Raw genomic sequence first — 118,389 nt, 5'->3', positions numbered from 1 at the left:
TATGATTCATTAATATACTATAATTATTCTGAGAGAATTAAGTAAATTACAGTCACAAACAAATACAGAGGAACGTGAGTAACATGAGTAAATTAAAAAATATGACTATTTCGATCGATTTTACAATAAAGTTGGAAGTTTATTAATATTTGTTGCAGCAAAATAAATATTGGCATGATGAATTGCATTCGAAACTTATATATTTTTCCCATAATAATAAAAAATATATGACTTTGAATAATAAAATAAAACGTATGCGCACAATTTTATATTGAAAATAAAATACAGAGTTAAATTTGAGTTTTTCTAGAAAAAATTTTTGCAATAAATGAGTAAATATTCATTCTGAAGCAGAAATTCCGTGTCCTTCATCTACCTTTAAACTGAGATAAAATCCTGGTCAAAATGCGTGAATGTGTTTCTACAGATCTAGTTTGCTAAGATAAATTGGTTTCATCCACGGATATGGATAAATATTTTTCTTGCTTCATAACGCGCACAATTCTAAAAGATCAAAGTCTGATTCTTTCCAATCGCCAGACTTCGAGCTATTGTACTGCAAAAAATTTCAAATGTCTTAATGTATAAACAGCTGATAATATATTTACGTGACATACGATAATTTGTACATACAATGTGTGATCCCCAACATGCATATAGTGCAATATCAGAGATCTAGCATCTTATGACTTATAAATTCTGTACAGTTGTTAATCTGTAGTTTTTTTTTTTCTCAAAACACAGCTACGTCAATGCACTCGGACTGTGCCCTTTGACCTTTTGTCTCCAATATGACTAATGTCAGACATACAAAGTTCAAGTATCGGTAATTTCTCTCTCAATCAATATTCAATACCAGGACGTAACTTTCCAAAGTACGTATACGTTGTTTCCATGATGTTGTGCCCTTCGACCTTTCACCATGTAATGCAGTAACAAGACTTCAAAAGCTTGAATCAATAAATCCCGAAGTAATAATCGGATAAATGTTCAATGTTAAAATGCTTCCGTTTCGTTTTTTGATCTTTCTACCTCAATGTACTATGAACATACTACAGACATTAAAAAAATCAGATATCCGCGTAAATTCTACAAAATCATCGATCGAAAAATCGGGCTGTTGCTTCGGGAAAAAGGGCAACCGCACCGCGTTCTTCCGTGCTACTCCCTTCGGTCTTTCGATGTAACGTAGTACCAGGAATCCAAAATTCGAGGATCGTGCCAGCGAAAGGCGAGTCGATATCTCGAGACTCGTGTCCTACGGAAAGAACGAGAGAGAGAGAGAGAGAGAGAGAGAGAGAGAGAGAGAGAGAGAGAGAGAGAGAGAGGAGAGAGGAGAGAGAGAGAGAGAGAGAGAGAGAGAGAGAGAGAGAAGCGCGAGCGGATCGCGCAGCCAGTGGCCTCTGAAAACTTCATTTAGGCTCCGCTCGCCGGCTCGATCGTTCCTCGCGATCGGCTCTCGGCGCGGCGCAACGTGGCGCGGCAAGGAGGAGGGAGCAGCTGCCGACGCGGGTCGGCGCGGCGCGGCCCTTGACACGACCCTTACGAGGGCCCGCGCGAGAGCGAGATCGCGACGGGCGCGAAGGAAGAGTCGAGAGTGAAAAGAGGGGGGAAGCGGAGAGAGAGCGGGAGCGAGACGGAGTGATTCCAAGGCCAAACGAGCTCCAGCCGACTTCTGGGATCCTGCTAAAAATGCGTGGGCGCGGTCTCCCCGAGGGCTGGCCGAGGCCGTCGAAGGTCGCACCCTTTTTCGAGCGGCTCGCGCGCCCGGCCCTTCCGTCCAACCTCGCGGCTCCCAGCCGCGCCGGGCCGACCAGCTTCGCTCCCCGAGAGCCACACCGCCGCCGATCGCTCTCTCCTCCTTTCGCGTCGTCCGCGCGAGCCTTCGGAGCCGCGAGGTTGGTCCAGCCGGCTCCCTACGCCCTATCCTCGCCACCGATCCCCCAACACTGGCGCCCGTTCCTCCAACATGAAAACACACACACGTGTACGCAGTAGCGGATCTTCGTGCAGGCGCGCGGGACGCGCGCCGATATATCTCCGATACAGTTTCTTACGAAAATTTGCGGATTGTTCGAAATGACAATGTTTCGTAGCTTTCTCGTGACCGTTATCGCGATAACTTTGTTTTGGGGGAAAAAAAAAAAGTAAAACCATTACCTTTCGAACCGTTCTATCTCGCCAAGTCTCTTCGATCTTTAAAAGTAATGAAATGCTTCTGAACGTTGTTCCCGATTTTGGTGATTCATAAAAATTTCTGTTTTATTCGGAAGACTCGAGATTAGCTTGCGCACGGGTATCCGACCGCCGAGATCCATCACTGCGTATAAACGTTCGTTCGTATACACGTACACACAGACACACTTTTGGGCGATTCACACGCATGCTCGCCTACCCCATCCTGGAACCTACCCACGGTGTTCCGCATTGGGACACGACCAGCAATGCGCAATGGGCGCTGCGCGATTCATTATGGGTTTCTGGAAGGGGCTTTTCACCCCCCTGGCGGCAGTTTCAAGGGGTGCACCCCGCGTGTTTACGCATGCTGAAAGGACGATCCGTGCTGCTCGACCTGCCCGCGAGGGTAGGCGGGAGGGCTGGTCTTTCGCATCCCCGGGGTGGCGACTTTGCAGGATGGGTCAATCGATTGTAAGCCACGACGCTCGTACGGGGGTTGAGAAAACCGTCACGGCGCTCGGGGTAGCGAATTAAGAGCCGCCGGCTACAAAGGCATTCCTCTCCACTTTCTCTTAATTTATACACAGATTATACAACTATGGATTTTACTACATATTTTAATAAGATTATAAAACGTTATATAAAGATTCTAAAACTACAGCTTTTTAATGTGCATCTAAAACAGTGTGTGTTTACACAATCGTTTCTTTTTGCCTTTTTGCAACGTATTCTACAAATATTTATTTATAATTAATTTCACTCATTTAGAAAGTATGGAAAATTTTTTATGTAAAATTTTAATTAACTCTCTTGAATATTTAAATCAGATTTTGATTAATCCTTTTTCTGCTTAACATAAAAAATTTATATGTATAACAATAATTTTTATTTTATATATTTATATTTCATATAGTATATTATATATATATATATATTGAGTTTTACGTGACTAATATTCAAGTTCAAAAATAATTAGAGCTTTCAGAATCCACTGTTCAAGACCATACTAGACGCATAATATACAGTCCAGTCAGAACAGCAGAAATGCGCAAGAGCAATCAAGATATCGCATCGATATTACAACGGTATGGCTGCTTGAAGAGCTAGGAGAACATGAGGTACGGTCTCTTTTGACATCATATCTATTACATTGCGCAATATATACGTATCTATATACATACATATGTATATATGTGTATGTGCGTAGATATCATACACCTCGTTGCGAGGTATTCTATGTCACTCTATCCAACGCGTGGCGAATTCAATGCAAAATTCTCGGTCACAGCATTCGGTAGCAGCATTCGATTTAACAATATTTTCTGTAAGCTTATTTCGATAGGATTGTTATGGGTAAGATTGTCAGGATAGAATGTCATACGTCATTTAAAATTGACTTGATATTTTTCACGATCATTCATCGTGTATCAATATCGATGGATAAGATTCGATATCATGAAATAAGATAAATTACATCGCGCAAAATCATTGTAACGTAATTTACATTGAAATTCTAGCTGTCGCGACAGGATCATAAAAAATTGATAGCGACTGTTTCGGCAGAAATAAAGACACATGTGTTTTCGTCATAAGTGCAACAGTACGTATGAGTAACGCAAATCATGAACTGTGACACGGCACAGTACAATTTAAACTTCAATTAAACCAACGAGGTCACTCGAGTCGCTCTCGTGTCTGTTGAAACGATCGACATGTCTTGACATGACAGGCATCAGCGGACGGGTTATTTGATACCATAGATGTGTGTGTGTGTGTGTGTGTGTGTGTGTGTGTTCGTGTGTGTGCGTGTGCGTGTGTGTGCATGTGCGTGCGTTCGTGTGTGCGCGCGCGCGCGCAACAAAACGCAAACATGATTCGCAACAGGACTTGACCAGATGTTAAAGGTCTCGACTTGCCAATCGGCGCTTACGATCTTCCGCTGGTTCATCGGCGGATGATCAGTTCCTTGGGGCTCCTGTGTTCCTGTTCAAAGAGCGGGGGCGGCTCCCGCGGAGGGCAGGCCGTCAAACTCGCGGGGCGGAACCTTGACATGAAGAGGCGGTGCGGAATCGCGTGCCGGCACACCGCGATATAATTTAAAAAAATATACATATTATTTTCCCTTCCGCGTCCGAGAGATCGCGGCCTGTAGGGAGAAGGTCCAGGCTGTCGATCGGCGTGGGAGAATCGAGGTCGTCCGCGAGGCGGTTCGAGCGCGATCGGCAGAGGCGAAGCCGAAATCGCGAAATCTCCTGGACGAAAGGCCGCTCCGAGGGAGACGGAACCGCCCAAAGGTTAAGGTGTATCCCGTGCGACGTGCACGGATATACGCCCAGAAGACGCGCCGTAGGAGGCCCTCCTCGCTAGGTGAACGAGCCGCGCTCTGATTACAACGATTAGGCGACGGCATCTTCTTGGGCGTAGCGCGATCTCGCGCCTGAATAACGTGGAAGGCGGACGTTGGGCCGGACTCCGCTTTCGGTTTGAATTTGAGAATTGTCTTTTCCTCTCGCGATTGTACAATCTCGCGGAGATTGAGCGTATACTCGATCCTGCCCGTCTGCTACGCGAGCGTGATTAATACTATAATAGAATTACGTATCTATTTACTATACATATATGAATCCAAGATGCGTTTAATTATATTTACGTTTCGAAAGAAGTTAATTAAAATTAACGGCAAATGACGTGTATGTACATGAATTCGATAAGAGATACTTTGAGTTCGATATCTCTGACGTTTTATTTATGTATACTGATGGGAGCATGTCAAATCACATTCTTGTTATCCGAGTATACAAAAAACCGGTCTCGCGCACTTGCGTGAGGACGAACGGTCGGGGGATGACGGCAGCGGGGATCGTTTTCACCCTAACGGCGAATCACCCACGATGATTCAAGCCATTAACCGCCGCACCGCCCCTTGGTGGGGACTGCAGTCGGCCTCATGCCACCCCTATTTCAACACCCCCTAATTCGAGGGTCGAGCAACCACCTCCGCACCCTCCATGTCCACCTGATCGACTTGTTTACTCTTGTATTGTCTAAGATCGTCACAGGTCATCAAACGGCCGTCATTCACTTCTACGTCCTCCGCCACCGACGACGATCGTATCGATCAGCCGCACGGACTCGTCATCGCCCGAAGAAAGCAAACGATTTATGCTCGCCTACCACTCTTGTATGATGCCCAATGGCGGTCCACGGCGTTTCATGGTATCCTGATATAGTTGGGCCGCGAATGTGTTCAAGGGGTTTCTCTCCCACGGAGAGACAGATCCCAGCCGGATTGTCGACCGTGACCCGAATCGATTCGATGACGCTCGGGTATATGTATACGATGTAATGCCGAGATGCTGTACACCGCGAGTATACATCGCAGATGCCAATAAAGCCAGCGTACGGACGCAACGGCGCGAATACGGACGATCATACCCATAATAGATACGTATGAATATTAATTACACCGCAGGTGACAACGTCCAGGCACCCATCAGCCTACAGGAGGTCTTCAGGCGCCCAAGCCGAACAAGGCGCCAACCCTAAAAACCCTTCGATATAACCGTTAAGGGTAAAAGATAATCATATAATTGAACGAAAGATGTTAATTTAATATAAGATTAGTTCGTCGTATTGGATTCGAAAAAATAACTTTCTGTATCATTGTAATAGATAGAAATTTACGTAACAGTCAAATTGTGATTAATTAAATGCGGTTAAATTAATAAGCGGTTACAAAATTATTTTCAATAATGTCTCAATAATATGGTAATTTTAGATATTAATAGTCATTTCACTATTAGATTATTTATTTTGTTATAAAATTTATTGCCAGAGTCAACACCTCCTTTTCGAGATTTAATTCTTTGTGTATGAAGGTCTTATATTATCAGTTAAATAACATTCTCTAAGTATTAATATCTCTACAATGAAATTATATTTTGTTTTTTTATTAATTTGCAATTACTATAATTAAAAGAGCTAGAAAATATGATTTTTGAGAGAGAAATAACGAAAAAACGTAACGCGCAATTTTCCATGAAAGCAATGAAACACGATGTCGTACGATTACTCCGAGACACAAGTAATATTCGTGATATGCAATTCGCGTGGTTGATATGCATTAACGCGGCATCCGACCCGAGACGGCGCGGAGTATATTTAGCATCTCGAAGCAGCGGTTCTTCAGCGCGATGTCATCGACCTTGAGAGCGTAGATTCTCCCGTGTCGAAAGCGGCGAACCGGATTTCTCGCGCGGATGTTACCCTGTGAAAAAAGCGTGGGTGGAATCCCGACGAGGCCGAACCCTTTCGCTCCAACCCTGCCGACCTCGGAGAAGAATCGCGGTCCTCCTTCTCATCCTCCTTCTTCTCCTCTTTCTCCTCCTCCTCCTCCTCATCCTCTTTCTGCTCCTCCTCTTCTCGTCTTCTCGCGTCCTCGTTCGACGAGGCGGATGAGGCGCCCGATCGAAGCCGGTAGTTTCCGAGGAGCGAAAGCAGCGACCAGAGCAACATGAATCCCCAAGGACGACGACCGGGCGGCCATCGTCGACAATCGACCCACCGCGCGCGGAGAGAACGAACGAACGAACGAACGAACGAACGAACGAACGAAGGAAGGAAGGAACGAACGAGCGTGCGAGCCGACGCGACGCGACGCGACGCGACGTAACTTTCTCGCGCCGGATGCTCGCCTGCTGCGAATATGTGAATATATTTTATTCAACCCTTTCCCTCGGGCGCGGGATTAAATTATTCCCGCCGCGGGGTTGCCATCATCGACCACCGCTCTCTTTGTCACGACAACGAGCGGTGGTTCTTCCAATGTCGGAAGAATAGGCCTGCCATAAATGTATCTTTTAAAAGGAGAAAGAGAGAGGCGAGAGGGGCACAGATAAAGAGGTTAATAAAATAATTTATTTTATTGTTAATTATCATACAAAATGAGATAAAATAGCCATTATTCACAAATTTAATAAAACTATAATTTCAGTACTTGTAAAGCTATTTTGCATAAAACTAATTAGAGAGAAAGATAATTATATAAAATTATATATATGTATATATATACACATATATATTATATTAAATTAAATAGAAATTCTATAAATATGTGCTGTGCACAGTACGTATAGAGAACGTAATAATGAACGTAATAATGAGTACAAATATACATTATATATATGGTTTTATATGTGTACACACACACACACACACACACACACACACACACACACACACACACACACACACACACACACACACACACACACACACACACACACACACACACACACACATATATATATATATTGTATATAGATGTATACATATAAAAAGAATAATCGAAAAAAGAAAAGTGTAAAATAAAAGTAATAACACAGTAGCGCATTAATAAACGCGCTAATTATTGAACACACGCATACGTTATTCTTATACATAAAATAATAAAGAAGGAAAACACGCTCTAATTATAAAATAATGAAAATCAACATATAATCAAATGACACAATTTCGCAATAATTCCAATACTCATTCTACAGCTATGTAGAAAGGAACGACGAGCAGCATAATTTAATGACATACAACGGAAAGTAAATATAGATGGTGACGATTATCAGTATCATCGGAAGTGGAAAAACTCAAGTGGCGTTGTGCACTCATAGTTCCAATTATCTCTCCATCGGAGAAGGAGCCACTCCGTGGCCGATCGTGAAAAATGCGCCGCAAGCTCCGCCGATGCGACAACGGTGCATTTCGGAAAGACGACGACCGGACGGCGTAGACGAGATCGGCGAGGTTGCGCGTGGTGCGTGTGCGTGATTACCGTGACGGCGCCACCACCACGGCGACGAGGGCCCCGGGGAATTTCGTACGACCACCCGGCCGCTTCTGCTAGCCTGGGAATGGGGGATCAAACCAATAGACTGCCGATAGCCCCTTCCGATTATCGAGACGATTGATACCGCCGCGCGTCACGGTCTTCCTTCTCGTCGCATCGGACGACGACGGTCGTCCGAATCGAACGGCTCAGCGGGGCCACCTTCGACAAGGACGAGTTCAAGAACCGAGCGTGTCTTTCTCGCCAGGATTCTCGCCTGTTCCTCGTACATGTAACAGGCGGCTCCCTATCGATCTCAACGTTCTGACAACCGGTGATTAACGTTGACTGTTAGATCGCTCAGGTGAAACCTTACGTGTTAATTAGACATCATAGATATTCCTTTATCTCTATCATCAAACCGGTTACGGCAGGGTCAAAAAAGAGCGCCACTTAATAAATTAAAACTGCTTTAGAATTCATTAGAGCTTTCATAAAAATTCAAGAGGAATATGCGACAACGAATAGTACGTTAATATCTTAATTATTAACATCTCAATTATTTTATAGTTAGGAATAATATTCTAATATTTTATAATAAATATAGATACAATTTTTTTTATATACAAGGAGTACTTTTATCTTTAATTAGAAAGATGTAATTACAAGCGCACTTAACTTGTGAGTAAGATAGTCAATAAATTCTCAGAGGACGTTTCTTAAACATTGACAGAATATAAGATAAGCTTAGAAACCGTTCGGTCCGCATTTTTATTTCTCTCCGGGTTTCCGCTTCACCTAATAAAGCAGTTACCTGAAATAGAAACCTCTTGCGGCAGGTCTGTGGAATCCCCGTCGGGGATTACCTGCGCGTTCGGGCACGCAAACAAATCAATAAACCGAATGGTGAGGGCTTGGGGATATCGGGGGCTCCTGGCTGCTGTCCATCTGCCATCCGGAGGGGTCGAGGGGGCGGGCCTCGGGGCAACGACCTCACTAATATTAGGAAACCTTCTGCCGCTTCATGGTGCCCCTGTCGCGATGTGTGGCTGGAAACACTTGAAAGACTAACTCTTTCCTTCTGTCTTAGCGATCGTTCTCATATGTGAAGGCGGCGCGCGGATCGTCGGCGGGTCGGCGGGTCGGGCGGTCCCCCCAGGGTTCCCCCCTCGAACTCCTTACGGCAGCTTCTTCGGACGATTTTAAAAGTCTTGGACGCGTCGCCGTCTATCAGGAGCGACGCATCGTCGACCGGGGACACGCACGTTTTTCACACATGTGCGCGCGCGAACGGGAAACGATAGGAAAGTTCGATTTTCCCGGCCGGCTCATGTTGCTCTGATAGTGCCGGAAGCACCCGATTGATTGGAAACCGACCACCCACACCCAGGGAAAGCACGGATTCCGCCTGATCGCCGCGCCGAACGGGACGATCGTACACCCCCGCGTGCCATGCCGTCCTGGTGTCGAAAAAAAATCAGAGGAAACTCCCGCGACGAGTGACAAGCGATAGGGAAGCGAGCTCCTTGACGAGCGTCGCGAACATTAATAAGCTAGGATAGAACATGGGTGTTTCGTTATCTAAGATGTAAAGATGTTTATTTAAACGCGCGAATATGAGTGCGTGAAAACTAGAAATTAAAAAAGAAATATATTTCAACTGTCATGACATTAATTAAAAGTAAGAACATCGTTAAAACGCCGTGATAAGTTAGGACATTTGAGTTTTCCATTTAAAATAAAGAAATAAAGGAACGCCACATACGTTTGAATGAAAACAAAGATATTCTGCGAAAAGAACTCAGAGTACAAATAATATATTTATATCTAAATTTTGAAGATGTAAATTGTTTATTACATTAATTTTTTTTTTTAGTTACATAATAGGCGCGAAGGAAAAGGGCATACAAATGGTCGATCGATCGGTCGTCTCGATAAGCTTTCGCCTCGCTTTCTGCTTTCCTGACAGTTCGTTTACCCTGCCGATAATCCTCCTCCGTCCGCTAATAATCCGTCCAATTACACTGCGGTACGGGACCGTGACCGTCCACCAATCGCGGCACATAATGGGATATAATGATAATCTCGCGAACAAAGGAAACTGGTAGAAAATCCTAGGATTGCATGCGTCGACAGGGGGTAGTCCTTTCTTCTCTGTAACGCGTCGCGAACAAGGGCAGGCGTGACCCGCGTGCAGCTATTTGTCGGAGTTCGAGCCAATTGTCGCGTTTAACAATCGTAATTGCGCAACGTTACCTTGCACGAGTATTGGACGTGTTTGCGTGTGTTATTTGTTACTCTACCCGAGTGGTATATGATTCCGCTGATTAATCTTTCGCAAACAGGCTAATATCTTTACGATTTATAATGTTTTGTGAATATCAGAGAAATGATTATGATCTAGATATATCATCGTCGAGATATATCTCGGCTTTACTAGTTTCCAGTTATGCTGAGTAACGCGCCGACGTGGATTTCCTCTTTCCAGTAAAAGACAGTTTTTCTACGCGTTTAAAAAAATGGTAGCTTTATCCACGCGATCAATAAGTAATTACCTGTTTTAATCAGAAAATTCAATCGCCATAATTTCGCTTGTTCAACTTATATTCTCACACTTTTACGATAATAACAATGGATTGCAATTGAGTGTGTTGTTTTACAATGAAAAATTTGATAATCGTTCCGCAGTAATAAAAAATATCCGTTGCTCTTTGCAAAAATCGGTAGGTAAGGTCTGTGTTCCAACGCTTTTTATTAAATACCTATCAGGATGATTTTCTCATGGCACACGCGCGCGTACGGTCCTACGTTTTGTGGACGAGTGAAACGTCGGGCGAAATACGTGCCGAATGGCGAGGGACCACCGCAATTAGAAGCGACGGGCGGCGGCGGCGGCGGCGGCGGCGGCGGCAACCGGCATTCGTAAAGGGGGAGCAAATGCCGAATCACCTCCTCGTGTTCCTGATCGCTGGATGGAGTTTCTATGAATGGTTTGTTACCGCCCACAACCCTTTCGCGACCGCTTCTCCGCATCCGCCGCCGGAACAATCGTACGGCGCGAAACTAAATAAATCGATTCCGTGAACAGACGTCTTCGTGCACTGCACGCGAGAGCCCGCGGTCGGCCGTGAGGGGCAGCACACCCCTCTCGAGGGTTGTTGCCGATGACAGAGCAAGATGGCGGAGTCGAGCCTCCGCATCTCCAGATGCTCGGACATTATGACGTCCTGATCGTTGTCACCGCATTCCTTTTATGCGGAATCACTCAGGCGAGACGACCGTGTCTGGGCGGGGAAGTAACTCGACCGTTTTGGTCGGCGGGTTCAATTAGCTTCCACCACCCACGGAGGCCACGCGACCACGCCTCACGGTGATCTCCCTCCGGGAAGAGAATTGCCATCAGACGTCGTCGAATGGAAACCCTTTCGGCAAACTTCCCTTTTCATCGGTTTAGGTGTCGTCCTTTAACAAATTGGAAATGAGGCAAATGGAACGTACATGAAATGTCCTTTATCATTTTAGCGAATTGAATTCTCGTGTGTCGAGAAATAAATATTATGCATCAGATAGACCACATAGAGACCGTATGGGGAGGTTGATAGAACAAGCCGCAGCGATAGGCAGCCATCGCTGACGCATGCCTGAATCATCGTATCCGTGACGTCATCAGAGAGGGCGACCCAATGCCCATCGATATCCCCACGTCGTCCGTCCGCGAGACGAGATCGATCGGCGCGGCGGTGGGCCGGCGACCGGGGCGGACATGCTGTCCTGTTACGGCGCACCGAGATTCTTTTATTCTCGATTGATTGACCCAGGTCGCGGTCGGCCTCCTTGGCCGCGGACGTGACAGCCCCGGCCAGAGTGGCGTCCCATCGATCGACCCGGCGATTTCTCCGGGCTCATATTACCCTGTGACACGGAGAAGTCGCTCCATTGTCCTCGGCTTTCTTGGCGCGTGCCAAGACGCTACTTGCTGTTCACGGCTATTCTCGCCGTTTCGATATGAAGAGAGAAAGAGAGAGAGAGAGGGGGGGGGAGGGAAGGACCGCGACCGTTGGTACCGGAAGTTATCCTCTCCCTTTTTGTTCTCCTCCACCGAGCTCGGGCTCTCCGCATGCCGGCTCACTACTCCCGAGAGGACGGAATAACGCTGAGGCGATTATCGATTCTCCGGTTTCTCTCTCCCGTTTCGTGCATAATGAGGGCGAATACGGGCACGCGGGCATACACGGACGCGAATAATAGTCCGGGAGCGTGGTGGACAAGCTGGGGAAAATCGCCTTGCGTTCGGCTTCTCTCTCACGCTCCTTTCAAATGCTAACTCCACCGCGATCATTCACTCCTTGCACCCGCTTTCTGCAAATTACTCCTCGCTCATGACACCCTGATACCTAACGGTATCCACCTGCCCGTTGATTGACGACGATCGATTTAGATGGAAGGAGGAGTGGAGGGAGGAGACCAAACGACAACGAAGGGAGTCTACGATTGATGACGGGAGTGTCTCGGGCACGAGTCGGGACCTTGCAGGAAGTATCGGTATAAGCGAGTAATCGTTTGTGTGGCACCGACATATCGTCGCACAAAATGACGATGGCACAATTAGAATGGACTGAGCTAATCCTAATGGACTATGGCACTAGCTATCGTCGATGTATTACAAGTATTAGCCTTTTTCATTTAAATCTGAGAAGAGATTTCAACTGTAAATAATTTTAAATAACTGGAAGGATAATTTTTAACTTTTTTTTAATAAAATGAGAATTAAAAAGTCATTAATTTCAATGCGGAATTTAACAAAAAAGCTATATATGTGACATGTATTTCTCAAGAACAAACGAAATATATTTTTGTTATACTTTAAGTATTTTATATCTGATTGTACATTAATAGTCAAATTTACCATTGTTTAAGAACGTATGATTAAAAACTCAAAATGTAATCTGTTTAAAAATTGTATAGAATTTTATTTAAAAGCGAAACTAATCTTGTATTAAAATTTCATACCAACTGAATGTGTGGTTTCTAAGAAAATAAAAGTTAGGATTTTATATATTATATCTTTGTGATGCATGAAACGATGTAACTATATTATATAAAAATTATATGACTAATTAAAGCCATTTTTTTAACGTTTTACTAAAATTCAACTCTATTCATCGTGTACTCCTTAAATGTGAATCAGTAAAATCTTACTGCTTCATGGACCTATTCTGTAACTCTTAACGACAGTTCAGTATCGTTATATTGTCATTGCGCAGCTTTTTTGTCGTATATAATATGTGCGCAATATAACGATATCGACACTGTCGTGAAAAATTATAGAATTGCATTTTAAGACCATAAATTTATCACGTAATTTAAAGCACTAGAAAATGTATATAAATTCAACATAAAAAATTTTTAATATTGAGATCCAGATCTAATCATTTAGAGGGCTTCTTTATCTAATTGTAAAAATATTTCGTTCTTGAATAGAAATAAATTTTGCGCGCAATCAAATTGAATTTCCCAAATGTTTTCCAATATAAAAATGACGAATCAAGCAATTGTGAATTCGATTCGAGTCGAATTTTTTTGATTCGATTACGAATTGAATTCGAATCAATTTTTTTCCATATTTATATTAAACTATTTAAACGTAATAAGGAATTTTCCACGATGTTACAGACTTCTTTTTATAGACGATAAAATTAATCGCAAAAATTTTAGATAATACAAAATACAAAATATTGTATTATATTGATAATTAACCATTGAATATGTATTGTATAAATTATAATATTACTGTCAAAGTAATACTTTAATGCACTTTATTAGAAAAACGTAATGGAGCAATTTTAAAAAAGTTTATTATAAACTCTATAACATTATGCAAACACTTATAGAACTATTCAAACTCGAATTTTTCAGATTAGAAAACAAATAGAATTTAAATTATTATTTGCACATATCTCTATCAATATTTGTACCGACGAGACCCTTTGCGAAAAGAGAAATCTCACTCAGATGATTATTTCTCTTCGAGAAAGGATATCCAATTGATGACGGCGATTCATCGTCGGCCTCCACCGCGGCATATGTGCCGCGGGATTCGAAGGCCGATTGGGTCCCGAGGCTTCTTTTGCGAGCATGTCGCCCTAATACCGTTGACATCTGTGCGATTTATCTTTCTTCAACCGGGACAAATTGAATTCGCTGCGCCAGAACGGCAAACGTAACGCGCCGCACGTCGCCGATGAGGCTTACGAGAGGTCCGAAATGCTGTCGTTGCCGCTCGTTTCTAAGGGAAGCATCGTCACGTCGACACCATGGTACCCTGATTGCGCATGCCTCGTCGCTATAAAAACAAAGATCGTGACAGCTATGGTGACGACGAGCACGCGTTTTGCGTCCAACGATACGATGGTTTTCTGGACGGAGACGGCTAGAAAGACAAGTTAGACTTGTTAGACGAAACTAATCGCAAGAAGGATACCTCTAGAAATTCTCTCTAAACTTCTTAACATGATGTTTATTCTGCTTTTATCTTTTAAAGCATTATCGTATTATGTGGAAAAAACGGTTTTGTGATAAAGTACCTAAAAATTTAGTTAGAGACTGATTTGAAAATAATTGTATTAAATTATTAAAATAATTATTATACAGAGCACTCAAGCTGCATAATGAGCAAAGTTGACAAAATTTTTTATGAAATAATAATAAACATAACGCGACGCATTTTAATACCAAAAATATCAATTGATACGATTTTTTAGAAAGAAAGACAAAAAGAAAGAAAGAAAGCGAGGATAATATAATGCAATGATCTGTTTGAATAGGACAGCAATCGATTGTGGAAACTCGAGAATTTCTGGATGCAAAAAAAAAGAAATGAGATGTAAGATAAGAGTCCGAGCAAATAGCGGGAGATTTATCACAATGTTAATTTAGGTACCGTTTATCGAGGAAAGCAACAGTAGCAGCGCGTGGTATCAGCGCCGACAGGCATCAGTAATCCCCAGGAGATCAGGAAGCTGGCCATGGGCCATGTCACGTCGCGCGTTCCGTCATCATAATATCCTAATACCTCCGGTGTCTGCTCGTTTCTGTCCGCGGCGACAAACCGGGATAATTTACGAGGCTATCGACCGACTCCGCCGTCGCGCTTCGCCGGAGGAACGAGTGACAGACGAGAAGCGCGCTGACATAGAATCCAATAAGCGAAACGTGTCATTGCCGCATAACGCGGACATTCAGTTCGGAGAATTTCTCATTTACGATTTACGGCCAAGAAATTGTCAGCCAGAAAGGCATTAAACTAAAATACCTCTATAAATCGTAATCGTCGGCGAGAAGTTTAATAAAATTAGACGAAATAAATCGCGCGTTTGCCAATAAGATTTTAACTTGATTTCAGATATCGACGGTCATCGCATTTCCTATGTAAAGTCGAGATCGGCGAGTTCCACACGAAGCCGAGTTGCTGAAGCGAGAATTAAGATGGGAAAAGGATCGGCGCCGAGATGAACGAGGTGGGACTTCTTTCGCTGACACGTCGCGCGTCAGTCCCGCCGGAAATGCGGGGAGACACGATCTGATCATGATCGCCTGGTACCGTTGACATCCAGGCGATTTGTCTTGCCTTGCCACGAGGCAAACGCAATTTTATGGTGGGGTTTATATGCCCGCGGCCAATCGCGGCGCGACGCGCTTCCCGCGATATGGTTCGACGAGCCGCGGTAAGGGCGTTTCTCTGCGCACCTTGGAGTCTCCATGGTTTCCTGATTCCGTGTTCTTTCCGTGCTCGAAAAAAAGGTACTTTTTGACATACATTGATTTTTCGGCGACCTGTTCGAATTCGCCCGTATGGGGGAGGGAAGGGAGAAGGTACGTGCCCGGAATCGACGATTAACATAGTAATTGCCATTCGACAATAAAGAATAACAACAATCTCGCGGAAACTACACGTCATTGCAGATCGGGAGATCCTTTGGTTTCGATATATCTCCATGCTTTTTTTGTCTTAAAAAAAGTATATATGAAGATAATAAAAGCAATTTCATGTTATAATTGCTGCGCTTGTCGCGGACGTACGATCAATTGATCAGAAAAAAATGAAGAAAAGATGTTTCTTCGCGGGAAGGATGAACGAGCACATGACACCTTTGCTTTCGCAAAGGTGTACATCGCGCGCAAAGCGATTACCGTAAATTTGTAATAATAATAAGCGCGATAATAAGCGCGCGCCATAACGCGAGTCGAACCGCGTTCCACTTTTCATGCTAGCCGAGCCGTCGTGGTCGCGAGCCACGATCACGCCATGATTTCCTGATCGAGTCATCCGGAAGTGGATTAAAAAAAAAAAGCGAAGGTTCCTCCCCTCGATGATCCCGCCGACAAACGATGTTGCGCCGCGGCGCTTATCGTCCGCGCGTCGCAAAGTAAATCTCTCAATTATCGCTCTCCGTTCCGCGTACATTCTCGACCGATCGTTTCGAGCGAAAGATAAAAGAACCGTACGACTCGAGCCGGTTCCTCCGCCGCCGATTTCCTGCTTTCGATTTTACAGTTCACGATACGGGGGATACGGGTGGTCGTCCTACGCGTCTCACGGCTCCGGTTTTAGGGCCCCTTATGATCGCCCTAATCGTCTCTCGTCCTCCTGCGCGCGTACCCTCCACGCAGAGATGATTGCCTAATTCCATCTTCCTCGGTGCCAATTAGTATTCATGCGCAGTTCCAACGCTCTCGACTCGGGTTTCTCCTCCGTTCTTTCACGACCGCGGCGCGGCGCGGCGGGGACGACGATGACGATCGTCGATCCCCTTTGTCCGAGCGATGACGCGGTAAACAAAGGGCCGGCGAATACGAAGGGTCGCTTAACGCTCTGATTTAAAGATAAACTAACGCAACAGGAACCCATGAACCGCGAAGGGCGAGGCCCTCGGCGGCGGTCGGGGCCGCGAAATTCCGCGACGGCACCCTCACCGTTTCGAGGAGCTCCGAGCGAGCCCTTTTATGGGGGACCCCGCGACTCTTAATCCCTAAAGGGCATACGCCTACGCACTTTTACTAGGGAACCATGAAGAAAGGACTGGTTGAAACACGTGCGAGAGCCCTTCGGCAATCCTGAGAAGGGATCCAGGCGCCCGTAACGGCCTCTCTTCCCCCGTACCGTATTTACGAACTTTCCGGAATGCGTTAATGTAATAACGCGCGGCCCGAAGAGCGGCCGGCCGCCGCGCGACGTGAAAGACTTTCGATTTTTCAACGCCACCGCGTTCATCGATCCGTCGCGCGGTCGGTCGGTCGATCAGTCGATCGGCTGACGAACGCGGAACACAATGCGGAATGCAAAAACAAACATAGGCAGCACAGGCGTAATACATATTTGCAGTATTATACAACGTTACGGAGTTCCTGTAAATTGCCACTCTTAAGAGAGACTGCGTAACGAGTGGCGGTACATATGCGCGATAATCATTATAATTAATATGCGGAATTTGTTTCGGAAATTATAATTTGTAACATATTAATATCGTGTCCCGTGTAAGTGGCAGAGATATATCCGATAAAGCGTGCTCGGCTCGACGTCGAAAGTGGTTTCCGGCTTCGCCAAGGGCTTCGAGAGGTGAAAGTCAAATCAGCGTTGAAGTTTAACAGGATACCATAAACCGGTCGACAAATTTTTGAGATTGGTAGCCCCGGGTAGCCGCTTTACACGAGTACATTGTACATGGGGCAATGACGTCAATCGTTTAATCATATGTTTGCAATAAAAATTTATTTACAGAACAGAAAAATACAAGAACACCATTTCCTCTCTTATAAAATCGATAGAAATATTATATGTGCATAACACAGTATTTATAAACTTGCATGATGTTAATTAGAAAGTATTACGAGATAATAGTAATAATAAAATAAAGTTTTATTTTAAATTGGATATTTTACATTTACAAAAAGTTTCACCTTTAATTCTTCGAACGTAAAAATAATATTGCTCTCAGCTTACAACACTAAAAAAAATGATTTAATTGCCAGCAAGAAGTATATACAAAATGCATTCTGATCATATCAAGCAGAAGTTTTGGAAATCGTGATTATATTTGTGGTGCTCGATATTTTACACTTTTACAGTTGAAATGTTGGATAGATTTAGCGATTTAGGTGTCCGATTTATAGAAAGGTATACCTTTCTAATGAATCTAGATTTCCATTTTATGCAATCATATTTTTTCTCATAAATGAATATTGTTTAATTTAAAAAATTGGATCTTAACTTGAGATCGGAACGTGTGTATTCTTTCTCTATTCGGCTGTGTAATCCGATAGTTCTCGACGATTAAAAGAAGAAATCGGAGCTGTGTCGAGAGGTTCGCTTTGCTCATCGATGTCTTACGTGGGAATCTCTTTAAAAAGAGAAATTATTCGAGTTGAATTTCAAGCGCAGTCTACCTAGCGCTCCTCGAGATATGTTCTCCTAATCGGTGTCACCAGCTGACTTCCCTTCAACGGCGACACCATTGTCGACGGAGGCGCGTGCCGAGCGCGTCGTAGAATTACAATCGCGCGTCGAGTCGCGCGCGCGTTGACCCCTTTAGGGCCATCACGCGAAGGGCCGTGTTCACAGGGTCTTAGAACACGCATGTAAGTCTTTTGGGGACTCTTCGGCCCTGACTGTTGCACCATAATCCCTACTAAAAGGGCGATGGCGCAATGGCAGTCAACATGCAGATGTATGGCGTCGAACATCTAATAATCGTACATACAGCTATCGTGATCTAACGTTATCCTAGAGGCAACAGCAGAAGGAAAGATAGAAATTTCTTGTAAATAATATTTATTTTAATTAACACGGTTCGAAAAACTTTACCTAATCCGATCAATAACGTCTACTTTTACGAATAAGGATTATTTTTTATCTTGATTTAACTTATCTTTTACTTCTTTTTAGTTTTAAGAAATAAAAAAAGATAAACGGTGAGTTAAAATTAATATATCTTGACGCGGAAATGGATATAAATTGTAAAGCAAAATAAAAATTAATAGATTTAGTAAAAAGATAATTCATCTTTATTTAATTTGCGAATTTATCTTTATATGCGCATGTTCGCTGAAGTTGCAAAGGAATCTTTTCTTCCGGATTTCGCAACGACGAAGAGAAAATTACTTATCGCGCAATGCACATCGCTTGCGTGACGCTGATAAAAGAAGTTGATATTAAGTCGTTAATCATGGCTTTTAACAGCTTTTTCACCTTTTCACGCGCATCGATGCATAATAATTATGCAGTATTCAAAAGTATCTTTCGCATTAAATTAAATTTATTTACCTAATGATTTTACGTTTGCAGGAATAAATTTACTATTGTGATTGTGATTAAAATCAAAGCGATTTGATTGCGTTCACGGAAGCATTTCAATCGCACGCGACTCGTTCTAAAGTTGGAAAAATTTACTTTTTCTAAAATAATAACGTTAAATAAAAATTCTATCCAAATGACACGCCTTCAAAAGTGTAAGACGTCATTCCCACCAATTTCGCGAGAGATCTTTAATTTGAGGATGGTTTTGACTCTTAAATAAATACTACACACAGCTAAAAGCTATCGAAATATAAAAACTGAAAACGTCTTATGCTTATTCTTTTTTTTTTCTAATCAAAGATAAAAAGTTTTGTTCACAAATATCCGAATGTCGATTCAATTGTTTATTCAGCGAAAATGAGCCTGAAGATTTTAGAGATAAGTAAATTCAAATAAAAACTTAAATTTCTAGTAATAGACTTTGAAACGTGACGCATATCCGTAAATTGCTCGGACTCTGAAGATAATATACAACGTGCGATCAAAATATTTTTGTTTACAAAAATTTCACTGCGGTTCCGATTCGGAAGAATCATTACGTGGAATAACAGTGTGTTCCTACAGTTATGGTATACGCGCACACCTCCAGATACACAGCTGGCGCTCGTAAAACGCCCGGGCGGAAGTGGTTTCACTTTGGTCAACGATACGGAACAGTACGCAACGATACGCGTGCGACGCGTACGCATATAGCCACGATGTGGCGCGGCGCGTCGCGTCGTGTCGCGTACCGTAGCGTAACGTAACGTAGCGTCGCGTAGCCTCGCTTCGCCGCTTTCATGTTCGCCTGATGAAAAAAATGAAGTTGGTTTTGTATGTTTCTTTTTTTTTCCTCTCCTTTGACTGTCCGCGTGCGACTAATAACGCGCGTCGCGTCGGTTTTACGTGTCGAGCGCTGCACGTTGAAAGGGTTACGCAATCCCAGACGGACACGTGTCGGCGAGTAGAACAGGGATTCATGAAGACGGGCAAGGTCTGGATCGGCGTGCGCCGGCCCTACAAAGACGTGCGTGCTGGAGAAGTATGCAGGGTGAGAACGCAAAAGGACGACTCCGCGAGAGCACGAAACCCAAGAGAGAATGCGAAAGATCAAACGTTCGAAGTTTATGAATTCGCGAAATAGTCTCTCTTCGAAATCGCAAGATGTTCTTTTTTATTGCTAATTATTCGTTGCAATACGAATTTTTGTAACGAGATTTACAGTGAGTTGCATTCTAATTATCATGTGCTCTGCTTTTCTGCTTGTTTGCTTTAAGGTGAAAATTTTGCAAAATATGAGGCTGCACAAACATGCAAAACGCGTTATTTTATATTGGTTTATGTAATACTTGGAATATTATTTATCCTATCGTTGATTTCAGATACGGTCGTCCAAACTCCCGTTCATCGTTCAAAAATAAAAATAACAATAACAAGAATCAAAGTTTGTAATGTAATTTACAATCGTTTCTCGCCCAATAACTTACTTTTCCACAAAGAGTAAAATTGGCGTTTACTCGGGAAATTTTCGATATATCCTAATGAAGAAGAGGCAATCAAGCGTTCATGCGTGGTTGATTATTGACACGTATTTTTCTGGTTTTATCTGCTTTCGAGAGAAAATCTCACCCGATCGACCTACGTCCCGATGGCGCAATCCTTATCTGATGTACATTGCTCGAAATACACATAACTGCGTACAAATGGCAAGAGCTTAACAGTGCAAAGTTCGGAGAGTCGTGGGAGCGCATCTGACGCACGTGCGTGCGTTTCAGCGAACGAACATTTTTTTCACGCCAACGGGAATTTTAACGTCTACACTTAATATAACATCCGCGTTCGCGTCATCGTCGTGACATAGTAAATAAATATTTACTCCCGCTCGTCTCGACGTCAGCTGAACGCGATTGGGAAAACTTATCCTCGAACGCGATTTTTATGAAATTAAGTAGTCGTTAAACACACAACACGTCGGAGAAAACACCCGTGGAGTGTCCAAGGTTCAAGTAAAACTCGACGAGTACAGCTGAAACGTGAGCGTGGAAATTTTGATAGGCAACAAAAACGATTAAATGATAATGTACGATGCGTCGGTAGACAGGCACTCGCCGTAATCTGAAGATAAACTGCGCTATAATTAGATGGATGCAGGGGGAGAGTGAAAGAGAGAGAAAGAGAGAGAGAGAGAGAGAGAGAGAGAGAGAGAGAGAGAGGGAGGGACGGGGAGAGTACGATGTTGCTGCTATAATAACTGCGTCGGACACGACCAGTGCTCCGGTGGATAATTAGCAATTTATCTGAACGCGATGCCTTCGTGTAGGTCGCTTTACGTGCCGGCGTGGCGAGGTAAATCACTTTGCAGCTCCGGCCGAGAGTCCGAAGGTCGCCTTGCACGGAGGCGCATGTAAATGAATGGGGATTGGATAGGGCAATGTAACAGGGTAGCAAGGGTTGCCAGGAGTGTTTCAAGGGCTCCTTCAAGGTCAAACGGGGAGAAGAAAGAGAGATAGAGAGCAAGAGAGAGAGAGAGAGAGAGAGAGAAAGAGAGGGAGAGGGAACTGCGGACTGTCGTTCATATCATTAAAGACCCCACGTTATGGCGTACGTGCGGCTACCCACGCGCGAGCAACGAGCGACGCCTCTACGCGCTCGCTCCCTCCTTTCTCCTTTCCTCCGCGTTCCCCGTCCTCATTTGCCTTTTTTTCCCGGGGGTAAACGACCGCGGGTGATATCGCGCGTTTAGCTAATTAATTGATTAAGGAGCGAACGCGAAAACCGGTTCTCTTGTGGCAACTTGCTCTCGTAAAAGGTAATTTCGAGCGCCGCGCCGTGTAAAAGAGACGCAGTCTCTTTCGACGTACGTTAATCGTATATTTGATGTTGATATAACCACAAATTTAATTGGATTCTAACAATTCGTGAAGAGGATGCGTCCTGTATTTACTAAAATTACCGCGAGATTAAACAAAGATACGGTGCGTAATATAAAAGAAAAATTGGAACGTGCGCGTTCGCGCGTCGACGTTAGGGGCTGCAACAACCCCCCTGGCATTCTGCTCGGCTGTCATTCATACTTTTCGCCGGGTAATCACGATGCAACAGTAGTACGATTCGGGTACCAAGCCCGCAGGAACGGCTAGGAGTCCCTGGTGGACCCGGGTCGCGGGTTCGGCGCGATTCGCGACGATTCCGCGATGTTCTCTAAGCAAGCAGTGCGAGAGTCTCGGGGGTGCGTGGTATTAGGGATTTACGATCGGGCAGGAGGACGATTTTCACCCCACGGGGGTGAGACTCGCGAAGGGGGATGCTGGGGGATATGTACGTGCGAGGTTTCGTTTACGCAGGCAGAGCCTTGCTCGGGGTCGATGGCACCCCATGGGGCGGCGCGCCAATTCTATGGCGCGTTACCGACCCTCTCTCTCTCTCTCTCTCTCTCTCGACCCACCCGTATATCGATCGGTTCGACATACCTAAGCCGGAAAGGAGCCTTTGTGCTACCGTATCCTCACGCGCAGTCTGCCTCGTATCCTGTTTCAATAGATTTCGGGAAAAGCCCGTGAACAATAGTCGCGCCGCTACAAGTTTGCCAAATATGTCTTGTTTGATTACTGAAAAAAAGTAAATAAGTAGAATGTTTCGTACTGCCCGAAGATAGAGTCAAAGTTAGATAATCGTTCGATAATAGTTCTAAAAATAATCTTGTGTAGGAGCTCCTTTTGTTGATAATATTAACACGTTTATTAAGAGAATTCAAATCTCAAGTAGCTAAGCACCTCTGCTATCGCAGTCTTGGCAGCATTGGATACGGGTCTATCACTCCCGCATACCTGTTCGATGAACAAAGATCGACCTCGATGCAACGAGGTTACGCTTTTTTTTTCTACCTGCGAGAGATCTCGTGATCGGCCTCGTTTATGCGCGCAATCGCGATGCACCGCACCTCGGCGACGCGGGGAAACGGTCGTTTTGCGCTACTTGAGACGGAGGGAAAAACGGGGACGGCATAACGAGCACTTGAGCGTCTTTGATCTGGTTTAATTAGCCGCGAGCCGCTGGGCCACCAGCGGATTTATCGTCCCTGTATCATTCGAGAGGCGACGCGCTTCCACGAAGAGGCGGCCGCTACAAAAAGGGCGGTCCTTTTGAGGTACTTTCGTCGGATTCCACAGAAACGCGGCGCTTAACCGGATCCGCTTCGAGCGGCTGTTACTCGCATCAAAGCGTCAGTTGGCTTCTCGACAAGTCTCGAAAAGTCCTCACGAGTATTTCAGGAAAATCGAAGAAATTGGGAGATGTCTGTTAGAAAATTCAGAGACTTTGCTAAAAAAAAAAAGACAAGACATTTAGAAATATCCTTTGGAATTCTGTGCCTTATCAGTTCACGACGTCACGTATACGCAAATGAAAAGACATTCGCTATCAAGGCGAATACATCTTTTTTGTTTTTTAATTAAAATGTAAATGGAGATATACCCAATAATCGCGTCTTCTTATTTTTTAATTAATTATTTTCGCGTTTATTTACATTGATTGCTTCAGAAGATCTGAGTAAATTCGACGCTCCCTTATAATGGAGGAAAGACCGGTCTTTATAGAGGGTGTGAAAAACGACGTGGCAATCTTCGACTCGTCTTTCCATCTTGAAATTGGACCGCCCGTGGAAAAAGAGCAGCTCCCAGTTGTCGAGCTCATCGAGGAGTGGGGCGGGAACACCAAGTTCACACGGGTCAGCAGAAATTTCAGTGATTAGTGCCGAACAGTGGACTAGGGATCATTGAGGACGCTCGACCGTGACCGTGTCATCGCCGTGACGCTTCTCGATCTTTCTTGTCCCGGCGTAACAAACTGCAAAACATTCTCCGATTTCGGAAATCAATCAAGGAGAGACTTGTTTGCAGCGCATCAAGTGCATAATTCGAGAGTTGTTTAAAATTTAAAATCAGTATAAATTAAAGATTATTTGAATCGAGAGACTATTTGAAAAGAATTACAATTCTGTAGGTATAAGAATACGGATTTTCTTAAATACAGAAGCTTAAATACTAAAAGATTTTTCTAAAACCACCGAGAAAACTTTTAACGACTTGAAACAGCGTCAATTAGTGCTGTCAATTAGTGTGCCGCACGACTGAATGTGAGCACGCGATTAAAATTTCATTTATTTTGAGACGGACGCTCAATATCGAGACCGCCGCCGACCGACGAGCTATCATTGGCGCTTTTGCGTCAATCGATTTTTTCATTATTGTTACTGCTTATCACGCGTCTTACATAGTGGCCGGCAGTGATGAATTGCCCCGTCGACGAGACAGACATTTAGAGCTCACGAGATCTTCGTGGAGTCGACGCCAAGGACGTCGCGACGTATTTCTGCAGCGTTTCAAACGAAAAGTTGGTCGTGCCTTCGATCAACTAGAAGACAGTTCGGAAGGTTCAGAATTTGAAACTCTTGGATGACTTTGCCGACGACTTTAAGAGGAAGTGATGTGATAAGAAGACATTCTCTATTATATCGTCTATAAATAGTTTTCATCTTACAGAAGATATTGACAGTAAGTTAACATTAGAAGACTGTGATAATATTATTTATTCGACAGCACCAACAAAGTCTTTTACTTGCTTTCGCGAAGACGTCAATATTGCAAAATATAATTTTGACACATTCGGTGAAACGAGCTAACACACAATACGGTAAAATTACCATAATACGGAAGATACCGTGACAAGTGAAGTTGTATATATCAACGCGAAGATTGCGAATACATAGTACGAAGAATATTTCATCATGTCTTTCCTCAACGGGACTCTTTTGGTGTTAACGTACACAGCCAACATGATGTCCACCTTGCCCGAAAAGACAGACCCGAGGAATATTAGCACAGCTCAGGATGTCACCACCACGACCCTGTCACCGGAGGAACTGGAGAACAGATTCGATTTGGACGATCGTAAGTGTCAGCTTTGAAAAATCAGATTAAAATCTGCTCTTATTTTTTAAGTGCTCCGTAGTTTAAACCTACCCATGAAAAGCGAGACAAAAAGAGAAATAAAATAACCTTCGTTTACCATTTGTATATTTGTTTATACATCTCAAAGTAATTATTAAAAATTAGATAGTTCTTCTATTAGGTTCGAGTATCTGCATAAAATTTCAACATCATTCTCTTATTGGTTTAAAAGTTTTTTAGTTTTTTGTTCGTTCTCTTTTGATTCTTATATAAATTCGCATTTTGATGCGCATTTGATGAAGTAATATTATGAACTAAATTCCATTTTTTACATACGACCTTTCATATATCAATTTTTTGTCGCTAATTAGAAAAAGAAAAGACTAAAGTAGTTTGCAGTTTTAAAATTTTAATAACTTTTAGCTGGTACTGTAGAGCTAAAATATCTCTAAGAAAATATTCGGAAGTCAGAAGGGAATTGCAATAAAGAGAATAAGAATTAGTCACTTATACTATATACAGTCACGTGCAGTGTATACTGCACTGATCGCCGATCTTCAACACGGAGACAAAACATCAACGGGGTCTTCAAGGAATTGATAGAGCCGCGTGCGGAGATATCGTGGACGCGTTGATAACCTCTGAAGAGTAATCCGTAGTAACGCTGGTCTCTCGAAATGTCGGTTGATACTAGTGAAGGACGGCGAACAAATCAAGTCAGATACGTTACGCCAAAATATGTGCCATTGACGCACAGCGCGTTGAAATATACTTTATACAATTTTACGGCGCGAATAACAGTGTTTACTAATATAAAAAACTTTGGGAGCATCCTAGATTTTTTCTGTGTCTTCACTTACCTACACGGCAAATTATTAGACCGCTACGGATTGAGATAAATAATTATGTGATAGAGTTTATGAAATGGTAAAAACTTAACGTTTTTGTAACTGATAAACATTCAAGGCGCTTTAAACATGGTAGCTCGATGTATATGTATAAGTTTGTTATATACATCAATATATCATTTGACCCGGAGACGTGATTAATATGTTTTTACATTTCTAAACGTTCATATATAAGATTTAGCTCTTCAAGGACGCAAAGCAGAAACAATTTTTTTCAAAGTAAATATGTCACGATAATTATGCGACCAAATAAAATCAACCTTCAAGTTGAATAAACTAAATTCAGTTTGCTTAGCTAGATGTTTCAATGGTAAAAGCAAGGTGATTCTTTATTAATTTTAGAATGGTATATGTGGCGATGCTACAAGCCGTTTGGTTGCTTTTACATTGGACCACCTTGGTCCGGAGAGAACCGACCTGTGTCCACATTTCCGGCACGTCCGGACAGCATCAATCCTCGTTATATTTTATACACGCGCGAGCAAGCCGAAAAGCCTCACGAGTTGAAGATCGATGACTTCGAGACTATTCGAAAATCGCCCTTGAACAAGAAGAACAATTTGTATCTTATCATCCACGGATTCCTGGATAATGGCGACAAAACATGGGTTTTGGTGAGTTCCTCTCAAAATTTTTAAAGAAATTCATGTCATTTTGTAAATGCCTCTCGAAAAATAAAAATTTAACAGTTAATTGACTGTACATATAAATTATGTTATTTATGTAAATAACAATCCCTATAGCACGCCATTTTACTTTTTAATAGCATAAAAAATATTTTGTTTAATTTAGAAATTTAAAAAATTATTTGTCTTAAAAAATATACGACCCTTATTAATAAATTAAAATAATGTCGGGATAATATACAAATTTGGAATTATTTTTATGTCCAGACATTATAATAATTCATTATACTATATGTCCATGTGACATTATAACATATGTCTCAACATAATAACAATTTACTGATAAAATTATGTCTAAACATAAAAATAATTCCGAATTTTTATTATGTCCGATATCATTTTAATTCATTAATCGTATATTTCTTAAGACAAATAATTTTTTAATTTTTTATATTAAATAAAATACTTTTTATGCTATTAAAAAATAAAATGGCGTGCCATAATCCACGGATCATAGAAGATTTAGATTTCAAATAAAAAATAATAGAAATTATATTCTGTTTTTTCATGTCGTGTATTTTTATTTTATTAATACTAACGGTGTATTAACAATCTTATAACTTAATAACTTGTTCTTTATTGTGTCATCCGATTTATAATTATAATTTACATTTTTCATAAAATGCATTTTTCATGAAAAAATATTTGTGTAAATATAAATAATAATTAAGTCATAGACGTAATTTTGAAATTTACAGTTTTGTTTTATACAGAAAGTTTTACAGTTGTTGTTAAAATATTCACTTATGTTAACAGAGAGTGATGAAGGAGTTACTCTTGCGGGAGGATTGCAATGTCGTGATTGTCAATTGGCTCGCCGGTGCTGGACCACCGTACACGCAGGCGGTGGCGAACACGCGGCTGGTCGGTGCTATGACAGCTCGCTTAATGGCACAGCTGGTCGAGGTCGGGGGATTACCACCCTCGAAGACGCACTGCATCGGGCACAGTCTGGGCGCCCACACTTGCGGTTACGTGGGATACAACTTGCGAGATCAGTACAAGATAAAATTAGCGAGAATTACAGGTAAAGTCAAATCGGCATAGAATTTTTATGCAAAATGTATGTTATACTCGCACACGCGTGAGTAATTGTTGGGCATGTTGCGCGACGTAACGTAGTCGTCATCGCGCAATAATCGGCAGGCGAGTCTTTATACGGTGCGGGTGAATAAGCAGGAATGAAAAATGATTGATTAAATAATCCCCCGAAGATTATGTACACTGCGAGAAAGCCGGACTCTTTATGAAAGGTTCAAGAGGCGATTGCGAGAGAGAGAGAGAGTGTCAAAAGCCTCTTTGCGCAAGGCTGCAGGAGCGTTTGCAAAGGGAAAGCGCAAGAGGAGGAGAAAGGAAAAACCGCGGGATGAAGTCATAGAAAATGTGCGAAGGAATGGTACGCAGGTGCGGTCGTTACATTGACTCTCTTCTCTCCTCTTCCTCATTTTTCCGCTCGAAATCGGTCAATGTCGAGTGGGTCGTCTGTCCCCTCCTTGCAGTCGCAAACAGCTCGGAGCATTACGAAGATAGCCGATTGAATCGCAGATGATCAGGATAACAGTCGCCGCAGAAGTGTCTTGCATCGGGCAAGAGGTCCAACCGGTCAATCTCCAGGCGTTATTAAAAATTTTGCAAAAATCAAAATGTAAAATGTGTAATTTTAATGATAAAATTATTAGCGACGCGCGCGACGAAAAATTCGACGTCTTCGTCTCTCTTTTCTTGGCTGTGAAATTATAACTGGATCTTGCAAGTAACGGATACATTGTTTTTTAATATTTTCCGCAATAAGTTTTACGATAAACGATAACGATGATACACTTGATACAAATAAAGTAGCATGATTGATGAGAACGCGAGCGCGTGCAGAATCTCCGGGGGATATGAACAAACAATATTTGCTTCTTCGATAATGCGTGTGTTTTAACGTTTCTGAAACGTATACTTCGACTTTCCATCGGAGTTTCCATTGCACGAACTTATAATTTAAATGATTAGCGAAATTCTTTCGAACGTAATGAGCTAAGACTCGAGCGAACGACGAGTAAATAAGAGACAATCGTCGTTACGGTGAACGTAAAATCACTTGTTACTTTCGTTGTACTTTCCTGTTATTTGTGCCATCGGTGGACTTATATAACTTGCGATATACATGATTGATTCAAACAGCCCAGGGTTGTTGCGAATTTTGATGACGGTTTACGATTTGCGAAAAAAAATTAGGAATGCTAAGAAAATTCTTAATTTTTTCGCGGCATGTGCAAATTAAGAATAAATAAATCCAGGACATGACCTTCGTGTGAGAAGATATCTCTCTCTCTCTCTCTCTATGCCGTTCGCTTTTCCGCGTGACTTTCCGTCGTAAAGCACCCCAATTGTTACGCAATTTGCATCGCCAACGACAAATCGATCATAGAAACGTACGGAAATACGGGGTTTGTACGGCAGGAGATGTAGCCTCGAGAAATTGCCACCTTCCTCCACCCCCCTCCGACGGAATCGATGAGATCGAACACGGCTGATCAGAGATGGACGGGTTTGGTCGTTACGTAGGCTATCGATCCCATCGGGAACTACCAGGATAACAGAAGAAGGCGCGAAGTGTGTTAACAAGGGCGGCGGCGGGGCCTATATCGTCAATGGCTGCGAAGCGACCCCGCAGAATTCGCCGAGGGTCGGCGAATCGACGCCCTCTCTCCGCCTCGGCAGCTACGCCGTGGCGGGACGTCCCCTAAACGAAGGGGACGTCGCGGAGGTTCGCGAGGACGGGACGGGACGGGATGGGACATGCGTCGAGGACGCGGGCGCGAGAAACGTGGGCTCCTGGACACGTCCGGAGACGAGAGATTGCGGTAAACAACCAGAATAAGAGAGCACGTTGTCCCAAAAAGTGGCAGGATAACAGGAGGATAGGCCTCGTCCAAATAAGGACGAGAAAGATAATGGGATATCATCAATCACAGGCGTGAAGAAAGGAGCCGCGCGTCTTGTGGAAAATTCTCGAAGCGAAACGCAAATCACGCTCCATTTCGGCCATCGTACGTAAATAAATCTTTTCCCAGCGTAATGTTTTCCCCGAGCGTGCTGCGTTCAATATTTTATAAATTTCGTTCACGGGTGGAAGATGGTGAGGGGTGGAGGACGAAAAGCACACATCGTGATGCAAGAACGTCGCAATGATGTGATTTTCCTTCGTGGGAAAACCAAACAGTCTACGTATTGTTTCTACAAGTCGCAAAATAACTTCCGCCTTTGCGTAATCTAATACGGCATTACGTCGGAACGCTCAATAATTCCCGTGAGGGAGGAACCATGAACCATGTGTGCCTTGCAAGTCGAGCGAGACGAATGTTCATTAAGATTCGCAGAACGATACACGTTGGGAATGATATAATTTCGTGGCTCGTATATCTATACTTAAAAACTTGTTGATTTCGCCGGAAATATCAATTTAAAATCCCTGTCTCGCGACACAGATAATTTCGTAACTACTGTGCAGAAAGAATGGTTTTGCAATGTCTAAAAGTTTAACTAAAGATCTGAAAATAATTTTGTAGAAGGTTTTAATATTCTAACAACTAGTATTACATAATTATTTCGTTACTCTAACAAAATTATTTTCAAATCTATATTTTATTAAGGTCCGAGGCTCGATCGTTAACAAATTAATTTTTTTCCAATATTTGTCTCAGGGACTGTTTTCGTTCGCACTAAGAAAGAAATGCGAAAATTCTTCGTACAAGTCCTTAAAAAAAGTCAATAATTCTTTGTCAGCTGACGTCTACTTTCAATGCAGAATTCGTACTCCTTGTTACAAATTTATTCCGACAGGCGTTCCCTGCCAAACGTTCGTATGCCGATTTCCAGAGCAAAATTTCGATTGTTGAAACATTGGTTGTTTGCGCCAACATGTAACCTGTAACTCACTTTACAATTTCTTCTCTCCGCAAGGTCTCGATCCGGCGGAACCGCACTTCAGCAACACCCACACGATGGTCCGGCTGGATCCGACGGATGCGACATTCGTGACAGCCATTCACACAGACGGCAGCCTTTTTATCAGCGGTGGCCTTGGTATTTTGCAACCGGTGGGACACATCGATTTCTATCCGAACAGCGGTCGCAATCAGCCTGGCTGTAACGAAGGTGTGCTCAATTCCATCACCTTGGAACGTGGCAGTTTCTTTCGCGGTGAGTTTCTTTTTCGTTCGTTTAACCATACGACTCTTCGAAGCTCGTCCTTTCACGCGTCAAAACTTCCTCCTTCAGGGATCAAGAGGTTTCTGGGATGCAATCACATCCGCAGTTACGAGTACTTCATCGAGAGCATAAATTCGCAGTGCCCATTCATAGCCGTGCCGTGCAGCTCGTGGGAGAAGTTCCAGGAAGGCGGTTGCTTTGACTGCGTGACTCAATACTGCCCCAGATTCGGGCTGGACGCTCAGCCCGGGAATTATCACGCGTCCGTGTACCTGATGACCGGATCCGACAAGCCGTTCTGCAGTTAGTACACACGTGATTCATTTCTAATGCAATTCGAAATCGATCGAACGGATTACGCTATCCGTTTGCGAACGAGCTGAAATAATCAGGTATAATCGGGAATTGTCATTGAAAATTGCAGAGGCCCACTACAAGCTGTCGATAAATATCTCGAGGACGGACGAGAGCCTGTCACATGGCGGGGAAGTCGGGATGTTCGTCGTGCGCGCCATCGGCGCGAACGGCAAGATGACCGAGAGGATGCAGCTGAGTCCAACCTCGAAGTACTACGAGCCCGGTAGCACGCACACCATCGTCCTGCCTGGTGACGTCATCGGGGAGCCACATTCGGTGGAGATCACCTGGGAATACCAGACCTCGGTCTTCAACCCCCTTACGTGGAGGCTGCTTCACACGCCGCGCGCCTACATCGACTCGCTGACCATAAAAAATCTGGAGACCGATTACGGGTGAGAAATTTCGCCTACCTCGCGCAACTCCCTCCGCTGCTGACGAAGTACTGTTTACTCCGGTGAAAAGTTTCAGAATTTCTCTATATAAATTTAAAAATTTTTCACAATTTCTGTGTTATTCTTCTTCAGAAATTTGTCAAGAAGGTCTTTACACTTTTTAAAGAATTTTTACACACACATACGTGCATTCTGAAATATTTTAAAACGTACAAATTAAAATCTTAAAACAGAATCCGAACAAGTTTAAGATATTTTTTTTTTAATAATCTTATAATGAATTAAAAATATGAAAACGTCTTAAAAATATTATTGAGATATTATTGAGAATTGTTTTTATTGAGATAACAAGAAGGCTGGATTCGTGTACCGCGACGATTCTTGGCCGCGCGATGTTTCGCATAAAGCGACGTCCTTGCGCATGCGAGGCTCGAGGAAATAATCGTAAATCCTTCGTTCGCGTGCTATCTCTCGCACGTTGCGTTTCTTTATAGCTTTTCGTGGCTTTACAGCCACCGACTTATCCGCCGCGTAATCGCGCACCGTACGTCTCTATTACACGCAAACATTTCGACACCGCTGTTCGTCGCAACGGAACGAAAAAAAGTTGGAACGGTGCAATGAGCATCACAAACGAACGAGCCGCTGGTATTTATAAAGTCGGACATACATAATTGCATAAATAATTGCACGGCGACGTAATTGCGCAAATGTATAACTATTAATTAGAGTTGCCAGACAGAATTGCGTGACCGGCACCCATTGTGCGTAGCTCTATATTTTGTTATCTTTTCCTTTTTCAGGGTCACTCTTTGTCCGGACGACACGAAAACGTTGCTCGCTAACCAGCCCAAGATCCTGACCACGGAAAACTGCCGCAACACGGAACACAATGCAATTTCCACGTGAAGGATCAAACGAAATCCATGCCAGTTCACCATATTTCTCCTTTCTCACATCAAGGATTAAATTTTTGCCGAAACTAGTATAATTTTTTAGTTAAACATAATTAAGTTTCGCGATCTGTAAGTGAAAATAATTTCTATTCTCGTTCTCGGGAAGGTACCGTAAGGTAAACTTTGCCCCGTCGACAGCATGATGACTTAATATTACTGAAGTTATGCTAGTTTCAAATTTTGCTCGTAACGAGAAGCCGACGTCCTGTTCGTTAGCGAAATAAGACTTGTTAGAGATTTTTCTATTTTCATACTTTTTTTTATACAGAAACTGCGGATAAAAGAAAAGTATCCTATCTCAAATCTCAGAATGTCATAAGGAAAGACGGTTATTCAACCTAGGCTTCTAAGAACAATCGTCGTATATTACGGACTCCGTAGTCCCCATGGGACTTAGCTTCACGTGGATGACATTTAATCTCCGGAAACTTCGGCGGTTTCGTAGGCGAACGAGCGTGAATCGCGCATAATAACGCCGGTTTCCCTCGCAACCAACGGCAAAGTCACGATCCTTTCACTGTCATTATGCGCCCGGGGTCTTTCTCTCTTTCTCTCTCTCTCTCTCTCTCTCTCTCTCTCTCTCTCTCTCTCTCTCTCTCTCTCTCTCTCTCTCTCTCTCTCTCTCTCTCTCTGTCTCGCCGGACGCTTTCGTGCGAATGTTGTCGTCGTTGTCGTCACATCAGCAAATTGTCGCTGGCCCCGTAATTTGTGACCGTAAATGCGTCAATCCCACTTTGCTCAGGCATGCGAGACCCAATAGCGACGATGGCGTAACTAACGTTTATTGCACGCTTTGGGGATTGTAGCAATAAATTTTGTGACAACGAATGTTTACCAGAACGAGAAAGAGAAGGTGTGAGATGTACGAGGGAAGGAAGAACATTTTTCGAGCGTGTCGAAAGTTATACCGATGATTAACGCGATAGTATTAATGCAACGAATATTTCGATTATTTCCTTGTAAAGACGGCGGGAACGTAATTCTGGAAAGTTCGCAATTTCGTTTGTCGCATTAAATTAAGCAACGCGAAACGCACAAAGTGGGTCGGGCGCGTACGATTTCTGTGTTCCAAATGAGCTAAAAAAATAACAATATCTATGTAGAGCCCTACGAAAGCGTCTGACTCAGCTCGATATATACGTTTAGACGTTTCCAAAAGTTTCATAATCGAGTTAGAAATTAGCAAACCATGCAGGTAGAAGAGATCTGTGAAAACGACATTCTAAGTTAGGGAGGACTCATTAGCTTTTAGTTAAGTTAGATTCTTGATACGATGTGAATTATTATTTAATTTTGAACCAGCGCATATTTATACACAAATACTCCATTAAACGTGTAGCGGTAAGTTTCGCGAGCGATTCGTAAGCGGCGATTGTAATAAGGATTACTCTTAAGCGCCAGTGTACATACAAATAAAATTAATTTAGAAATATTTCGCGCGTCATCGTTATTCCACTCTCCGCTCGCTCGACATCTGATTTATCAAAGCGTGTGTCGATTTTCTGAATGAATTACGTGAAAAAAAAAAAAAAAGGAGCAAGACTTTCTACTCATAATGGCCGAATGGCTATCGCAGACTTGAAACAAGCGCGCGGCTTGTCAAAAAGTAAAAGACGGAATTAACGAACTGAAAAAAGACTCACACCGGAAATAATATATCATTTGTCCCAAAGTCATTGCCGCGGCACCGCGCGTGCAAGTGCTTCCGCATTCATCTCGCGTTTCCCATCGTCCGCGTACGTTCGGCTCGTAGATAAATCGGCTTGTTTTACATCTCGATCTTTAATAAGCGAGGCAATTCGGTATCGCGGTAATTTCCCCCTCGTCTCTCCCTCTCTCCCGCGGTTTCCACGCGGGGGAGAGAAATGACGGGGGGAATTTCCCCCCCAACGCGTTGTCGCCGCTCGCTCGGGCCGTCGGCGTCGGCGTCATCGGGAATCGGGATCCGCAACGGGCCCTTCACGTACCCCCGAATGAACCTCGACACCTGGTGAGTCCACTATCCCGGCGGTGGTGGGCACAGGCAGGTATTCCGGAGCAGGTTGCCCGAGTGCCCGCTGTGCATTCGAGCAGTCGCGCGCCGGCCTCTCACCGCGCAACATTCCGTTCCTCTTCGCCGAGGACGCACGCCACGAAAACGAACGGCAGCAACTCGCACGCACGCACGCACGCAACATACATGTACGTTTTCCCTCGCCACACGTTTTCCCATCTCTAACGAGCAAGCGAGATTTTCCGCACTGGTCGACACACGGCGAGACACCGCGCCGAACATCTACGCCGATCTCGCGCGAGGGTAATGCGAAGCGCGCGGAACCAAATCGGCTGCGTGGGAAATCAATCCGCGATGGACCGATGAGACGACAGGAGACGGCCGCGTGACATGAGAGAACGGCTGCCAAAATGTGAGTTGATCGTGCTGACGTTGAAAATAAATAAAAATCAAATACGCGCGACAGAAGAGAAACACTGCAGGCTCGCAGCGTGCGAAGTCGAGCAGCAAATGCGGTGCACAAGCGGTACGATAAAAAATGTTTTTACGAATGTTAGAGCTTAAATAAACCCAACTTTTTTTGTGCAATCGGTAAATGGTATTTACATTTTGTCTTGCGATAAATTTTGCAACAACGGAAGCAGGATAAATCAAGGGGAATTGTTAAAAATTCGAAAATTATTTTTGCCATTCACAAATTTTGTACGTATTGCATTATGTTATTGTACATAAAATAATTATTTTAATAGAGTAAGAGTAATTACGCTGCTATTACGACCTTGACAAAATGATGGCACGTGATCACGTGAGTCACCCGGCGTACATGCGAATCGGAAGGCTAAATCATTCAAATTACAATTTAGACATGTAAATAAAGTATAACGTTTTAACTATAAAATGCTGCTACAGTTTTTCTATACTTGTCGCAGCTCACTTTCTTAGCCGCTTTAACTCGCATCGCGTTAGAAAACGCCGTTTGTGCGACGCATGAGTGCGTCGCTCTTAAAACGATTCCGATTCCGAGCACGTGTCCGAAGTCACGCATGTCCGACCACATCGTTTTTCAAGCGGTGCTGCAATACGATTTGTTTGCCGACGGCGTGTCGGCCAACTCTCGGAAAACTCATTCTTTTGTGCTACTGTCAAAAGCTTTCGCGCTACGCGTGTGGACTTTTGTTTCCATCATACACAAAGCGCTATACACCAAAAAATATCAATTCTGTTACCAAGAAGAGAGATATACTTTTTTTTCTAAAAGCAAGGCAGCTTGGCAGCAAAGAATTTTCTTAATAACACTCTTAAAGTATACAAATTTTAGAAAAAAAAATTATTATATAGTTGAAAAAAGAATTTATACTCTATTGAAAAAATATTATAAAATTTAGTTAAAAATAGATAGATAGATAGAGAGAGAGAGAGAGAAGTAAAAAATTATAAGCAAATTAAATTTTTATATTTTAGGCATTATACATTTTCAAATATATAAAAATTTAAGATAATTATTTGAAATAAGTTATATTTAAATCTCAAATATGATCTTAACTTCGCCAGTGAATGAATAAAAAATCAAATAATTCAATTTTAACCTAACTGGCCAAGTATAATTAAATAAAGGCATTACGTTTCAACCAACGGTTTAGGTCCTTCTCAAGTGCAATTGATACTTAAATTACATGAAACATTGAAATCTATGACATATAAGTTATATTTATTTAAAAAATTTAAAAATATATCTAACTTTTCTGTGTGTATATACGAAAATGTATTTTTACTAAATAATGAGCATATTTTAGGACTATTACATCTTGCTTGTATATAAAACAATAATTGTAAAATGGAATGCATTAATTGTAATTTAATGTTAACGTTTAATACTGGTTTTTCTCTGTGAGGAGAGTGGTTGCTATCGCGATAGCTTCGAAGATTTCGGAAACGTGAGCGAGCGCTCGGCGAGGGAAAGAAAGAACGGCAGCTACATGAATAGAGTTATAGGCCGAACTTTCTCCGGGAGACAAGCCCACGTCTACGTAGGCGTGCACGCGGATTATGTCGAACCGATCTAGCCGAGTCGTCTGTAGCCGTCTCGGCGCCACGATCGGTTCCACGATTCCTACAAGGAAGTTTGAGATCGTGCGGAAATCCCAATCGCCGAACTCCCGCGTACTATCATCGATATTAACTCCTCTAATCGCTGCCTCTAATCATATAGCCTGCAGGAACGCGTCTATTACTTCCGCCTTCCTCCCATTTCTTTCAAGCGCTCGAGTCTGCAGTCCGCACGTCGTCTCTCGCGAATTGCAGCGTATTATATACGCACAGGAAATGATTAAGTGCCACTGAACGTACGCCGCGTCAACGAGTTTGCATAGATCGGTTGTGCCCCCCGTTTTCATCTTGTTGATAGCGAGATGAAAGTCCCGGAGAATTTAGAGATTTTTCTGTTTGAGAATCGTTTAGACCAAGGTCTCAGGCATCAAAACGGCAGAGCAAACGGAATGACAAAAATAGCCATCTGTCGACGTTTGAAAATTTATGTATGTCTATTTCTGTCAATGTAAATTAACTCGGTTTAACTCATCTTTTTATCTTTTTCTGGTTGTAAGTATTAAAAAAGATAAAGATCTTTTTCTAAGAATTGAAAAAAGATAAAAGGTATGTTAAACCTATAATCAAAATATAAATTAATGTTAACGCTAATCTCGGTTTAACTTATTTTTTATTTTTTTCTAGTTCTGAAAATTAGAGAAAAAGATAAAAAATGTTAAACCGAGCGATAATCTGTAAATTAACAGAGATTAACTTTAATATCGGTTTAACTTATTTTTTATCTTTTTCAGTCGAGAGAAAAAGATAAATTACAAGATAATCGAAATGTAAATTAATGTAGGTTGACTCTAATCTCGGTTCAACCTGTTTTTTTTCTCTTTTTTTTTTAGTTTTAAGAAAAAGATAAGAGTGAATTGAACTGAGAATAAAGTTAATCGACGTTGACAGAAGCGGACGCTGGTCACACGTGTTGATCTCGTTCGCCGCAACGCGATCGATTAGGACGATTTTTAGACGTTGTCCTCGTTTCTACCGATCTGTGCGTGCGCCGCGACGTGGACCGTAAGAAAGAAACAAAAAGAGAGAAGGTTTCTCGAAATGCCGCGAATGCAACGGCACGGAGAAGGAAGTCGGCGGCGCGTGTGTGTTGCAAGACACAACTGCATGGGTGCACGCTTCGATGCCATCGACACGCGCCCGCGAGATTCCGATCGTTTAAGGAAATCATTCTCTCGCGCGTTATCTTAGAAAACGATCGACGGCCTCTCCACAAGTCGAGGCTTTTGCAGACGGAAACGTTTCATTAGACTATAACTCTCCCCCACCCCCCTCCCCCCGCCGAGCACGCGAGACCTTGCCGTTTCATCGCGGAATCGCTGCAATTTCGCCGATTATCCGGAGCTATTAACCGCGGAATTTAAATGGATAATTCTACCGTGACACGCGAAACCGCTGCGACACAGATTTGGAAGCGTACGTTGTTCGTCATCGTCGCGATTTTTCAATCGTGAATACTCCCGTCGATTTTGTTCGCCTCTCGTCGGACGAAAAAAATTTGAAGCCCACGTTCGCCGCGCGAGATTTTACAGGTTATAGCGAGAAACGTCACGAGAAAAAGCAGCTAGCGCGACAAGTACCTCGTTGCATAACGCGGTACAACCGCGAGTGTGTCGCAACGGTGTGCCGATCTTTCGCCGATCTCCCCGCCGAGAATATCGATATCGTCGCGGAGGGTACACTCTCGCGCGGGATCTTTGGCGCAAAATGGCGAAATAAAACGGGAAAACGTAGCACACGTGAGAAAATCGTGTATACGCACACGGGCGATCTCGCGACCGGTACTTCCGCCGAGAAAATGCCGGTTTCCCCGGCGTTGATCGTAAAAGCGCGGGCTGCGTGTCGGCACGAGCAGTCGCTCGAAAACCGTAAAAACGGCGTATCTCGAATCAACGACTCGCTCCCGGCGAGCCGTTGCGGAAATGTCGAGTGTCGCCGTAAATTATCGCTTTGCGCACGTATACCGGGCTCGATAGAAAACTGCAGTCGGTAAAGGAGCCGGTGCGTTTCTTTCCAGTCGCGAGCGCGCGCAAACTCTCGCGTACTGATGTTTCCAAAGATCCCGCCCGCGAAAAGGAAACCCTGGATGACGTCTGCGGGCAAAAGTCGTATATCAGATCTCGCTGTTAAAACTTTGACAGCTCGAAAGAATACGGTTATTCTAACACCTTGGGACCTGGACGTAAAAAAGTAAATATAAAAAAGTTCTTGATACGACTGATTTTCACCGGGAATAATGTTAACGTAAGAAAATAAGAAAAGTACGAATAACCATTCCGCGATTAGTTTCGTTGAATCAATACAAAATTATAGAGCATAGAAATCTCAGTGCCTGAAAACAAAATGTATTTCCTCAAATCGCTTTTCTTTTTCTCCACGCCACTTCCTTCCTCATTCTATCGGCACATTAACTCCCTGATCATCACCTTAAACACTAGTTATTTGTTTCTCATGATCTTTCCGCGTTTGTCTTCCCCTCAGTCTCTCTCTCTCTCTCTCTCTCTCACTCGTTGACGATCGACGACGATCTCGCTGGCAGCGGGATCGTTGATGAACCGGGAAGAAAAGCGGAACGTGCGGATGCGACGACATTGAAGCCGCTAAATCGTGATCGCACCGCGCGCCGCTGCGAGCGAGAGAGGCGGAGAAATGTCGAGTGAAAAAGAAAAAAATCGCGGCTCGCGCGAGCACATGGCGCGAGTCATTACGTATAGAAACTCGGCGGACCGCCGCGCTGCGCCGCGCTGCAACTTTCGCGATCGCATCGTCGTTCACATCGCGGCGCATCTGCATTCCCGACGCCAGCCGCCGCGCCGCATCTCTTCTCGTGATCGCGCATCCACTGCGCTTCCGCGTCCGTTAGAATCTCGTTAAAGAGCACAATTGTCGATCGCGCCGATGCGTATCGAAATCGCTGAAAAAAAGCCTGGAAAAATAATTGCACAAGTCTAGGTGGTGATCGCTGAATCTTAGTGAAATAATTTCAATCAAGTTTTCGATTAATGTAATAAAAAAGTTGGTCAATAATTATGAAATTATTATTATTATTATTATAACTTGGTATTTCGCGATTCCAACGTGCCAATTGATTGGACGGATGAAAAAGGATAATTCGCCGATGGGCGAGATTAACCGATCGCCTTAAATGCGCGCGCGTGATAATTAACGAGCTTGTGGTTTTGTCGTGCCTTCTCGCGCTAATTGCCAGCGGTAATTACTTCAAACGCTCGGCTCGGATTCGCTATTACATGATACGGAATACCGCAGGAACCGCGTGCACGTATGTGCGTCCGCGTAAACCGTGGATTGAAATGTAAACTGGAAAATACAGCTCCATTCCGAGAGGCATTCGTCATCCGAATGCCGCGCGTAAATGTCACGACATTGAATTTCCATCGCGGAGGCGGGTCGCGCAGGTGAAACGCGCGCTCACCTGACGCGCGGCTGATTTATCGAAGAGATTGAAAGAGGAAATCGCGGCGCGCGTCGATACGCTCGCTCCGCGCGAGTTAGAAGTAATTAGTCTGACGAGAACTCGTTTGCGACGAGTGCGCTTAATTACGACCTATACGGGAGAAAATTCCACGTGAAAAGCGGAAGATTTATTATTCACGGTTAGCATCTCTTTACGGTTTAATCAATTTTTTCTTTTGATTTTGGATTTCTTTCATATTATTTTCTGATACACAAAAATTCTAAGTACACTGAGAAAAAAATATTGTTGGTTTAACAAAATTTTCCAACTAAACTAAAATTTTATCAGTTCAAGAATTTATGCATGCTAAAGTGCCCGTCAAACTTGATCGGGATCGATAATGTAGAGTCATTCGTGCATAACATTAACAAGATTTGTATTTTTTTATAGATTCGGAAATACTTTTCCAGAATTAAAGTACACGTATTAATATCATCATATGAACTAGATTTTATATCGAGAATATACAAAATGTTTTTTAGACTGCTTTTTTCTAATCTATATCCGTATTTGCAGTTATAAAAGTTGATAAAACTAATCTTTTTTTTTAGACTTTTAATTTAGTTTGAATTCCGCGATATTGTTCGTATATATTATCCCTAGAGGAATATATGATTTTATTTTGTACACAGATATCGTAGGTTTTGTATACCAATAAGCAAATATTGTCATCAAGTGATAGCTCTACGTATCAAAAATGAAAATTTTTTTCGTTTCTAATATTAAATCGATCGTATTCTCCTAGATTTTGGTGCGTACTTTAATTCTGTAAAAGAGTTTTGCAATTCTATAAAGCCAATTAAAAGTTGTTTAATTAAAAAATGTCGGTAAAACAGACGACTTTAGGATCCCTACACAAATTTCAATTTAAGTGTGCATATAGTTAATTGAAATATATAAATACTTGAATAGACAAAAATTTAATTTAGTTGGAAAATTTAATCAAATTAACATTTTTTTCTCAGTGTACATATAGTTTATATTGTTTTTGCAGCAACTGAACGACGTTACAGAGATAATCAATTGAGAATACCAAATAAAATGTTGCTATCAAACTCTTCAAAAGAAAATCAATTATTGTAGATCGGCTTTAGATGGAAAATCAATTACGTTTGAGTGGAAAAACACCAGTCGCTATAAGATTTATCCGGTTACAAAAAAGCATCGACCTTTTCCGCAGACATCTTCGTACCGTGTAAAAAACTGTGCGAGATGAGGCGCCTTTTGTATTCGCAATTAAATAAGAAACACGTAGATTATCTAATTAGAGCGATGTAACGGGAGCGAATTCCTGGCGTAAAACCTGCTAGGTTCGAACCAACGTCGCCGTGGAAAACGTCGGAGTCCCGGAGTCAACTTCAATTTTAATTGCAATTCCGAATTTCAATTTGCGTTTGGATTGTCATAAAACTTTTTCTTGCGAGTGTCGACATATCCGTACAGAGTTCGTCATTAAAAACAAATTTACGCAGACACAAACGTGTCTCTTTCGTATAACGTAAAATAAACTGCGAGATGGACGATGCTTATTGCACAACGTCAGTTAAACCTGTGACACTCACGATTATTTAACGCCATTTAAAGGCTTGATAATCACTTGAAGTTTCCGCGTGACGCACGTTTACGGCTGGCCGCGTACCGAGAGCTCCGTTTCCCCCCCCCCCCTCCCCGAAAAAGTAGAGCTCACGTTGCATACTGTGCAACGCGCGTATACGTAAATCGCGCTGGTGCGCATCATCTATCGCATTATGCGCGCGTTGCATTTGAAAATTGCATTGAAATGCAATTTCTCCGCGAGAGGTTTTCTCGCGACCAGAGCTGTGTCACGATGTTTCCGAACGTTCCCCATTTTTTATACGGCGTATTGTGCAACGTCGCGCGCTAAACTTCACCGGCAAGCGACACATCGCGAACAGGCGCGCGAACACTTGAACCAGGTCCCGGCCCAGGCCGCACGCACGCGGCGTGAGTGCGCGCGGATTGCAAAGGCGACCGGCTTTGATTTCGCGGGGCGAATCGCACACGCGTGCCGAGCGCTGTTACGCCAGGTATGTAGGTCAGTGTAAAGGCCGATCGTTGGAAAGCTATCAATCGTGAGTATCGTGACGGTGAGCGCGCGACGCGCCGCAGATGTCAACAGTGTGTGTTGCGCGCTTAGATAACTTACAATTATCTAACTCTTCTGTTAGGATATGATGTTCGGAAATGATTGAAATTAAGGATGATTCTTCATAATCGTTCGCAATGATTTAGGTAATTTGAGAAAGATGCAACATTTCTTTTATTTAAGAAAAAACAATGCAAATAATGTACATTTTCTCTGTAATAACCTAGATAAAGAGAGAGAGAGATAAAGATAAAAAACTTTATCTATATAATTTTATATGAATAACGGCAAATACTGGTGTACGGCAACTCACGAACGCGTGCATGCGCAAGCACGCATGACGATATGAGAGAGGGAAGGAAAAGCGGGAAAGGAGTGTCTGGAAAAATTATACATGCACATACATTATATAACTATCATTAAAAATCGTATATTTTCTCGAATAATAATCTGAATCCGAAAGGAAACGATCCGTCCGTCAGCGGCAACGATAACAAGACACGTTTCTTATCTTGTTTTCTATTAAATCTAAAGCAGTTGACGTCAATCTCTATGAGAGAAATAATTTGACCCTAAAAAATGTCTAGTTATGCCTTACATCGAGGGCGTCAGTCAAGATATCAGCCGCTCACTAAATAAATTTGGTATGAATACGGTATTCAAAATCCCCAAAAAACTCGACTCAGTAATAAAAAAGGGCAAAGATCCCCTTGATCAAAAAAAGAGAACAGGAGTTGTATACTGCATAAAGTGCAATGATTGTGACGCCTCTTACATCGGTCAAACTAAACGACATTTAGAAACACGTGTAAAAGAACATAGAAATGACATTAAAAAACATGCGGATTCACTTTCTGTAGTTAGTAAGCAAAGAATTTCTGCAAATCATGATTTTTGTTGGTCTTCTCCAAAAATCCTGCATTATGAGAAGCATACAAGGAAACGCGAAATTGCTGAAATGTTTCTTATAAAAAAGAATTGTAATGGTCTTAATTTACAGAAAGATACTGAGAACTTAAATCCCATGTATAATAACATAATAGAATTTGTTTGAGCATTATCGGTATACTTAACCTTCAGGGGCACATTAGATCTCACAATCAGTCTCTTTTTGTGTTGGAAACGGCGCGGACGTATTACTATTCTGTGATTTATTTTTTTTTCACCTACATATGACTACAGTTTTCATACACCGTTTTTTAATTATGACCATCACCATGACCATGTTTTCAATCTTTCTTTTCTTATTTATACATTGATTCAAGTTTTTACTCGTTTTTAATTTTACATGTTTATGACGTGTCAATTGTTGCTGCACAAAACGTGTAAGTTTTTTGTTAAAAAAACCTCTTTTTTTCTTTAAAAAAAAAAATACTTCATCCTTTCATTATTGATACTTTGTTTTTATCGACTTTACTATTTTTATCTTACGAAATTACTGTTTATTATTATATTTTTCCCTTCTTTGGCTTCTTTCTTTACACAGTGCATGATCCGTAGTTTGCGACAACAAGTTTATTGACTGCTACGTTTCTTTGCCAACTACGTCAGCTTTGTACTTGAAAAGAACCCGACACGCGGTCGAAACATTGTACTTGACTTCTTAATTTTGAATAAAATTGCCAGTTGGGTTGAATTTACGAAGATTTAGTCATTTCTTGTTAATCTCTATCTTCTTCTTAGATATAACGAGAAAGGGATCATTAATAACTTCCCGTTAACTAATTAGTCTACGCAGACATATATGTGTCATTATGCAAATTATCTTGGACACATTCAAATGTTATCTTGATCAACGCGTCTCTCGGACGAGGCGTCTTTTTCTAACCGTCTATAACGACAAACTATACGACTTTACTACATTGATCGACGCGGGAGATGAGAGAACACCATTAATTTCCATTGAGTCGCCAATGCTTCTACTCAATATTTGATTAATTTGATTAAATCAATTAATTAATTAGATTAAGTTGAGTAAGTACTTACTCAATATATCGTTGATTTATTAAATTTACTCTTCCTATTGAGTATAGGCGATCTATGAAATCGTTAAAAATGTCTCAATTGAATAGAATTTGACTACGAGTTTAACAATGAATAATTGTGATCATGATAAAAGGATTCCGAGGTGAATAACTCGTAACATCGAAAATATACATAGAGTCTTAGACAGATAGCTGTATAAAGAACATACAGTTTTACTAAAAGAAATATTTATATTCTCATTATTTGATAATAAATTTTATAAAAATGTAGAATAGAAAATGGAAAATTTTCAATTACTAAATTCTGTAAAAAAGGTAAAATTATATTTATTAAGATTAATATAATCTTGCTTATACATGAAACAATGATTGTTAAACAAAATATATTAGTTTCATGACTTTTAATATTTAAGACTGTTTTTTTTCTGTGCGTTAATTGCAAGAACATTATCGTTAATCGCGCAATTGCGAATCACCGTGTCGGTGTCGCGAGATTAGATCTCGCGAGGAAAGCGTGGAACTGTCGCCGCAATTAAGCCGGCGAGTGGCCATAAGGGGACAAAAAGAAGGAAAAAAGAAGGGAGGGAGGGAGGGAACAGTTGGACACACTCGCCGAAATGAAACGCGCGTCGGCGACGCGTGTACTTCCGTATACGCGCGCGTTTCACCGAGCGACGACGCGAGAACGTGCGCCGCAACGGACGCTTTTCGATTTAGAGCGACGATAAATAACTCCGCCGACGCAGCCTCCGAAAAAAAAATCGTGTGCCGTGGAGAAATTACGTGAAACCCGATTTCCGCCGGCGCGAACGCGCACGCGAGCGTTCTCCCTTCCTCCCGTTTGCGCGCGCGCGCGCGCGCGCGCGAAGCTGCGGTTTTCGACGCGCAAGGACGCAATTACGTGACTCTCACATAATTCCCATTATGCCGTCGCTTTTACGTTTAAATTTCACGTCTGTAAGACGTTCTATATAGAGATCTATAAGCGAGATGATTGGTATACTATATCTCGGTTTCGACGACATCCCCGTCGGGAGGTGACATCATTATCGTTTCGCGGTTTCTTACGCGAGCGGACGCAGCTGTCGAAACGCTCGCGATGCTCGTCCCCGACTGACTTCCTCCCTCGATTTCGTCGGATCTCATCCGGACTTCCTTTTAATCGCATGCACGAAATCTTTTGCATTACACATCGCTGACGAGGGGAAGGAAGGAGGCGGGAGGGTGTTTGACTCGTCGAATTGCGCGATTTACCTCCGAGCTCCACGGGCCGGTGGAAATTGTCGTTTCTTAAATTATATCGTTGCGACGACAACGCGCCGCGCCGCGCCGCGCCGTGCGGCGCGCGGCCGAGCCGAGATGAGACGAGATGGTGAAATTTATGTCGGGGCCCGCACGAATTTACGGCCGCACGCGTGCCTGCGCACCGTTGCGCAACGCGCAACGGGAGAAGAGCGCATAAAAACACGAGCGGCCAGCACGTAGGAGCGAGAGGGAAGGAGAGAGGCGAAAGGTGCGATTACGTAGCGCGCGAGTAAAAGATCGGAAGAAGAATTTCTCCTGTCTGATCGTCTCTCGGAGATTGGATTAGGTCATGACGATGATGCTGACGTCGCACCGCGCGGCGCGTCGTGCTATGCGACTCTCTCGGTTTTTTTATGCGGTTTGACTCTCGTCCCGGTTTCAAAACGCGGCTAACGTTCATCTTTATGAAATTGTAGATTAATTTTAGCATCGATTTAAGCCGAGTTCGAAAAATGTCTTCAATACTGTTACCACTTTGATTTGAGGTCATATTTCTTAAATAAAAGCTAAAAATATAACTTTGAAAACATAAATGTAAACTAAAAAGTGTCTTCTACCAGACAGCGTAGCAGTGTTTATAATACCGTCTTATGTTTTGCAATAATTAATGTTTTTGTAATCGAAACTGAACATCTGTGAAATTGGACTCCACAAACCCGCCGCTAGTACCTGCTAGTTATTACATTTTCCTTTTCTTTTTTTTTTTATTCCTTTCTAATTATTAGAATTAGAAAAAGATAAGAAGTAGATAAATAAACCGAGATAGTAAAATAGACATAAGACAATTAATTAAACTGACTGAAATTGAAATCTATAAATCGACAGGGATATAAGTTGTTTATATTTCGCCCTGAGAGAAATTCAGGTAACAGGGGTTAATAAATAAGCAATTACAATAATTTTCAAAGTAAATTAGATTATACTTACATTTATTTAGTGCAATCAATACATTTAATCAATTATAATTAATAATTATAATTATTTTGTTTTCTACCAATACTGTCTCGAGGTTGAGTCGGTTAAAATTCGCAAACATTTCGTCAAATTAATTGGCATCATTATAGTTTGTTTTTACTATTAATATTAACATTAATGTTGTGTAAAATAAACAGGTTTTAAATTAATTAATATTTATTATTTCCGATATATCTGCATAAAGAAATAGTTTTGCATAGGTAATGTGTAAAAATTGTAAAAACTAACTATTACAAAAAATATGCTGTTGCGACGCTGTTCGTATGCTGTGAATTATTCTACCTGATGTGATATCTTCGCTTTATAAAATAATAACTAATTGCTAATTGTCAATTGCTTTACAGTACAAAATCATAGAACAAGTCCTAACACAACTAACATACGCGCAAACACATTTGCGTTAAGTTTAATGAATGAGCATGCAGCTGAAAAACCTGTAGATGTCGATTTAACTGTGTCTACACATAATAATCGATTTTATTTGGAGTATATGCTCTAAATATTAACTACTCGATAATTCAATATCAATCGACATTTCGTCAAAACTGACCGCGCGCTACCTGCGCAGCGCTCGGAGACCCTACTTCTATTTTTTTTTTCTTGAAAGCTGTAACAGGCTGGGAGACTTGGAAATGGCTTAGATAGTTTCTATTGATGTTTATTTAATAAAGTAAATTGATTCCAAACGATTACGTTCACATACAAAGTCAGGAATTAAGAAAAACTAATGGTGGGCACCCAGGTACTCTGGGTGTGTAACAACGTGGTAAACGCTGGGTGTGCACATAACAGTTAATTGATGACTAATCAATCGAATGATAAATGATAAATGATATTTTAATATCAGTTATATACAAAATAAAAATATGTTTCTCTCGTAAACTTTCACCCCCTCAGGATTTTGACATTTTCGAAACAGTCTGTCCATTATTTAATTATGTCAAGCTCGTTTAGATTGTCCCAGATGATTACGTGCGAATTAATTAATGGAGGAACATGCCCGATGCTACGTTCTTGCGAAAAAATCTGCGAGTGTCATGTCGCAACGCGTCATTTCTAATCGAGATTGTGCAACAATTCCAAATCGGTTTCAGGTTCAAGATCGCTTTCTCGTGCGACATGGGAATCGATATATGGACTCGTAAGCGATGCGAATGCCGCAAAAAAAAAACACTTGGTTTCTGCGGAGCGACAAAGTGCGTGCGATATGTTTCCTGTGCAATCAGTTACGGCGTCCGGTTGCTCGCGTAAGAGAGGAAAATCGTAAAGATATATCGGAAAATGTACTGCGAGAAAGAAAAGACGAGATGAAGACCGAAAAAATTATCCGGGGGGGGTGATGTCGTTTTCGTGTCGCGAGGAAACGCGACGGTTCGTCGTTGTTCGCATCGGTTGTATCATAACACGAGACGGAAGATCACGTTTCGTAGATATATAAAAATCTTCACATTAAAATAGATCAAATTATATCAGAGCAGATCTAATTTTACAAACCGATTGATAGAATTAGATCTGCTCCGATATAACTTAATCTGTAATTTGATCCTTGATATGAAGATTTTTTCCCCGGAATTCCTGTTGCGTTCGAGCATCCGTTCCGAAATAAGGAGCTCAGCGTAGAATTACCGCATCGTTGCAATCGTGAGAGCCTAGACGAACTTGCCGGAAACGAGAGAGAGAGAGAGAGAGAGAGAGAGAGAGAGAGAGAGAGAGAGAGATGAAAGAGAGAACGCGAGGGATATACAGGAAATGGTACAGCATTGCCGCAGGGAAGGACGCCGAATCTGGGTCACACAATTATATACACGGCGCCTCTCCTTTCCTCATGTCGACTGGCGCCGCGGTTACATATACGCTTGTCCGCTTTCGAAATAATAATTATTTAATACCCAAAGCAAAACGGTGAAATGCGGGACTCGACCGAAGGAAAGAAAGAAAGAAGAAAAGAAAGAGAAAGAAAGAAGGGTGGGGAGGGCGGGGGGGAGGAGAAAGAGAAAACCGGTTTTCTTTCGACCCACCTCGTGACAGCTTCCGAGAGCCGAGAGCACCGCGAGCAATAAAAGGCACGGAAAAAAAAAACAATCTCTGTAATTTTCGAACGAACCGAGAACAGAGCTCGAGATCTATCACGACTGTAATCTTGATCCTCTGTACTGCGATCGTCACCATGTGCAACGCGAGCGATTGATAAAGAAACAACCGAATCGAGAGAGAGATTGACATTAACACACGAGACTTTCCTAACGTAACGCGGCAATTACCGCATCAATGTCGTTTACTGAAAGACATAATAAAAGTAAGTCACGACGAACGTTTGAACGCGTTTCGCCTCTAGGATATGCGCTGCGGAAGTAGAGGGAAAGCGGAGATGCGGAAGCAAAAAAAGGCCGTGAGCAATCGTTCGATCGAGCAGCCCGAATGCATATCGCATTACAACATGCCAGAGTGCCCACTGGAACAGCCCTTTTTTTGCAATTTTGACTGCAAATTTCTTCAAAACATCTCTGACGTGATAGAGCAATTTGTTTCCGTACACAACTTTTCGTCGAACGGCGAAATAAAGCGGCGCGGAGCGCACCACGTTTACACCGTGTCCATTATGCGTGACTCATTGAAACGGCCGATCGAAACGGAGATCGGGAAAGAGAAGCTCCCCCTCGGTACGCAGCTGCTCGTTTGGGGAATGCAGAAAATACCGTATACGACATTCCACGCGGTTGCCCATATTCGTTCCGCAACAGGTTTCGAATTATCTTTGCTCCTCTCGTTGCATTCCGTCTTTCCTTCTCTTCCTCCTCCTCCTCCTCCTCCTTCCTTCCTTCCTTCCCCTCCACTACGAGATATCCCATTCCCGATGCCGGTCGTTGAAAATATAATTAACTCGGATAATTTACCTTGAACGATAATGAGAAACTCCGGTCTTAATTTCACAACGTTACGGTGAAAGAAAGAGAGAGAGAGAGAGAGAGAGAGAGAGAGAGAGAGAGAGAGAGAGAGAGAGAGAGAGAGAGATGTCATCGGATCTTCAATTTCCTCTTATCTTCGTGCAGAAATCGATCGCTTCGCGAACCACTGTATAAAAATTCGTGAATCGATGTTATAAATATCAAAGTAAATTTCAAGATTACGTCTACATGTTGTTTACGTCAATGGAGATTTTTACAAATTGAATAACACAATACAGAAAAAAGTAATAAAGTCGATAGAAGTAAGATTTCTAATGTATATCTGATTTTAATATTGTGTGACAAAATAAAAATACAAAATATTAAAAATAAAAACAAAGCGGAATATAACCTTCACTATTTCTGATAAAATCCGAGTTTCCGATTATTAATTCTTTACACAGTTACATTGTATATATACGCGTAAACGTCCGTCTTTGCTGTAAATAAAACTATATATCGGTACCTTTTTTTCCGCGATAAGGACGTTTCAAGTCGGCACTACCGACTTGCGTTTCCGCAAGTGAATAACTTAACGTTAACGCTCTCTCGTGCCACGCTCATTGATCCCGACAAATCGCGAACAGAACGACTTAATGCGCTCTACCTGTTTACCAGACAGCGCACTCAAACTGACAATCGATCGACGGCCACGCGCGTGTTGCGTATGCAACGTTTTCCGCACAGCGAACGACCGGTACGGCCTGGTGAAAGCGTCGCCGCGCGCCGCCGCGACGACCATCAATGGTAGCTCAAGATTGAGATAACGCTCGCGAGCGGAAGTTGCCTTCCAGCCGCCGATGTCCCTGCGCTCGTGAACCCTCTCCTCTCTCATCCGCGTAAGTGCAATACGCGCCGCGTGACATAATCTAGGTTCAATGAGGTGCGACACTCTCGGGCGAATGACATAATCGTCCGCGTTGCGTAAGATAACGAGGGTCCCCGTAAGTGGAACAATCGTCCCATCGATACTCGAGAACGCGAGCTCCTCGCGCGTAATATCCGCGCGATTGACAAATGCGATTCGGCGGGCGGCTGCACGACGCGCCCGGTTGTTGTTCGACTATAAAAAAATCAACAAATGCGCAATTAGCGCTCTTGTCTTTATTGCAAAATGAAAGAATAACGGCGGCATGACGATGTACGCGTATAAGCGATGCATACGCCAGTTACATCATCGAGATATCTAATAATGTTAACAGAGGTCCGTCTTCCTCTTCCTCATTCTATTGTCGCGCACGGCCGTCAACGTGTCATTACGAATCACACGCGGCGCGAATATCGTAGCGCAAATAATGGTACGTGCATTGTACATCGCGCGCGATTCTGACAACGTCAGTCCAAGCAGACAAAGACCTGTCCAGGTGGACAAACGTTACTGACTGTCAACTTATCTCGAGTCACATCACCTCAGCTCACCTCGTATAATACGAGTGTCGTCGAATAATTTGCGTTGGACTTGCGTTATTTTCAAACCGTTGACTTTTCTTTATTTTTAAACGTCGTCCTAAAAGAAAAACAAATTTCTGTAAATTTTCCAAGTTTTCTTCAAAATGAGAATAGACTCTTAGAATATTTCAGAATTGATCAGCATATGTAATGAATTCTAGAAGTGTTTCAGTTCGTGTAAAAAAGGTCTAATAAAATTTCTATAAAGTTTGAAAATTATACGGAAATTTTGAAAAATTATGTGAAAAATACTAACAAAAATTCTCACCCGAGCAGACATTTCCATTCTTTTTTTTTTTTTTAAGTGGCGAAGAAACCACTTTTGTGGCTCTGACCAAAATTCGAAATTTTGCATAATACGTATATGTTATTTATATAAGTAAATTTTTGAAAAAAAAAAACATTTTAATAAAAAATGCCGATAGCGTAAAAGTTAAAAGTTAAAAAGTTGCATGAAATAAATTAGAAAACGCTCTGTTTGTTTTTTTTCGCAAATTTTGTGAGTTTTCGAAGTGAATGCAAACACGTAGACGGTCGAATATATCTTCCCTACGCTGAACACGACGATCGGAAACTTCATTATCTCGCCAAAGATCGAAGGTCGTTCAACTCCCACCAACGTCACGCTCGATGTTTTTAAATTCAGCACAGATCCTTTCGGACATTTAGTAGCGATTTAACCCCATCGTGCAACACACGATATTTGCATCCATCGCCGCAGGCTCGACGAACAGTCGTATTTGTTCAACGGTTTTGTATGCGTCCGTGGCTCAGTGCGCTCGCAACGTTTTTCCGTAATAATCCTCGACAATTAATTTTTATTTACTGTCAAAACAATCCTTCTCCTGTTTGAAGAAGATTGAATTAATTTTGACGGACGTATAAAAGAGCGAACAGGAGATCCGAGCCACGCGATTTAGTGGAGACACCAGCACGCGACATTAGCTTGTGCAAATCGTTATCGACCGCATCGTTTTTTTTTTCTTTCTCTGCAGGATGAGGAGGAGCGGCACGAATGGACGAGGAGTCGGCGACAACGGCAAAGGAGCGCTGGTTCTGCTCCTCGTCGCATTGACTCCTGTTATCTGCTCCGCCGGAATCCTGGACCCTTGGCAGTGGGCGCGCAGCGATCGGATCGAAGTCAACATACCTTGGCTGCCTTGTAACTATCACGCATATTAAATGAAAATTCAATCGTAATAATGTTAAAGGACAATTATATATTCTTCTTTACATGACAACGTCAGAAGTATATTCGAATACATGCACGTAATAAAAAAAAATTCGTTAAACAACTATCTCATTAATTCAGCAGAATCATAGTGACATACGAACCTCCAGTTTTCTAAGTAGCAAAGTTTCATAGTTGAATAAAATTAACGATTATAATAAATCATATTTGTTATAATAGTATAACAAAGATAATTTATATTGATATATTTATATTGATATTATAATTTTCTGTGAAATTCAATCGAATATACCTTTACTACTGTAATGAAGAACGCTTGTTACATTGGCAATTTTGATTGTGGCAAAGAATTAGTTGCTCTAACAATTTAATCATTGCTTTCAGAGTTTCTTTGTTGAAATATCAAATCTCCTTAGTTATAAATGTTGAACTCGCGCACAGCAAGCTATAGTTTTGCTGAATTATTCAATCTATTGGAATTTATTATTTTTCCCGCGCGCATTTTTTGTGGATTCCTGCAGCTGTAAAATTTTTCTCGTCATAGATAGACGGTTCATATACATCGAATAAAATTTATTCGAGAAATCAATGCTTCAATAAGAGGATAATTTTTTTTCAGTCGAGAACGAGACGCGCTGCTACGACGAACTGGGCTGCCTGAACATCACCAGGAGCTGGTATCATCTCATTCATCGACCGCTTAACGTTTTCCCGTTACCGCGAGAAGTCATCAACACCAGATTCATCCTCTACACGAATCAGAATCCCCTGGACGTAAGTAAAACGGTCTCGAACAAAGATTCGAGGACGACGACAATCGCGCGACCGGCGACGAGCGTCTCGAAAGCACGGCACTTGGCGCCGTTTTGGAGTCGTGACGCGAAAGTGAAACCCGGGTGAGATAGATCGAAATTTCTCGCGATTGGAATTTCACGGCTGGTAAATCCGATACGGTGTAAACGCTTCCGCGTGTATAACCGCGCGCGCATCGAGAAATTGTATATTAAAGCCCCAGCCGGGATACCTTGTCTCGGGACAAGAATAACCGGATAGAGTATGTAACCCTCTATCCCCTCGTCTTTCCTATCGCGAGCGGGATCAGCCGTCAATATTTAATGCTCGTGGATATCTTAATTAGCTTCATTAGGCAAATCCACAATTAAATGCAGCTGCACGTGTGCCGGTGAGCAGACGGTGCTCTGCAGGCATGGGGCACGCGCGCGCGAAGATAAGATCTCTGATTTATGAATTAATGGATATCCCACGAGGAAGGGAGCACAGAGGTTTCTATATGTGAAGTATCGAACGCGGTGTAACGCGAGCCAGTGAAATCACATACCGGCCACATAACTGCGCTCACAAACGTATATCACTCGCCTCGCGTAAAATTGCTAAATCGTAAAATTAAAACGAATACTTTTGCGTACGCCTCGCGATCGGTAAAGTCGGCGGATATAATCACCGTGACATCGCTGACTGAAACCTCTCACCGACATTCTTTCCCTCGGAGGAAAGTATGTGTCTGCCTGTGAAGTGTAATTCTCACTTCAATATTCGTCCCTCTCAATAGCAAGAGCAATAAAAAAAGATATATGCGAGATTGGGACCTATAAAATCAACATGTACTTATACATGAACGTTTTTTAATTGAGCTCTTTCGTGAGCTAATCGGCTCTCTTTGTTGAGCTTTGCGAAATGCGAATGTACGCTTAATAATATGTACCCATCGTTTTCTTTTTCTCTTCCAGGGTCAAATATTAAAAGTGGCCAAGGATAAATCCATTGAAAATTCCAACTTCAATCCTAAACGAAAAACCAAATTCATTATACATGGCTTTATAGACACTCCGCTCAGCAACTGGGTTAAGGTGAGTTTGTCCTTTTAATATTTCTATGTACATGTATATTAGATACTCGTTTACCATCTTGAAATCTTGCGTTATGTATATTCGCAATCGAATTGTCATATGCATAATACCAATTATATGTACCAACGATTAGCCTACATCATGCATCTCCATCGCCCGACCGTCACATCGTCTTATTGCGAGCTAGACGTATTGGTAAAGAAACGTATTTTTTTTCTGCTACATTGCGTCAGTGTTTCAAATAAATATACGCGGCCTAGTGACACAGTTACGTTTTGTGATGACAGACGCAGTTTCTTAGGCAACGCGTGCAAATTACTGCTGGCGTTTATATCTCGAAATATATCCGTAGGAGATGAGGAGCGAGCTGCTGGTGCACGGCGACTACAACGTCATCGTGGTCGACTGGGCAGGTGGGAGTCTACCCTTGTACACCCAGGCGACGGCAAACACGAGACTGGTTGGACTGGAATTAGCTCATCTCATCAAGCATTTGCAAGTAAGAGATGTTGCTAAGAGATTGCATATTCGCCACAGATAGACGATAGCATCCACGGGAAAGAAAAGATAAATATTTTTTGTTTAACATAAAATAGTTATTACTTGAATAGTACTAATAACATATTTATTTGAATCAAACAATCTTTTCTCTCGGTATAGATTGTTGCTGCTGTAACCAATGTTCTTTTTCCATGTATCTATTCTTGCTTCTGGGAAAATTACAGACAAACTACGGCATGGATCCGAACGACGTGCACTTGATCGGGCACAGCCTCGGTGCTCACACGGCCGGTTACGCGGGCGAAAAATTGGGCGGTAATATTGGGCGCATCACCGGGTTGGATCCCGCGGAACCGTACTTCCAAGGAATGCCGAGCCACCTTCGCCTAGATTACACGGACGCCCGGCTGGTAGACGTGATTCACACCGATGGAAAGAGCATATTTTTCTTAGGTAAATAACGCGCGATGGACATTACCGCTTCGAAGATTTCCCTATCGAGCTCGTCCGTGCGTGAAACGGAGAACTATATATTAGAGAAGCAGCGTGGTTTCTATTGATCAAAACGAATCTGAAAGATGACGGTTTAAACTAAAAATAATAGAAGTTAAAAACATTAGAAACATTAAAACACGTTCAATTTGATGAATGATAAAAGATTCAGAAAATTAGATTATTTATTGATTTATAATTTTATGAAATCACAGACTTTGCAATTCAAAAACTTTTTAAGAAAAAAGAAAAAGCTTTGACTATACAAATAACACAAAGTTCAAACATCTTTAATATGTCTTATGCCTCGAGTTTGGATTTTTAGTGTCGTCCGGGATGAAAGTAAAAGTGATTCAATCAGATTTAACTTTATTTGACACGCCGAGAGAGAGATACAAGTTATCCTTATTTATATTCGTTAAATGGAGCTCCATCGCATTTTTCCGTGGGTTACGTTCTCGGAACTAACGTAGTACATGGCAAGGCCTTCCAGGGTACGGGATGAGCCAGCCCTGCGGGCACCTGGACTTCTACCCGAACAACGGCAAGGAGCAGCCGGGCTGCACGGACCTGAGCGAGACCACGCCGTCGCTGCCGCTCACTCTGATACGCGAAGGCCTCGAGGAAGCCTCGCGCGTCCTGGTCGCTTGCAACCACGTACGCGCGCTCAAGCTCTTCATCGAGAGTATCAACTCCAAGTGCCAATACGTGGCGCACGAGTGCTCGAGCTACGCGAGCTTCCTGCGGGGCGAGTGTTTCTCCTGCAAGAGCAACAACAGCCTGAGCTGCGGCGTGATGGGCTATCACGCGGACACCAGCCCGGCGCTGGTGAAACGCCAAGCCATGGGACAGGACGTCTCGTCCTTGCTGGGCTCGAAGTTCTTCTTCATGACTGGCAAGGAGGACCCATATTGCAGTGAGTACAGTGTCCATTGAACGCGCCGAGTAGGTTTCTATAAATGACGTTAACGAGGGATAAATTCAACTTCAATACATGCTGTTTCTCGCGTGTTTTAGTATCTAAGTACCGACGTATAATCCAAGCTATATGATCTTCGATACGACACGTTAGACGTAAGCTGACGGACGGTTATTTCGGAGTTATAGAATTAAAAACGTAATTATCAACTTTCTCAATAGTAATAACTGCTCAGGAACACCGTCGTGACCATCGGCTTTCCATTACAATGTTCTCTCGTGCCTTTAGATAGGCATTTCGGTCGTAAAGGTGTCGGGGCGTTAAAATATCGCAGCCGCGGTTAAAAGTCTTCCCCGCCAATACCAACGTTAATTTCGACCGAGATTTATTCGGACTTAACTGCAGGCGTTAATTCCTCGCTATCGATGCAAAGAAGAATATCTACCGAGCAATGCGGCTTTTCTCTATCGCGAGAGACGCGACTTTCTCCGCGCGCGTACTGCGATAAAAGCAGCGAACGATGTCTCTCTCTCTCTCTCTCTCTCTCTCTCTCTCTCTCTCTCTCTCTCTCTCTCTCTCTCTCTTTTATTCCCCTCCCCCGATCATACACATACACACACACACTCTCTCTCTCTCTCTTTCTTTCTCGAAATACTCTCTGATACTCTCTGATCGTAATCGCCTTTTAGGAAGACATTACAGAATCACCATCAATCTCGCCCGACCGCCAACAGCGGAGAGTTGGGTGCAAGGTTTCATGAAAGTTACTCTCCACGCCGATAAAGGCGTGATACGCAACATGGATCTCACGCCCAGGCAAGTAATCGATAACCCACATTCGTCAAAAATTAAAAAAAAGGCCGGCTATTTAATTAAATTTATGCCGCGCAACGTCGAGCAGCGTGTTCTCGCGCATGTTCCGCGAGCATGAGATATCGATCGCCGGAGTCTGTAAATTATTTTAGAACTGGGTTCAATCCCATGCTCGATTGTCCTAGGTACCTTTTTTCTCGTCGCCGTCATTTTTTTTAATCGAGCTGTGCTCCCTTCTGCAGCGGCTACATGAAACTGGAACACGGGTCGACCGCGCGGATGGTCGTGGCCCATCCGACCGGTTCCATCGGCAACATCGGCAAGATTAGGCGGGTCGAGCTTTCCTGGGTCTACGATATGGACGTGCTGCAGCCCAGGTCTCTGTGCTTCTTCTGGTGTAACGATCGTCTGTACGTCAACAGCGTCAAGGTGGACGCTATGGACCTTCCGGGCAGAGGGTAAAAAACCAGATCGCGATGGGAGAGAAATAGCACCTTGCGATGAGACGTTTCCTTGCGTGTATACCTAACTTTGTCTTGCTTTTTTTTTAGAAAACGGGAGGCGGATTTCTCCAGCAAACTCTGCTCGGCCGGCAGGCAGGAATATGCGGAGATCGCAAGCGGATCCACCGCCACATTCGTCGACAATTGTTGACGATCCGTTCCGCGGCGGGAAATCGCATCTTTCGGCTGCGTCGTATAATTATAAATAGTCTAGCAGCTGCCTCCATTCAAAGGCGGTTCTCGAAAGTCAGATGACGACGACGATAATGATGATGAAACGAAACGAGAGAATCCAACGTAATTTCTTTCGCGAGCGATATGCGCGGTGCGAGAGACGTTTTATGCATTTTGACTCTCTTTCTCTATTTATCGCGACCGATCTACCGCTTTCTTCGAACGCGGTCTAGCGCGACACGAGCTACGAATTAACTCTTGCATGAGGCCGAGGACGAGACGATCTGACGCAATTCGCCGCTTTATGACACGCCTACAATCATCGAGTTCCTAGAGATGTCTGTTCCGTCGGCGAAGATTAAATCCTAATAATCGCGTCTGATAAATTGAGACGTGGCTAGACATTGCAAAAGCATTCGTAGGAAGTGAGGTTTTTCTGGCGAACAGATGTCTAGATAAATCAGACGAGCAACGAGCGTGCTTCTGACGGAAAAGTCTAATATTTCTATGCTATGCTTTTTTTCTTTTTCGGTAACGATTTTTTTCAGTATTAGTATTGATCAATTATTATGTACATGTTGTATATAACAGTAGACGTAACGCATTAAAATTAATTTCTTACGGATGTGATTATTGCTAGAGAGTCTTCAGTGATCGTTAACGTAAGGCTCCTATTAAGCCGTCGATCTATGTATTATTACTGGGTTCGGCAAAGCAAATCTGAGACGTTGGAGTGGTCTTACCTCACTCCATCTTTGTTCAATTTCAATGAATAACAAAGACAGAATGTGTCAACAAAGCCTCCAGACGTCTCAGATTTGCTTTGCCAAACGCACCCTATGTATGTACATCGATTTACATTTATTCTTTCTTTGTATGACGATATGGATTATCATATTGTCTCTTGCGATACTAATATGATGATAGGTTGTGATATTCTCTTATAACTTAAGAAAACCATGAAAAAAAAAATTGCGCAAAATGCGGTGATTCAAAGACGACAAACTATACTGCTATTTGCTCATAGTCTTTATAAATAAAGTGTACAAAACATGTAATGAAAAGGCAATTTTTGTTCGTGAGTAGGAGTATTCTGAGCTATTTTTTTATATCTGTATAGATTGTTGCATTGTAAAATAAAGTTTATTAGTTATAAGTATGGATACTATTGCACAAAAATAAAATGGGGATATTTTTATAAAATATATGTGAGATTTTAAAATTTGTGTGTATCGTGGAAGTTTGTGTAAAGTGTGTTTTTTTTTTGGAGATCTCGGGAAAAATCGAAAAAACACACTTTGCGACTACAGCTTGCTAATCTTTCGCAGTGTTTACTCCTCGATAAAACGCTTTACACGCTTTACTCCATCGCTTATACAAAAAGATTATCGCGGAGCGCAGCTATACACGGTAACACATGTGATTTTTTTTTATCTTACACGAGATTCAACAATGATTGAGTAAAAAAGCCGTCCACGTTTGTTCGACGCGGTAACAAGGGATTGGTAAAATATATAATATGATATATAGCGATATACATAATCTAATATAATCTCTAAAATCTGTCATATAACATAGAATTTGTATATAAATAATAAATAGGAAATAAAGGAGCGGGGGTGATCGATTAGCTTGGTAAGACTTTAGCACTAAATTACCGTTACGGAGAACATTTATATAGGGAACTATGGGAGAAAACTGTTGACTGGACAAACAAGAAAAGTGTGAAGATAAATTGAGAACAGTGAGTGAGAAAAAGAGAGAGAGAGAGAGAGAGAGGGGGGGGAGGGAGAGAACTAACAATAGACATGACTATACAGCTGATTCATTTGGCATAATAGTCTAGAGCGGACTTTTTTCTAGCGCAATAGGATACGGTCAGTGAAGATCGTCGACCCAAGCGGTGTCTAATGACTCGATGAGAGTACGGACGAAGGCCATCTCCTTCCGTGCATTCTCTAAAATCACCCGAGGATCTTGGGACGTACACCGCAATACATTCGGCGCCATCACCATCGCAAGATTATTGGCGTCCATTTTAGTGCGGACGACCACCTCAGGTCTAGCGAATATCTGTAAAGTTGTATCGTAGCATATGTTCACCAGAGATGTACCGTTCGATTTGATTCAACGGTGTCGAGTGCATGCTGCTCGCGAGTTTTCGTACTCTCACCGTGCGGTTTAGCTTATTATAAACGTTGCTGTATATTATGTCTGTTTAAAGAGTGCAACGATATTTTGTTCGACATAAACACGAATTTAGAATCACGCGATTGCACGCGGCTAAGCGCACGGTGAAAATAACAGATGAATTTTTATTCAGCTTTCTCTTATTGAGAATGTAATAAAACGGCCTCTCACCTGTAGGAAGCGTATTAGATGACACAGCACACGACGGTTAAGATCCGGTAAACGGTCAACAAGCGCGGCCACATTTGCTGCGGAGGCTTCCGGATCATCGTGCCGCATAGACACGCATTCTACATAGAAGGAATCCGGTATCAATGGCTCGTACAGCTCGCGTACCCACAATTTCAACAGGGAGGCGGGCGCGTGTGCGTCCTGAGAAGCTGCTAGAATCGCTCCATCCTCGAACCTGTCTAAGCAAGATTTCAACGCGCTGACCTCGTCGGCGTCCGCGGACACTCGAAAGATGCCCTCGGTCAGCGTGCCACCACGCACGAGCACCTGGCGCGTTAGCGTAGTCTGTATCCATGGTAACTCTCTAAGTGGAAAGCGATCCCTTTGTAAAGCCATAACTTCTGAGAGCGTCGCACCGAACATTGACGCACGGAAGATTTGTATCTACAAAAAACACGGACTTGTTAAGCTTTTAAAATCACTATATTATGATACAAAACGAATTTATCTATACATGGTAAGCAATTATTAATGCAATTAATTACCCTCGCTTGGTCAATATCCTCCACTGTGGCTTTGCGAGGTTGTCGCTTGCCGTGCACGCCGATACGCTGCAATCGTCTGCACGCTACGGTCGCGTAATGACTGACTTGCACATGTATTGGCCACTTTGCGACCTCTGGAAACTGGAAATTAGGATCGCGGTGCCTATTCATGTAACCTTCTAGGTAAGGCTCGAACGTGGCACTAGGCGGCACGAAAGCCAGACACACAGCCATCAATTCCCATCCGCGTCGCAGACTCTCCTTCCGCGGATTCTCCGTCGTTTGCCGACAGATCTGAACATACAACTCGTCCCGCAGAGGCGGCTTCGTGAACGCGGTATTCACGATATCCATAGCGACACCATCCAAAGTCATGCCGACATTGGCCTTGCGATCACCCATGTATACTTGAACCAATCGGAATAGATTGCAAGCCTCTCTCTTTAGTAGCTTCTCACCGTCAACCATCGCGAGCATCGGTTGTGGTATTGGATCTTTCGACCAGCTGAGAATGTCCCGCACGCTAAACTTCTTTCGAAACAACAGTCTCAGTCCCTTCGGTCTGCCGCAATTCAAATTGAGATTGTCCTGTGCATATTTCTCGATGTCGCCGCCGCCCGTGCTGTCGTCTCTCCGCGCTTCATCCAGGTCAGTGTTAACGACATTCGTTATACCAATACTCGGAGTTGAACTTACGGTGGGTACGGAGACCTGTCTCGTGGTCACCACACTGTCTCTCGGTTCCGTCTGAGATACAATATTCGGCGGTGAAGGCGGTCGCGCTTGTGGCCTCGTCAAAGTGTCGGCTGTGGTGTAATAAGTCGCTAAGCCGGCGGTGTCGTAGTTACCTAAGTCTTAAAAAATGCACAAAATAGATTACATCTTACTACTTACACTGTTTAATAAGAACATTATTTTGGTTCTAATAATAATGAACTAAATAAGAACATTTCATTATTATGTTCTGTAAAATGATTTCTCACCCGCGTAATGATCTTCGAGATATTCTTGACTGGAAGAATCGCCTTGATTACTAGCCGCCTCGTCGTCAGCGAATTGATCGTCGGAATCATCATCGCCTCTTCCACCAATACCTTCGCCTCTGCCACCTTCTTCATCCAAAGAATCGTCTCCTTCTTCTACCATTAAAGGATCTCCGAATTTATAACAACCTATGTATTGAGAATAAAAAAAGAATAATACGAGAAATATATTCCATCACGCATAGTGTCAGAAAAAATGTTTGGCTCATTACCTGATAATTTCGCTTGTTGAAGGATATAATGTTGCAACGGTAATAGGTGATCGGCATCAGCCAGAAGATTGCCGTAAAACGGCGACGGCGGAGGACTGGAATTTCCATTACTTCTCTTCTTCTTGCTGTCGTCTCCTTCAGCATGACCCTCGGTTTCCTCGCCAGCAGCGCTATTACTGCTGCTGTTACTGCTATTACTACTGCTAGTGTTACTACTGAGTCTCTGTCTAGATTGTTCGTGAGTTTGACTTATCATCAAGTAACGTTCATGCATAGCATCGTCGTCTCGCTCTCTTCTTCTAGCTTGTTGCTGTTGTTGCTGCTGCTGTAACTGCTGTTGCATCTTTTGCTGCTGCTTCTGCTGTTGTACGAAACTATAACTGCGACCCAGTGGCTGCGATATACCTTGTAAAATAATAATCACTCATATATTGCAAAAGATACATACAGGAAGATGACGAAAGAAAGATAGACAAAGATTATCTCGCTTACAATCCAGTGAGTTGTTGCACGCTGTATTTCGCCTGTACTCTTTCTCCCTATCGCGTTCCCGCTCTCTCTCCACCGCTTCGAGACCTCCTCTTTGCTTCGATGAATTACCGCTATGTACGCCAACAGATCTACCAAGACTCTTAGCAGGATCATTCCTTTCGGACAACATTGCACCATACACGTCCCTAACATTCGCTTCCGAAAGCGACGCAGAACATCCATGATGCCTTCTACCTATGCTACCTGTGCCATCCTGCGGCTGCTTGTTCATGTTTCTCGAGTGCATGGAACTCGGATAAAAGGCTGGCGCATTCGCCTTGTCGAGACTATTTACTCGCTCCCGATGCTGCTGCTGCATCTCCCGCTCTCTATCCCTAGGGTAACGATTGCCACTCTCCATTAAGGAACCATATTTCTCGCTCTGCGATTTATAACTATGGCTAAGTTGGACTTCAGGCGGACGATACGGCGGCATTTCTTGCCTGAAGACACGGGATTCCATCAGAGAATCGCGATATGGCGACGTACTCGGCTCAGGACCATACGAGCCTCTGCTACTTTCTCTACCTAAAATATCAAAAAATTAATCAAATATAATCGGTAGGATAAGCTTATGATTTGCATATAACAAATACTTATGGCAAAAACGTAAAAAAAACACAAATATGATACATTCTTACCATTTTTACTTTTGTCTAGGTCCAAGTTTCCAGCCCTACCTTCGCGTTGTGGATCGGCGAAAGTTTTCTTCTTAAACAAGGGTGTGCTGGTCGAGAGCGACAGACCCAGCGGCGGTGGTTCTCCCACCAGCGACTTCTGATTTTTCACGCTTTCGAGAGTCCCGCTCTTGTGACACCTAGTCTCCAGGGTGCCGCTACTGTGCTGCCTAGGTGAGGATTGTGCGGTGTTCACTGGTGTTTGCGCGGCTGAACGATGATGATGCCTGTGCGGCGAGTCCAACAAACGATAACTAGTCGATTCCAAAGAGGTTCTACTATGCGAGACAGAGCTGTCGCTGGATCTACCGGAATCCTGTGAATGATTGTGCTGTCTGGTACGTGTCGCAGGTACGTCATGATGTCTGTGATGCCTATTATTGTGATGATGATGATGGTGATGGTGTCGTCTCGCGGACGGAGACGGAGAAGGAGGAGAGGTCTGAAGATCGACGCCAACCGCAGAAGTCCGCGTTTTGTTTGCACTAAGAGAAAGAGCTTGCTACGAGAAGAAAATGTAACGATATAAAATCTGTCAGGATGTCAATATCGTATAAAAGTTTCGTTAAAAAGTTAAATTTACCAATGATGGAGTCAAATTCGTGTTCTCTTGATGATTAAATCGCGTCGATCGACTGACCGAGGGAGTTTGCGTCTGCGTCGAAACGGATTCTTTCTTTCTCGGCTCGGTTACCTTTTGAGTATCGGACGTACTACCACTTGCAGGTTCCGTATTCTGTTTTAGCGTCTATATAAATATAAAAGAATATATAAATAAATTAACAAATAAAATATTATAAGTTAATAATAATTGTCGACATTATTTCATATATAATCATTTTATCTATAATAAAAGAATAATAAAAAATATATATGTTTTAATAAAACGTATTACACAAATAAGATCATAATTTATATTATCATTTTTGTGCAACGACAAGCGTAATCCCGTGCAATGTTAACATTTTCTAATATTATCTATATTTAAAGATATAGATAGGTGCCATAGAATATATGTACTTTTCGACATCTGGCAATCATATTTTTGTCAAACCTTAAAATGAACGAATAACATTATCACGAGAGAGAAGTTTCATGATAGTAGCGTGGTATAATGTAAACCAGAGTTTTTTCTCCCTGCTGCAAACGTCTATTTATAGCTGAGAAGAGAGCAGACGCGCTTGCACACTTATATCTCTCCACCACTTTAAGATACATGAGAGTTCCGTAACATGCGTTATCCCGGAGAAACTCACAAATCATTATTACACACATTCATGAATATGTACACGCGCGCGCGCGTGTCCGAGAACGTATACGGAACTCGCAGATTTTATGTGATTCATAAGTACAGATGCCGGCGGATACCAATTGGGGCGCGATCTTATCTGGATTTTATCTCAATCGCGCCCGGCCGGTTAACTCGATCGATGTGACTCATACTACGTCATGCAATACAAATATCGTATGAAAATGTGTGTTAAATCATATCATATCGAAGTGTCCATTCTCTTTTTACCTGAAGTTTCGCCAACGGTATGATGTCGCAGTCCGTCGGGCGGTGCCACACGGTTTTCTGAGACGTCGCGTTGTAATAATAAAAGCGTGAGGTATTCTGATCGAACAACTCCCACCATTGATTGTTGTCCGTCTTTTTCCTACAAATTATTAAATGGGACATGTACTACATATCATAACCGGCGACTAGTGGTACTTTCTCTAAGATAACTTTCTCTAAAATAATTACACAAGGATACCACTTTGAGATAATAATAACTGATACATATAATCAAATTAAATGCGTTGAACATAACATCGAGATAATAGCTTGATTATAAATAAGCTACTATCTCGATGTTATATATCGAGCCGTTTTTGAATATGTTATTCATTCGGTACAAAAAATATTTTCCAAAAAAATATTTTCCAAAAAATTTTTAATATCATTAAAAGTTTTAATTTAAAAACTACGATCAAAATCGGTCTAAAATTTCAATTCAATATTAGTTTCTTAAATAGTAGTCTTAAATAATATTTTATGTAATTTTTTTAACAAATTGAAGTATTTTGATTTTTCGATCAGACCCATAAAAAATACATTTGACTTACGATACTATTGATACAAAATTCTTGTATCTTTTCTTTTAAAAATTTAGTTGTCATTTTACCAGTAAAAATTTCAAAAATTTGTTCTTTTTTTGCAAACAACGAAAATTTAATAATTGGTTGCAGTAAATGTAAAGAAGGAACAGAAATATGATCTAAATGTATAACAATCTATACGCAATACTCTCTTCCTGACAAGATTTTTTTAAATTTTTTAGACGCTGCAAAATATCGACAATTGATTAGTAATAAATGACATTCACATATAATTCACAAATCTTTTTATAAAGTTCAATAGAAGACACAGGAATAGAATATTTAAAAATTTTTTAATTATAATGTTCTTTTAAAATCTGTACAGTAAGTTAGATTTGAGTATTATTTCTTCCATTCTTTCTTTTTTAATTCTTCTTTTACATTTGCTACAACAAATTATCAGTTTTCAGTTGTTTGGAAGAAATAAAGAAAAAAAAACCAAATTTTATAAATAAGGGAATGGCTTACACAGGTACACCCGGTGGAGGATCCCACACGCATTCTCCGGTGGTCAGGTTCGCGTACATGTGCTCCTTCGTGCGTGGCTCTATGATCTCTACCCATTCCTCCATCCTACTGTAATTGCCAGCCATTAATATCTATTCCCGGGGGGAATAGAAGGGGAGGGGGAGGGAGGGAGAGGCGCTTTAATCGCGATCGCCAATCTATCTATCGGGGTCCTAAAGTGACCAGCGTGCACCTCTCGCGCGACAGCTCCAAATATCACTCTTTCCCCTCGGACTTTCACTTGTTACGGGGCTATATCCCGATCGTTCGCGAGACAGTTTTTTTTCCCGGTCACTTGCGGACAGCGATTGCGTTCAGGAGTATACGCGCTTATATTTCGTCGCGATAAAATCGCGAGGCGCGGGATCGATATGTCGAAGGCGGTCCCCGGATACGGGGCATCGACGGAAATATCGTCGCGACGGGCGACGGGTCCGACGATACCGTGGGTTTCATTTTTGTTATTTACCGCCGCGTCTCGCGATATCTATCTGTCTATACGTTCGAGAGGGAATACGCACGTCGGCGATGATCTCCACGGGGAGTTTGGTAAAGAGAGTGGGTGCGGGAAAAGAGAAATGAGATAATCGCCGGCGGAATCTAATCGGAACGTCAGGAAGGGAAAAAGAAATCGCCCTCGTCGCGAACCTCGAGTCTACCCGGGAACGAGGGGAAGGATCGGTAAGCCAGGGCTCCAAGATTCACGATGCACAAGAATATTTTCAATATCGACGGAGGCTGACGGTAATCGGGGCGAACCGAGAAGGAGGGTGTTTCGCCGTCGGCACCCCGCCCTGCCTTGGAACACGGACCCCGCATAAATTGATAGGAATGCTGGGCCGCGATGCAACGAGAGAGGCCGTCCGCTCTGATGTCATTGCCGGCCGTTTAATTGGCCGAAATGGGCCGCGGAGATCCATTTGCGCGTGGATCGCGAGCGTACGTGCGGAATAGCGCCCGCGTGGGGAAGAAAGACGAACGAACGAACGGACGGACGGAAGGAAGGAAGACGAGAGGGAGGAGAACGGAACAGATGTAGGGAAGAAAGAGGGACGCGAGGAACGAAGGTAGTGGCGATACCGAGAGGAAAACACACACGGCGTATGATGCCCGAACGAGCGAGCGAGCGAATCTAGAAGACGCAAATTGCGAAAATGTGCACGAGGCGCGAGGGAGCGAGCGAGAGAGAGAGACCCGCCCAATCGTCGCGACGACGGCGACGGCCTAACTCCTAACTTCAGCGCGAAAGCGCTTTCCGCGAAAAGGAGCGAGGAGTGCGGCGGAAAGTCGCGACCCGTGCGCTCGGTTATCATCAGAAAGGCGACGGATTCTTTTCTTTTTTTTTCCTCTCCCTCTCGCGCACGCTGTTCATACGAAGGAAAAGAACGGAGAGCGAGAAACGGAGAAAGAGAGCGCGGAGTGCAAGAGACGAAGACGGGGGGAGGGGAGGGAGGGGGAAAGAGAGAGAGAGAGAGAGAGAGAGAGAGAGAGAGAGAGAGAGAGAGAGAGAGAAAACTGGGACGGGTTACTATAGAAAAAAAAATTCACTATCGATCTGCGAGCGCACCGTCGGTCCCGTGCCCTGTGTGTGTCTCGCGACGACCGCGTTTTTCCTTAAAGCAACGAATATACGCGAGGAGGACTGCACCTTCGCGTGCAGTCAGGTGCAGTTAAGGTAGATCTGGCGAAGTTTCTCCTTGCCGAGGTCTTACCTGTCGGATGCCATCTCGCGGTTTTCTGGCTGTCGCACCGCTGCCGCCGTCGTCGTCGTCGTCGTCGTCGCCGCACTTTCCGTTCTCTTCGCTGCTGACGTCGTCGACGGCGTCGTCGTCTCCTCCTCTCTTCTCGTCACCGTCGTCGTCGTCGTCGTCGTCGTGACGACGCGCAACGAGTGCGGCACGCTCCGCTCTACCACTCCACTCCAGTCTCAGCCGGCCCGCCGTTAAGTCACGGCAACGTCTCACCCTCTCGCCGACGACAATCACCACGGACGACGCACGCTTGACACTTCTCACTCGAGACGGCCGATGACACTCCGATCCCGATGTCGCAACGTCCCATTTCCGCGAGCGCGAGCAGCGACGCGGCCCCCTTCACGGCAGCCTCGCGGCGGCCATCTTTTTTCTTCTGTTTAGTTCGTGGTTAGGTTTCGCCGCCCCGCTACTGCCGCCGACAGCACTCCCCGCGGGTAGTGACAAAAATTCGTGCCTCTCTCGCACGCGTGTGTCCCGCCCCCCTCTAGCGCGTTACGAACTACGCCGCGCACATTCGCTCGCACTCTCGGGTTTCGAATGCGATCGATCGAGCGATTAATCGCGGACGATTCATCATATGATCATATCCCATGTGAGAGTTTCCCGTTGCCGATTGTAGAAATTGTAGAGAGCGATTCGGGTGATTGACTCGCAATTATTATCGACTCGTGAAGCTCTCATTATTATAAACTCCCATGTGATTAATTAGCGATCATTATCTTTCAATGGAGACTGAGACAATGCACATACATGTATTCACAATGTAAGAAAGGAAATTAAACTGACGAGAAAAATGATTGCTGTTTACTTTTTTTTTTTTTTTTTTTTTTTTTATGAATGTAAATACGATTAAGTATGTAATAATGATCTTTGAAAGAATGAGAAAATGTATATCCATAAAAATTAAACTAACAAGACAAAAATTATCAATATTCAAAGACATTTTTTATTTTTTTTTATAAATACATGGATATATTCAATGTGAGTCCTGTGTTTAATTAGCAATAATTATCTTTGAAAGGAGAATGAGAATATGTACAATCAATGTTCAAAATTAATAATTACTAACGAGAGAAGAATTACCGATATTCGAAAATGCTTTTCTTCATATTTTTTTACATAGATATTATGAGTACGACTTCCATGTTATTAAGCTTCAATTTCACCCAGATAAATTTGTTTGTCGCTAGATCCTGAGCACACTGAAATGAATACAATGTTATTGTTATTATTATAATATTTTATATAGATTAAAATTTATTTTTACACTTTTATATTTATAATATTTATCAAAATAAATTAAAAACTATAACAAAAATATATTTCTCTCAATATTTGTATATTGTTTATCTTGTATCACAAATCCCATACCTATAGGTTCCTTTGGATGGAAATCGATGTCGTTCACAGATCCATTGTGCCCTGGCAACTTGTATAATATTCTACGACTCGTTGTATCCCAGATATAATGAAATCGGTCTGACGATCCTGCTGATACCTTGCTACCATCCAGTGACCACGCACATCTGAGTAGATTCTAAGAAAAACAATATATAAAGCTACATAAAATGTATTAAATTATGCATTAAAAATTGAAAATTGTAAATTAAAAATTAGAATTTAATCAGTTAAAACAAAACAAATTAAATTTGAAAAAGATTATTTAACTAATCAAATTCTTATCTTTAAAATGAAATATTCAATCTTTAATGCATTATCTCTCAGATACAGGCTTAATTTTCCTTTCTATAATATAAAAACTTTTTTCAAGTCATTATAGATCAAAATAAGATATTACTACGAAAAAGATACCTTTTCGAAATTGTGTTGATGTCCCGATAATATCTTCACACAACGCTCATAGGGCGCAAATGGTCTTACGTCCCATATCTTCAGCATGTTATCCATGGCATTGGAAAGTATGTAAGATCCATCAGGACTAAGACTTAATCCAGTGATGGTATCAGTGTGGCCTTTCAACTTGTAAAGTACAGCATTCTTTCGAAGATCCCATACCTTTATGTCGTTATCAATACCTCCGCTAATCACTTGTTCCGCTGTATCATTAAACGTCACTGCAGTGACCTAATAATGGTAACCAAAACTCTTACATTAACACACTTATCTGACTTCAGTATTATTAAAAACTACAAAAAAATCTGAGCATAAAATTCAACATAGACTAACAATGGCCTATGTGGCATTCAAAGTGTTAATTTTAACTTTATTTAGTTAAAAAAAAATATTTTAGCCTAACCCAACTTAATATGAATGCTTTTGCTTACCTGATATGTGTTGTTTAACGTATAGCACTGACCCCGTTTTCTGGGATCCCAAATACGTATCGTACTGTCATCGCTACCCGAACAGAGCAGTGTGGGTCCTCTTCGCGCACCTGATACAGAATTTACAAACGAAGTATGACCCTTTAGCTTTTTAATTCGTGTGCCAGCTATTATATCCCACAAGCCCAATGTCATGTCTGTGCTAGCTGTATACAAGTGATTGCCATCTGGACTAAAATGTAATTCCATTATAGCACCACTGTGCCCAGTCATGACACCAATGTTTTCACATTCTCCATAAACATTCCAGATAACTGCAAAACAGTACAACTTATTAAATTAAATAACCAAATTTACTAACGTAAATGTATTAATAAAAAAATCCCCTTAATGCTAAACGTACATATTTGTCGATCAAATCCTGTAGACGCGAGGTACTGTCCTTCAGGATGAAATTCTATGGAGAAGATATCCCCTTGGTGTCCCTCGAGTAGCATTATCATTGACATTAAGGAGGACGTCCGTGGTGGACCCTTTAAAATTTTATAAACGTTATGTATAATACAGCACTATGAGATTAACAATCTATACAAAAACTTTTTTCCAAGAAATGATACACTTAAGGTTATACTTACGCTTTGAATAACCGCTTTTTCCCTGTTGCTAAAGACGACTTCATTCTTGGTTCTTTTCGAAGCGGGCACCAACGCTAAGATATCGTCGCTTTTTCTTTTGTCCAAGATCGGCATGTTAATGGAATATCAATTTAACTTCAATCAAGTACAACAGCAAAATAATCTGAATTAATCTCGCAGATCCTTTATCCACTTTTGTCAGAAAGAAAAATGTGAATGGAGCTTTTCATACATCTACAGCAAGAGACACAAATTAAAGATTTGTTTTTTTATTCCTGCACTGCTGCACTGTGCTGTGTACATAGACCTTATAGATATGTGGTCTGGGGGTCTATTACGGTTCTTAGGTGAGTTCACTCACTTTTCACATTTCCAGCACTACCTCCACTGATTGGTGTATACTTTTAGAACTAACAATATACACCAATCACTGTTGTTCACTTTTCACATTTTCACAGTGAGTGAACTCACCCAAGAACCGTAATAGATCCCCTGTTCTTTCTAGCTGCACTGTTGCACCGGTGCAATAAATTAAAGTAAGACAAGTATATTTTTTCTCATTCTAACTTATTGCACCAGTGCAACAGTGCAGCTAGAAAGAACAGACCAAAGGACTGATATGGACTGACAATACCAAGCGAAACCGTGTCCATACTTCTCTCTCTAAAGAGTCCGGAATGTATGTTTCGCGCATGCTTGTACATATTATACATTGAAATCCAATGATTGGATACGTTTTGGTCACGTGTTTTAACTTATGTGTGTGTATATATATGTATATACATATGTATGCATGTGTGCTGACATGCACGATAGTTATTTCCGGTAACTTTAGAGAAATGGTCTGTTCTTTCTAGCTGCACTGTTGCACCGGTACAATAAGTTAAAGTAAGACAAGTATATTTTTTCTCATTCTAACTTATTGCACCAGTGCAACAGTGCAGCTAGAAAGAACAGACCAAAAGAAGTACTAAAAGTCTGTTTCTCTCTCGCACCTCTTCTGGACACCGTTTTCTATACACAAACTGTAGGCAATTGCCGGTCCATATCTATAAGGTCTATGGCTGTGTGCTGCACTAGTGCAATAAGGGCCACCGCACAAACTCTTCCATAACGCGTTACGTTACGTTAAGTACTCCATACGAATCGAAGTTGTACTTAAAATTTAACTTAAATCAACGCACAAAGAAATCCTTAACGTAAGAACTTAAGAACTTACGTTAAAAGTTTCTTTGTGCGTTGATGTAAGTTTAATTTGAAGTACGAACTTAAGAACTTACGTTAAAAGTTTCTTTGTGCGTTGATGTAAGTTTAATTTGAAGTACGAACTTAGGTTTATGGAGCACTTAACGTAACGTAACGTGTTACGAAAAAGCTTGTGGCTCTTACTGTCAGTACTGAAAATCTACAGTATATATAACGTAAACTATAGATTTTCAGTACTGACAGTAAATATCAGAACGCAGTCCATATACGATCAAACGAACCAAACCATAGACCTTACAAACCTAGTTTACACCTTTAAGTATATATACATGGAGGAGGAATGCCAGCACTGAAAATGTGTCCAAGATCTGTGCGAGAGAGAAAGGTATATCATGATACTTGCTCTCTCTGCGCATGCGTCAAACGCTATATGTACAATGGCTGGCATTGTATGTTTCACACACACATACAATTCGTAATTAAGTACAAAAGTGCACAAGAAGTGCACAAGAAGTGTTGAAACTGCGGTGCAGATAATGATATTAACGCATGCGTAGAGAAAGCGAGTATCATGATATATCTTTCTCTCTCGCACAGATCTTGGACACACTTTCGGTCTACATGAAACCATAGCAATTCCTCCTCCATGTATATATACTCAAAGGTTTACACCATGGTGGAAGAATGTAAGATGTGCTCGTTCTTGAGACGAATTTGGGATAGTTCTGCGCAGGGTACCAGGTACGGCCATATTTCAACGTCACAGGCATGGCTGCGCCCATGCCGCCCATGGTCGGACGTTGCACGTCACACATGTCGCACGTCGCGTAATTAATAAAATCGCGTATGTTACGTATGCTGCCGCATCTCCAGGACAGTTAGGCCGAAGGCAGAGAACAAAAACGTCGTAAGTCGTAGATGCCGTAGTATACTATTCTAGACTCTAGAGTAGTAGTATATTACGACTTAAGCGGGTCACACACACACTTTCCGTAGAACGTAACAGTAAGGTTTTGACCAATCACGTACTTGATTTAGTCGCTTACTGTTACGGTCGCCCAATTCAACATGTCGAAACCTTACTGTTACGTTCTACGGAAAGTGTGTGTGACCAGCTTTACGTTTTTCTCTGCCTTACCCTACGACTACGACTACGACACCTACGTCTCGTTATCTGCCTTCGGGTTACACGACATTGGCCTAGTTTACATCGTGCATTTGATACGCGTATCAAATAGTAAATAACTAGTGAATGTGTTTAATCATTGGCTGATCAGCTTAAATTCACTACTTGATACGCGTACCAAGTGCTCGGTGTAAACTAGTAGATAGTTACATGAAAATTTTCACTTTTCACGTTTTCGCCCTAATGATATATTCACACAAACTTGCATAAGCGCATAAGCATTTGCATAAGGAATTCGATTTTGTCTATTTTCTTATGTAAGTGCTTGTCGACTTCAGAAAAAATCAATTTTCTTATGTATGTATATGCTTATGCGCTTATGCAAGTTGTGTGGATATACTATAAGAAAAAAGTTACATGATCGCTGCCTTGAATTAGTTTATCCTTCTTCTACTTTTAATGAGTAATGAAGATGGACTGATGCTGGTAGCGCTAATAGCGTCTCCCCGAATGCACCCATCATGTTTAATAAAAAATATTTAATATCTATATAAATAACTAGCTAGTTCAGCTTTCTAAAAATTTGACAGTCAATTATTTCTCTACAAAGTTTCATAAAAATCTGTTCATTTTGATTTAGCAGCGGAACTCTAAAGAATTTTACAACGGTTGCTTGCAAAGCTGCTTTTTCTGCTGAACGCAGTCATTCTCTGCTCAAAGTTGTCTCCGCTGAATTCAGCCCAATTCAGCCAATGGCATGTTGTCTACTACGTTTTGAGGTGGAAGGCAGTGGCGGGGCGGCTTGTCATGAATCGTAAACGTATCGTAGACATACAGGAAAATCAAGGAAAACGTTCGACAGCGACAGGTAGAACGTTCGCCTTACGCTATCGCCGGGAAAATGCAGATGCTACGGCACCTGGACGTGCATCCGAAGGTACGTGAGGAGGCCGATATCCTCGTGAGAACCTTCAGCGGCGCCATCGGTAAATACAGTACTGTTTCCCTATCCGTCATCGGCGAATGCGAGAATTCGCCGGAGAATTATTCTACGACAACCGTAACATGTTCACATTTCGCTGCGCTAAATTGTTAATTGCTTTACGTGGAATTAAGCAATATCAGTAAATGCTTAATTTCTTAAGGTCTGTTTACACCAATATAAATTGTAACTTTAGTCTCAGTTTAACTTATTTTTTATCTTCTTTCGAAGAAAGAAGTAGATGTTTTAATTTTTTTTCTAATTGTTAGAACTTTTATCTTGGTTTAACTTATTCTTTATATAGTTTTGAGAATTAGAAAAAAATAGAAAATTAGAGATCAAAGTTAATCTACATTAGTGCAAACAATCTTAAAGTGCTTAAATATTTTGTTGATTGAAATACTTTTATAAATTATGCTTTTTTATTAAGATTTCAGATAGCAACATGTTTATGGCTGACTTCTTGCTCATATATTATATACTGCTGTCATACCGAACAAATTGTTGGCAAATTTGTACCTTACAGCTTCAACACAATATTATCGGCAAATTAACAATAATGTAGACTCAAATTTTGTAATATAGTATATGATAATAGGGTCAAGTTAAATAAGTTCAAAAAAGATTTAAGATAAATATATAGTTTATTAATGATATACTTATTGCATTGTTTATACTAAAGGCCATTGCACATACACTTCTGTAATCATAACCATAAGATTTCAATCAATTATATTGTTCAAATCAGCTGTAATCGACCGAATTAACCAATTGTATTGCTCAATTTCTTATGGTAACGATTACAGAAATGTATATGTAATGGCAAAAAATTATATATTGCTTAGTATTAGTTTTAGACCAGTTCAGTGTTACTTCATTTTAGTGTTAAATTTGTTATAGGATAATTTTACTGTTTATTATAACCAATCACTGATTTGTGTAATTTGGCTTAGATACATTTTGTTATCTGGAATATTTTATATTGATGTCCAATGTTTGAACTTATATTCCTTGTTGCTTGCATACATGTGTATTTGATAAGGACTATACCTATAGCTGACAGTAAATCAAGTGCAGCTTGATGTGTCGGATCTTGTTATAATTGATAAGAATCACTGACTGTTCATATCACACCAGTGTAAATGATGAAATAATAATACCTTTTCAGTTACAATCATTAGTACAATCATCATGGGCATACTGTTTTTGTCAGAGGTAAATTATTATCTTACACCAAGTATGAGCGAGGAATTATTTGTAGATACATCCAGGGGTTCTAAACTGAGAATCAATTTGGATATAATAGTCCCTGCTGTGTCTTGTGATCGTAAGTACAGATTGCACTGCTGGTGCATAGACAAAGAAGGCAATGTCAGTTTCCAGCATTTCAGTATTTTGCAGTTTTATCGATAGACGCCATGGACACGACGGGTGAGCAGCACTTGCACATAGAGCACAATATTTTCAAGAGACGGTTAGACTTGAACGGCAAACCTATAGAGGATCCACAAAGAACAAGTAAGCATAATGTTTCTCTTAAGCATCAGTCTCAATAAACACATAAAAATAACTTATAATAAATAATTAGTAACATTCATAAATAAAAACTATATTTTTATCAAATCTGAATAAAAAATATTAATTCGCGATTTATTATAAATCTTATTAATATTTTTTCTGAACAGTCATTTACTGGTGGTTGTTCAGTGATTAATGTAGTTACTATGTTTTTCTATGATTCTATGTAACTACTTAGTCATATATCTAAAAAAAATTTATTGCAGATATTACAGATGCGAAGGCTGTTAGTAAAACTACAGAGAAGGTAACACAGGGTTTCTATAGGTATCTTCCGACCAAAATGTCCGTTTAGTTATTATTGGACAGAACATTTTTACAGGCAGTGGAGATTGGTTCCACCACAGAGGTCTGTGGCGATTGTTATGGAGCAGCCACAGACACTATGAAGTAAGATTATACTTGCATATTGAGGTTGAGACTTGTTTAAAGGCATATTTTAGTTTACATAGAAAAAACAGTATCAACATTAGTATAACATTATAACTAAAATACTTAACATTGTTTCTAAAATATTCAGAATATAACTTTTTACTTAGATGAAACAACAACAATCTTGTTTATATATAATTTAATATTCTTTAAAGAATTTAATCTTAAACATTAGCAAAATATTATATTTTTATTTTAATATTTAATAGTTATCTAAAAAATGCAGTTTGATATTTGATAATGATTAAAAAATTCTAATTTTTTATTTTAAGGTGGTTCTTACATGTAACGAAGTACTGCAGATTTAGCTCTTATTTACAGGAATTATTATTTAAGTGTCAATACACGCTCGTGAAATATGAAATAAGCTTGCCGTACATATATGCTAGAAAAAGTCTCTCAAAGTTTCGAAATTTAGTTCATATGGGAATTGTTCAATTTTTTATTGGAAGTATAAGCTTTTCTTTTAGTAATTACTGAGCATATAAATAAAAGTATTAGATTATAAAAACCTGAATTACAAGCTTTCTAATAACCACATACAATATGTGGTGACAATTTATTATTAATATTTAATCTTAAAAATCTTAAAATATGTGAAATCGCAGATTTTGCGGTTCATGTTGTGTGTATGTCTTTAATGTATCTAATCTGCAGATCTTCTACACGACTTTCTTTTCTTCCGAAAATCTTAAATCTTGTTCCTTGACTTATTAATTATTCTGCCACTTTGTTTGGTGTTTACATATAAAACTAATCTAGACCCTTTTCTTTAAGAATACCTTAAACTGTTAAATCTAAATGACATTTACAAAACTCAAATCATATTGTTAAATATGATTAAAAAATACTTTAATTTAAAAGAAGCTTATTGAATTTAAAAACTTGTTGAATTTATCTTAAAAATAATTTTTTTAGTTATTTATTCATGTATCTTGTATATGAATAAAATAATTTAGAAAATTTGTGTCTAGACTAGAGAGTCGTCCATGAACCTCCTTAAGATATTGTTTCTTTTATTTTCTTATTTTATCCTCTTAATTATTTATAAAAATAACCATATTTTTTAACAAATGTTTTTCTTAATAAAACTACAAAATTATTTTAAGCAAATTATAGGGGAAAACTTGGTCTAAATGGCCTGTTTCTCAAGAATTTTTTTTGAAAAATGTAATGTGTAGATTGATTTGAAATTTAAGGTTGTTATGGAAGGCGGCTTGAAAATGGTGTCTGAAAAATGCGCCGTGCAGCGTACAAGTCGCAAAAATGATCTGAAACAGAAAATTTAAACTGGGTTTTTTTGTTTAAGCAAAAACGTTCAGCATGACATTTTTATTTCATTAAAATTTGCAAAAATAAAGTTTTGAAAACAGATTTTTTTAACAATTGTTAATAACATTTTAAATTAAAAAATTAAAAATTGGAGCACGTCACGCTGAAATTAATTATCTGTAGAATATTTATACTAAATTTCATCAAGAAAGATAGTTTTTGTGCTACGGTATCTACAAACTGACACACACGCACGCACACACGCGCGCGCGCGCGCACACACCTAACACACACACACACACACACACACACACACACACACACACACACACACACGTATGTATGTATTAGGTGTGTGTGCACGCGCGCGCGCGCGTGTGTGCGTGTGTGTCAGTTTGTAGATATGTTGTGTGTGTATATATATATTGTAGATATTTATTAAATATATATATAAACTGATATATATATATATATCAGTTCGTGTGTCAGTTTGTAGATATTTATTAAATATGTACAAGTAAATATATAATAGCATAGAAGAATATATGTAAGTTTTTTAAATTTACAAAAATAAGTCATTTTTTTTACACTACAGAAAAAAAATATATAGCTAAATGTTTATTAATTTTTATGTAAAATTAGAAACAAATTTTTTATATTAATTGATGATAATTTCTGAGGAACTATTGAACTTAACAATTGCAGTCTTTATGTATATATACATGTCTTTATTGCACTAGAGTTATTGCAATATCTATAAATTACCCTTTTTTCATACATGTTAAATTCAATCTTGTTAAAAAATTGATACTTGTTTTTTAAATTTATGCTATTTTTATAATTTACAATATTTCTCATTTATAAATTTGAAAACTGTTTGTCTTTAAATCTATATAATTTAAAGCTAATGAATATGTAGTCAACCAAAATTTATAAATATTTATTAACATGCAGATGTTTAAAAGTGCAAAAAATATGTACAGCAATTTTCTTAAAAACAAAATCCTAAAAAGCATAATTTTTTCATGTTCTAGATTAGAATATCTTTTTTAACACATTTATAAAATTTCGTTTTGTCCGTACAGATGTTGCAACACCTGCGAGGACGTTTGGGAGGCCTACAGGCGCAAAAAGTGGGCGCCACCAGATCCAGCTGATGTTAAACAATGTCAAAACGACAAGTCCATGGAAAAGCTCAAGCACGCCTTTACGCAGGGCTGTCAGATTTATGGTTATATGGAAGTGAATAGAGTCGGTGGTAGTTTTCACATCGCGCCAGGCGCCAGTTTCTCGGTCAATCATGTTCATGGTGAGCTAACGAGACTTGACAGTTTTTTTCTTATCTTATATTTCTTGTACCATGTTCTCATAGTACTGTGCTTTATTCTTTGATTTGTCGCAGTGCATGATGTTCAACCTTACACCTCATCTCACTTCAATATGACACACAAGATCAGACATTTGAGTTTCGGGCTCAACATCCCAGGGAAAACAAATCCTATGGATGATATGACCGTAGTCGCCTTGGAAGGTATGTCTTCATTCTCCTTAATGCTATTTTTATTAAAGACTTAATGATTCGCGATTATATAATACAATGCAAACAGTTGTAACAAAAAAAGACTGTAAGATAACTCTATGGTAACTCCGTGCACTAGCATCGTATCCCTGTTCCAATAGCCATAAATGTGCCAAACGTGCCGCCACCTTGAAGCATCACTTTGCCGACGTTGTTTAACAGTTCTCTCCCCCTCAAACCGTATCTGGAAAAAACGTTATGATCCACATGTATTTATCTAATGCCCCTATCAGATTACACATTGCAGATTGAGAATTACGAATTAAAGATTGAAATTTAAAATTAGGAATTTGTTTTGAAGATTTTCGGTATTTGAATTTCTAATACTTCAAGCTTCTAAACTTGGCAGAATCAATATTATTAATTTAATATAATAATAATAGTATCGCGATAAGCACATTTACAAACTTATATGATAAAATCCAACAATTTTTAATGTAATTGTGTTCTTAAATGAAAAAATATGTAATTTTAATCACTTTTTATCAATTTTTTGCTTTAACTTTTTTTAAGATGCTGGCGAAGTCAGTTTTACAGATTGAATTGACTTGTGTATGCATGTAATATCAATATAGTAACATATTTCTATAAATGACTACCTAGATAACGCATGTGTGCACAAATTTTCAGACAAAATTTTCTCTTATAATAAAGGATTATTTTTTAGGATTATTTCTAAAAGCGCAATATTGTCCTTTTATATAAGCTGTGTTCTGATATTACTGCCAGTACTGAAAATCTATAGTTTCCATTATGTACATTATAGATTTTCAGTACTGGCAGTAATATTGGAATGCAGCCATAATTTTGATGGAAGAGTATGTTTGCTTGACAAAGTCTAAAACTTTTATATATAGCAAATATTGTCGTGAACGCAACAGCAGTTAATAACAAAACTGTCTAACTTTGTTTCATTTTTTGTATTCAATTGTTGATTCCATTTTACGTTATTGTCTATACTTAAAAAAAATAGACAAATGTTTTTATTTATTACACAGAATTGTCACAAAGTGAAAAAGAATATATAATTCTGTGTAATAAATAAAAAGATTATTTTGTCTGAAAAAATGTTGTGTAAAACAAATCTGTTGTCAGATCATCTCTCTAAAATTATTTTGTTTATGCTAAGGAAGATTTAATGTTAATCTATAATGAGTTTTTTGCTTTTCGCATATTGCCTTTTTGTCTTTTCGTGCACTATTTTATCGGCAATCGTGTTTTTTGTCTCTTTCGAAAATGAATTTTTATCTCGCCAATTTTGATAAAATTAATAAAACAATGCACAAAGAAATAAGGCAAATAGTGAGAAACAGGAAGCAAAGAGCATCTTGTATTAATTTTTAATAAATTACAGATTAATCTTTAGTAAAATTGAAATATTCATATTAATTTATTATTCTTTATTAATTTACTTGAACAAAATTGATTTTTACTTTTTTAATCTTCTTAATTGGATCGTATCATTAACAATTATCTTTCCTTATTTGCATATCTATCGAGTCTAATTATGTCAAAAATTCACTTCACACAAATTATTCAATAAGAGAACCGCTCAACTCTATTTAAACTAATACATTAAAATATATAATATTGTAATATTTCATGTTATAATACTTCGAAATTATAACTTAGCAATAATTTCATATTTTTTGAGATGTGTGTATGTAATTAATAAACGGATGTAATTAATTTTTTATTTTATTATTTTTTATAATATTTTTAGCATTTTTTGATTAAATTCGTCGTTTATACAAATATATTTTTCAAAGTTTTGAAGGCACCTTTAATTTCGAATTCTTTACAAGTTTCAAATTTTCGAAGTCAAAAAAAGAAACAGCGCTAATAAAATTTAATCAATCACAACAATGTGATTTAAAATTAAAATTATCTGATTGAATTCTAATTCTGCAATTCTCAATCTTCAATAAATCTAATACAGGTAATGCATATATGTTTTGGGTTTCCTTATACCTGAGGGCAGAAAATCCTCCAAAAAGTGCGCCAGAAGCCATCCCCACACAAAATCCAATTGTGAAACCTAATTTCATTCTATCGAAGCAAGATGGTCCTTGCTGATAGGCTCCTCCAGGTACCACTGGCATCTTACAGCCTGTAAAATAGTTGTAGTTCCAGTGTTTGCTTTGTTTCTGTGCAAACCATTCTTTTCAATCTTAAAATTAATCATGTACATTTAAGTATTTTACTTAACTTGTTAAGTATGGTTGCATTCAGAAAATACTACTGATCACTCAACTGTTGAGTGAGTGCTCACTAAACATGTTGAATTGCGCTCACTGATCAGTGCATTCAGAGAACGCTCACAAAACAGTTGTGCAACTATTGTGTTTTCGGAACGCAACCAATGTAATTGTATAAGTCAACTGGAACTTGTATATCGTATTTGCAATAAACAATCACAGTTTTGCCTAAACGTTTTTATAAACTTGTACAAGCATGCTTGTATATACAGTTTAAGGTAATTATGTGAAACATATTATATATCAAAAATAGCTCTTTAATTGAAATACAAGACATGGTAATAAAAAAACAATAACCAATTATTTTATAAAATTTTATAAGAACAGATTTTAAAGAAAATAAGTGTGATAAAATTATTTGCTACATAAAAATTTGTGAAAAATTTTGTTTTCATATATATTAATATTAATTGAGCAATCTTGAGTACAGAAAGAACAATTCTTTTGTATACAATTCAACATAATTTTGCAAAACTTTTATTCTCAATACTGATTGGTTTAAATTAAGTTATATGTGCTGATTTATTTGAGCAAGCTAATTTGGTTTGTCAAGTATAACAAATGTTTTATTTGTTCCAGCTGTTTGCGCAAGTCAAAATAACTAGTTTTGTTATCAATATACTTCAATAAATTTCTTGCACAAGCCTGCTTGTACATGCAAAGAATAAAAAATTAATAGTCATAAGTCATGGTATTCATAGTCTAATCTTATTTCAAGATTGTATTTCAAGTAATATCTTAAAATGCTGATATGGTACTGGTTGATGACATTTATAATCATCTTAAATACTTAAGATGCTATCAAATAATCACAGCAGTATTAGCATCTTAAGACATTAGATGACTTCAGACGATTTAAAGGGCCATCTACAATAGAGATGATGTAGCAGTAACATACAAGCCGGCTATCATAGAGAGGCGACCAAAAACTAACCTTGAACGCCCGAACGCTCTGATAAGCATGCTCAATGTTTGATGTAGGCTGTAAGCAATAAGGCAGTACGAAATAAAAATATTTTTTACGACTACTGCTACGGCCTACGACTCTCCATTGTAGATGGCCTTTTAAAATAAGATTAGACTATAAATACCGACTTATAATTGGTTAATGACATCTTAAGACAGCACTTGAGGTGATCTTGAATATAAAACTCGACTATGATTACTAACCACAATCTTTCCGCAACGGAGGGAGGGCTTAATGAACTGATAAATTAAATTCACTTTCCCTGAACAGTTTTGTGGATCCTTTATCTCCATGGGACAATAAATGGGAAATTTTTCCAAATTTTAAATAAAATTGAAAAAATGTTTATCAAGTTTATTGACACGTACGCACACATGCAAAATTGATTATGCGTGTACTTACTATTAAAGTGTCCGTTGAGTGATCTTGCAGTGAACGCGGTCGATCAGGAGTGATTTAGTTTTACTTTTCAATTTTGGAACTTAAGTTGATCACTTGATCTTGTGTAATCGCCGGAGCCTCTCAACGCATCGTATTATTCGTGCTATTCGTACTCTAATAATCACTCGTATCGGGAAGGCGCCATGATGCTTCGCAACGTGACGTGAGCGAAGACTGCTACGAATACTACTGCTACAGTGCTACCATCTGGTATTTCCGTTTTCGTCCGTATGTACAACATACCATTCGTATAGCGGGAGATTCCAATTGCGCGTACATAAAAAAGAAAAAAAAATGACCGAAAGTAATATTGTATTGTATTACCATCTAATTAATATTAAATAATAAAATAAATTTAAAAATATATAAATTGTATCATAAATAAATCAATAAAAATAAAACAAAGTAATATCATTAACAAAAAATTAAGAGTATCAAATTGCTTGACTGCGAAACGTCGAGATAAAAAACTTAAAAAAATCTATTGAAGGAAAAACTATGGAATAAAAAAATCAAGTTGAAATTCATCGTTAATTTTAAGCCTTGTAATTTCTAAGCTTAAAAAAATGCAATCTAACCTTTATTTTATTTTACAATAATTCAGTTATTTTTTCTAAAGTCCGGTTCCACAACTCACGGTTAAATTAACTGGCCGATTATTCCATTGGAATTGACCAATCGTATTTGTTAATTTTGCTTAACGACAAATACGATTGGTCAATTCCAATGGAATAATCGGCCAGTTAATTTAACCGTGAGTTGTGGAACCGGGCCTAATAGATTTTTTATTTTTTTATCAGTGTCTTTTTGCGATCTAGCAATTTGATACACTCTTAATTTTATTTCTATTTATTTTTTTTTTTATGTTTATAAAATAATTTATTTTATGTAATTTATACATATTTTATGATTTACGTATATTTTATTGTTAAATATTAATTAAATAGTAATACATAGCAATGACAGTTTTGATTATTTATGTTTGGTTTTCTCCTTTGTGCATTGATAAAGTTCTTTTTTCCAACAATATAGCAAAGAGTTTCAACTCAGAGATCTAAAAAAATTATAAAATATTGGGAATATCCTGATATATATGGCGAATTCAATTGGGTGCACCAGTGCGCACTAGTGCGCCCTCGTTTATAGCGTTTTCTGGGAAAACTAGTGTAACACTGGTGCGCACTGAGTGCAATTTTATTGCTCCACTGTAAAAATCAGTTCACATATTTTCAGTGTTTAATGTTCTACTGACAAAATTGATGCAAAAAAATTGCACCGAGTGCAACTTTTGCTCCACCGTCTTTCGAGACGGTGGAAGGTGCCAGTGCAAATTAAATAGATGTTATGTCCGTGCTTTAAGGTATTACATTAAAGTATATGTTATTACATTATTTTAGTAAACTTTATAACAATGAAATTGTTTAATTTTTAAACCTGTCTAATGATGTGTTCCACTGAACCACACTAATAGCGTTTTCTACTGGGAAAACTGGTGCAGCATCAGCGCTGTGGTAGATTTCGATGAAAACTTCACTAGCGCAATAATAGTGCAGGTTCAGTGGAACATCCATTAGACAGGTTTAAAAACTAAACAATTTCATTGTTATAAAGTTTACTAAAATAATATAATAACATATACTTTAATATAATACCTTAAAGCATAACATCTATTTTAATTTGCACTGGCACCTTCCACCGTCTCGAAAGACGGTGGAGCAAAAGTTGCACTCAGTGCAATTTTTTTGCACCAATTTTGTCAGTAGAACACTAAACACTGAAAATATGTGAACTGATTTTTACAGTGGAACAATAAAATTGCACTCAGTGTGCACCAGTTTTTCCAGTAGAAAACGCTATAAACCTGCACTATTATTGCGCTAGTGGAGTTTTCATCGAAATCTACCGCAGCATTGGTGCTGCACCAGTTTTCCCAGTAGAAAACGCTATTAGTGTTTCGTATTCTGTTGCCTTGTATTCAGAATAGGAAAAACTAAACTGCACTAAACGAGGGCGCACTCAGCGCGCACTGGTGCAATCCAACCGAATTCGCCAATAGTAAACTATTTCTTCTATTCAAATAAAGGAATGAAATAAATTCTTAAAAATTGGTCCATTTTTTGTTTTATTATTGAACGATTATATTTCGATAAATTTTTTAATCGACAAATCTTCAGTATTAAAAGAGATAAATTTTTTCCATAAAATTTTAGCTTTTTTTGTTGAATAATAAAGCAAAAACAGATCAATTTTTAGGGATTAATTTTATATCTCCGTGATGAATTCGGCAAAAAAATGTTTATTATGTATCAAGATATGCTGTATGTATAATATTACCAAAGTTAATTTTTCATAAATTTTTGTAGTTGGAAATTTTTTCTTATTAGAAAAAGTAGAACTTTTTCAAAGAGAAATTAAAAAATGTGTATTGTTCATAAAATGCGGAAAATTGAAATTTTATCTTTTTTAAGAATAGCGAACTTATTTTTGTCAAGAAATAAAAAACTTTGGGTCGCTTTTGGTATCATAATAATGAAAAATTATTAATTTTTTATTATGTATGACAAATATTTATATTACATGTTATTAAAAATTGTTTTTTAAATTTTTTAATACAAATATGTTAAATATTTAAAATGATTGATGCAGTTTTATTCTGAGCCTAATTGTTTTGTAAATAAGTAAACAAATAAATTTTGCTTATTTACACAGAACCATTAATTTCTGCATTGTAATAAAACTTTACACAAGTTACCTTGAATGTTTTAAGTGATTATATTAAAAAATTTAGATTTTTAATATTTATTTTTTCATTTCATCATTATTTCTGAATTATCACAATACAAACAATTATAAAGGGCTCGTTAGTGCTAAGCAAAAATAATACAATAAACAGGTCAATATATCGAGCCAAGACAAGATTCTGCCTCTGACTACCGAACGTTACACTAGTCTTTAGCGCTTTGTCGAATACCCTGTGTATTGTTGCTCGTTTTAATATTGTGTTCCTAAGATCTGTGATCAATATATATAAGTTTACAGTTTTCTACAATATCAGTTTATGTTATTCATTACACGTTTTTCATCGTTTTTGATCTTATAGATTTAATTTAATATGAAAACCGTAATAGATTTAATTTATTTTTTTAATTATATTTTTATTATATTTTTTCATTATTGGATCATATTAGTAGATTATACAACCAATGTAAATTATTATAAATTAGGTAACACAGAAAAAGTAATTAGGTTATGGATTGTTAATATATTTTAACTGTAGTAGTGTGTGATAAAATAAAAATATATAGTATTAATAAATATAAAAAAAAAAAAACGGAATATTTACTATTGCCAAAGTCTGAATCTTTGATGATTATTCATATAATGTAAATTATTTATATTTTATACATATTTTATAAACACCTAATTTTGATTATATAATATACAATGCGGTTTTTTGTTTTTAGGTGCTATGATGTTTTATCACTACATCAAGATCGTTCCAACAACGTACGTACGTACGGACGGCTCGACTCTTCTTACGAATCAATTTTCTGTGACGCGGCACGCAAAGCAGGTATCTTTGCTCACTGGCGAATCTGGGATGCCGGGTATATTCTTCAGCTACGAGCTGAGCCCACTCATGGTTAAGTACACCGAGAAGGCAAAGTCGTTCGGACATTTCGCGACGAATACCTGTGCAATCATCGGTGGCGTCTTCACCGTCGCCGGTCTCATCGATTCACTGCTCTATCACTCAGTGCGTGCAATACAAAGGAAGATAGAGTTAGGGAAGTACAATTAAATATTTTACGGTGCAGCAGCATCAGTTATCACTGATCCTGAAATTCCGTCCTTTTCTTCTTTTTATTAAAATCGATCATGTAAAAAATTGTATTTTTTTCAAATAAGCAAGTCGCTGAAAATGGATGGGGATTAGTGTTAACCACTGATGCGGTCTAGATGAATAATAATTAGTTTATGATTAATCAAGGAAAAGTATTATTAAATAATTTCTTCTATTGGAGACTAAATTTTCTGGATTTTTCTCGCGGCTTTCATTCAGTACGACTCATTTCGCGTTTGTATTACAAGTATCGCAAATTTGTTGAAATGATACTTTGTTATAATTGAAAATACCTTACAGTATCTTTATATAATTATAAACATACTTCAGAATACCTTACAGTATTTTTGTATAGTATAAAAACGAATTATATATAACTTATTATTAACAATAGTATATATTTTATTCACTTTTACTTTTTCACTTTTTATTTCAAAAACGATGATTGTAATTTTAATAGCATTCGGATGCGATGTAAAAAAATTTATTTATACACAATGTACATAAAAAACAGCAAAATATATACGAAAGCCTATTGAAATCTCGTGGAAGCAAGAATATTGCTTACCAGAAATAATTCGGAGAATGAAAGGTGTGTGTTAACCATTTATTAACATTTATTATAATATTAAAATGTTTTGAGAAATTCATTGTAAATGTCAATAGACGTATTTGCGATGTCTCTGCAGAAGTCCACGTCTGTACCACTAACCAAGGCTCGCGGTGAAACATACATTGGTTTGGAAGGATCGTATTGCGCCTTCTTCAATTCTACTAGAAACAAATGTCTTTGTTCAAGTCTGGTTTTCCTACAGAGTAAAATATGCGGCATCCGCACGATAAAGTCTCGCTGCAATTGCATCTCATTATGAGCATAATCGAACGTGCTCACCAATCTTTCGCGATCTGAAACAACGATTTAATAAAAGTTGGTTAAGGATATATTACATATCTACATTTCTAAAATGATGAAAAAATTACGGATTGTTCTGTATTGCATTTAAAAGTGATACAAAAATTATTTTAATAAGCAGAAATGTATACTTTAATAAAAAAATATGTATTAATGAATAATGACAAAAAATCTGAATTTTTTATAAAGTACTTTAAATGTGTAAAATGATTTATGTAAAGTTTCGCTATGGAGATTAGTGCCATATATAAATGAACAAAATTTGTCTATTTATTTATGGAACAATTAAGCTCATGAATCATTTATTATAAAATTATACATAAATTATTTTAAAAATAATAAATTGATAGATTTATTAGTCGACTGTCTGGCAATTCGTTTATTAGAGACACAACGTTTCGACCATTGATTTTGGTCCTCTTCAGGTGTACATGCGAAGTTTAATTAAGACATAACAGTTTATACGTTTTCGCACCAGCGAAGATAAAACATGTTCTATAACACAACGTCACAATACCCACGGTTACTTAAATTTGATATTAAAAAATATTAAAATAAGATTAAAATGTAAATATTGAGAATGTTCAAAACTTACATGTCATTTTTAACATGATATGCACTAAAAGTAAATTGCGATTACGTATAGTGTATTATATGTCGCAGAACTTATATCTAACGCAGAGACATGACAACTCACGTCACACGAGTAACAGGTCTGTGAGACGACTAAAAGTCAAATGCCAGATTTTAAATATTAAATTAATTATCTATTAAAAATCTGAACACCCTGTATAACAGAATAATAACGACGACTTAGTTCAGATATCCGTACATTGACATTTATTTTTATTTTTAAAATTAATATTTAAATATTAATTTTAAAAATAAAAATAAATGTCAATGTACGGATATCTGAACTAAGTCATCATTATTATTCTGTTATACAGGGTGTTCAGATTTTCCGTGTCTTTCTGTAGATTGATAGAAGAGGACCAAAATCAATGGTCGAAACATTGTGTCTCTAATAAACGGATTGTCAGACAGTCGACTAATAAATCTATCAATTTATTATTTTTATATACCACTAGCGACAAAAAGCATCACTTTAATATAAATTATTTTGCTTAAATGCTAAAGTACTTATATGAAAAAATTGAGATTGTCATTATTTAAATTTTAGTGTAATATAAATAACAAATAAAGTAAAAAAATTATAAAAATATTGTTTTTTTAAATAAAAATAGCATATTATAAACACATTTTTCATGTACAGTGAATGCAGGGTAATGAAAATGCAAATTAAAAAATAATGCATTACTTATTATTTTTTAAATAAATAATTATTTCTTTACTCATTAATTATTAAAAAAGTAATGCGTAATGAAAAAAATCGCATTACTTATTTCAAAAGTAATGCGTAATGAAAAAAATCGCATTATTTATTAAAAAAGTAATGCGTAATGAAAAAAATCGCATTACTTATTAAAAAAGTAATGCGTAATGAAAAAAATTGCATTACTTATTAAGAAAATAATGCGTAATTAAGGATCTTGGCATTAGTTATTAAAAAAATATTTTTTAATGGAACCGTAATGCATTACAAAAAGTAATGCATTATTTAGAACCCTGAGTGAATGTATAAAATATATTCATATTAGAGATACCTGAGATTGTTAACACTTTTGATAAATGAGCAAATAATAAAAAATCGTTATTTTTTAGAAAAAAAGGTCTTATTAAAAACAATAAATAAAAAATACAATTATATATAATTATTGTGAAAATAAAAGCCACGATTTTAATGGAAATTCGAAAATGAGAGAAATTTGCTCAGATAAATCAAGAAATCAAGAAATAAAATTGTTTTTTCCTGGTTAAAATATGTCTCAAAATGTTTCTTAGACATTTAGAGCATTTGGTTGTGATTAAATTCAGCGAATCAAAGTGAGTAAAAAAACATTGTACAATCCATATGTGCTCCACAAAATGCACATCTTCCTTTACTTAGAATCAAAAGTAAAAGTAGTATTTTATAATTAATAATTAAATAAATACAAATTTTTGAAGGGTAAAAATCTTAAACTTCCTCCTTAAATACGCCTGTAGTAAGTGCAGTATACCCTTGAATTTATTTGCAAACTTAGCTTGCTACACGTTGCTGTTATGCTTACTCTTGATCCATATTCTAGGCATGGTTAGAAGTATCCTCTTCACTTGTTTCTGTTCGAAACCCATCTCCTCTTTGATACTGAATGTGTTGCCCAACAGATGTACCATCTTGTACGTCACCACTTTGGGTGCCTTGACTGTCAGGATTCTTACTTCGTTGCCATTGAGCTTGAAATTGCTTTGGAAATAACTGAGCCTGTTGTCTATGTCCTTCGTGCTAAACAGGAGCCAGTTGGGATTCTTGCAAAGTATAGTCTGTATCATCGACATGCTGAAATTGTGCGCTCGCAGGTATCTTATCCTCGTATGCAAATCATCCATGTCCTGCTTAAAGATATCTGGGTTCTTCGTAACAAACTCGCCCAGATAGTCAGCGGGTACTCCACAGTCATGCAAGAATCTTATATATGGTTTCACATTTTGCTCAAAATCAAGGTTCAGGATATACTGTACCATTCCTTCCTTTGCTTCGAACTTGTACAGGCTGACCCCGAGCTTTACCAGCTCCTGGATCGTACGCGACTTATTCGCATACTTGGCAAAGCTAAAAGTCGGAGTAAGGGGCGGGCCAATGTCTGACAGGTCCTCGGTGCATGTGTCCAGGGGATGTGGCGGGTTCACATCACAGTCATCGAGATAATCCTCGCGAACGACTGGAACCGTTTTCAAGTCAACGTTCGAATTTAAGCAATGTTAGGTAGTAACTAATAGTAAGGTAGTAACTAAGTCGTAAGACTTTTCGTTAGAACTCGTCGAGAACTACTCGAAACATTAATCAGAACTCGGAACTTTAAAAAAATTTTTTCTGAACTTGATACTGAAAATTTTTTAAGTTCAGTGATCGAAATTTTTTTACAGTTCCGAATAGTTCTGATCGTATTTTTACGCAGTACTCGACGAGTTCTGACAAAAAGTCTTATAAGTCAAAGCGATTCAACGAACGGATTGCGACATGTCACGTATTGGAAGAGTAATCGAAAATTTTCTAAGTTCAGTGATCGAAATTTTTTCTAGAGTTCCGAATAGTTCTGATTGTATTTTCAGGCATTACTCGACGAGTTCTGACAAAAAGTTTTATAAGTTAAAACCATTTAACAAACGGATTGCGAGATGTCACGTATTGGAAGGATGATCGAAAATTTTTTTAGTACGTGACATCTTGCAATTCGTTCGTCGAATCGCTTTGACTTATAAAACTTTTTGCCAGAACACGTCGAGTACTGTCTAAAAATACGATCAGAACTATTCGGAACATTAAAAAAAATTTCAATTACTGAACTTAGAAAATTTTCAGTATCGAGTTCAAAAAAAAATTTTTTTAGAGTTCCGAATAGTTCTAATTAGTTTCGAGTAGTTCTCGACGAGTTCTAACGAAAAGCCTTACGGTTCAAAGTGATTGAGTGACGAGATAAGAAGATATAGGTGTTATTTTTAATTGATATGTGAAACTGTTTATAAAGTTTACTGTTGTGATTATTTTAATTTTTAGTTTAAATTGTTCTTAACTGTCGAGAACTCTTCGAAATAAATAAAATAACAATAGAAATGTCTCAGAACTATTATATCTCAAAATCAAAATTTTAAAAATTAAAAAAGTTTTTTATCAATGGAAATTTTTTTTTACGTATCAGGAACTCTAGACATTTGCAAAAAGAAGCGATAAAACCGTTCAGAACTATTCGAGCTCGAATTTCGAAAAAAAGTTAGTATTTTTTAAATTTTAATTTCCGGTCGTTAATGAGCGGAACTCTTTATATAAATTATAAAGAACTAATATCTTCAATATGAAATGGGAACTCTCATCATAACTACGGAATTTTGATGTTGAGGTGCTAACTTGACACACCCCCCAAGTTCCAGGTTTTCCATAAGCTAATTGTTTAAAAATTTTTCTAATGGTTTTTAATTAATTAATTTTCTTTACCTGAGATGCCAACTACACACACATACATACGCAGACATACGCGCGCACAGACACACGTTTTGTAACAATAAATTTTATTTATATAATTAATTATCAGAACTACTGACAAGGATGTGTCTAAACGATAGAACTCTATGAATTTTTACTTCTTTATGGTCATATATTCGAAATATGGTGAGATGCTATCATATGATTTTGGAAGTTAGCATCTCACTTATGAAAATTTAATGAAAATAGTTAATTTGACGGAACTATCAGGAACTGTAGAACTATGCTGGATGTAAATAATTCTGTAGTTTTTTATGAGATGCTGAACATCGAGATGCTAACTTCACACGTGTATCTTTCATTAATGATGAATATGAAATGAATGAATAGAATTTGAATATTAGAACATGAATGAATTAGAAATAAAAAAGTAAACTTCAAACTTTGTTAATTATAAATTAATAATGGGTGTTCACTAAAATTTTAGATAAACATGCAAAAACGCTTTTCCTTTCTCTTCTTTTCTCTAATTTAGTAAACTTGAGTATTTTCATGCAGAGAAATCTTTCCTGATAAAGAAAATCGTCGCTCAAGTCCTCTTTTTTTAAATTTAATTAAAGAAGACAGATTGTCGGAGTTCGAATTCTGGTTAGAATTCTAGTTTTCGCCAGTAGTGATTAACACAGCGGTAGAGATTTTAGAACTGGCATTTATTTGATTCGTTACAATTTATCACAACGTTTCGGCCCTGGCTTTGGGCCCTTATCAAGTGGTAATTATGAAGACTTATAAATCAGTAACGCTTAAAACTAAAAGGAAAGAACGAATAAAGTCAAGGGGGAAACAGTTGTTCAATAAAATATTTTTGACTATGTTTATATTTGATTCATGGAACCTTCTGTCAGAGAGCAAAATCGCCTGATCAACTAAGCTGGTAATGGTATTAATTTTATATTTGAGCGGATGGCTCAAAAAGAAATTAATATAGCGTCTTGAGGCGGTTGGTTTATGGTACCAATTGGTAATTAGTTTATTGCTATCTCTGATAATGGAAGTATTCAGAAAGTTGATTGATCCATTTTTCTCTCGTTCAATTGTGAATTTGAGTTTTGGATGGTAATTGTTAAAAACATCATTATTTGGAGAAAAAATTTGGCTTGAGTATGATTTTCCATGTCCAAAAAATTAAATTCTGTTATCAAAAGGGACAAAAACAAAATTAATCCTTTGAACAATATAAATGTAGTCTACCAAGTCAACTGTAATGATTGTCCTGTGATATATATTGGACAAATGAAACGACAGTTACAAACATGTATCAAGAAGCATATAAATAATATTAAGAAACATGATAGTCTCCACTCAGTGGTTAGCATACACCGGTTATCGAATAATCACGATTTTTGTTGGACTAATCCACGCATTCTACGTAATGAACAACGCACCCGCAAAAGGGAAGTGGCAGAATTGTTATCTTTATAAAAAAGAACGATAAAATTATTAATTTAAAAAAAGATACCGACAACCTAAATCATATATACAATAGATTCATCAAGGAGACATAATGTGTTTTTGTTTATCTATTTCATATCTCTGTATACTCTAAACGTGTATCTCACTCCAGTTTCACAATTACTGTTAGTCAGTCACAATTCATAGTTTTATTAGACTTTTTATCAAAATTGGTGACTAATTCTCATTCAATTGTAACGAGGTCGGATGCGTAAGTCTGCTCGGATAATGACGTTTAATAAATTATAAGATTATGGCATAGAAAAAAGTTTTGGTTTTAGTTTTGGGAAGATTAACTTTATTCGTTCTTTTCTTTTAGTTTTAAGTTTAAGTATGCGTTACTGATTTATAAGTCTTCATAATTACCACTTGATAAGGTCCCAAAGCCAGGACCAAAACGTTGTGATAAATTGTAACGAATCAAATAAATGCCAGTTGAGTTGACTTTTAAAATCTCTACCACTGTTAACTAAAAAATTTTTTGATGTCGATAAATATGAACATAATAAAGAACAACGTTAAAAAACCGTCGACTTTAGCCCAAGCAGAAACCCGAATTCCCATTGGTTTTCTATAGATTTTGACCTACTGAATACAAATCTGCTATGTATTAATTTTTGGGCAAAGTGAAGGAAACGTTTTTTCAGACTAATAGACAATATTTTTACTTTGTTGCAAGGTCAATTGTTACAGGATCTTTTGTAAAGATGGTATTATAAAGATTTATTCAAGTTAATCTATTCAAATTCAAGCAGGCAAACGTGAAATATATGTTTATATTATATTTCTGACAAAGGACAGGCATCTAGTGCAATAAATTAGAGAAAATAGGTTTGTTCTGGATAGCTGCACTTTTGTACTGGTGCAATAAGTTAGAATGAGAAAAAATATATTTGTCTTATTCTAACTTATTGCAGCAGTGCAGCGACAAAGAACCCAATATACTTGTCTTATTGCACCAATTTAGTAGTATAGTTCAATGCAGCTATAAAGAACAGATCAAATGTTGCAATGTTGCAAGTTGCAGTGCAACGTTACAAAAACACCATAGAGATATAAATCCACAATTTATACCAACACATTTCTAATAACATGACATTAATGTTTCAGAAACATTATAAAATCAAAATTTCGTAATTCAATATAATAATGCATTTTATTAAAAATATTTTATTTTATTAAAAACCAATAATAAAATAATTTTTTTGCAATATTTGAATATAAAAAATAAAAACAATAATCGATTTCTATTTGAATCTAATTGGCGATAATTATATGTAATAATTGCAAAATAATTGCAGATAAAAATACTTAACTTTAAATATAGTGTAATATATTTATTTCTTTAAAATAAAAATATTCTTAGGTTGATATTCATAGTCGATAACATCTTAAGACTTAATACTTGATCTTAAATAAAAAATTCGATTATATGAATACCAGTCTTATATGTAATATTGTGATAAATATTCGATACAGCAACATTGTATTGCAAATTCATTGTATCACTATGATGATTCACTGTAATCTTCTAAAAAGTGAACATTTTATTGTTGCTGCAATCCAATAGCAATGCATTATTCTGCAGTGTAATTGTAATATTGCACTATTAAGGGGATACTAAACTGCTCTGTTTTATCATTAATTTTCGGACACCAAAATCTTTTTATTGATTGCATGGAATTGAAAATCCTTCTCCAAAATTAAAGTACAGATAATAACGCGGTGCGCTGCGATCGATTTCATATGAAAAACGAAAGAAAGTTAGAAAATTATAGTTTTGTTATCGACTTCTGTAGTCGACTCGTGAAAACATTGGCTGCGTATAAAAGTTTTAGACTTTGTACGTATAAAATAAGCATGGAGCGCACTTGGCATTTTAGCAAAGAACAATACTGTGCTTTTAGAATGAGCCTAGGAACCTTAGAAAAAAAGTTTTCGGTGTTTAAGAGGATCCTATTTATTTTATCGTCAGAATTGTACAATTTGTTCCAATGTACAACTTTTTATTGCATTTACAGAATTAAAAATTCTCCACAATTAATTCTAGAAAAGAATTTCTAAATCTATAAAAGAAATACATACAAAATTTTGTTAATAACGTGCTCAAATGACTCTACATTATCGACCTCGATCAAGTTTGACGAGCAGTTTAGCATCCCCTTAAGGCCATCACACAATGTTAGGCAACAAGCAATAGGAATAAGAAATAAAGAGAGAAAGAAAGAAGAAGATCCTTTCTCTCTTTCATTATTTCTGTTCCTATTGCCTGTTGCCTGTCATTGTGTTTAGGCCCTTATGGTAAAAAATTGTTGCAGTGTAAATGCAATCTTTCAAATAAACTAAATTAAACAATTTCCTCTTTCAGTATTGTATGGGATGTAACAATCTGTATGTAATACATAAGGATTCAGCTCATCAGAAGTACAGAACTCGAAAGATAATTAAACACATCAATTTAAAACAATGTATTGTTTTTTATTGTCAATAACTTTTTTTATAAAAATTCACGAATTATACGAAAATGTAATATATACATGGATTTGCATGTCATATTACTGCTAATCAATTGTGCATGATTTTAAAAAATAATCAAAGGAATGATTGTCAAGAGAAGTAGAAATTTAATTTAAAAGTTTCCTAAGTAATACTGAAAGAGATAGGCTAGCTCACCAATTTGCTTGAAACTATACAATATCATGTATTTTTGTGTGTAGAACAAGAAAGTAAGTTAAAAGTGTCGCTCTCAATTAATATAAAAGTTATTAAGTACTAAAGTTGACAGTTGCAGAGTTAGGATTTCTATTATATCGACACAATGTAGATGCACTGACATAAAAGTGCATGAAAATATTTTCTGCTTTAACCAAATAAAAATAAGAAGTACAGTCACAGAGTGTACTTTTATATATATAATAGTTTGTATTTTTACACGTAATTTAGATTATTTATATTTTATGCGTAAACTCATAATCCTATGTGTAATTAATTTAATTTTTTGAAGTGGTTAACTTTAACAATTAATATTTCGTTTTACGAAGTAGAGCGACGATTTTTACTTACAGATTCGTGTTCTACGCACAAAAATACACGATATTGTAAAGTTTCAAGCAATTCGGTGAGGTAGCTCGTCCCCTTCAGTATTACCTTCTCGTGGTAATAAAAGCCTGTTTCAACTTACTCAATCCTGACTTTAGGTTAAGTCGCGGTTTCAACAAGTGATTTCCATCGTCGATCTGCGCCTGTTCCGACAAGACACTCGGTTTGGAGGAAGTACTCTCGATGTTTTTTTCAAGCTTCGACATGCATCGCCTCAGTCCATCGCCTCTTGAAACAAATCGTGTGATTAGATTTGTCGCAACCGGTCGTGCAAACGTTGACACAAACGAACATTGTTGAAACATGTTTGTAATATCACTACATTAGCGTCAACCAATTTGAGTTACAGATCAGCGAACTATCAAATATTTCACTAACTCTTCAAGTATTTCTATTAAAAAACATTCTTAACGATTGTTAACAATCTGTTAACCAACAGATATATATTATTGTAAAGAAAAACACTTGTGCGCGGCCATCTTTCTAAGATCTAGACGCCTCTAGTGGCCTCTAGACAGTCTAGGCATCTCTGTAAGAACTACATAACCAACTTTGCTTATTTTCTCAATGGATAAAATTGAAATTTCATGTAAGTAAAAAAAAGCTATAGTTTTTACCGCCGAGTTAAATGTAGATCATGACAGCAAATTAACAATTTTTTCTCGTTTTTGGAGGAAATTCCACTCCACAGACTGATAGCAATGTGTATTCTTTTATTCTGGAGGATTTCCAAAACTATAAAAGAAATAAAAAGATATTGTTAAACAAAAATTACTATCTTTTTGTTGGTAAAACAGACAACTCCAGCATCCCCAAACTTTGAGCGTACTTTTGTCGATACAGTCATTTTTTTCAAGAATGAATAAAGAAGGATTACACGCTAGCTTTTCTTCACTCAGATAAAATTTTAGCTTAATACATTTCTATTCTGTTCAATAATATATAATAATATTAATGAAAGTATCAACCCCACTTTAGACGATCTATATGTGTATAATTCAGAATCCAGAAGATTATTTTTGTGTATGGTGTAGTACAAAAAAACTTAAAATCAGACTACAAATTAAGATAAAATATATGCGCACGCGTGTGTGTATATTAAACAATATATATTTTTAAATAATATATGAAATATATTTAAGATACACTCTTCTACATTAAAATACACAGAATAGAAGCATGTGAAATTTCAGCTCTCAAATTATATAAAATAATCTTGAAAAAATAATATTGATGAACTTCCTATAAAAACCAAATAAGTCCATTTTTTAATTTGAATTATGGCATTAAATCATTCTTTATTAATAACATTACATCATAAACAATTTTGTTCCGGTAAAAATTACACACACACACACACACACGCACGCGCGCGCACACGCACGCGCGCGTACACAAGAAAAAGATATACAAATATAAAAATTTTAGTAGTAAATATAAAATTTGCGCAAAAACCAAATAAAAGTCCAAAATTTTTTAAATATTTTCTTTTTTATTTTTATCATTGTGTTATAAAATAATAAAAAATGTAAAATATAGTAATAAATAAATAATAAATGTAAAATTTCTGTAAGAATAAATCCAAGCTTTTTGATTATTTTAGATAATTTAGATGAATTCTCAAAATATTAGAAAACCTATAACTTTATTTTCATACTTATTATATATTCAGTAAAAAAATTATCTTACAGTACCGCTGTACTTACGATTATATTGACTTACAAATGTTAGGCAATATCAGATTTATGATATTACTTAAAAATAAACTAACAGATTATAATGAAACTGATTGAGCACTCGTTAATTAGTTACTCAGTGATTCAAATTGAATCAATTTTATAATACTAAATATATAAACAAAATTAATTTTATAATACTAATATGATATTAAGAGTTACAAAAAAAGGTATTTTTAATCATTTATTGAAATTTAAAAAATGTGTTGAAACTAAATATTAACAACTTTTTGAAATGTTTTTACAAACAGCCCATCAATTATAAAAATAAAAGTATTTGAAACATAACTGAAGATAATTAAAATATAACTGAAAAAGATACAACATAATAGAAAATGTTATGATGATTGTCTTCGATTTATTAGCTCAAGTCAATAAGCACTTGCGTATAGCGACAGTAAAAAAAAACTAAGAACTGCGTCTTGTTTGCATGAGTCAGTTTTAATGATACACATGAATACGTATAAAAATGATTTTGTATGCAGGCATACATAATGCGATTTGCAATTCGCCGAGTCAGCATCGTGACGCGACGCGTTGCGGCGCATCGCGTAGAAAGACGAACGGGCGAAAAACGCGAGTTGGAAGAGCGGAGCGGGCAAGGCGTTTGTATATGTGAACAAATACTCTTTATTATTTTAAGACGGTTAAACGCTTATATTAAATATAAAGGCGGCAAGATAATGCGTTTTGATTTACATTCACTATACAATTCAGAAAATGACAATATACAACACAACACGACACACCACATTTCACCATATTATACTCCGAAACGCGTTTCCTCCTCAAAATCGTGAAGACACGTGGAAAAATTATTACTCACGCTCACAAAACTCGTTCACTCACGCACGCGCACTCGCGCCACGTGCATGCTGATGTTATTGTATACTGTGAATCCTTAATTAATGCGTTATATCTCTTTACAGCGGAGCTATTACGGTGAAGTGACATGTGCTTCTACGCTACTTTTTATGTAATAAGTACATTAATATTACGCATTAAGAACACTTTGATTCTTACGACCAGTATCTGAACAATCAATGTCAACCAATATCAAAACAATGTAATTAGTGGAATGTTCTCTCTCTCTCGCGCTCTCCCCCTCTCGCTCTTTCAGGAGACCTCGACCAAACCCCAATTAATTACGCGTTTGGCATTCGATGTATTAAGTAATATACACCACCTGGGGGACCTCCCAGACGCGCACAAAACGGACACCACCAATCAGATTACTGCTTTAATTAAAGTTAGAATAAATTTATACGATTAGTAGTGTCAATTTTACACTGTGCGCATCTGGGACTCACTTAATATATGTACAATTTAATGTCAACTTTTATCATTGCAACTTGAAAAAAAAAAACGAGACATCGAGCACGACAAATTATACATTCAGACTTTTTTTGCCGTGAAAAATTAATCGCCGATCGTATATAATTAGTCCTACAATTATAGATATAACTGCATTTTAGTCGAAGTCGACCTCAATGATAAGACAAGGACAAACGCGTGACTTGCTGTATTATCGTTCCCGTGCCCCTTCTATATAGTTATTGTTCGCAGTATGAGCCGATTATCTCTCATCAATTCAGCTGCGTTTCGCGCATTAAGTGGTTTAATTTTATAAAATCGTTGTGTATAATACGGCACAATGTCGGGAGAGTACGTACATGCTAACCGAAAGTTTGACTAGGTAACACCGACGTGCGTTATTATTCTGGTCCTGTACCGTATTGTTATGTATTTCGTTATGTATATTTTTCTTTCCTTCCCCAATTTCTTTCTGTCGCACAGGTCTCCGCGTGAAATATCAATCTGGCTAATCGACGTTTCGCGATGTGAGATCGGAACGATTTTTCAAAAACCTAGTTTAGAAAAAAAACCATTTTATTTAATTATATTGAACTGGACAACATATTTCTTATAGATTTGGATGCTAAAAAATGCGGCAAGCCAATTTTCACCAACACGTCTCCAAGGTTTCCAAAATAATTGAGATTTACTGTATAAAAGTTTTTTTGAAATAAAAAAAAAATTTTTTAAAAGGTTAACATTTTCTTACAATTCGGATAGAAAACATGAATGTATTATTTATTTATTTATTAATTATAAAGTGCACTTTTTTAAATTTTACATTTCAGATCAGAATTTAAAGATAATATTAACCTTCTTTACAAAAAAATCAAATCTCGCAAAAAATCTTTTTGTGCATTAAACCACAATTATCTCGGAAACTTAACAAAATTGCTGCTTGCAGCATTGTTTTTAGCATCCAAAAATCTGTAAGAACACATGTAATGACACATCTTGTCATGTTTAAAATAATTTTTAACTGTAAATGGAATCAACAATGGCCAAATGTTACACAGCGCTCAGTGAAAATCTATCTCTAGTTGTAAGTTGACGTAAATATAATCCTAGCGATATTTTTTCTTGTCCCTTAATTAAATAACACGTTTTTAGCACTCTCTCGTACCACCGTGTATTATGACTAGACCGTCAATATTCTTCACTCGTGCTTCGGTCGGGTCGTTCTTTCGGTATTCGTCGCCTCGCGATCGTTGAGCTGGCGATTTTTGGCTTGCTGAGCCCGTAACTGAGCCCGTTTGAGAAATGTCATTAATTGACTGGATTGATAAAGCCAACTGGCCTGAAAGATCATATGACGATCATGCGCGTGGTACATTAAGGAATATGCGTATTCGACACTGGAAAAACTATTCTCTACACTTACCACCATGATCATGCAATTTATTAAAATGGGTACGGAGAAAACAACAGATATAAATAGGCCTTGCGAGTCGAAGTACTGCTGTCTTGAGAATACCCTGTGAAAAAGTTATTAAAGTTATTAGAGATAAATCAAACGGAACTGAAAAGTAATAAACTGAATGTGTGAAAAAATTGAATGGCACGCGGCCATAGTAGGTTTTAATACGTACATCCAGTTTGTCGCCGCAACTTCGTTAATACTTTCTGAGAAATAAACCAAGAGTACTGAAACAGAAACAACACCGTGATAATATTACGTAAAAATTGGATAAAAAATTCGCGCAAATTACAACAGATGTGCTTACAAAGTATGAGAAATAGGATTATCTGAAAATTTGCATGGTTTCTCGTCATTAACGCAGTCATTGTGACGACAATGTGAAAAGTCAATAACGCGGCAAGCCATGGATCCCTCCAATCGATCTGTAACAATATATCCATACCAAATATAACGCTAGTATCAAGGATGACGCTAAATTATTTATTTGGTATACTCTGAATATATAAATCAGAGTCATAAATATGAATATTTAGACTAAAGGGATATAATATGGAACATCTAATTTTAAAAAATTACGAAAAATTAAGAAATTGGTTTTTTGAGTAAAACAAACGTCAAATTACGACAAAATTAAGGTAAATGGTCTGATAATTGAATGTCCCCAGTAAATGAGAAATCCGTAATATAATGGCGCAAAAAAAACGAAACAAATTTTGACCGAATTTTTAGGCAATCTTTAGTGATCCAACTTTGCGAAAAATCATTCAAGTTATATAAACTTTTTTTTTAAATTAAAGGGCAAAGACTCTACTTTAAGAATTCCTAGGCGAAAGTTTGATTTGTTAAGTGTGACCCTTTTGTATCGCATGAAAACCAAACATGTTTTTTTTTATTGAAAAGAATAAAAGTTTATTTTTTACAAGTTTTCTCGTTAAAATCTTGCTAATATTAATCCAGATTCTTAAGGTTTATTCTTTTCTAAGCAATTACAAAAAACATGGCAATACGATGTTTTTTGTTGATTATACACGAGTTTGAAATTTGCACTGCATTTTAGGGTATTTTAGCGAATAAATACAGTATTTTTTATGATACTATGAAACGGTATCAATATGATATTGCACATTAATTTTATTGTTTAACTCAATCATACCGCCATCATCAGAATGACCCAATGTGCATCACGCGGAGGTTGACGGTCGAATTTTACACATCATATGAAAAGGACGGATTTTTTAAATAAAATTGAATTTTTATTTTTTATGTATGAGTATGTGTGTATATATATGTGTGTGTGTGTGTGTGTGTGTGTGTGTGTGTGTGTGTGTGTCATCTGAGCAAGCTGCTAAAATGGCGAACCTGTTGTTGACTTCAGTAAAATTGACGCGTCAGTTATCTGTTGTATTCAGATCAGTAAGTGCAAATTTTCACTTGATAAATTTCACGGCCACATGATGTGCAAAATCCGACCGTCAACCTTCACGTGGTGAACATTGAGTCACTCTGATGACAGCAGTATGATTGAGTTAAACACGAATAAAATCAATGTGTAATATCATATTGATACTATTTCATGGTATCCAAAAAATATATTTATTCGTTAAAATACCCTAATATTCAGTGTAAATTTCAAACTCGTGTATAATAAACAAAAAACATCGTATCGATGTTTTTTTTTAATTGCCTATGTTTGTCTTGTTTTTTTGCGCCAGTGCATATTTGTATTTATTAAGATATTTGTCAATAACAGTAAAAAAATGGCATACAAAAAATAAAAAATGGAGCATTTTGTATTAAAATAAGTAATAAATATTGCCAAAAAAAATTTTTTTATTATTAAATGAGGATTGATCATATTTTCTTTTGCCTTTTTAACATTTTTAATGAGATATAGTGCCTACATTTTCGATAGTTTTTAAATATTATACAGTACTTATTTAAATATATTGTATATTATGATTATGAAAAACCTCAAATTAATTTAAAAAGTTTATTTTATTAAAAATTTAGTATTTAAATAAAAAATTTTAATTTTAATTATTGGTATTATCAAAATGTTAGGTGCGGAGAGATTGAATGCGCATTCAATTATTAGTCAACCCATATTTATGTTTATGTCCGAGTGATTGAACGTTTATAATTAATAATTAATAAGTTTTTAAATAATTTTACTCGATAAATGATGAGTGATTTTATTTTATAATCTGAAATTAGTAAGATCTTCTAAACTAAATAATACTTTCAATAAAGTAAAAATAATTATACATTGTTAGTATAAAAATTAAAGGTAAACCTTGACATATGTTGTCAAGGTCACACTTTTTAGTAATATTTCAAGCATTTTAGCCAGCGCATTTTTGCGTGCTTTAAAATAAGAAAATCTATTAATTTATGCGTTTTATAAAAATTAATACGGCATGTAGGGGGAGGGCGAAACTCTTCCCTTGCAAAGCAGAGATATCATGTATCGTATTTATAAAACTTTCTTTGTTAATTTTTTAACGAATCACGAAAGCCGGCTAAAATCTTTTGAACATCACTTAGGAAGGAGACCTTAACAACATACGTTAAGGTCAAGGTTTGTTAAGGTTAAGGTTTACCAAATAAAAATCTAACCTTAAATTATTGCTTATATAAGGTTCTATTAATATTTGTACTATATTTTCAATTTTAAACATAGGATTTGTAATGGGTAAGAAAAAAAAATTATTTACAATCCTTGCTGTAAAAGCAGTTAGAAAGGGTGAGCTTACAAGAAGTAAATAAAAATTTTGGAATGTCTAAGGCAATACTTTATCTAGAAGTTATAAATAAAATTTCTTTGAAAATTTTAATGGATCCAGTGATATATCTAACTAAAAACTGAAATGCATATTATTAATTATAATGCACACACACATACACAAATTTCAGTTTTGTTGATATGATAATTTTCTACAAGTAATATTTTTAATACCAATTACGTCCAAATCTTTGATCTTTAAAAGAAATCTATCTCCCTGTATCTATTATAATAGCACGAACATTATCAAGCAATTGTGTTTTGGTCACTGGATATCCTAGTTGAATTAAAAAAATATTCCTTAGAAAAATTATCCAATCTACAATTTTGTTTTTTTTTCTTTATGTGTAATCTTTAACAAATACTACCTTAACCCTTTGCGACATGATAGTCGATATATCGACCATCTATCTTGAAGTCATTTTTTAAATTTTTCAGACACCAAATACTGCATTTTATTATTTTTTCTTGTAATTTTACTTTAGTAAGAGTCTTAGTAGTATTTGGTAGTAATTTTCCTACATTATTAGTTAATTTTGTTATATAAATAAATAAAGTGAAAAAAGTGTTTTTTACAATAAATGTATGTCAGAAAGAAGGAAGAATCATGAAGCTGCGAAAATCAGTATACAGGGGTTTTTGGGATCGCTGATTACGAATCCGCTATCAGATTTCGACGATTCTTTTTCAAAATGATCTAATATGGCGATTTACGATTTTGAGTATTTTAATAAGTTTTTTATGGAAATTGATATATTGAATTTTCTCAGGTCGGAATGTTGAAAAATTTCGGAGTTTCTTACTTTTTTTTACAAGAAAGATGCACAGAACTACCTTTTCTAGGTTGATGTATAGGTCAGATTTTTGAAAATTAAAAATGGAAAATTTCAAATAATGAGTGATAAAATTTTTTTTTGAGATTTTCTATTTTTTCGACAATGGTACATAGAATATAAACTGTATATCAATTTCCATAAAAAATTGATAAAAAATACTTAAAATCGTGACTTGCCATATTGGATCCGCCATTTTGAAAAAGAATCGTTAAAACCTGATGGCAGATTCGTAATCAACGACCCTAAAATCTTTTCTACACTAATTTTCATAAATATCCAATTAATAGAAAAATGTGTGCCGCAAACGGTTAAAAATTGAAAATACAGCTAACAATATATGTATATATATATATATATATATATATGTGTGTGTATATACGTATGTGCGTAGGTACATTTTCATTGGAAGAAAGATTTTTGGTCCCCATACAATTTTTTTGCAAATTTATAAAAACGTTGACACTTTATATATTAAACACGCATGTATATTTCCTTGTATTAAATAGAGTAAATATAATAATTTATAAATATCGTATTTTATTTGATAAATACTGGTAAGATTTTTTGGCCGTTTTCCCTTAGCCTTGTGATAAATGTCGGTATTCTGTACGAGTTCCGCCAAATAAAATATTTTATTTCAATTTCAATATATGTTTTATTAAATGCAAATTATTTTTAATTCTTTAATTTATGTTAAATATATATACACAAATATACATGCAAACAATATGCGAATACATGCGTGCGTGTTAAATATATAAAAAGTGTTAACGTTTTTATAAATTTGCAAAAAAATTGTATGGGGACGAAAGATCTGTTCTTATTATTAATGAATATTTTATTAAAGTCTCATGTAATGCGCCTGCGCGAGAACAACCGGCCCGTCTATCAACACTGATATTAAACTTATTCGCCCGTGTCGTGTGCAAAATGTATATACCCAGACAGCACCAGATATCGTACGAATATTATACTCTCATACGTAATGTACTGTGATCATACCGAATATACGTAAAACATTCATATAACGTCTCAGTAGAATGTCATTTTGATATATCCTCAAGATAAACTTAGAATATAGCGACTGAACTTCGCAACTCCTACTGAATATACTGAGATTATATCTAATATACTCAAAACATCCGTAAAATATCCTATGATATATCTCATGTATATCTATCACATATTTCCAAAATATCCGCGTAATATCGAAAGTGAATCATGTCAACGCTATCTATGATCTGTAACGTTACGCATTTTCGTCTGCCGTGTGATGCAGACACGTGGTGAAGTGTAGGGTGTGAACGTGCGAACACGAACTCACGGACAACGTGGTTTTCTCAGGAATTACGCCCAGATAACTCTGGTATGTACATAAGATATAATATAGTAACGTAAACTATAATAATATATATATATTGTATATATACATATATTATTTAGGTTATAACCTACAATTATCTGAGCATAATTTCCCAAAGCACCCCAGCGTATTCAACAGATATTACGCTTCATTTCTCGCGATAGCTTCCTGATGTGCGAAATGATTAATTCCTCTTCTTATTTCTTCTTGCTAATTCTGTATGTTTAATTCCTTGTTCCTTATTCCTCTCATTATGCATGAGCCCATATAATGTGAACATAGACATATTGTGAATATACTGAAGATATACTTTAGACATACGTATAACATTCTTAAGATATATTCGGTATATTCTCATAAACTGCCAGCGAAATTCTATGGGATAAGGCAACGCGGACATAGTACGTTATGAGTATATACTCGCCATATCACAGACGTATCTCTAATATTATACGAATATTGCAATATACTTTCGCAATATCCTATTATCGTTCTCATAATCTACATGTGCTGTCTGGGTATATATTCGTATAAATGTATTTTCAAACTCATTAAATTAAATTATATAATTATATTATCTTTGTTATCAGAGTGTGCTATGTGCATATAATGTAAATAATATAATTATTCAAATAGTTATTGCAGTTTATATTTTATACTTCTCTCTTGATATTATATATTTTGTTATATTGTATTTGCAGTTTTAAACAATATTAAAATATTTTGCTTTATATTAATGTATATTCGCATTTGTAACAATGAAAATGTACGTACGCACATACGTATATACATGCTACTTTTGTTATATATATGCATTTATGCTTTATATCGTGTAATACGTTGAGTATTATGTAATTAAGATTAATCCGTTTTTATGTTCTAATATAAAAATATACGCAGAAGAGGTAGTTATTAAATGTGACGCGACTAAAGAAATAACGCAACTTCTGGCGCGGCGCCTATAGCACGAGATTATCATCTTGTTTTGCCAATAATTGAGAATGATGGAACCAATATATTATTATATATGGATGGATTCGACTTTTAATGCTCTTTAATTTTTGTCCTTACAAAAATTTCAAAATGTCGAAAAAAGGCGTTGGGGTGGGGGATTCAAATTAAAAAGTTTGAAATATTTGAAAAATCTAAATATACTATTGTAAAGAGTATAAAATGCCATAAAACTTTTGTATAAAACATGTTTTCATAAATCTTATATTTTCAAAGATATTCGTCAGAAACGAAAAAATGTATTATTTTCAAGGAGTGGTTTCAACCCCTAAATGTCGAGATATGCCGCTAAAAAAAATATGGGTCTAATATTTTTTCTACAACATATTCAAAGCTCATTAAAATTGGTGAGGAACAGTTCTGTCCGTTCCCTTGTTAGAAGAATCGATGAATAGTCTCTGCTCATCAGACTTGTAACATCCAGGTTTCAGTTTGTTCATTCTCTGCACCACATGAGTTTGCGACTTTTCAAGCAAAACGAGATGTTCGTAAAAATACGTATATAAACGTTTGAAATTCAATTTCTTGTTTTTTGTGACAAAGCGACGCTTTTTTCTGCCAGATGTTTCTAAAATTAGATAATCTGTCATATGATATATTAATGTTTTCCACTAGAAGACTGTGCGATGTCCAATAATGCGATGTTCAATCGTGCGGTGTCCAATCGTTACATGTCCAAAAGGAGGTCACCCACCAATTGTTCATATTTAATTATTTATAAGCAAACAAAATTGAAAAAAGCGATTTTTTCAAAAAATGTGATTTTTAAAAATCATTTAAGATTAGAGGCTAAAAATTTTTTTCCAAAATGTTTCACATATTAGATTACTTTATAAATAAATTATAAGATTTAGGAGGTGTGAAAGTGAATAGTCGTATGGCAGTGATAGTGCATATGTGATAAAAATAAAATGAAAAAAATAGAAGTAAATGGGAAGAGAGAAGAGTAAAGTTGCTGGGGAATTGAAGGGAACGTGATAAAAATAGGAAGAAAGGATAGAAGACGGGCAGAAAGATCGCGGTTAGGGAGATTAAGATGCATAAGCGAGCACGAGAAAATGTATAGAGAAGGGAGAGAAAAAGAGGTAAAAGGGGATAGAAAAGGGCTAGAGAATACGGATAAGAGAATTAAGTAAGGTAGAAAGGTGAGTTAAAAAAACGGAAAAGAAAAATAGGATAAGGCTAGAAAATAAAGTGAACAAGAGATAGATAGGTTATGTTCATTTCATCAGAATTTAGAGAAATAATTAGACGAGAAAGAGAGGACGAGAATGTACGTAGATAAGAAAAAGAGGTAATATAATATAGAATATATAAGATGGATAGAATATATAATAGTAAATGAAAATTGTATAAGATTTTACGGATTTTAGAGTAAAGGAAAGAGTGGACTCAGATCGCAGTCCCTAAGCGATGAAACTGAAAAGCAGAAAGAAGAAGAGGAAAGGATTGCAGAAAGAAAATCAAGAATAGGAGAGGATGACGAAGCAGAGTGTATACACGAGAAAAAAACGGAAAAGGCAAATGAATGGAGACTCGGAGTAACAAGGCAACAGAATTCTGGAGAATTCTGAAGAAATTATAGGAAACGATCCAGAAAGCAACAATAAAGATAGGCGTAGAGGAAAGAAAAGGAACAGATTTCAAGGTCTGGTAAAACAGGCTGTACAAGAAAGAAGAAGGGAACGTAAAGAATTTTAAAGAGGTGAAAGAAAGAGTTACGAGAGAGGATCGATTAAAAAAAAAAAGAGTAAACTAAAAGGCCTTCTAGACCAGAAGCAAGATAAAGAAAATGAAGGAAGGAGAGGAAATAGATTTTGAAGTCTGAAAAGACAATGGAATTGTGAAATACATAACTAAGAAAAGAGGAGGAAAGAAGCGAATAAGAAACAACATAGTTAAGAAAGAAGGGAAATCTACTTGGTGAAACTATTGAATAGAACAGAGTTGTAAAAGAGAGAAGAGACAAGAGGAAATATCATTGTCAAGGTAAAGGAGCAATAGACATTATTTATTTTGATCCATACTGTGCAGAGAGGGAGAGATAAGTAAAAGGTTTTTCACCCTCTTTATGGATGGATTGGAAAGCAGCTTATGATAACATAAAAGAGAAAAATTTAAGTTGTATACTAGGATGTTTGTATACTAGTTGTATACTAGGAATTAGGAAAGGTGAACTCAGACGAATGGAAGATTGAAAGAAGGTACAAGGACACAAAGGCAACAGTAAGGACAGAAAGATTGGCAAAAGTTTTGCAGTACGATGAAGAAAGACGGGGTTGTGAAATGGGTCCTTTGGTTTTCAACTTTTAGACAGCGAAATTAGATAGGTACACGAAGAATAGAAGAACAGAAGATGTATAATTAGATTAAGAGAGGATAAGGTCACGAAAGGTGTAGAGATAATAGAAAGTAGAGAAAAAGGCTTTAATAGAAAGGTTAGACGAATATAGTTATAAGTAGTAAGAAGATTGTAAACAGAGAAAAAATGGAATGATAGATGAAAGAAGAACAATGACATTTGAATAGATTGTAATATAGGTAGGGTTTTTGCGATTAGAACGATACAATAGAATATGTTATGTTATGATAAACATGCTAGGAAAAGAAAAGAAAAAGGGTAACTAACAAGGTATGAAATCTAGGAGTAAGGATTTACAGAAATAATTTTTAGTAGAGGAAGATGAAAGGATGTTTAGGGAAAGGAGGAGGAAGGAAAAAAGGGAAAAGCTTTTGTATATCATATTTTATGTAGAATTATAGCAGAACAATAAGATTATATATGAATAAAGCCAGGCAACGTCAGTTAGGATAGATGGATAGTTAAATGGATGGATGGAGGTATGTCTGTGATAGGAAAAATTGTAAATCAAGTCCCCTTCTTGGTAATTGTAATGCTGAAGTGAATAAAGAATTAATATAAATAAATTACTTTTTCTGCTGTAAAGAATAATTGAAAACTATACATTTATCTCCAAACTATGGGATTGTTTTTCAAAGACATAATAAAAATGTCCAAGATTAAAACATCTAGCGCAATATTATGAGACAGACCAGATTTTTTAATGCATAGGTTCTAACATTAATAACGTTACAAATTAAAAGGTGTATCATTGATTACCCATGTTCATTATTTTTTATTTTTTTTATTTTGACATTTTGTAAAATGTTTTACATAAAATTCGTAATTAACGATCTGAAAAGCCTTTCATTATGTATCTGATTTACTTTTTTCATTTACATTAAAATCCTCTATTCTATATTATTATAATGTACTCGCTACTATAATAAATCTTATATTTAATTCAGTACTTGATTTGAATTATTAATTAAAGTCACATTGCATTGCAATATTGTAATTATTTTATAATACTCCACTATCACTCTTCAATTTATTTTAATAAATCTAAACGCATTAATATATCAAGATTTAAAGATACAAACAGAATATTAAAGCCGTTACAATAAATTTACGTATTACATCTGATTATTTCTTTCTACATACATTTGTAAATTTCTAAATTAGTAGCAATCTACAGCGTTCTTTCATATAAATCTTGAATTTTTATTATAAATTCTTTGGTCATTTGTATGTTAATCCGTTATAAACTTGAATTTTTGTATATTATGACACATTGTATATTTATGAATTATGACTTGCATATATGTTTTTTATTTAATGTATATATTATCTGATTTGTAGATATATTTTTTTATTTGATTTGTGTATCCGATTTTATAATGTATTATTAATTGAATTAATTTCTTGACCTTATCGTACTTCTTCATTTTAATTCTTATTTGACTGAAATTCATTCGGTATTATATAATATTACTATTTATTTATTTCTCTAGGTTTATTCAACTTTCATTATGTTCTTACTGATACGTGTGTGTAACTTTTTCATAACAAGATTATGGTTACTTTTTTTATTAGAGATATTTATGGCAATTGCCTGTATTTACATTTGAAATTTGATTAATACAAGTTATCCCAATTTTTGTATTGAATATAATTTGCAAGATTAATTCAATTCTGTAATTTAAACAGGTTTATATAGAAAAGGATCTAATTAGTTTTAATACAAAACAACACTTTTAAATCGGTTCATTAGATTTTTTTTCTGTCTGGTACACAAATTACAAAAACCTTGTTTTGAGATTCTGTCATTTTTGCAACAAAATGTTTATATTTTTTACAAAAAAATTATTTTGTATACTTTAAGATGTAAGCAAAACATAACCAATGTTTTGTAAAAGATAACTTATTATAGCAAGGATATTGCGTGGTCACATGCACATGCGTCTAGCGGGCAACACACACACACACACGCACGCACGCACGCACGCACGCACGCACGCACGCACGCACGCACGCACGCACGCACGCACGCACGCACGCACGCACGCACGCACGCACGCACGCACGCACGCACGCACGCACGCACGCACGCACGCACGCACGCACGCACGCACGCACGCACGCACGCACGCACGCACGCACGCACGCACGCACGCACGCACGCACGCACGCACGCACGCACGCACGCACGCACGCACGCACGCACGCACGCACGCACGCACGCACGCACGCACGCACGCACGCACGCACGCACGCACGCACGCACGCACGCACGCACGCAAGCACGCACGCAAGCACGCACGCACACGAACACGCACGCACACGCACACATACACACACAAAAGATTGCAAGGGGGGCCTACGGCCCCCCTCCCGCACCAACCCCGCTAGTAAGAATATTCTGGACAAAAGTACGCAAAAGTACAATGCTTTGTTAATGATAAATTATGACTTTGTTGATGATAAATTACGACTTAAGAGGATGCTAAAGCCGTGTGTTTTACCGACATTCTGTTCAACCATTTAGTTTGAATTTACAGAATTGATAATCCTTTTACACTTTTAAAGTACGTACACAAATAAGCCCAGGGAAGATTAGATAAAGACTAAAAATGCAAAAAATTTTTTAAAGTTTATTTGTTTATAAAAATATTTGCTTTAAAATACAAGTTATGTAGCTTATACGTACAAATGAATGGTGTTCCTGGGTTCGAAATAGATTGAGGAATAAGACTATAATCGTCAAATTACGATTACAAGCCGTAAAAAAAAGATATTTATATAATAAAAGCGCTTAAATGAATACAATTTTTAATCACATAAATATGTTTTTTTACGGCTAGTAATCATAATTTGACAAATATAGTCTTATTCCTTCTATTCCAAACTGCAAGACACAATTTATTTGTAAGTATAAGCTATATAACTTGTATTTTAAAGCAAATTTTTTCATGAACAAGGATAAATAATGACTCTGCATTATCGACTTCAATCAAGTTTGATGAGCAGTTTAGCATCCTCCTAAGGAGATCCCTTATCCAAAGCTGTCCTGTTTTAGCGATTTTTTTGATTATTTTGATTATTTTCAGTTCATTAATCTTTTAATTGTATTTACAGAATTAAGAATTCTTTTCCACAATTAAAGAACAGATAATAACAATGCGCACGTAAGAATTTTATACAAAAAATAAAAAAATTTAATTCAATTTACAAATTAAATTCTTTTTTCGTTTTTTATATAAAATTCTTACGTGCGCATTGTTATCATCTTTTTAACTTATATTACCGTTTTTTTTTACCAATTTTTACTTTTACCGTTTACTTAAACCGTTTTATCTTTGACCAATTATGTAATGTCATCATATTTTTACAAGCAATATTCTAAATAATAAATATGAGTCTACGATCTATTGAAGAACATATTGAATGTAATCATCTTGGTAATCATTCTTAATTTACTGATTATTAACAAAGTAATTGTACAAAACATACATAGGAGGTCGTAACATCACCTTTTCTCCTCTATTATTATTTTCTATACTACCGCATATTCCCAAAAAATCTTTTTAACTTATATATCTAGAAAGAAAAAAATTCTATTTAGTTTAATTTGAAACTTAAAAAAGTTACGAAAAACTTACGGATTTTGTGTGAAAATTGATAATATTTAATCAAAGTCTTATTAAACTATATTTAGATAAATTAGTAAATTCAGAAATACATAGTAAGTAAAATACAAGCATTTGTACCAATGCACAAAGTAAGTCATGTAATACAATAAATTGTAGGTACTTAGCTAAATCTTGAGTGATACCAATAAGCACAAATAATATGCAGGTCCAAAAATTTTAATTCAGAAAGATAATTATCAATTAATAATTTTTTGGTCCTTTAAAATTAGAATAAAATCTTAATACAAAAAATAATCTGCAAGAAAATTATTTTAACTAAAAATAATTTAACATAAAAACATCAAGGCAACAATAAATAAATTTACAATGATAGAAAAGAAGAGGTCAAATTATAAGCAAACAGAATACAGAACATAGTTGTGCTGTAAATTTGTGTTAAATTTAATATATATTGCATATTCTAAATGGTTCACTCAAATTTTTGTACTAATTTAACACACGATAGTATGTTAAAAAATTCACATAAAAAATGTGACATTTCAACACAATTTAAAAAGTAGAGCGTGGAAACATATTCCTTTTGTAAAATTAGCATTTATGATGTATTGATACATATGTACATTTTATTCAAAATTCTCACGATATTTATCACGAGATATTTATCACTTCTAAAATATAATAAATTTTGATTTTAAACACAATTCAGAATACTGCGGTTAGAAAAATATTAAAATGCTACACTTTTCAAATTATGTACGTGATACATCTCGTTTACATTAATGTCAGCTGATTGTGAGAGAGATTAGATCCGAGTTTTTCGTTTTTGATCATGATACAAATAAGTATACAGGAATTGATTCTTGGGAGAAAAAAAACAAGACAACTGATGGACCTACTATGCGTGTTTTGACAAACCAAATATCAAAATAGTGCCAGATTTACCGCCAAAGCAGAACACATGACTCGCTAATTAATCACAATTTGGAGTACTGCATCATTACTTTTTGTTACGCGATCAAAAACGAAAAAAACTCAGATCTAATCTCTCTCACGGTCAATTGACGTCGTCGATGTAAACAAGATGTATCTACTGCTTGAGATATGGTAACAAAAAGTTAGATGATTGACTGGAGAATGTTGGGGGGACAGTAAAGGCAACGGAATCGCGACAAGGTGGCGGAATAACGATGAAAATAAAGATTGAAGAAAAAGAGAAAGGAGAGAGAGGGAGAGAGGGGGGGGGGGGAGAGAGAGAGAGAGAGAGAGAGAGAGAGAGAGAGAGAGAGAGAGAGAGAGAGAGAGAGAGAGAGAGAGAGAGAGAGAGAGAGAGACGGACGGACGGACGGACAGACAGCCAGAGCGTTTATTTTAGTTCTAGGGCAGGCCCTCTAAGAACTTACAGTAAAGTACAAGAATGAACAGAGATCAATTTGCATAACAGCAACAAGAATAAAAACAGTAGTTACATCATAATAGTAGAAATAGACAGAACTTAGAAACAGAAAACGCAAGCCTATATAAACTTAATGACCATGATTCGATTTGTTAGACGGTTTGGCTTTTCCGCAGATGCTCGAAAAGCCTCCGTCGGAAAGAGGTCGGCGAAGTAGAGGCCCTGTAGTGGAATTCTGTAACTCGTAATCTCGTCGTTATGTGTTATAACGACAGTTGCGCAGATATTTTATACGGTAAAAAATCTGCGCAACTGTCGTTATAACAAATAACGATGAGATAACGAGTTACAAAATTCCACTACTGAGGGTGGTAGGTAAGGAGTTCCAGAAAACAGAGGTAGTGTAGAGGAAGGAATTGGTAGATTGAGGTTCGACAGGCCAGGAGAACGAGAGAAAGAGAGAGAGAGAGAGAGAGAGAGAGAGAGAGAGAGAGAGAGAGAGAGAGAGAGAGAGAGAGAGAGAGAGAGAGAGAGAAAATGGGCTTTGGTACTCACGCTTTGTAGGAAGGGCCAGATGCCGTCTATACTGTCCGTGGCGGTGAACAGACTATTAAACGATTCGTCGCTTGACATCGTGTCTCTGGCGACGCGTGGATCTCGTACGGGTAGTACGTACTGCGACGACTGTGCCGGTCACGACGACGGCGACGAGAACTGGGTGGCGCCGGAGCTACGGGCGGTGACAGAGAGCAAGGCGAGTGCATCCGCGCGATCCAAAAAGATCCAAACACATACACACTACCGTTCACACACCGCTCGCATAACGTTACACCGGCAGCGTGCTCGCAACTGATTGACTGACTGACTGAAAGATTGACTAAAACGGGCAACGAGATCGCCTGCGCGAATGCAGCACTTGCAGTAGTCAGCGGAGGAGATTGTGCGATAATGCCGGTCAGTATAAATCGTATCCAGAATTCCAGAGTTGTCGATAATGACTAATGACTGACTACTGCAGCATTCAGGCTATCACACCATAGACTTACTAGAATTATAGAGCTTGTACTAATGGAGGGGACTTGGTGCATCGTGACGCGCGCGGGGAGAATCGACAGAGAGGTGGATATATTCTGTCTTTTTTTCGGTTACAAGATAAAATCCATAAAAAATGGCGGAGGAATGTTGGCATTTCTCGAAAATCCCTAGGATCCATAAATTTATTTCTAAAAGTTGATAACACTGTCGCGCGTTAAGAGTACGCAAAGGTGTACACCGTGTACGATCGTACAGCGCTCGTCAATATGAAAAGTGTCATATTGTAAGGGTGACGTCCCATGGCGCGTATTGCGATACGCGCGTATCGGGCGTATCGAACTCTGCAACCAATCACAGACATTCCGCTGCTTTCAGTACGCCGAAATATGTCTCTTATGTCCCATGAAGCGGATTACGCGGAAGCGGAACGAGCGGATCACCAATCATGGGACTGTTTCAACGGAATTTTTGAAAAGGTTCTATTAGAACGATCCCGTGATTAGTGATCCGCTGATTCTGCTTCCGCGTAATCCGCTCCATGGGACATAAGAGCCACATTTCGGCGTATCGAACATACACACACACAAGCATGCGTGGCCATTTCTAACCTTTTCGTGCCCATAAGAAGTACACAAAAAGTGACAAGAAGGAGTACCACGCGTAGTACTCATAAATCTGAAGAGGTTATAGTAAAAAGAAGTAAATTATATACACCGCCCAGTGCACACGCCATGTAACATTATACGACTGTGCATATATATGTGTGCGATCCGCTCGATTATGAATTTCCGCGGATCGTCAACGTATCAAAAACGGCGGATCGTCTGTCATTGGTCGAAATTTAATACGCCCGATACGCGCGTATCGCAATACGCGCCATGGGACGTCACCCTAAAAGCGTATCAAAGATAAATAATAGTACGTATTTTTAAACTATTTCTAACTGTTAGAGTAAAAAGTTTATAATTACAATTTAAATCTAAATAGATCAAAATAGAGAAGAGATTACAAGGATCCCAGATAGCACAAAATATTTATAAAATATTTATAAGATAAAAAATATTTATAATAAATAAAAAAGATACGCTAGAGTTTCTTATGCGTTTCTTCTTAATGTTAATCCTTTTCTAAAATAAATATATGAATTTTAATGAATCTTAAAGACACCTTAATAAATTTTAATTAATTTTCAATTAACGAATCTTACTGAATCTTAATAAAAAGGGGTCAATTGAGAGGGATTTTCAGTAAAAATTTTAGTAATACATTTCCATTAGGGAAGCTCAACGCTGATTACTAAAACATCGTTACAATACACAATAAAACAAAATAATCTTGTATAAATATTATATAAATATACATATACAATTAAAACGTAAAGTTTTTATCATAATAAGAATAAGACCGCGTAAAAAATACTATTTAAATCAAAATAGACCAATTAACGATTATAATAGGATCTTAGGCCGGTATTCATAGTCGGATCTTATATTTAAGATCATCTTAAGTACTGTCTTAAGATGTCATCAACCAATCACAGAGCCGTATTAGCATCTTAAAACATTACTTGAGACGATCTTAAAAATAAGATTCGACTATGAATACCAGCCTTAATGCTAAAATCATTTTTCATCTGTAATTTATTGTAAATTTATTTTCAAAAAATATTTTTTAAAGATTATATAATTATTTTTCATAAACCATTTAGAAATGATACAAAAACTATCATCAACAATATATAGAATATATTTTTAAAATGTACTGAAAAATATTTATGGTATATGAACTTGAAATATTTTTTATATTCTTTGATAAAATGGTATAAATATTTATTTTTAATATTTTCATAAATGTTTATCATAATTTTTTTTATACCTGACAAACTCGGACATAAAAAAGGGGCCCTATTCTTGAAATAGTTGCGCATACATAAATAGCAAGTTGCGAATGATCGCAATGGAAAATCCCTAGAACGGTATTCTTGACTGTCGCAAGCAGTAACGTATACGCAATTTTTCGTGTACGATGCAACGAATAGTTCAGACCATTCGTTTCATGAGAAACGTATACGTTTCGATGATGAAAAGCAATAGTAAAAGCCTCCGCGTACCATTACATATTAGGTAAGCATAATATTTTATAAATTAAAAATAGAAGTATTGAAAATTTACTACACATTGCGTTTTTTTGCAAGTGAATCCTATCAATTGAATATTAATAAAAATATTCATATTGGTGTTAGTCAGCCAACAGTCTCCCGCTGCATCCACAAAATTATTAATGTTGTAACAAGAGAAGAAATAATGAAACAGGATTAAGTTTCCCAGTACGTTAGCAGAATTGAACACGTTATCCTGGAAGCACTCGCAATACATTTATATGGAATAACTCATATGCAAAAAACGTGCTATGGTTTATCTCTAAAGGCGCTATCCACACAAAAATTTCCTTTTAGTAGGTAAGGTGTTAAGAAAAATAAATGACGAGTAATGTAATGCATGATTTAATGTTGAAACTTGCAGAAAATAATATATATTTTCTGCAAATATGTATATATGGAGGAGTAAAAGCCTTAGTGGTGTAAGTCAATTGTTTAAAATATTAATTTGTGTGCATAGATGCAATTTATATATTGTATAGATTGCATCTGTGCACACAAGTCAATATTTTAAAAAATTTAACTTAAACCACTAAGGCTTTTATTTCTCCATATATTAAGGAAATTTTCAGAAAATTATTAATATAAAATCCTAATTTCCCCCACGAAAACAAATAATATCATAAATTTTTACGTTAAAATGTTTTGGATTGCAGGTGATTCAAGGTATTCTTTCAGGCCTTGGATGATGACTCCTATAATAGGTGCTATTAAAGGTAGTCCAGAAGCTGAATATAATACCAAACAAATGAGATGTCGTGCATTAATAGAATAATGCAATGGAGTTCTGAAAATGCGGTTTGTGTCTATTGAAGTATAGAATACTCCATTACTCTCCACCAATAGCATCTAAAATTATATATACATGTGCTGTTTTACATAATATGTACATTACCCAAAATGTGTCACTAAATCTAAATGACGATAATGAAGATGTAGATTTTGGGATGTATAATAACAAAAATCGTATTGAAAATGAAAGAAACGTCCGTAGAATTGATCTAAATATGGCAGCTGGTAGAAATAAACAGCAACTAATGATTGCAAATTACTTCTCGTAAATTATAAGTATCGTTTATCATTTAGTATAGTTTTTATCAATAGTGGATTCATATTAATTAGGAATATATCATATTTTAAGTCAAAAATTTTTCTTTATTCTTACAATGTATATGAATACAAATAAAACATATATAATATATAAAAGAATTATATAAAAGACTTTTAAATATTATAACGTATTCTTCATGGCATGTAACATTCCCACTTTTAAACATTTATTAAAATATAAAATAAAATTAATTCTTATAATAATCCTCTTTCTTTAAAATTTACTAAAATTCTCATGTATTTATTTATTAAAAAAAGAAACGATTTAGTAAAATTTTATTTTATAATTTTAGACGTCTTATTAAAAAAATTAAAGTAGTAAACTATAATACCTGCTTTTTCATATATTAATATTGCGTATAAAATCTTTTTAACTCAATCTTACTCAGTCTTATTAATTTCATCTAACAATTAAACCTTGACAAGTTTAAGATCACAATTGTTGCAATATATTACATGAACAATCTTATTTTTTTACTTACAAAGATGTAATAAACATGTTAGATGTAACAAACAAGACTTAAATATAATAAACTCAATATTTTTTATAATTAATTTAAATGAGCGCATCTTAGCTTTATTAATTTTGTCGATGTTTGTAGGAATGTACGTCTATTTTCCGACGTTGCCAAA

General features: G+C 37.9%; 8 protein-coding genes and 3 long non-coding RNA genes across 26 annotated transcripts; 5 read left to right on the top strand and 6 right to left on the bottom strand.

Moving 5' to 3' along the window:
• The first annotated feature begins 23,811 nt into the window (after nt 1-23,811).
• Nucleotides 23,812-34,213, top strand: LOC105828217 (pancreatic lipase-related protein 2). The gene is made up of 7 exons (XM_012666453.3): nt 23,812-25,279; nt 26,530-26,801; nt 27,630-27,900; nt 30,825-31,064; nt 31,143-31,376; nt 31,498-31,825; nt 32,629-34,213. Exons 1-7 carry the CDS (start codon nt 25,117-25,119, stop codon nt 32,732-32,734), a joined length of 1,614 nt encoding a protein of 537 aa, XP_012521907.1. The 5' UTR covers nt 23,812-25,116; the 3' UTR covers nt 32,735-34,213.
• Nucleotides 34,214-34,843: 630 nt separating this feature from the next.
• LOC105835638 (pancreatic triacylglycerol lipase) lies at nt 34,844-58,736 on the top strand. 3 transcript variants are annotated; one of them, XM_012679097.3, is made up of 10 exons: nt 34,844-35,186; nt 52,114-52,280; nt 52,930-53,084; nt 54,059-54,178; nt 54,531-54,677; nt 54,904-55,132; nt 55,665-56,087; nt 56,780-56,906; nt 57,146-57,361; nt 57,455-58,736. In XM_012679097.3, coding segments are annotated over exons 1-10 (1,689 nt in total). In that variant the 5' UTR covers nt 34,844-35,184; the 3' UTR covers nt 57,558-58,736. The 3 variants fall into 3 exon arrangements, with proteins under 3 accessions (XP_012534551.2, XP_036148103.1, XP_012534550.1); XM_036292210.1 differs by having other exon boundaries at nt 55,656-56,087; XM_012679096.3 differs by lacking the exon at nt 34,844-35,186 and adding an exon at nt 51,794-51,912 and having other exon boundaries at nt 55,656-56,087.
• Nucleotides 46,662-51,633, bottom strand: LOC118647394. Its single transcript, XR_004964675.1, has 2 exons — nt 50,136-51,633; nt 46,662-49,796 (listed from the first exon to the last, which is right to left on the bottom strand). It is a non-coding gene; the product is annotated as an uncharacterized LOC118647394 (long non-coding RNA).
• On the bottom strand, nt 58,709-67,819 carry LOC105835636. 3 transcript variants are annotated; one of them, XM_036292208.1, is made up of 11 exons: nt 67,311-67,819; nt 65,560-65,667; nt 64,469-64,607; nt 63,533-63,697; nt 62,914-63,451; nt 62,234-62,800; nt 61,742-62,146; nt 61,470-61,658; nt 60,487-61,340; nt 59,942-60,385; nt 58,709-59,653 (listed from the first exon to the last, which is right to left on the bottom strand). In XM_036292208.1, exons 1-11 carry the CDS (start codon nt 67,322-67,324, stop codon nt 59,459-59,461), a joined length of 3,618 nt encoding a protein of 1,205 aa, XP_036148101.1. In that variant the 5' UTR covers nt 67,325-67,819; the 3' UTR covers nt 58,709-59,458. The 3 variants fall into 3 exon arrangements, with proteins under 3 accessions (XP_036148101.1, XP_036148100.1, XP_036148102.1); XM_036292207.1 differs by lacking the exon at nt 67,311-67,819 and having other exon boundaries at nt 65,560-65,699; XM_036292209.1 differs by lacking the exon at nt 67,311-67,819 and having other exon boundaries at nt 62,953-63,451; nt 65,560-65,699.
• Nucleotides 67,820-68,275: 456 nt separating this feature from the next.
• LOC105835627 (U5 small nuclear ribonucleoprotein 40 kDa protein) lies at nt 68,276-70,581 on the bottom strand. The gene is made up of 6 exons (XM_012679081.2): nt 70,273-70,581; nt 70,041-70,170; nt 69,638-69,951; nt 69,165-69,437; nt 68,724-68,889; nt 68,276-68,554 (listed from the first exon to the last, which is right to left on the bottom strand). The coding sequence occupies exons 1-6, from the start codon at nt 70,384-70,386 to the stop codon at nt 68,502-68,504; spliced, it is 1,050 nt and encodes a 349-aa protein (XP_012534535.1). The 5' UTR covers nt 70,387-70,581; the 3' UTR covers nt 68,276-68,501.
• A 2,631-nt stretch (nt 70,582-73,212) lies between these two features.
• Nucleotides 73,213-86,350, top strand: LOC105837672 (endoplasmic reticulum-Golgi intermediate compartment protein 3). Of its 10 annotated transcripts, none has more exons than XM_012682635.3 (8): nt 73,213-73,541; nt 74,755-74,913; nt 74,970-75,104; nt 75,371-75,411; nt 75,487-75,554; nt 77,954-78,177; nt 78,271-78,399; nt 85,578-86,350. In XM_012682635.3, the coding sequence occupies exons 1-8, from the start codon at nt 73,412-73,414 to the stop codon at nt 85,913-85,915; spliced, it is 1,224 nt and encodes a 407-aa protein (XP_012538089.1). In that variant the 5' UTR covers nt 73,213-73,411; the 3' UTR covers nt 85,916-86,350. The 10 variants fall into 10 exon arrangements, with proteins under 10 accessions (XP_012538089.1, XP_036148099.1, XP_028046173.1 ...); XM_028190372.2 differs by having other exon boundaries at nt 73,214-73,541; nt 74,848-74,913; XM_028190374.2 differs by having other exon boundaries at nt 73,214-73,590; nt 74,848-74,913.
• Nucleotides 78,407-82,320, bottom strand: LOC105837673 (reactive oxygen species modulator 1). The gene is made up of 3 exons (XM_012682640.3): nt 82,075-82,320; nt 80,419-80,557; nt 78,407-78,631 (listed from the first exon to the last, which is right to left on the bottom strand). Exons 2-3 carry the CDS (start codon nt 80,547-80,549, stop codon nt 78,523-78,525), a joined length of 240 nt encoding a protein of 79 aa, XP_012538094.1. The 5' UTR covers nt 80,550-80,557; nt 82,075-82,320; the 3' UTR covers nt 78,407-78,522.
• Nucleotides 86,351-86,550: 200 nt separating the features above from the next.
• Nucleotides 86,551-96,308, bottom strand: LOC105837675 (transcription termination factor 3, mitochondrial). The gene is made up of 3 exons (XM_012682643.3): nt 95,645-96,308; nt 89,042-89,692; nt 86,551-86,863 (listed from the first exon to the last, which is right to left on the bottom strand). The coding sequence occupies exons 1-3, from the start codon at nt 95,865-95,867 to the stop codon at nt 86,586-86,588; spliced, it is 1,152 nt and encodes a 383-aa protein (XP_012538097.1). The 5' UTR covers nt 95,868-96,308; the 3' UTR covers nt 86,551-86,585.
• Nucleotides 96,309-97,908: 1,600 nt separating this feature from the next.
• On the bottom strand, nt 97,909-114,486 carry LOC105837674 (transmembrane protein 18). Its single transcript, XM_012682642.3, has 5 exons — nt 114,009-114,486; nt 100,379-100,496; nt 100,244-100,298; nt 100,036-100,129; nt 97,909-99,951 (listed from the first exon to the last, which is right to left on the bottom strand). Exons 1-5 carry the CDS (start codon nt 114,084-114,086, stop codon nt 99,811-99,813), a joined length of 486 nt encoding a protein of 161 aa, XP_012538096.1. The 5' UTR covers nt 114,087-114,486; the 3' UTR covers nt 97,909-99,810.
• LOC118647393 lies at nt 106,368-108,765 on the top strand. The gene is made up of 2 exons (XR_004964674.1): nt 106,368-107,360; nt 107,440-108,765. It is a non-coding gene; the product is annotated as an uncharacterized LOC118647393 (long non-coding RNA).
• Nucleotides 114,453-117,858, top strand: LOC118647392. 3 transcript variants are annotated; one of them, XR_004964673.1, is made up of 4 exons: nt 114,453-114,572; nt 116,388-116,611; nt 116,731-116,946; nt 117,303-117,858. It is a non-coding gene; the product is annotated as an uncharacterized LOC118647392 (long non-coding RNA). The 3 variants fall into 3 exon arrangements; XR_004964672.1 differs by lacking the exon at nt 114,453-114,572 and adding an exon at nt 114,688-115,406 and having other exon boundaries at nt 116,408-116,611; XR_004964671.1 differs by lacking the exon at nt 114,453-114,572 and adding an exon at nt 114,688-115,406.
• The last annotated feature ends 531 nt before the right edge of the window (nt 117,859-118,389 follow it).

This window comes from Monomorium pharaonis, chromosome 9 (assembly GCF_013373865.1).
Source record: "Monomorium pharaonis isolate MP-MQ-018 chromosome 9, ASM1337386v2, whole genome shotgun sequence".
NCBI classification, from domain to species: Eukaryota; Metazoa; Arthropoda; class Insecta; order Hymenoptera; family Formicidae; genus Monomorium; species Monomorium pharaonis.
The sequence above is the reverse complement of the archived record's forward strand: the minus strand, read 5'-3'. Positions and strand labels throughout refer to the sequence as shown.

Excerpts from the sequence above, each read along its gene's own strand:
- LOC105828217 (XM_012666453.3), top strand. The coding sequence starts at position 25,117 with ATGTCTTTCCTCAACGGGACTCTTTTGGTGTTAACGTACACAGCCAAC. Across the intron at positions 31,065-31,142 it reads ACGTGGCAGTTTCTTTCGCG|GGATCAAGAGGTTTCTGGGA; the intron begins GTGAGTTTCTTT and ends TTCCTCCTTCAG. Across the intron at positions 31,377-31,497 it reads ATCCGACAAGCCGTTCTGCA|AGGCCCACTACAAGCTGTCG; the intron begins GTTAGTACACAC and ends TGAAAATTGCAG.
- LOC105835638 (XM_036292210.1), top strand. Across the intron at positions 54,678-54,903 it reads ATCTCATCAAGCATTTGCAA|ACAAACTACGGCATGGATCC; the intron begins GTAAGAGATGTT and ends GGAAAATTACAG. Across the intron at positions 56,088-56,779 it reads CAAGGAGGACCCATATTGCA|GAAGACATTACAGAATCACC; the intron begins GTGAGTACAGTG and ends ATCGCCTTTTAG.
- LOC105835636 (XM_036292207.1), bottom strand. The coding sequence starts at position 65,684 with ATGGCTGGCAATTACAGTAGGATGGAGGAATGGGTAGAGATCATAGAG. Across the intron at positions 63,698-64,468 it reads TACCGTTGGCGAAACTTCAG|ACGCTAAAACAGAATACGGA; the intron begins GTAAAAAGAGAA and ends ATATTTATATAG. Across the intron at positions 63,452-63,532 it reads CGAATTTGACTCCATCATTG|CAAGCTCTTTCTCTTAGTGC; the intron begins GTAAATTTAACT and ends TTCTTCTCGTAG.
- LOC105835627 (XM_012679081.2), bottom strand. The coding sequence starts at position 70,386 with ATGCCGATCTTGGACAAAAGAAAAAGCGACGATATCTTAGCGTTGGTG. Across the intron at positions 69,952-70,040 it reads AGGATTTGATCGACAAATAT|TTATCTGGAATGTTTATGGA; the intron begins GTACGTTTAGCA and ends ACTGTTTTGCAG. Across the intron at positions 69,438-69,637 it reads CGTTAAACAACACATATCAG|GTCACTGCAGTGACGTTTAA; the intron begins GTAAGCAAAAGC and ends TACCATTATTAG.
- LOC105837672 (XM_012682635.3), top strand. The coding sequence starts at position 73,412 with ATGAATCGTAAACGTATCGTAGACATACAGGAAAATCAAGGAAAACGT. Across the intron at positions 74,914-74,969 it reads CCCTGCTGTGTCTTGTGATC|CATTTCAGTATTTTGCAGTT; the intron begins GTAAGTACAGAT and ends GTCAGTTTCCAG. Across the intron at positions 78,400-85,577 it reads GACCGTAGTCGCCTTGGAAG|GTGCTATGATGTTTTATCAC; the intron begins GTATGTCTTCAT and ends TTTTGTTTTTAG.
- LOC105837673 (XM_012682640.3), bottom strand. The coding sequence starts at position 80,549 with ATGCCAGTGGTACCTGGAGGAGCCTATCAGCAAGGACCATCTTGCTTC. Across the intron at positions 78,632-80,418 it reads GGAGGATTTTCTGCCCTCAG|ATACGGTTTGAGGGGGAGAG; the intron begins GTATAAGGAAAC and ends CGTTTTTTCCAG.
- LOC105837675 (XM_012682643.3), bottom strand. The coding sequence starts at position 95,867 with ATGTTTCAACAATGTTCGTTTGTGTCAACGTTTGCACGACCGGTTGCG. Across the intron at positions 89,693-95,644 it reads TAACCTAAAGTCAGGATTGA|TCGTTCGCGAGGATTATCTC; the intron begins GTAAGTTGAAAC and ends AAACGGTTCCAG. Across the intron at positions 86,864-89,041 it reads GCCTAGAATATGGATCAAGA|ATCGCGAAAGATTGGTGAGC; the intron begins GTAAGCATAACA and ends TCGTTGTTTCAG.
- LOC105837674 (XM_012682642.3), bottom strand. The coding sequence starts at position 114,086 with ATGTCAAGCGACGAATCGTTTAATAGTCTGTTCACCGCCACGGACAGT. Across the intron at positions 100,497-114,008 it reads TCTGGCCCTTCCTACAAAGC|ATCGATTGGAGGGATCCATG; the intron begins GTGAGTACCAAA and ends ATATTGTTACAG. Across the intron at positions 100,299-100,378 it reads AATCCTATTTCTCATACTTT|TACTCTTGGTTTATTTCTCA; the intron begins GTAAGCACATCT and ends TTTCTGTTTCAG.